General features: G+C 36.9%; 19 protein-coding genes, 1 long non-coding RNA gene and 2 pseudogenes across 33 annotated transcripts in view; 13 read left to right on the forward strand and 9 right to left on the reverse strand.

Moving 5' to 3' along the window:
- The first annotated feature begins 11,025 nt into the window (after window positions 1-11,025).
- On the forward strand, window positions 11,026-12,330 carry LOC119995841. The gene is made up of 2 exons (XR_005467736.1): window positions 11,026-11,155; window positions 11,842-12,330. It is a non-coding gene; the product is annotated as an uncharacterized LOC119995841 (long non-coding RNA).
- Window positions 12,331-17,931: 5,601 nt separating this feature from the next.
- On the forward strand, window positions 17,932-19,935 carry LOC119997893 (annotated as a pseudogene).
- A 938-nt stretch (window positions 19,936-20,873) lies between these two features.
- Window positions 20,874-23,294, forward strand: LOC119996307. Of its 2 annotated transcripts, none has more exons than XM_038842891.1 (3): window positions 20,874-21,031; window positions 21,369-21,534; window positions 22,904-23,294. In XM_038842891.1, the coding sequence occupies exons 2-3, from the start codon at window positions 21,386-21,388 to the stop codon at window positions 23,052-23,054; spliced, it is 300 nt and encodes a 99-aa protein (XP_038698819.1). In that variant the 5' UTR covers window positions 20,874-21,031; window positions 21,369-21,385; the 3' UTR covers window positions 23,055-23,294. The 2 variants fall into 2 exon arrangements, with proteins under 2 accessions (XP_038698819.1, XP_038698821.1); XM_038842893.1 differs by having other exon boundaries at window positions 20,922-21,031; window positions 21,373-21,534.
- A 995-nt stretch (window positions 23,295-24,289) lies between these two features.
- Window positions 24,290-27,572, forward strand: LOC119995874. 2 transcript variants are annotated; one of them, XM_038842341.1, is made up of 5 exons: window positions 24,290-24,644; window positions 25,790-26,046; window positions 26,150-26,241; window positions 26,338-26,431; window positions 27,032-27,079. In XM_038842341.1, the coding sequence occupies exons 1-4, from the start codon at window positions 24,592-24,594 to the stop codon at window positions 26,428-26,430; spliced, it is 495 nt and encodes a 164-aa protein (XP_038698269.1). In that variant the 5' UTR covers window positions 24,290-24,591; the 3' UTR covers window position 26,431; window positions 27,032-27,079. The 2 variants fall into 2 exon arrangements, with proteins under 2 accessions (XP_038698269.1, XP_038698268.1); XM_038842340.1 differs by lacking the exon at window positions 26,150-26,241 and adding an exon at window positions 27,200-27,572 and having other exon boundaries at window positions 24,309-24,644; window positions 27,032-27,098.
- Window positions 27,573-32,233: 4,661 nt separating this feature from the next.
- Window positions 32,234-35,547, forward strand: LOC119996750 (EIN3-binding F-box protein 1-like). Its single transcript, XM_038843506.1, has 2 exons — window positions 32,234-32,499; window positions 32,975-35,547. Exons 1-2 carry the CDS (start codon window positions 32,475-32,477, stop codon window positions 34,870-34,872), a joined length of 1,923 nt encoding a protein of 640 aa, XP_038699434.1. The 5' UTR covers window positions 32,234-32,474; the 3' UTR covers window positions 34,873-35,547.
- A 1,170-nt stretch (window positions 35,548-36,717) lies between these two features.
- LOC119997593 (CBL-interacting serine/threonine-protein kinase 24-like) lies at window positions 36,718-43,275 on the reverse strand. Of its 8 annotated transcripts, none has more exons than XM_038844718.1 (17): window positions 43,150-43,275; window positions 42,978-43,054; window positions 42,853-42,878; window positions 42,473-42,702; window positions 42,067-42,129; window positions 41,852-41,923; window positions 41,503-41,610; window positions 41,330-41,404; window positions 41,139-41,192; window positions 40,526-40,651; window positions 39,997-40,086; window positions 39,607-39,729; window positions 39,395-39,514; window positions 38,771-38,887; window positions 38,104-38,157; window positions 37,935-38,009; window positions 36,718-37,118 (listed from the first exon to the last, which is right to left on the reverse strand). In XM_038844718.1, the coding sequence occupies exons 4-17, from the start codon at window positions 42,641-42,643 to the stop codon at window positions 37,023-37,025; spliced, it is 1,344 nt and encodes a 447-aa protein (XP_038700646.1). In that variant the 5' UTR covers window positions 42,644-42,702; window positions 42,853-42,878; window positions 42,978-43,054; window positions 43,150-43,275; the 3' UTR covers window positions 36,718-37,022. The 8 variants fall into 8 exon arrangements, 7 of the variants coding, with proteins under 7 accessions (XP_038700646.1, XP_038700648.1, XP_038700647.1 ...); XM_038844720.1 differs by having other exon boundaries at window positions 42,978-43,050; window positions 43,150-43,267; XM_038844719.1 differs by lacking the exon at window positions 42,853-42,878.
- A 4,063-nt stretch (window positions 43,276-47,338) lies between these two features.
- LOC119996165 lies at window positions 47,339-48,520 on the forward strand. Its single transcript, XM_038842702.1, has 3 exons — window positions 47,339-47,889; window positions 47,979-48,151; window positions 48,245-48,520. The coding sequence occupies exons 1-3, from the start codon at window positions 47,383-47,385 to the stop codon at window positions 48,375-48,377; spliced, it is 813 nt and encodes a 270-aa protein (XP_038698630.1). The 5' UTR covers window positions 47,339-47,382; the 3' UTR covers window positions 48,378-48,520.
- A 919-nt stretch (window positions 48,521-49,439) lies between these two features.
- LOC119997797 (equilibrative nucleotide transporter 8-like) lies at window positions 49,440-51,104 on the reverse strand. The gene is made up of 2 exons (XM_038844989.1): window positions 50,337-51,104; window positions 49,440-50,255 (listed from the first exon to the last, which is right to left on the reverse strand). Exons 1-2 carry the CDS (start codon window positions 50,815-50,817, stop codon window positions 49,558-49,560), a joined length of 1,179 nt encoding a protein of 392 aa, XP_038700917.1. The 5' UTR covers window positions 50,818-51,104; the 3' UTR covers window positions 49,440-49,557.
- Window positions 51,105-54,209: 3,105 nt separating this feature from the next.
- On the forward strand, window positions 54,210-61,467 carry LOC119997219 (nuclear pore complex protein NUP1). 2 transcript variants are annotated; one of them, XM_038844088.1, is made up of 8 exons: window positions 54,210-54,561; window positions 54,966-55,021; window positions 56,010-56,176; window positions 56,776-56,989; window positions 57,517-57,828; window positions 57,924-58,010; window positions 59,164-59,847; window positions 60,619-61,467. In XM_038844088.1, exons 1-8 carry the CDS (start codon window positions 54,282-54,284, stop codon window positions 61,069-61,071), a joined length of 2,253 nt encoding a protein of 750 aa, XP_038700016.1. In that variant the 5' UTR covers window positions 54,210-54,281; the 3' UTR covers window positions 61,072-61,467. The 2 variants fall into 2 exon arrangements, with proteins under 2 accessions (XP_038700016.1, XP_038700017.1); XM_038844089.1 differs by having other exon boundaries at window positions 59,170-59,847.
- A 2,130-nt stretch (window positions 61,468-63,597) lies between these two features.
- On the reverse strand, window positions 63,598-66,332 carry LOC119997796 (axial regulator YABBY 5-like). The gene is made up of 7 exons (XM_038844988.1): window positions 66,099-66,332; window positions 65,523-65,648; window positions 64,562-64,691; window positions 64,397-64,445; window positions 64,229-64,304; window positions 64,061-64,132; window positions 63,598-63,793 (listed from the first exon to the last, which is right to left on the reverse strand). Exons 1-6 carry the CDS (start codon window positions 66,183-66,185, stop codon window positions 64,061-64,063), a joined length of 540 nt encoding a protein of 179 aa, XP_038700916.1. The 5' UTR covers window positions 66,186-66,332; the 3' UTR covers window positions 63,598-63,793.
- Window positions 66,333-68,680: 2,348 nt separating this feature from the next.
- Window positions 68,681-71,829, forward strand: LOC119997489 (methyl-CpG-binding domain-containing protein 11-like). Its single transcript, XM_038844553.1, has 3 exons — window positions 68,681-68,820; window positions 68,963-69,063; window positions 70,562-71,829. Exons 2-3 carry the CDS (start codon window positions 68,968-68,970, stop codon window positions 71,504-71,506), a joined length of 1,041 nt encoding a protein of 346 aa, XP_038700481.1. The 5' UTR covers window positions 68,681-68,820; window positions 68,963-68,967; the 3' UTR covers window positions 71,507-71,829.
- A 327-nt stretch (window positions 71,830-72,156) lies between these two features.
- LOC119997490 (thylakoid lumenal 16.5 kDa protein, chloroplastic) lies at window positions 72,157-74,891 on the reverse strand. Its single transcript, XM_038844554.1, has 4 exons — window positions 74,376-74,891; window positions 72,788-72,927; window positions 72,588-72,660; window positions 72,157-72,483 (listed from the first exon to the last, which is right to left on the reverse strand). The coding sequence occupies exons 1-4, from the start codon at window positions 74,740-74,742 to the stop codon at window positions 72,374-72,376; spliced, it is 690 nt and encodes a 229-aa protein (XP_038700482.1). The 5' UTR covers window positions 74,743-74,891; the 3' UTR covers window positions 72,157-72,373.
- Window positions 74,892-76,977: 2,086 nt separating this feature from the next.
- Window positions 76,978-81,921, forward strand: LOC119997296 (glucan endo-1,3-beta-glucosidase 11-like). The gene is made up of 3 exons (XM_038844206.1): window positions 76,978-77,414; window positions 78,276-79,312; window positions 81,511-81,921. The coding sequence occupies exons 1-3, from the start codon at window positions 77,360-77,362 to the stop codon at window positions 81,589-81,591; spliced, it is 1,173 nt and encodes a 390-aa protein (XP_038700134.1). The 5' UTR covers window positions 76,978-77,359; the 3' UTR covers window positions 81,592-81,921.
- A 1,787-nt stretch (window positions 81,922-83,708) lies between these two features.
- LOC119996249 (umecyanin-like) lies at window positions 83,709-84,709 on the forward strand. Its single transcript, XM_038842812.1, has 2 exons — window positions 83,709-83,982; window positions 84,245-84,709. Exons 1-2 carry the CDS (start codon window positions 83,814-83,816, stop codon window positions 84,559-84,561), a joined length of 486 nt encoding a protein of 161 aa, XP_038698740.1. The 5' UTR covers window positions 83,709-83,813; the 3' UTR covers window positions 84,562-84,709.
- A 3,642-nt stretch (window positions 84,710-88,351) lies between these two features.
- On the forward strand, window positions 88,352-89,606 carry LOC119997751 (stellacyanin-like). The gene is made up of 2 exons (XM_038844936.1): window positions 88,352-88,641; window positions 89,168-89,606. The coding sequence occupies exons 1-2, from the start codon at window positions 88,467-88,469 to the stop codon at window positions 89,476-89,478; spliced, it is 486 nt and encodes a 161-aa protein (XP_038700864.1). The 5' UTR covers window positions 88,352-88,466; the 3' UTR covers window positions 89,479-89,606.
- Window positions 89,607-90,313: 707 nt separating this feature from the next.
- Window positions 90,314-92,060, reverse strand: LOC119997474 (protein LURP-one-related 12-like). Its single transcript, XM_038844522.1, has 2 exons — window positions 91,564-92,060; window positions 90,314-90,920 (listed from the first exon to the last, which is right to left on the reverse strand). The coding sequence occupies exons 1-2, from the start codon at window positions 91,786-91,788 to the stop codon at window positions 90,519-90,521; spliced, it is 627 nt and encodes a 208-aa protein (XP_038700450.1). The 5' UTR covers window positions 91,789-92,060; the 3' UTR covers window positions 90,314-90,518.
- A 1,140-nt stretch (window positions 92,061-93,200) lies between these two features.
- LOC119996656 lies at window positions 93,201-96,070 on the reverse strand (annotated as a pseudogene).
- A 495-nt stretch (window positions 96,071-96,565) lies between these two features.
- LOC119996655 (probable clathrin assembly protein At4g32285) lies at window positions 96,566-98,749 on the reverse strand. The gene has a single exon (XM_038843369.1). The coding sequence runs from the start codon at window positions 98,575-98,577 to the stop codon at window positions 96,724-96,726; it is 1,854 nt and encodes a 617-aa protein (XP_038699297.1). The 5' UTR covers window positions 98,578-98,749; the 3' UTR covers window positions 96,566-96,723.
- An 882-nt stretch (window positions 98,750-99,631) lies between these two features.
- On the forward strand, window positions 99,632-103,616 carry LOC119997944 (BRAP2 RING ZnF UBP domain-containing protein 1). The gene is made up of 11 exons (XM_038845182.1): window positions 99,632-99,997; window positions 100,210-100,318; window positions 100,408-100,522; window positions 100,645-100,742; window positions 101,161-101,267; window positions 101,380-101,629; window positions 101,854-101,907; window positions 102,339-102,482; window positions 102,614-102,678; window positions 103,008-103,062; window positions 103,156-103,616. Exons 1-11 carry the CDS (start codon window positions 99,732-99,734, stop codon window positions 103,303-103,305), a joined length of 1,413 nt encoding a protein of 470 aa, XP_038701110.1. The 5' UTR covers window positions 99,632-99,731; the 3' UTR covers window positions 103,306-103,616.
- A 395-nt stretch (window positions 103,617-104,011) lies between these two features.
- LOC119997288 (topless-related protein 4-like) lies at window positions 104,012-114,333 on the reverse strand. The gene is made up of 26 exons (XM_038844195.1): window positions 114,241-114,333; window positions 113,914-114,003; window positions 113,627-113,806; window positions 113,416-113,529; window positions 113,164-113,322; window positions 112,882-113,062; window positions 112,675-112,798; window positions 112,020-112,129; window positions 110,875-111,052; window positions 110,655-110,764; window positions 110,480-110,549; window positions 110,273-110,343; window positions 110,068-110,166; window positions 109,902-109,997; window positions 108,591-108,718; window positions 108,242-108,476; window positions 107,990-108,154; window positions 107,835-107,927; window positions 107,497-107,643; window positions 106,760-106,864; window positions 106,483-106,665; window positions 105,964-106,092; window positions 105,785-105,880; window positions 105,270-105,458; window positions 104,686-104,852; window positions 104,012-104,602 (listed from the first exon to the last, which is right to left on the reverse strand). The coding sequence occupies exons 2-26, from the start codon at window positions 113,991-113,993 to the stop codon at window positions 104,410-104,412; spliced, it is 3,402 nt and encodes a 1,133-aa protein (XP_038700123.1). The 5' UTR covers window positions 113,994-114,003; window positions 114,241-114,333; the 3' UTR covers window positions 104,012-104,409.
- A 5,033-nt stretch (window positions 114,334-119,366) lies between these two features.
- On the reverse strand, window positions 119,367-123,353 carry LOC119996258 (beta-1,4-mannosyl-glycoprotein 4-beta-N-acetylglucosaminyltransferase). Of its 4 annotated transcripts, none has more exons than XM_038842828.1 (3): window positions 123,170-123,351; window positions 122,060-122,194; window positions 119,367-120,755 (listed from the first exon to the last, which is right to left on the reverse strand). In XM_038842828.1, the coding sequence occupies exon 3, from the start codon at window positions 120,660-120,662 to the stop codon at window positions 119,574-119,576; it is 1,089 nt and encodes a 362-aa protein (XP_038698756.1). In that variant the 5' UTR covers window positions 120,663-120,755; window positions 122,060-122,194; window positions 123,170-123,351; the 3' UTR covers window positions 119,367-119,573. The 4 variants fall into 4 exon arrangements, with proteins under 4 accessions (XP_038698756.1, XP_038698754.1, XP_038698753.1 ...); XM_038842826.1 differs by having other exon boundaries at window positions 121,996-122,194; XM_038842825.1 differs by lacking the exon at window positions 122,060-122,194 and having other exon boundaries at window positions 123,170-123,353.
- Window positions 123,354-136,804: 13,451 nt separating this feature from the next.
- LOC119995886 (U11/U12 small nuclear ribonucleoprotein 25 kDa protein-like) overlaps window positions 136,805-137,004 on the forward strand; it is a 1,578-nt gene continuing 1,378 nt past the window's right edge. The window contains exon 1 of the mRNA XM_038842353.1: window positions 136,805-137,004. This exon is cut by the window's right edge and continues 18 nt beyond it. Coding sequence (XP_038698281.1) covers window positions 136,896-137,004 — 109 coding nt within the window. The 5' untranslated portion in view covers window positions 136,805-136,895.

Raw genomic sequence — 137,004 nt, forward strand, 5'->3', positions numbered from 1 at the left:
ATTGCCTTATTATTTAGGCTAAGTAATCTCTTATCTTCCTTAGTAAACTCACTCTTTTCCTTATCTACCATCTCATCACCCAAAAGTTTCCTAGGAACATAAGGACCATTCTCTACAACTTCCCACAAATCATAATCAATGGAATTTATAAAAATTTTCATCCTATTTTTCCAAAAACCGTATTGCAAGCCATTGAAAAATGGTGGTCTATTCATGGATAGGCCTTCGGCCTCACCATAAGAATTAATATTTGCCATAAATATGCCAAATAGGATATAACTCCTAGTTTTAGCTAACCTGCTTCGATACCAATTGACGGATCGAGTTTAACACAAGAGGGGGGGTGAATTGTGTCCCCAAATTCCAATTGGAATCCCTTTTTCAATTTAAACAAATTAATGGCAATTAACAAGTAGCACACAAATTTGGACTCTAATGATTTTCCTAATCAATATTCAATCCAATGCAAGATGTGATACAATATAGTGAATGACCAAATATCAAATAATCAAGAATTGCACAAAACAGATTTTCAAGTAACACACTGCACACAGATTTTTCAACTCAGATTTTACCTATCAAATGATGTCGAAATGCAACGAAATTTTATATGCAATGTCACAACACCTTAATAAACACTATATCAAAATTTCAGATCAAAATTCAAAGTTTAAGGCAGTCTTCTAATCTCGGACAGATTAGGGTTTTGAAAATCCTGCAGTTTGAAACAAGTAGTAAATATAAACAAGTAAACAAAGAAATCAACACAGTGATTTATAGTAGTTCGGAGACCCTTCTCCTACGTCTACTACCTAGATTCACCAACCTAGGATTTTCCCAACTCCACTAAGGTGTGGTTTTAAGAGACCCACAAAACTCTTTACACCAAGGGTTTCTAAGAACTCCCTCAAACTTCAATGTTTACAATTTCCCCTAACAAAGGGAATTTCTCAATGGGATTTTCAGCCAAGGTTCTCACAGGTTACCTCAAAGGTATTTGGTGTGGAACTCTCAAGATTACAGCAACACTCTCAAAGATAGGATTTTAAGAACAATAGAGGTTTAGATTGTAAGTAAACAAAGCCTAAAGGATATAGGAACTTCCCTTTTGCAAAAGCAAGAGTAGTGAGAAGTCCTTGATTGTAGAGGCTTGTATTGGAGAAGATTGTTGTAGCAAATAGCAAGAAAGCTTGATGATTGATGAACTTGATAGCAAGAGGTTTCTCTCAAGGATAATTTTCAATTTGCTTCTCCAAGTTGTATGAAAGGGAAGATCCTCTTTTAAAAGCAATTTTCTCCTATGCTTGCAGCCATTGGATCAAACTTCAAGAGTTGATCTCTATCATCCATTGCAGCTCCTAATCTTGGTCATTGATGATTTGAGCAAACAAATCTCCACCATAGAGCATATAGACGTTGCACATGCTCCTCTTTTAAGTCAAAAATTGCAAGCAAGAAAGTTGTCTTATGCACAACCATTTGATCAATGTATGTCTTCAAATCTTGACCATTCAAACTCTCTTTAATTCTCAGCCATGGATGTAGATTGTACTATGCCATCTTGTCCCTTCATTTTGAATCAAAGACTTCAAAAGTGATCCCTTAGTCAAGGATCTTGTTTGATTGCACCAACCTAACTTTCTTGGTAGCACATGTCTTGAGTGAAAATGTCAAGGATCTTGTTTGATTGCACCAATCCTAACTTTCTTGGTAGCACATGTCTTGAGTGAAAATGTCAAACAAGAATATATCACTAATGATAGAGAGGACAAGGTTTGTCCCACATGTTTGAAAAGAGTTGTATCTCCATGAAGACCACAACCAATAGCCTCAATGTTTGATTCATTCAACTTGATTAAGTGCCTTAGTGGAAAGTTGGCAAATATAGGATTTTTCATAGTTTCCTAGAGCTCCAAGCTCATTCTTAGAAACTGGACTTCGACCACTCTTGAACATACTGAATTCTGAGCCATATGAGACCACAATGATGATTAACCTACAAGGAAATAGGAGGTAGAACTCCCCAATTGCATGTAAGCTCAAAGAGCTTCATATAGAGCGCATAGGTTAATTACATTAGAAAAACAACCCAGAAAATTCATATTACTGCATGATAAATCATTTTATATGTATTAGAATGTCCATGTAAAATTTCATAACAATCGGAAATCGTTTGGTCACTCAACCAAGCAATTAGATCACTAATAGTGAAACCGATAAATTCTAAGTGTAAATTCAAAGTCATTTTACAAACTCAGTGTAAATGACCTTTTCTCTTGAACTTTACTAAATCAAATATGTTCATAGTGATGAAACTAAGATGCACACGAAATTTCATTTAAATCGGAGTTCATTTGGTTCACCACGTTCACAAAGAACACATATGCACAAAATTAGCTAAAACCTAGTTTTGGCGGAATTTAAGCATATGACCAAATATATATGTGATGCACTTAATTTCTCATGATTATAGTCCTAGAACATATATTAAACCTTCATGTGCATGTGGTTCAAGTTTCAAGTCATTTGTACCTAAATTGGTTAAGATATGATAATTGGAAAATTGATGCTCTAACTTAGTCCATGTATGTTTGTTTTCAAAACTTAATTTCCAGCACTATCTCAAAAATATATAGTCATTTAAATTCAATTCATATAAATCAAATATTGCTTTAATGTTTCATTATCATTTATAAATGATTTAATATCATCAAAATTAGACATATAGGACCATAGGTCCAACAATCTCCCCCTTTTTGATGATTACAAAACATGCATGATATAAATGTCTATTTGATTGTAATTGAATTTAATATCAATTCAAAGTGCATTAAAAAGTTTAATGATATCAATTTAAAACAATTTTGAAACTCATATACAACTTTAGTTAAGTAAGCTTAGCTCCCCCTTACTTTAACATCTATTCTCTCCCAATCATGGCATATACACTCCCCCTTAAGTTATGCCTATATATGCATTTTGGCAAATGATTTTAATGCAATTTATCATCATGTCTCTCCCCCTTTTTGTAATAATTCAAAAAGTGGAGAACTAAGGGGTTGATGCAAGTTTTGTAAAAGATTTATAAGCATTTTTGAGATTTTATCACAAAAGTGATTTAAGACCATAAACATGCTTCAAATAATATCAAAACTAGTTCTCATCAACAAATAGTCATGGCAACACACCAATTGAACTAATAGAACCCAAGTGACCCAATTTGGAGCCTATCACACTAAGTGACCCATGGCCTCCTAATGACACTAGGTTACTCCCCCTTCAATCATGCATACCAATTTATACACTTAGCTTATAAGCACATATCACCAAGAAAATATAATAAGCATTCAAGTTCAAACTTGGGATATCAATCAAACAAGGATATGCATTCAAGTAATATGCACTCAAGGTGCTTCACACAAACCCAATGCATTTCTTAGTTTTATGAATCTATCCTTAGCTAAAGGCTTAGTGAACAAATCGGCAATATTATATTCCCCTTCTACATGTTCAAGCACAATGTTCTTTTTAGCAACATGATCTCTAATGAAATGATGTCTAATGTCTATATGCTTAGCTTTACCATGATATCTAGGATTCTTAGACAAATGTATGGCACTTATGTTATCACAAAGAATTGGAATGTTTGAAAATTCCATATTAAAATCAAGCATTTGTTGTTTAATCCAAAGCAATTGGCAAGTACAACTACCAATAGCCATATATTCGGCTTCGGTAGTGCTCAAAGCAACACATGTTTGCTTCTTGGAGAACCAAGATATGAGCATATTTCCTAGGTATTGACAAGTACCACTAGTACTTTTCCTATTTATTTTGCAACCCGCAAAGTCGGCATCTACAAATGAATGCAAGTCAAATGAAGATTTCTTATCATACCACAACCCTAGGGAAGGTGTGTCCTTTAAGTACCTAAGAATCTTCTTTATGGCCATGAGATGTGTTTGCTTAGGATTAGATTGAAATCTTGCACACATGCAAACACTAAACATAATATCGGGCCTAGATGCGGTCAAGTAAAGTAAACTACCAATCATTGACCTATATCTCTTTTGATCAACATCATTACCATCTAGGTCGGGTTCTAATTTGGTTCCCACTCCCATAGGTGTGGATGAACCTTTAGAAATATCCATGCCAAACCTTTTTAATATCTCATTTGTATACTTAGTTTGACTAATGTGAGTGCCAAGTGGGGTTTGTTTAATTTGTAAACCTAGAAAGTAAGTCAACTCACCCATCATACTCATTTCAAATTCATTCTTCATGCATAATGCAAAATCTTCACACATAGATTCTAATGTAGCACCAAACACAATATCATCAACATATATTTGCACAATTAGCATATCAAGACCTTTGTATTTAATAAACAAAGTATCATCAATACTACCACATTGAAAACCATTTTCAAGCAAGAACTTAGACAATCTTTCATACCAAGCTCTAGGAGCTTGTTTTAAACCATATAAAGCCTTGTCTAGTTTGTAAACATGGTTTGGAAATTTCTTACTTTCAAATCCGGGAGGTTGTTTAACATAAACTTCCTCATTTATCACACCATTTAAAAATGCACTTTTCACATCCATTTGAAAAAGTTTAATATTTTTGTAACATGCAAATGCAAGCAATAATCTAATAGCCTCTAACCTTGCAACCGGTGCAAAGGTTTCATCAAAGTCAATACCCTCTTCTTGGCAATATCCTTGGGCCACTAATCTAGCTTTGTTCCTAGTTACATTACCATTTTCATCCATCTTATTCCTATAGACCCATTTTGTTCCTATAATGGTGTGGTCTTTAGGTTTAGGACAAAGAGTCCAAACCTTACTTCTCTCAAATTGTTCTAACTCCTCTTGCATGGCATACACCCAATCATCATCATGCAAAGCATCACGTACATTTTTAGGCTCTACTAAAGAAAGCTTGGCAAAAGAGTTTAAAGGATTAGAATTGACCGTAGAGTCCCTTTTGGCTCTTAGTTGCCTTCCTTGATGCAAGTCTCCAATAATTAGTTCTTTTGGATGAGACTTCATCACCTTGTATTTGTGAACACCCGGTTGTTCCATAGCATTTTCAGCTTCATTTTGTTCTTCATTTCCCTTGGGTTCACCTTCACTTTCTTCATTTGGTGGTGTTTCTTCATTTGAGATATTCATCTCCCTTAAGTTCTCCACCAAAGGGACATCATCTTCATCTTCTTCTAGCAATTGTACTCCATGTGTACCTTCATTTTTGTGCTTCAAAGGATGTTCTAAATCTGAAAATTTATTTTCTACACGCACATTTGGAGCAAGTGTGGTCATATCATCGAATTTAACATTTACACTTTCTTCCACAATTTTAGTTCTAGAGTTAAATACTCTATATGCTTTAGATGATGATGAATATCCTAAAAATATTCCAATGTCACTCTTTGCATCAAATTTATCCAAATTGTCCTTGGTATTTAAAATAAAACATTTAGCACCAAAAACCTTAAAGTAATCTACTTTAGGTTTCTTGCCATACAAGAGTTCATAAGGAGTTTTCTTTAATCCTTTTCTAATGCTAAGTCTATTACTCACATAACATGCATTACTAGTAGCTTCGGCCCAAAAATATTTAAGAAGATTATATTCTAGAAGCATGGTTCTTCCTAGTTCTTGTAAAGTTCTATTCTTCCTTTCTACAACCCCATTTTGTTGAGGTGTCCTAGGAGCACTAAACTCGTGTTTAATACCAAAAGAAGCACATAAAGAATCAAAATTAGCATTTTCAAATTCACCTCCATGGTCACTTCTAATTTTTGAAACCTTTAAGTTATGCTCATTTTGCAATCTCCTAAGTAAGTTTTCAAAAGCATGCAATGCATCACTTTTATGCACAAGAAACAAACACCATGTAAATCTAGTATAATCATCCACAATAACAAATGCATAGTATTTTCCACCTAGACTCCTAACTCTACTAGGACCAAATAAATCCATATGTAACAATTCTAGAGGCCTAGAAGTACTAATATCAAGTTTAGGCTTAAAAGACTCTTTAGTTTGTTTACCCCTAACACAAACATCACAAACATGTTCAACATTGAAATTTAACTTAGGCAATCCTCTAATAAGTTCATTGGCACACAACTTTTTCAATGTAGACATTCCGATATGACCTAATCTTCTATGCCAATGCAAAGCATCATCATTCTTAGCAAGCAAGCAAGATATTCTAGAATTTTTCATAGCATCAAAATGCATTACATACATATCACCACTTCTACTTCCTAATTTCACAACATTACCATAAACATCAAACACATAACATTTATCATTTTTGAAAAGAATATCAAAGCCTTTATCGGCTAAATGACTAACACTCAATAAATTAAAAGATAAATTTTCAACCAATCTTACTTCACTAAGGGAGAAAGAAGAGTTACCTATGGATCCCAAGCCTAGGATCTTACCTTTGACCTTGTCTCCAAAGGTCACAAATCCTCCATTCTTCTTTGCTTCAAAGGATGTGAATAATGAAGCATCTCCCGTCATGTGTCTAGAACAACCACTATCCAAATACCATTTGCATGACTCGGATTTGGATTTTAAGCACACCTAGATAAACACATGTTTAATATACCTTAGGTATCCAAACTTTGGATCCTTTGGGGTTAGTAGCAATAAAGGCATATGCATCAATTTTGAAAGTTCTCATCACATATGCTTTCTTTTCAAAGTCATTCAACCCTTTAGGCACCCAAACCTTCTTCACGTAAACTTTTCTCTTCCTAGGTGTAGTTCCCTTAGGAACATTAGCCTTACCCTTGGGGTAGGTACCATTTTTGTTCACGTTGACCGTGGCCTCCTTAGCCTCTAGGGTGTCCTTAAGTTTCATAGGATCATATCCTAATCCACTCTTGTCAAGATAATGTCTTTGAGATGCAAGAAGTTCATCCAATTTAGAAGAACTCATAGAAAATTTTGAAAATTGTTTTTCAAGCATATTGTATTTCTCATTGGCCATATCAAGCTCTTTTTGTAGAGAAGAAGAGTTAGGCATAATAATGCACTCATGATCATCCCATGTATCCAACTCACCTTCTAGCTCATGAATCCTAGCATGCAAAGCATCTAAGTCATGTGAATTGCTAGATGATGCAATGTTACTAGAATTAACAAATGTTTTCAATTGATTTTTTAAATTCTCATTTTCTTGAACTAATGCATCAAGTGAAAAACATACATCATCATATTTAGATTTCAAATCACAACACTCATTTAGATGCATTTTTTCTACTTTAGAAAGTCTACTAACTTCTTTCTTAGCATGCTTGTGTTTATGCATCAATTTCTCATAAGCAATATAAAGTTCATCATAAACACAAGAGAGCTCATCATAAGAAGGTTTAGAAGATGTTACCATCTCATCCGAATTTGATGAGGACACTTCCTCTTCCTCATTTGCCATGAGACACAAGTTGGCTTGGAGTTCCTCTTCACTATCACTTGAAGATGATGATGAAGAATCATCCCAAGTGGCCTTGAATGCCTTCTTCTCCTTCTTCCCTTTTTCCTCCTTCTTCTCTTTCTCTCTATATTCCTTATGCTTCTTCTTTTGAAGCTTAGGGCAATCGGCCATAAAGTGACCTACTTTGCCACACTTAAAGCAAGTACTCTTTTCTTTCTCTTTCTCCTCTCTCTTTTCTTTAAAAGCCTTTCTATTCTTGAATCCTCCACGTTTGTTCATCTTCAAGAACTTCTTGAAATGCTTAGCTAATAGGGCTGCCCCTATTTCACTATCATCATCACTAGAATCCGAACTAGTGTCACTATTGATCCTAAGAGCTAAGCCATTTTTCTTAGGTGGTGCATCTTCCTCATCTAATCTTGACATCTCCAACTCATGTGTCATTAGACTTCCTATTAATTCCTCTATCTTAAGCTTCCTAAGGTCTTTAGCCTCTTTAATGGCTACTACCTTATCTTTCCAAATCCTAGGTAAACTCCTAAGGATCTTTTGGACCTTATCAACTTCCTCATATGGTTTGTTCAAAGCTTCTAATTCATTACATATGCAAGTAAGTCTAGAAAACATCTCCCTAATGCTCTCACCCTTCTTCATTCTAAAGGTCTCAAACTCGGTGACTAGCATGTTTATCTTAGAGTCCTTCACTTGACTTGTTCCTTCATGCTTCAACTCTAACATATCCCAAATCTCCTTTGCACTCTTACATTGAGCTATGTAATCAAATTCACTCCTAATAAGTGCAATGTGCAAAGTGTTGATTGCCTTATTATTTAGGCTAAGTAATCTCTTATCTTCCTTAGTAAACTCACTCTTTTCCTTATCTACCATCTCATCACCCAAAAGTTTCCTAGGAACATAAGGACCATTCTCTACAACTTCCCACAAATCATAATCAATGGAATTTATAAAAATTTTCATCCTATTTTTCCAAAAACCGTATTGCAAGCCATTGAAAAATGGTGGTCTATTCATGGATAGGCCTTCGGCCTCACCATAAGAATTAATATTTGCCATAAATATGCCAAATAGGATATAACTCCTAGTTTTAGCTAACCTGCTTCGATACCAATTGACGGATCGAGTTTAACACAAGAGGGGGGGTGAATTGTGTCCCCAAATTCCAATTGGAATCCCTTTTTCAATTTAAACAAATTAATGGCAATTAACAAGTAGCACACAAATTTGGACTCTAATGATTTTCCTAATCAATATTCAATCCAATGCAAGATGTGATACAATATAGTGAATGACCAAATATCAAATAATCAAGAATTGCACAAAACAGATTTTCAAGTAACACACTGCACACAGATTTTTCAACTCAGATTTTACCTATCAAATGATGTCGAAATGCAACGAAATTTTATATGCAATGTCACAACACCTTAATAAACACTATATCAAAATTTCAGATCAAAATTCAAAGTTTAAGGCAGTCTTCTAATCTCGGACAGATTAGGGTTTTGAAAATCCTGCAGTTTGAAACAAGTAGTAAATATAAACAAGTAAACAAAGAAATCAACACAGTGATTTATAGTAGTTCGGAGACCCTTCTCCTACGTCTACTACCTAGATTCACCAACCTAGGATTTTCCCAACTCCACTAAGGTGTGGTTTTAAGAGACCCACAAAACTCTTTACACCAAGGGTTTCTAAGAACTCCCTCAAACTTCAATGTTTACAATTTCCCCTAACAAAGGGAATTTCTCAATGGGATTTTCAGCCAAGGTTCTCACAGGTTACCTCAAAGGTATTTGGTGTGGAACTCTCAAGATTACAGCAACACTCTCAAAGATAGGATTTTAAGAACAATAGAGGTTTAGATTGTAAGTAAACAAAGCCTAAAGGATATAGGAACTTCCCTTTTGCAAAAGCAAGAGTAGTGAGAAGTCCTTGATTGTAGAGGCTTGTATTGGAGAAGATTGTTGTAGCAAATAGCAAGAAAGCTTGATGATTGATGAACTTGATAGCAAGAGGTTTCTCTCAAGGATAATTTTCAATTTGCTTCTCCAAGTTGTATGAAAGGGAAGATCCTCTTTTAAAAGCAATTTTCTCCTATGCTTGCAGCCATTGGATCAAACTTCAAGAGTTGATCTCTATCATCCATTGCAGCTCCTAATCTTGGTCATTGATGATTTGAGCAAACAAATCTCCACCATAGAGCATATAGACGTTGCACATGCTCCTCTTTTAAGTCAAAAATTGCAAGCAAGAAAGTTGTCTTATGCACAACCATTTGATCAATGTATGTCTTCAAATCTTGACCATTCAAACTCTCTTTAATTCTCAGCCATGGATGTAGATTGTACTATGCCATCTTGTCCCTTCATTTTGAATCAAAGACTTCAAAAGTGATCCCTTAGTCAAGGATCTTGTTTGATTGCACCAACCTAACTTTCTTGGTAGCACATGTCTTGAGTGAAAATGTCAAGGATCTTGTTTGATTGCACCAATCCTAACTTTCTTGGTAGCACATGTCTTGAGTGAAAATGTCAAACAAGAATATATCACTAATGATAGAGAGGACAAGGTTTGTCCCACATGTTTGAAAAGAGTTGTATCTCCATGAAGACCACAACCAATAGCCTCAATGTTTGATTCATTCAACTTGATTAAGTGCCTTAGTGGAAAGTTGGCAAATATAGGATTTTTCATAGTTTCCTAGAGCTCCAAGCTCATTCTTAGAAACTGGACTTCGACCACTCTTGAACATACTGAATTCTGAGCCATATGAGACCACAATGATGATTAACCTACAAGGAAATAGGAGGTAGAACTCCCCAATTGCATGTAAGCTCAAAGAGCTTCATATAGAGCGCATAGGTTAATTACATTAGAAAAACAACCCAGAAAATTCATATTACTGCATGATAAATCATTTTATATGTATTAGAATGTCCATGTAAAATTTCATAACAATCGGAAATCGTTTGGTCACTCAACCAAGCAATTAGATCACTAATAGTGAAACCGATAAATTCTAAGTGTAAATTCAAAGTCATTTTACAAACTCAGTGTAAATGACCTTTTCTCTTGAACTTTACTAAATCAAATATGTTCATAGTGATGAAACTAAGATGCACACGAAATTTCATTTAAATCGGAGTTCATTTGGTTCACCACGTTCACAAAGAACACATATGCACAAAATTAGGTAAAACCTAGTTTTGGCGGAATTTAAGCATATGACCAAATATATATGTGATGCACTTAATTTCTCATGATTATAGTCCTAGAACATATATTAAACCTTCATGTGCATGTGGTTCAAGTTTCAAGTCATTTGTACCTAAATTGGTTAAGATATGATAATTGGAAAATTGATGCTCTAACTTAGTCCATGTATGTTTGTTTTCAAAACTTAATTTCCAGCACTATCTCAAAAATATATAGTCATTTAAATTCAATTCATATAAATCAAATATTGCTTTAATGTTTCATTATCATTTATAAATGATTTAATATCATCAAAATTAGACATATAGGACCATAGGTCCAACAGAGGATATGTGATCAAACTGTACGACTTATTGCTATAATGAAGATGGCTTTACAACTGATTTGATATCAGTACTTCACCTTGGATATTCCATACATCTTCGTGAATCCAAGCTTTTCTTATCGTGGCAGAATTGGGGTGAGGATGCATATAAATCGTTATCTAACTGAATCTTATCTTACTTCTTTTTTTGAGTTTGTATTTTCTTATATTTTTAAGAATTTGCCATTTGGATTCCCCCTATCAAATTTGGACCATTTGCATCTTCTCTTGGTCAATCAATGTTGAAGTCCTTTTTTTGTTCTGTTTGATGAAACTTTTATTGAATTGCCAAAAGCTTGTTTTGAGCCAACTTAAGTGCAGAATCCATCTCATTTGTATTTCGCGATCTCGATCTTATGTCTCTTTTGTGTCCTTTATGCGTGCTCTTGGTTGTCAATGGTGGAGTCTGTTTTTGTAATTTGGCCCATCTGATGTGATGGTATATATTATTGTTAAATTTTGCCAAAGGCCTGTTTGGAGACAACATTCGTATGTTTGTTACGTAGTTATTCCCTTTTTGGTAGATGTTTTGGATATTTTGAATTTTGTACGATGATCAAAGAAGATGACTGCTTAGTTTGGTACTCTGAAACTGTAATTTAAACAGCATAACTTTACCGCGTGAGATTTCACTGTGACAGACATGGAGGAAGGCATGTCATGGCCTCATGGGGATTGGTTCTTGAATATTGTAAGTCTTATCATTCCTTTCTTTTCTTTCTGTCCTGATGCATACATATAATTATAATTTTAGAACTAATGATCTTCAGTGCAATTGTCAGGCAGATACATTGAACAATGAACCCTTGGCTTGGTTACGTTCACTTGATGAACAAGAGGAACCCTCGGCTTGGTTGCGTTCACTTGATGAACAATGAACCCTCGGCTTGGTTACATTCACTTTATGAACATGGAACTATCGGCTTGGTTGCGTTCACGATATGAACAAGGAACCCTTGGCTTGGTTATGTTCACGTTATGAACAAGGGTTCCTTGGCTTGGTTACATTCACTTTATCTGGAGGCCTAAATTAGAACTACTGAAAATGTGGTGTCAGATATGTTGGGAACAAAATTCCATGACTTGGAGCAAATGTCTGTGACATTGGATGCGAGGATATTTGATTGAGCTGTACGACTTATTTGATGTCAGTACTTCGCCGTAGATATTCGATGTCTTTGTGAATCCAAGCTTTTGTGTCATGAACATTTATATTTCTTCCTGATAGAAATATTCTGCAAGCCTTTTTTTGGCGAGTTTTGACATTTAAACATGTGAGAAGTGATATTGTCTTCAAAGTTGAGGTAGGATACTGGAATCCTTTGGGTACAAAAATGAGGTACTGTACATTGTTCTTGTTCACACTTTAAGCTCGAGTAGGGAGGTTTAGAGCCATTCTTAACTGGCTGTGTCATTCACTGGTTTAATAATTTCCTCTTATCCAAAGTCTCAAAAATACATTATCGAGCAACACATAAATGTGCAGAAAAGCTGACGCAGGAAGTTTTTTGTGCCGATTATCCTCGTAAAATTGATTTTATTTTCATTTTGCTTCAGGCATAAACAATGCTTTGAACTCTCTGCTTGAATATACTTTTGCATATTGCACCTTCATCCTCTTGGATATGTATTTATGTCATTTGTTGCGGTATAGCATATCTATGTTAAGACCCTCATGCATCTTGGTTGCATTCACTTATCAACAATGAACCCTCGGCTTGGTTTCAAAGTGTGAATAATGAATCCTCAGCTTGGTTATGAACAATAAACCCTCAACTTGCTTACATTCACGTTGCGAAAAATGAACCCTTGGCTCGCTTACATTCGCATTGTGAACAATGAACCCATGGCTTGGTTACATTCACTTTATGAACAAGAACCCTCGGCTCGGTCACATTCCCTTAATGAACATGGAACCCTCGGCTTGATTACATTCACTTTGTGTACAAATAACCCTCGGCTTGGTTACATTCACGTTGTGAACGATGAACCCTTGGCTTGGTTACATTCACTTTACTTTTGCTTTGACATCTTAGTCAAGTAACTTTGGAGGCTACCAAAGCGGTGCTTATATTATATAAGAATTGGATGCTGAATCTGTTGTGTTGTCCCTGGATAATTCTATCAGTTGCCTTCTTGGAGAGCTGTGGTTTTCACACGGTGGTTCTTTTGAGAACATATAAAAGCACTGCCTTCTAAAACTTGTGCTTGAAACTGGTCTTAGCTTCACTCTTTACTTGTTGTTTCCATGCAGCTAAGGAAATTTCTACGCCATTTTCCTTGGACTTATGTTGATTTACAGAATGCTCAGGCTTTAATTGATGATGGACAATAGTTTGTGTTGGGGAAGTCTTATCTTTTAAGGTAAGAAGATATTTGTTGTTTGGTGATAATAGTTTCCCAGAATCTATGCATATTTTTTTTTTTATATTCTTCACTGGGCTGTTTTCTGTGGCATTAATTGAGGGAAATAAAATCTGAAAAAGTTTTCGCAAATCTGCTGTTTTGCCTTTATTTTATGAACAAGGAACCTCGGCTTGATTACGTTCACTTTTTGAATAATTAATCAACACTCAGCTTGGTTATGTTCACTTTTTGAACAATGAACCATTTGGCTTGGTTACATTCATTTTATAAATAATGAACCCCCGACGTGGTTACATTCACTTTATGAACAGTAAACCCTCGGCTTGGTTACATTAACTTTATGAACAATGAACCCTCGACTTGGTTACATTCACCTTATGAGCAAGACATTTGCTGGCTTGGTTACATTCACGTTGTGAACAATGAACCCTCGACTTGGTTACATTCACTTTTTTTGGAGGTCTAAATTAGAACCACTGAAAATGTGGTGTTGGATATGTTGGGAACAAAATTCCAGAACTTTAGTGTGAATGGACAAGATGTTTATGACATTGGATGCGAGGATATGTGACTGAGCTGTACGACTTATTGATATAATTAAGATGACTTTACAATTGATTTGATGTCAGTACTTCACCTTAGATATTCGATATGTCTTTGTGAATCCAAGCTTTTCTTATCATACATCTTGGTTGCATTCACTTTATGAACAATGAACCCGGCTTGGCTACATTCACTGTTTGAACAATGAACCATTCGGCTTGTTTACATTCACTTTATGAACAAGGAACCATTCGGCTTAGTTACGTTCACGTTGTGAACAATGAACTCTCGCTTGATTACATTCACGTTGTGAACAATGAACCCTCGGCTTGGTTACATTCACGTTGTGAAAAAGGAACCCTCGGCTTGGTTGCATTCACTTTATGAACCATGAACCCTCGGCTTGGTTACACGTGCTTTATCTGGAAGCCTATATTAGAACTACTGAAAATGGCGTGTCTGATATGTTGGGAACAAAATTTCTTAACTTGACTCTGAATGGACCAAATGTCTGTGACATTGGATGCAAGGATATGTGACCGAGCTGTACGATTTATTGTTATAGTGAAGATGACTTTACAACTGATTTGATGTCAGTGCTTTACCTTAGATTTTCGATATGTGTTTGTGAATCCAAGCTTTTCTTATTGTGGGCCTCTACTTATGTATAAGAGGAAGTTTCTTCCATAAAGTCTGTTAAAAATTGAATAAACAATAGCTCCCTATCGATCGTTGTTTTTGTGGTCCCCTTGCACTACTCCAACCATTTGATGGAGAACGTTTACGCTAGACGTGCAATGATGCAAGAAACGAAGAAACGAAACCATTTGATCTAAGGTAGAGGTATCTCTGATCGTAGAGGTAGAAGTATAGCCATATATGCCCTGCTTTCAATTATTACCTTGTGTGATGAGCTTTGGCATTAAACTCTCTTTGAGATAAACTAACATGGAAAACTGAAGAATGATGAGAAAGATGAAGCAATGAGATGCTTTAGATCTTTCCACTCCATTACATGTCCTACTACTGGTGGAGTGATAGAAGTAATTGAGATTGGTGTCAATGTTCCAGATGCATCTATGAATGCTGAGAGATTTGGATGACCTCAGTTGTACCATCTTAGAGGACGAGTTGATCGGGGTGTAAGGAACTCTAAATGTATATTATTGGTATCAATGGCAAGTAGCCTAGAACGGTTAAAGGTGCTGAAAAAAATCATCAGATGGTTTTTACTTGGCAAATATGAATCTTCTTCTTGGTGGACCTGGTAATTTGCTTGGTAAAAAACAATCAGAACACCTTCGAGAGTTGCCTATTGCCAGGTTGGAAATAGACGGAAACATTCTGCAAGAAGTGACTACTGCTGCCCTGGTAAATGCTATTTTCCTATTCTGATCCCACTCGTTGAATAATTTGTTTTGATCTTATGATCTGTATAGATTGTGCCTATTATTAGAGGTGGGTATTAAAGAAAAGTGCTCCTTCCTTAGACTACTGGGCCTTTTTGTTCCAATGGGTTGAGATCTGTTATATGCTTTCAATGTTTCAGATTTTTATTTTGACTTCATCATCACAAATATAAGGGGAATATATGCACAAAGAGGAGCTGCGTGGAAGAGTGAGTTCTTCATTGCATAAGCCTTTATATGGGCAAATATGGGTACGAAGGACAAAGAGAGAACAGAGAGTTATGCACAAAGAGAGTCATACTCCCTTTATGTTTGTGATAATGAAGGTATATGGTAATTTGGAATGCTATTCTTTCTTGACAATAGAGTAGTGTGAAGTCAGTGGTGCTGTGTGACTTGTAGTTCCTATGCTTGATACTTGGGATGTAGTTTAGGGCATGCTTAGTGGTTTATAACGACTTAATGAGAAGATTGCAATTGAAAAGGTTGCTGATTCAGTATTACATGTGACTTGTGGAAGTGGTAAGTTGATAAACCCATGCTTCATATGCTTTAGCAGTCATTCCAATGCATAATTTATCAGTATTTTGACTGTACCAAGTAATTTGTTTGCATTGAAAATCAATGCTACTCAACTGTTTCCCTAATGTATAGATTATGTTTGTAAAATCTCTTCACAGAACTGGTTGTTTGACTAGGCAGAAAATCTTAGGTGATTCTCATGAATTGAGTGGAGCAAATGTCTGTGACATTGGATGCGAGGATATTTGATTGAGCTGTACGACTTATTGTGAGAATGAAGGTGACTTATTTGATGTCAGTACTTCGCCTTAGATATTCCATACGTCTTTGTGAATTCAAGTTTTTCTTATCATGGAAGAATTGGGGTGAGGATGCATAAAATTCGTTATCTATCTGGATCTTATTTCTCTAACTTTTTTTTGAGTTTGAATTTCCTTATATTTTTTAGAATTTGCCATTTGGATTCCCCCTATCAAATTTGGGCCTTTTGCATCTTGTCTGTTGAAGTCCATTTTTGTTCTGTTTGATGAAACTTTTATTGAATTGCCAGAAGGTATTTTGGGTGACTGAACTTTTGCTGTGGAAATCCATGCCAAAGGCATATATTATGTCTTGTACATTATCACTCAAATCTGCATCATGATATATTATTGGCCACTATTTTTTTACAGTTATCTGGTGATAAATCTATCCTAGTTTATAGCTGCTCTACATCATGTAAATGGTGTGTCACTACATGAAACTGCATGCAGCTGTGCTTCTAATGCCAACATTCGGATGTTTGTTACATACTTATTCCTGGCCTTTTTTGGTAGACGTCTTGGATAATTTCGAATTTTATACGATGATCAAAGAAGATGGCTGCTTAGTTTGGGACACTGAAAACAATTTGGTCCAAGTTTTGAGGCTGTTATCGATTGGAATACCTCAGTTGCACCAACTTACAGGATGAGTTGGACGGGGGGTGTGAGGAATTCTAAATGTATATTATTGGCATCAACAGCATGTAGCCTAGAATGGTTAAAGGTACTGAAAAAAAATCATCAGATGGTTTTTACTTGAAAAAGCATGTAGCCTAGAATGGTTAAACAGCTTGATAAAAACCAACCAGTACACCTTCCATAGTTTCCTAATTCCTATTCCTATTGCCAGGTTGGATATAGACGGAAACATTCTGCAAGAAGCGCACGCTGCTGCCCTGGTAAAAGCTATTTTCCTTTCTGTTCTTTCTGATGCATACATATAATTATAATTCTAGAAGTAATGATCTTCAGTGGAAGTGTCAGGCAGATGCATGGATACAGGTGACAATGTAAAACGCATGTGGTAAAAACATACACTCAGATGGAACAAAAACCGACTTTGTACAATAAGCATTGTTGTCGTCGGAAGAACCCTGGAACCCAGTCTGATACAGAAAATTGTATTGATATTCATGAACTTGCAGTTGTATTATATATACCTCCATAAGTTCGAGAATGGCAGCAAGGTATTTGGATGCCTGTGTTAAGGTGGTGTGCAAAGATTCTCCATGTGATGGCAAATCTTCATGTTCCCAACTCGACAGGAAGTCCGACTCAGCCAGCCATAAGTCTATACACATACATACATACATTTATAAACATATATTTCCACATGAATGAAACACATGCATTCGAAGCAGACAAGCCAACCTATAAAAATATGTAAAATGTACATACGACCGACCTGAAATGTATCAGAAATCCCAGCTTATTCTAATCAATAAAATTGTCTGTTTTGAATTAATCGATTCTCTTAGGCATGTCCAGCTTTGTTTTTTTGGATTGTCGTCGTTTTTCTTATAAACCACATTGCTTGGTGTTCTACGATATGAGATTACAAGGTATGGGTATAACTGGGAGAAAACGATGTATATATTTTGACAAAAAGAAGGCAAAATATTATTAAAATAACAATTTTTTAAGAAAAAAATGCTGTCAAGAATCAGCAACTTGAGGTGTCAAATCCGAAGATTATTCATCAAATAAGACTGCATTTTTGCTAGCATTCATACATACACACACTGTAGAAATGCAGAAGCGGATGGCGATAATCGGAGCAGGTGTGAATGGTTTGCTTGCCTGTAAATATAGTGTAGAGAAAGGTTTCAATCCAATGGTGTTTGAAGCTGAAGAATATGTTGGAGGGATTTGGGCTTGCACCATAGAATCCACCCAACTCCAAATCCCAAAACAAAGTTACCAGTTCTCTGATTTCCCTTGGCCTAGTTCTGTCAAAGAAATATTTCCTAGTCATACTAAAGTGATGGAGTATCTTGAATCCTATGCTAGACACTTTAGCATCTATCAATACATTAAATTCAACTCCAAAGTCATTGGCATAGACTATGTTGGAGAGTCGTCGAACGAGGAAATGGCGTCGTGGAGTCTGGGGTGGAAAGGGTAAGCCTTTTTCCTCCAAAGGGAAATGGCTTGTAGAAGTTCAGGACACCAAGATATGCTCCAGGAAGGTATATTAGTTTCTGCACAAACTCACGCCATTCTTGTATCTATAGATATTGAAAGCTGATCCTTTTTATATGTTGACACAGGTCTACGAATTCAAGTTTGTTATTCTTTCCATTGGAAAATACAGTGGCCTTCTGAACGTTCCAGAATTTGCTCCAAATCAGGGCCCGGAAGTGTTCAATGGTAAGGTTCTGCATTCCATGGACTATTCCGCAATGGACAATGCAATGGCGAAGAAATTGATAGAAGTGAAGAGGGTTGCAGTTATTGGTTCTCAGAAATCTGCAGTAGACATTGCAGCAGAATGTGCAAACACAAATGGTAAGGGAAAATACAAGACTGAATTCTCTTGAAGTTAACAACCTTATCAGCATATTATGGTTCATGATACTTCAACATTTTCAATTGTTCATGTTCTGATTAGGAGCCCAATACCCTTGCCTGATGATTCAAAGAACTGTGCATTGGCCTCTCCCTGGTAGCAGTTTATGGGGAATCAATTACGGTTACTTATACGGAAATCGCTTCTCACAAACTTTGGTTCATTCATCTGGCCAAACATTTATGTCCAGCCTTTTGGCTGCCTTGCTCGCTCCACTGGTAAACTTCTTTCTTTCTCAAGTCTATTAGTATGTCCACAAACTCTAGCCACCACTGACGGAGCGTATATGGAGTTTTGTCACCGATCACTCTTAGTTATGCTCAAGAACATAATAGTTTAAATTATGTTGCCAATTCATTGGTTCGCAGAGATGGGGAATCTCAAAGTTTGCCGAGATGTATACCAGATGGAAACTTCCCCTGAAAAAGTTTAACATGGTTCTGGAACACAGTTTTCTTGAGGACGTATTTTCCTGTCAGACTTTTAAACTGCCTGAAAAGTTTTATCACAGAGTTGAGGAAGGAAGCATCATTATAAAGAAATCCCAAAACTACAGGTTCTGCAGAGAAGGTCTGATTATTGATGGAGAAACTCAAACACTACAAACAGATGTTGTGATTTTCGCCACGGGATACAAAGGTGATCAGAAGCTCAGTAACATTTTCAAATCCCCTCTTCAAGAAATCCATAATTGGCTCACAAACCTCTATAATCCCTCTTTACAGGTTCTTGAATTATTGTTTTTTTATATTTCTGGTAGCTTAAGATGTTGTTTTTGTTATTTCTACGACGAATTTTTCGTATTTATTCCTCCTGCAGGCATATAATCCACCCCAGAATTCCACAACTGGCAGTAATAGGACATTTGGGCTTGACAAGTCTAGGTGCTGCTGAGATCAAATGCCAGTGGGTAACACATTTCCTTGATGGAAATATTGAATTGCCAAGTATCAGAGAGATGGAGAAGGATGCTGTATTGTGGGAAAATCACATGAAAAAATATTCTGGCAAATCCGCGCCTAAAGGATGCACATTATTCGCGATATGGTACAATGATCAGATGTGCAAAGATATGGGTTGCAAATCCAGAAGAAGGGATTTTTTGCAGAGTTGTTTGAACCATATAGTGCAATGGATTATGCAGGTCTAAGTTGCAAGAAATGAAAATTTTGTTGGAAATTTCTTTCTCAAGGAAGACAAAGTCTTCTTGGATGTGTGCAGATTCTATGACCATTCGCAAACAAAGACATTTGGTGGTTTCTTATTAAAAGAAAGGCAACTTGTCTATTTAAATAATCACCATGTTTGTTATGAATGCTGTTTGGCATCCTAGAAAATGTATTAAGACTTTTCAAGCAAAGATGAGTTTATCAAATTGAATATTCAGACAACAACCGAAGATCACCATATCCAGAGAAAACTAAAATATTTTTTTTTTTAATTTATAATATTTTTCCCCATGTGGTCTATGTTTGCAATTATTCATACACTGAGGGGATCTCTCGATCCTAACCGAAATGCTCTCTTATCAGTTACTATGTCTTATGTTGACTCTTTGGATGTCTTCTCTTCGGTTGGTATCCTCGATTCTACCTTGATCGATGACCGAGGATACTCCTCGAGTTGGTGGGAGCTTGGTTTTATAGCATGTGTTAATCATCAAATGAGAGTCATTTTGATAATATCAGTCTAACATTGATATTTCACTATCAGTTGACTTCTAATAAAAAGTACAAACATCAATGATAAAATGTACACAAACATGAAACATGTAAACTCAGTATATGTAATAATTTTGAATACAAAATAATTAATTAAGATAAAGAAAATGAATTTATAATAATTAATAGAAAATTATGCAATGCAAATAGTATAATTAGGGCAAGAAATGCATGCAATTAAAAAGTGACAAGGACCAAGAATTAATCCAATGTCGATTGACTTACCAAATTGTTTAAGAAGTAGAGACATGCATGAGTATGACATTAAACATATAATGACGATTATCGTTTAAAAGAATGTAGGGATTAGGGAATTCCAAACGCACCCTAAATTGCTAATTAGATCGTGGTTTTGGACCAATCCCTCGAAAGGGTTAAAGTTGGGCCCATCTCCTTTCAAATATTGGGCTTGTCTCTGTTGCTCGCTAGGGCTTGGTCAGCCCTTATGCTCGTTTGCTGCTAACTACTCTGCCAACTGGTGTTGTCTACGAATCGATTCAATTTCTTCTGCATAGCTGCCTTCACCTCCTCCGTTACAGGTATGACATTTTTGCTTCTCTTGTTCGGTTTTTAATGGGAAACTAAGAATCTCTTTATTTTTCAATGAATCCACGATATGATCTTCTACTTCCGAAAAACAAAATTCTGTCTTTTTTTTTTAAAATTTTGTTCGTCTGTACGTGAAATGAATTCAACCATGTCTGATTCTCTGGTGCACAGTCTTTCTTTTTGGTAATTAACTTCCATTTTCTCTGTGTGTGGGAAAGAGAGTGAGGAGAAGAGTAGTGGTAGCGAGACATTTGTTGCCTTGTAGTTCAGTTTTTTTTATTTTTGTTGTTGGTAACATTTTTACTGGCATGAAATTGTGATGGCTAGCTAGCTATTCAGTAGAGATGAAGGTGCGAGCATCGGTGAAGAAGATGTGTGAGTTTTGTAAGACAGTCAAGCGTCGTGGAAGAGTATATGTTTTGTGCACGGCCAATCCAAAGCACAAGCAACGGCAAGGCATGTCGACATTTGCGTATGATGGCATTCCTTCAGCGTACGTAATCTCTCATGCTATGCTGTTGTATATTTTTTCCTTTTGATTTGGTTTATTGATTTTTGTTTTCTAAGAATATGCATTTTTTTTATTGAGCATAAGTGTTAATGTCAATTCTTGATGACAGAAAATTTTGGGAGTCATGTGACTCGATTTCTTGTTTAGTTAGTTGAAAGAGAGGTGCTATAGCTGCATTAAAATCACCATCTTCAGAGTGTAAATTATCCATTTGTCAATTTTTATTATTACTTTATGAGGCAGAGATCTTCATCTGTGTTAAGGAAAACTGGCTGTTTAAGAAAGGAGGAGCAAAACAAAGAGCCAATATGCCAATTGTTTCATTCATTATGGCTGGAGGGATTGAGCTGAGTGTCATGTTTGAGTTTTACTTTGAATTCAATTTAAATCTGTGGCCTTGCCATGATGCTTCCCCGCAGCAGGGTCACACCGTCACAAATTCAAACTTGGAAATGGCCTCCAGAATTTTGGAGTTGGGGCTGCGTACATCTGTCCCTTCCATGACCCTGTTTTCACTGCGTTGCCTTGTGCATGCAAATTGTTTAAATATGTAATTATGTTACTGTTGTCCCCTTGCTCTATGTATAGCGTTTTTACTGACTACACATTGAAGGAAAGGATGGAATTTAACTTTGACAACCACTAGAAATTATGGTTAATGTTTTTTTTATAATAAAAGAAACAGTTAAAAATTTTCATTCTTTTTTAGAAAATGACAAAATGGTGTCAAACACCTAGTTTTGTGAAGAATGCTGGAGCTCTAATCACTTTTTTCTAGAAATTGAATGTGGAAATTCAGTTATTTGTCAAGGTTATAATTTGTCACTCAAAATTAGCCAAACCTATGTAGCTCACTGGATTTCTGGGGGTGTAGCAAACTGTAAAGTCTTGTATTGATAATACTGGCTTTCATTAGTAATTTAGATAATCGGAATGCACCATGAGAAGGCAATATATGAGTTCCGCTTGGTGAACGGGTTATAGGTTCTCTTTATAGGCATCTTTTTTTTTTTTTTGATTAGGGAACCTACAGACAAGTCTTGCGGGCTTTGCCCTACGCGACGGCCCAGAGTAAACCCTAACCCAACCAGCCACCCCACTAGACTGTCTGGGCTTTAAGTCAGGGCCGAGGCCCAGGTGGGATATAACTCCAGTGGACTAGCATGCTAGCGCTTCGTTCCCCGTTGGAATCGAACCCCTTCCCTCCACATGCACGCGCGAGCACGCACAGTTGAGTGTGGAGACCGAGTGATCGACCAACGAGGCTATACAACTAGAGAGCCCTCTTTATGACGCAGTGAGTCTGTGAACTCTGTGGTCTTACTAACGCCATTTCAATTTTTTTTTTCAGGTCCACACAGACCAGTGCCAGGCAGGAGGTTGTGCCTAGTCATGGCTCTGGAGCTGGCTTGCTTTCTCTCATCCCAAGAAAGCATGAGCCATCACTGATGCCAGGATGGAGGGCAGGCCTGGCATCTCTGCTGTTCAAGCCAAGCAATTAGCCCTTAGAACATGGGACAGATTTTGAAGTTCATGATAAATTGATAGCCTTTGTTGAATACCTCTATAACTTCAGCTTTCCCATAATAAGCACTACATGTTCTGCTTCTTTTCATTCTGTTTGCTCTTGTCAATCACCATATTTCTCCCACCTTGTGAAATCATATTTTGATGGAAAATTTGAATTTCTAGTACAAAGAAGCAGCAGTTGATTTCAGTGTGGGAAATTGAGTTTTGGTTTGTTCATCTCTTTGGGAAGTTGCTTTTCGACGTTTGATGACTCTAGAAACTCGGGAAAGTCTATATCTTTCTTTTATGAGCCAGATAATACTTACTATTTTTTTCCGAACTGTGAAACTGATTTGTTTGGGGCTTTCTTTAGACTTTGATAGGGTTTGTTGCTTTAGCAAATAGAACTTGTTAGTTAATATGTTTTGCTTACAATGAAATGAGTTACAAAGCCTGCATATTTGTTTTTCAGCCGTTTGGGGAGGAGGACAAGTAGATTGGTGTGTTTACCAGATTTAGCTTCCGTTCTTCTTCATCCGTTCTTAGTTTATTTCAATAAATTTGCTTGGCAAGAATACACTTTTATGAATTATTGCTTTGGGCCCTTTGTGGCGATGTTGTTTGGACCTCTTGATGAGGTGTTCTCCCCTCATGGAGTTCTTGTGTTGTTTGTTGAAGCTCAGTTTTCAATCGGTATGCTTCTGTGTTTGGTGTTCCATAGACGGTGTTTATGGGTCAGATTTTGGACAAAGCATATCTCCACGGGACAAAGTTCCTTCGCTTGATAGGAGCGTGCTTCTTGTGGTGGTGGAACGGAGCATCACCTTAGCTGAGATGTTTCAACTGATTTCTTTACTGTTTTGTGCTATAAAATTTAGCCTAAATCTATCTCTAGTTTATTTTCCTTTTGTTTTCTTTTGGCTGCGACCCTTCGGATTGTGTTTGGTTACACCATGTTAACGTTCTTCTCGTACCAATCTCATCAATTCGATTGAGAATCATCCGTCATTCATTAAATATCAATGAAAATGCACGTAAACATGGTACACAAAAAGGAAAATGCTTGAGAGATCATATTTGAACCCCCGTCCTTGTGACAAAAATGAAAGCAGGGCTGTTGTTGGTACTAATTTATTAGGTATGTCTTTTGGGGTTTGTTTAGTATGCCCTAAAACTCCCAAATCCATAATGGGTCAATGTTATAAAGTGTCCTTTAAATTGGATAAAGCGATAAAACTATTAAAAAGAGCAAAGACTACACTTTTGACGTTTCGTTATTATCTATCTATCTATCTAGGTTTTGTGATTGAAACGCCATGAGTTGGCGCAATGTGAGTAGTCGCCCACCGTAGAGTGCTAGCCTTCTGATCACTCTAGCCTTCTGATCATTCGTTAATCACGACTACCCCACTTGAAGATAGAAGCCAATAAGTGAATCGATCGGATTTCAGGTGGATTGGTGTTCCTTCTCTTGCGGGAACGATGTTTTTCTGTTGATCTTGGTTTTTGTCCTTTGCTGAGGCTGTAAAAATGGTGTCTTGTTCAATCCCTGCTTGGATCGGTCGGTTCCTCGCTTGCCTGGGGTAAGTTTGTTTCATTGATGAAGACTTTATTAAAATAAATAGATCTTGTGTTATGGTGAATGCTATTCCTGGAATTATTTTTCCTATCATGCGTGGTTTCAATTTAAATGGAAGCAGTGTTTGTGTCTTTTGGGGAAGAAGTTTCTGGGTTTTAAGATGGAAGAACAGTGAGCATAGATTTTCCAGATTTACTAATTTTCTTTATATATTTGATATTTCAGACTGATTTATGGCCCTTTTTGGCTATACTTTAGGGCTGCAAATAGTTGGAAGCTGTAGTTATCTAGTCTTTAACACAATTATCTAAAACTATCAAAGTGAGCCAATCCATGTCCTTGAGGGGTTGACACTTCCCTCCATCCTTCAGTCTCACTGAGAAAGCTAGAACCACTGCTGGACAAGAGGAACCCAAGTGTTCAAGTCAGTCTTTGTAATTTTGTATAAATATGCCGGTCAGGACAAAGCAACCTGACTGAACAGTGAACACATGGTTTTGAACAGACATGAATGTCACTTTGTATAGTAAACCCTACTGTTTTGGATACGAGGGTGCATTTAGTTGAATAAGTTAGGGTTTACTGTCTTCTTTTTCCCATTTGTTTCCTTATGCTTCGGTTTTCCTGATTTATTTTACAGGCCGTAGCCTTACTTGCTTACTTCTTTAATTGAAATTTAAGAAACTCATTCGATTTCGAAATATCGTGGAATTGGCTAATTAATACCACTATGCCATACCACTCACTCTTAAATTGATTTGGCTTCTCCAACTGTCAAACAAGAAATCTATGATGCTGTGTTATTTGCCTTAGTCAATTGAGAAACGTATTTGATAAACTGCATCAGGAAGTCTATAACAAAGAATATTCTTGATGATTATGATGGTTCTCCTGTGATACCGTTGAATGCAAAAGTGAATTGCTTTTCTATCAGTTCTAAGTTCGAAGTAGATATTCTTATCTGAGTATCTCCACCAAGGGGACATTATTGGACAAGTTAAGTGCATAGTATTGCACTATTGCTCTTGCAGATATTGATTGAGATGGTAATGCCGTGATATTTGGCAATCTTACTTGAACAGTAATAATTTTGTTGTGGGTACATGTTCTATTTGTATATGTTGCTTGACATGGTTCATAACAGAGCAGTGGTTGTTTTGGATGCTGTACTAAACCCACACCAATTATTGCTGTTGATGAGCCATCAAAGGGTTTGAGAATACAAGGGTTTGCTGTGAAGAATCCTGGCATCTCAGATGGTTTTTGGAGCACAAGTACCTGTGACTTAGAAAACAGTGCTGTCCAGTCTCAAAGAAGCATCTCTTCTACCACCATATCAAACCAAACCCTTTGTCAAAGCAGTTCAGTTGGTAGTGCTAGCAACAACTCCGACTTTGTTAATCATGGCAAGTTTTTTTGACTTTGCCCTCTTTATATCTAATTATTGCTAAGATTTGTATGGATTTTTATGTTTTCTCATATTGGATAGTTCTGTGATTTTCTTTTCAGCGGGCATGTCGACAAGTTATATTGGTTTTAGCCTTTTAGGGATATTAATTGGTTGGAATGGTTGTTTGCTCGTCACTTTTAGTCTTAATAAGGTTGTAAAGGCAATCATGCTATTTTCTATTCATATTTATACGATTTCTTCATGGTTGTCTGCTGGTCTTGTGAGTTTGACATTATGTTATCTGCAGGTCTTCTTCTTTGGCATGAAAGTAGGCGTCATTGGATTGAAAGTAATGGCAGTCTTGAGAGTAGAACTCTACAAAGCAGGCAGCCCAGACTAAGGTGGTTCAGTAGCTCCTCTAAAAATTCGTAATTTTCTACATAAAGCTTAGAGGTAGCCAGAAGCTTCTTTCTCACCAATAAAGAACGTCAGCTATTAATGGAATGATCTTGATGAACCATTTGTTATCTCTTCTCTGACAATAGTTATATCATTTCTGTCAATTCATGATTCACATGGTGTGGATAGACATACTTCTAAAGTTGGATAAAATGGGGAGAAGTCCTTTGATTGGAATTTACAAATTCCACTCATTGATTCATAAATACTAGTCCCCCCAATACGCACTTCTTGCATATTAGGGATTACTTTTTGTCTGATCATTTTTCGTAAAACGAGTCCAACAAATCGTACAAGGCTGCTACCACCATGTTGCCTTGGGAGGCCAATATATTTAGCCTCTAAATGTGGGTGGTTGATTTCACCTAAGTTGTAGCCGTTAGTCCTGTTTAGAATACCTAGAAATTATATAGATTCATCAGAACAAATGCGTATTTTTATGGGATTCCAACTTGCCAGTTTCTTTACAATTCTGTCTTGGTGGTCTCTTCCATTCATCCCTTTTCATGTATTTGACTCCATGATTTACGCTGTCTTTGCAGCTGGAATGTGACTTATGAAAGTTTAATTGGGGCCAGAAACCCTTTCCCCAAGCCTATCCGACTATCCGTAAGTCTCCTATTCAATTTGTTTCTTTGTCTACTTTTGCTTGCATGTTCCGCTAGCTATGTACTTCTGTGATTTGCTGACTTCAGTTTGAATATTGACAGGATACGATTAATTTTCTGGTGGATGTGTGGGAGCAGGAAGGTTTGTATGACTGATGAACTAACTTGCAGGAATCTTTTAGGTAGTTTTTCCAATACATATAAGCTTTTAACACTTTGAGAGGTTTCTGTATATAACCGTGTGAAGGGAAAAAGAAAAACTGAAAACAATTGTAAGATGCACATCTGAATTCTTTCCACTTTGTTCTCACATTTCCAATGGATATAGAAACAGGAACTCGCTTGTTTATAATTCTTGGATTAGAACGTTTAGATGTTATTGAGCTTGGTCATCCGTGCTTGCAACGACAAGCCCAAGATGAACAAGCATGGATGAGAGTTTTTAATGGGGATTGCAATTTCTGAGTTTGGTTAATGAAGCTCATCTGCCATGTATTAGAATTTTCTATTCTCAGGTAATTGGTTTATTTCTAATTTCGTCGTGTAAGACTATGGAGATGCCATGAGAGAAGCATCGTCTCTAGAAACCCTGTCTGTCATCTTCTCTGGCAGAGCCCAGAAGCTCCTCTGCCTTGTCAACCCCAGATCCTCGTACAGATTCAATGAAACTGCGGATGCAAATGCTGAACATTTTAGCTGACCAAACATGTTTGTTTTTGGGTGAATTTGGTAGTCTCCATGCCCTCCACTTGTTCAACTGGTTTGGTAACGTACTAGAATCTCGAGAACCAAACAGAAAGCCCATATATTTATCACTTAGTGATCTGATTGTTTACCAGATTCAATGAAACAGTGACGAAGGGTTTGTGAAGTTAATTGGGGAATGCTTAATACATTTTCAGCTGATGAAGCAGAGCTTGTGTTCGGCACTATTTGGGATTGCTCGCTAAGGACCAATATTTCTAGCTTAGCTCACTAGTGGTGACAAGGTATATACATGTACATATAACTTCTTTTTTTTTAATACCGAGAATCGCACCATACAAACTTTCCCTTTTGACATAACAGTCTAAACTCGGATTGTCAGATTTGCGTGCATAAAAGTTTTTTACATGACAACTGAATAAAATTGATCAAAATTCAACGCGTAGCCTCAAGAATATTGCTTTAGTGAGAACGAACTTAGGATATCCCGAGTCCATATATTTTGATCCCGAAAAGATACATCAATTAAGTTATCACCCAAGTAGTTTGTACAAAACATAACAAACAGAAACATACATAATTTAGGTTTCAATTCAGTTTATGTCAGCTAAAACATATTAATTAAAATATTTTTCCAATACCAACATGTTAATTGTGGGAGATTCAAGGCCTCAACCAAAAGAGAAAAGTTTGACAAGAGATATACATTGCGGAAAGTCAAGAAATGATGATTTTCTTTGATCTTCCTTTCCTTTTCTGTTTCTTTTAATTTTCTTGGCAATATAATGAAAAGAAAAATAGATACATGCACATCCCTATACAACAACAAACTATCCATTTCTTCTCTTCTTCCAAAAATCAGACAATCATGGGTTAACCTCAAACTTCTAATAATAATAAAATAAAAATAAAAATCAACTTTGTCATACGATGGCTTATCAAGCCTACTATGAATCTGGGCAATTAAATTAAGTCAGTCCCACAAGTTTCAACAAATCCATTTGACTAATCCATACCATGTGTGTATGTGTCTGACCACCTCAAAAAAAAATAAAAAACTTTTTTAAATTAATTAAATTTAACATATGATGGTGGGGTGGAATACCGACGATGATCGAGGTATGTGTCCAACTAAGGTATTGTGTATTTATTTTAAAAAATAATCTCGACTACCCACTTGAACATATGACCTCATGAAGGAGGAAAAGTGAGTATCCGATTCAAATATACCATTTGGTATAATTGTATAATTGATCACTTGAGAACTCACTTTCCATCTCTACGAAATCATACCGTTCAAGCGAGAGGAGACGTGATGATTTCCTGAAATAAATACAACATACATTACGTCAATCATATTTTCTTTTTGGATTGTTGCTGACACGATTCATTCACCTGCAGGCACCTTCATGTGTTGAGTCTAGTGTTTTCATTCTATTTTATTTGGGATTTGTGAATATCAATTCCTACTATTTTAAATTATATAATATTTCTACTATTTCTTTCTTTCTTTTTGTTTGGTCGGTAAGAAAATTAATTTATGATGATATTCTTCCTGTCTCTCTATCTCTATCTGATAGCAGACACAGTTGTTAATATATTTATTTATACTGCTTACACCATAATTTATCCAGTGCACCATAATACCATATACATAATTACTTGTTACAAACATATAATTAATTAATTAAATTGTGTGAATGCTCAAAAGCTTTGAACTTTCCAGGAAAATTTTGTCGAGAAAAGATGATGAATGTTCATGCATGCAAGTCAAGTTGTGAAGGTGGGTTTGAGGTTTCACAATCTAATTACCTAGATCCAATGATTCTAGCCCCTCTATTCTATTTTTTTTTTTTTAATTTTATTTATGGTCCATGCCCATTTGTTCTTGTGGGACCATCAAACCATATCATACACAAGGCCAAGTCATAGTCACCTCAATTCATGTCACAATTAAGCTTGTAATAAAATAATAAGAAATTAAGTGCCACGTAGGCAAGCCCCCTTAAAAATCTATCTTTTGTAAATATGATCAAACTTGAATTATACAAAATTTAATTCCTATAAAAAAATTGTATACACCAACCAAATCACTGAAAAAATAGAAACAAGATGGTGTGTATGGAATGAGTCTTGTTAGCGAATTGAGAAAGTCAATTTAAATTCATTTTTTTTAAAAATCGAAAAAAATACTATATAAGTTTGTTCTTTAAAGTTCCAATATGAATTTAAACTAGAACTGTGAAATTCGTATGTATAGAAATTTTTCACTTTACGATACGGTTGAGTTCATTTGACTCTAACCCATCTACCATCACACCATGCTAATTATATATCTTAGTCTTCTTTTCAATTTTGTCCATTGATTGAAGATGGACCCTACCTATAATGTATTCATATACATATATATATATATACACACACACATCACTTCCCACGTATCTCTTTATATATTACCTATCAAATACAATGCACACTCATCAAAAACTATTGTCCAAGAGAAGAGAACCAAAGAGGCTACCATCCACTTGCCCCTTTTGAGATGGGTCCACACTCTTTTTGGCTTTTCTTACTTATTAATTAATTTATTATAGTAAGGGCTGCCCGTTGCCGGTATAAAAATTCCAACAATTGTGTCTAACCAATGGTTGATTAAAGTGGTTGACTTCTCAAGGCAATTTGGTTGTTAATTCATTTAACGTGGATGGATATCTTAAGCTCACTCGGCCCACGATTTTTCCAATAAAAGGATCAAGACAAGTAGGAGGGTCAATAAAAATTGTTAAGAGGAAAAATGGTAAAGGAAAATGACATTTCTATGTGTATTTGCGTAAATTAAATGTATAGAAACATGTGGGTGATAAGTGATAATCTAGTCCTACATATCTTTAGGACTAAATCATATGGATTCGGAAGATTTTGAGTTCGATTTTCACTAAGAGCAATACTTTTTGATGCGGTATGTCCGGAGCTTTCCCTTGTCCCACATCGAAAGAGTGGGAGCAAGCCGAGTGTCATATATGTCTGAGGCTTGCCTTAAACTAATACCCAAGGTTTTCGGGCCAGTCTTGTGAAGAGGCTTTGTTTTGGGCCTTGGGTACAGCCGACCCAAGTGTGTATTGGGTGTCGGTTGGGCCTGGGTAGAAGTTTGCATCACTTTTTGTGGTCACACGCTAAGTTTTGACTCAATTTATAGTGAACAAAATTTGTGCGCTCGGCTTGACGACCCGAGTTTAGGCGCATGTGAGATGTCCAAACGGAAAATTTGTATTTTGTCTTTATCAATTACCAAATTTTTTTTGCATGTATAGCTTGAATGAATTATAATTATTATTTTCCATATATGGCATTTTGCATGGTCAAGACTTTATTAATGAATTATAATTATTATTAATAACAATGCTTCTTCCTCTCATAAATATTTTGCGTAATTTTATTTTAAATTCAAACACACTAACAGTTTGACACATTGCAACAATCATTTGCTAAAATTAATTAGTTGGTAACCTGTTCAAATCGAATTAATTAATTAGTTGATGGAAATAATAGTATACTAATTAAAGCAATTATATGTATTCAACTCAATTTCAGTTCCTCTACCATAAGTTTCTTTAACCGAAAGTAAATTGATTGAACAAAGATGAATTTTTTCTTTACTAATTTTGTTATAAGTAAATATATATACATCCAACATGAACAAGAAAATAAAAAAAAATTTAAATAAGTTTCTTACCAAGTTAAAGGTTTTTAAAATTATTTTTATTAAAAGATATGAACTTTAGCATTAACATCTTGCGAGACCGTTGACATCTAAAGACTCGAAATTAAAAAAAAAAAAAAAACTGTTAAGAGTTCATTTCACGTCGAATTGACATAATCCAACTGAATAACACATAAACAAATGTTTAAGATACATTTTCTCTCAAACAACAAACTCATTTTTGGGTCTAAGAACAAATGATGACACAAAAAAAATAAAGTCGTGCAGATATTTAGTCAGAGTGGATAATATTAGTTTGTAGTTTTTGAACTGAATTTTCTAATAGAATCCATAATACATCTAGTATCCAAAATTAAAAATAAGCCAAAAATCGTATTTTCAACAAGTATATTATGATAGATCATCCATTATATCTTAATTTCAACAAGTATATAGATCATTCCCAGTTGTTTTTTTTTTTTTTTTGAAAATTGCAAGCAAGTCCAACTGGTAAAAATATATGTGAAAATGTACTTACATTTTAAAAATTTTAATAATACAAGACTCTAAATTAAAAAATAAAAAACTGAAACAGCTGGTTCCCGGTAAAGTATGTAAAGGCGAACCGTTGGACCGAGGCAGAACCGATTTTGTGGAAGAATGCATTGCATGTCTCAAAAGCAAGTGCATCTCTGAAAATATTTACATATATATACACACACATACAGAAATGTCACTCAGCATTTCATTTCACACCCAACAAGGTTTCCATTTCAAATTCTCTCCTCCTTTCTTTTTTTGCCCTAGTGTCTAGGGTTTAAAGTTCCTCTCCAGACCTCTCTGATTCTTGGTAATGCATTCAAGCTTTTGTGGTGAATATCTGATCTGCATCTTGGTGTTCTTGTTGATTTTGTTTTCAAGCATCTGCCTTGTTTTTTCTGGGAATCAAGGTTTCTTCTTTGGGATTCAGTCATGCCTACCCTCGTTAACTACAATGGTAAGTTTTATGGGTCGCTTTATTTTTGTGCATTTGTCTATTTTTTGTGGATTTATTATATGGGTTATGCTTAGTTTTTGTTTGATTGATAGAAAGTATGAGCTTTTTATAGAATTATGTTTGAGAGAGTGATTTTGAGAAAGTTAGTTGGACTTTTTTTTTTCCTCCCCTTTTGTGTTATGTATGGCAAGAACTGTAGGTTCGCAGCGTAAGGGGGTTGTTAGGAAATTGTATATTGATTGTCTCTGAATGGAATAAATCCTTTAGACTTATCTTTGATAGTGGAAATGGATACCATATTTGTTCTGGATTAGGTGATGAATCTGTGTGTATATAGTATTCCATTTTTGGTTGGTCTCTTTGCTTTGTATCTTGCTGCTGTTTAGGGTTGTTATATGGCTTTGAGCTCTTTAGCAGCAAAAAGGTTTTCTGGGTTTTGTGTGCTGATACGATACTATGCCAATGGGTTTTACAGGAGACAATGATTTCCATGCTGGGGGCTCTCATTGTACAAATTCCATGCTGTTTCCGATCGGATCGCGTATGGACGTCAACGGCCCCCCTTGCAAACGGGCTCGCATTAATGCCACAATGCTCTCCAGCCGAAGCGAGTTGGCACAGAATATGCTGCCATCAATTGAAGTTCTTCCCGATGAGTGTCTGTTTGAGATCTTTAGGCGCCTCCCTGGAGGCAAAGAGAGAATCTTTTGCGCTAGTGTCTCCAAGAAATGGCTTACGCTATTGAGCAGCATTCGAAGGACTGAATTGTGCAAGATTCCGGTTCCTGAAGACACTGATATGGTTTCATTTGAGGAAGAAAGTGATGTTGAGAATGATGGGCACCTTACAAGGTCCTTGGAGGGGAAGAAAGCAACAGATGTGAGACTTGCTGCAATTGCTGTGGGAGCTAGGGGCCATGGGGGGCTGGGGAAGCTTTTGATCAGGGGAAGCAATCCCATTCGTGGAGTATCTAATGTTGGTCTATCAGCAATAGCCCGTGGTTGCCCTTCTCTAAAAGTCCTTTCCTTGTGGAATTTACCTTCTGTTGGGGATGAAGGTCTATTTGAGATAGCTCAAGAGTGCCGCTTGTTGGAGAACCTCGATCTCTCTCACTGTCCTTCAGTTTCTGACAAGGGTTTGGTTGCAATTGCGGAGAAGTGCCCCAATTTGACAGCTCTTAATATTGAATCTTGTTCTCAGATCGGTGATGGGGGCATACAAGCTGTGGGAAAATTTTGCCCGAGGCTACAATCCATCTCCATCAAACACTGTCCTCTTGTTACAGATCTGGGAGTATCGAATCTATTGTCATCGGCATCTCCTGTCTTGATGAAGGTAAAGCTGCAGGCTTTGAGCATCTCAGATACATCCCTTGCTGCCATTGGATACTATGGCAAGGCTGTTACCAACCTTATTCTCTGTAATCTTCCGAGGGTGAGTCAGAGGGGCTTTGTGTTCTTAGGTATTGCTCAGGGTTTACAGAAGTTGGGGTCTTTGACAATCACTTCTTGCCAAGGGATAACTGATGCAAGTCTTGAAGCCATCGGAAAGGGCTGCACAAACCTGAAGCAGATGTGCCTGCGTAAATGTTGCTTTGTGTCCGACAATGGACTTGTAGCTTTTGCTAAAGCTGCAGGATCTCTCGAGGGCCTACAATTGGAGGAGTGTAACAGGGTCACCCTACTAGGGATTGTTGGAGCCATGTCGTACTTAAGAAGAAAGTTGAAGTCTCTCACCCTGGTGAAGTGTATGGGAGTGAAGGATATGGAAATGGGGTTACCCGTGTTTACACCTTGTGATTCTCTTCGATCCTTGTCCATTAGACTCTGCACGGGATTTGGCAGTGCTAGTCTTGCTTTGATTGGAAAATTGTGCCCACAGCTCCAGCATGTAGATCTCAGTGGGCTATGTGGGATAACTGATGCTGGGATGCTCTCACTATTTGAGAGTTGCAAAGATGGACTTGTCAAGATGAATCTAAGTGGCTGCTTCAATTTGACAGACATCGTAGCTTCGGCTTTGGCCAGGCTACATGGTGGTACCCTTGATTTGCTTAATCTTGACGGGTGCAGGAAGATTACTGATGCTGGCTTAATGGCGGTTATGGACAACTGCTTGGTACTCAGTGATCTTGATGTGTCTAAGTGCTCAATCACCGACTCTGGTATTGCATTCCTGTCTTCTGCGGAGCACCTTAGTCTTCGGGTCCTCTCATTGGCAGGTTGTTCTAAAGTAACAAACAAGAGCGTGCCTTTTCTTAGAAAGTTGGGAAAGACCTTGCTTGGTCTGAATCTCCAACAATGCAATTCCATCAGCAGCAGCAACGTCGACTTACTTGTGGAGACTTTGTGGAGATGTGATATCCTCTTCTAATCAGCAATGGAACAGTGTCTCCATTTTATGAATTAGGGAGTGAATAACTCCTAAATAACCTGATACATGGTAGAAATCTACTTCTGTGCACAAATGGGGAGTCATATTCAGCATATAGTTTTTGGCCTTTCAGCAGAAGGGCCCTGTTAGCAAACTCAGTGGCTTGGTTGTTTTCAAGAGGACTCTGGCAGACCACTTCTCCATCGTTTTTTCTCAAGCTTTCTTGACATGAGAGAGCTTGTTGCCAACTGTTTTGCCTCCACTGATGGGAGGCGTTCTCTTTCTTGACCATGGTTCTCAAGAATACAGTTACCAACCACTGGATTAAGGTTTCCACCTACTATTATACACCCTTCATCATTTTGCATAATGTTTTATGTTAAGCTGAATGTTCCTCCCCCCTGGAGTTTCAGCTTCTGTCCTACGTTAAGGTCCGTGTTTCTGGCCGAGTCGAATGCAGTATGTCCTTTGGATTAGTTAAATGCTAGCTCTTATTAGTGTCTTTCATCAATGTCTGCCAATAGTTGGAGCTCTGTAAGGTATTGTGACATTACTTAGGCTGTTTCATGCTTGGTACCTCCCCAAGTCTTGGCTGTACAGGCTTCTGGAGTCTGTGAAATGTACTCAGCAACTATGCTTATTTAGTAATGAAATGTTACATTTGTCTAGCTAAAATTCCTTTCTGTGAAACAAATCATGGTCAATGACCCTCAACCTCAACTTCTGTTCCTGATTCTTATGGAGAAGAACACCATCTGTTACAATAATGTCTGTACTGTTTGTTCATCATTTCATGTTTTAATTGGCTGTCAATCATGTTTGAGACATTGAGCTGACCAGATCCACACAAGCATCTTCTAGAGGGTGCAAAAAGCTGGTATGGTATCACTCTCGGTCACCAAACAAAGATAATCTTTGTTACACGAACATCTTCGAGGAGGGCAAACTCGTATAATGTCGTTTTCGGTCACCAAACAAATTATAGAATAACCTGACTACAACTAGAGTGTTTGTGCTTATCCTTTGAAGCATTTTCCAGCCATATTTTTGATAAAATTAAGCAAAACCATAAATTCTAATTGAAGGATGAATTTTTTCTATATGAAGAGAATACGTGAATTTAATGGGTTTTTCTATTTAAGAAATTAGTGTTTTAGACAAAAAAAAAAATCATGAATCCTAAACGGATATTTGATGAATTAGGCAAAACTGTGAGCATATTTCTACATAAAAGATTATTTGAATTTAACCATTAAGTCATTATAGGAACCCTGAGCCCTAAACGAAAATTTGATGAATCAGGCAAAATCTATTGCGAAAGGATGAGTTTTTCTATATAATAAGATTAAGAAACTTCAACCTTCAAAACGTTTGTCACATGATTTTTGACCTCTCATCTTGTGTGACAATCAAACCCAACAATTTCAAAGTGTTTTTTCTTTTCAGATTTTTTAGGACCCAAAATATTTTTTGGAGAACTAAAGCTTATGATTCTAAGGAGGTCATGACCTGAATTACTTGGTGGGATTTGTAATATGAAACCTAACACAGTCACCATTATCATCCTAAGTGCTAAGACTGCCTTAGTTTTGCACAGTACCCAATTGACTAAATTACCACCCCTAAGACACTATTATTGTCCCTTTTTGGATTTATTGGATTAATGTTGATAGATCGGGATCGCAAGCTAGAAAACGCATTGATAATGTAAGAGGGTCTAGATTTTGCTTATAAACCAGTCAGTTGAGTTATGTCAAACCTGAGGTGAGATTATAATCTTCTTGATATGCCTAAACTGCAACCTGTATAATCTTTCAGCCAAAAAAAAAGAAAGAAAACAGATGGTAGACATGAAATCCAGAATTTCCCTTTTCTGATTTATTTATTTCGACTGAAATTGCAAGTTTTATATGATAGATACAGAGTTAATGTGGCCTTCCCAGCTGAAAATATATAAGAGGTTGGGGTACATGATAGTGGGTTTACTCTAAGCTTCTGCAATATCAGAACTGTGTGACTTCAAACCTAACATATGCAAACACTCGATGCGTGTAACTATAATGCCACCACCAAAACATTTTTTCACTGAGCCAGAAAGGTTTCATTATGCAGGCCTGGTCTCTGATTTGCCTCACGCCCATGAAACTGGATCAGCAAATCATTGTTCTAAGCATATTGGAGCTGTCAAGACCATCTGCTGGTTTCCAGATGATATTCTCCAATTTAGCACAGAAACTCTTGTAGAACTGTGAAAGGGCACAGAACCAAGGTCTCAGTAAAAGTTAAAACACGAAGAGAAGCAGAACAGATGTTAAAAATACTCGTCACTTGTAACAACAGATAATACAATTTTTATATAAAAAATGAAAATGACCTAAAGCAGCTCTAAGTTGTGCTCTACAATGCTTTCTTTTTTCTACTCTCCTTTATTCTTGAGCAGGGTTGGTGGTTATGGGGCAGGGACAGAAAGTTTCACCTACTCCAAGTTCATAAAAAATCAATCAAAGGGCAAATAGTTTCACTTTTAACATCGCTAAAGGTGATATTTTATTATTTCCTCATCCTTGCTCGATGCAAGGAAGTGTTGTCATCTAAAACCCCATAATGCACAATTTCCTTTGCATGGAATTTCCAAGGATAACTTTTTTAGAGAGGCCATCAAGGCAGGTAAATTAGCTTAGAGTTTCACTGATGGTAATTGTGCTTTGTCAAATGTTACTAGACATACTTTGACAAATATAATCACCAAAACCTGCAGTTAGAAGGACTTGTGAGCAAATTTAGTGGAAAGTGAAACTAGTAACCAAACCCGTATGGATTGAATGTACCATGTAATTTATATTATGAAAAAGAAGATGTATATATGATATAAACAACCCTTCCAATTATGTAATGTTACAAGAGATCGGAATAGTATCCATGGCCCTATATCTACAAATGCTAAGTTATTTCAAGGACTATAAAAGTTTATATCGTTGATCCATCTAGCTAGATATTTTGATATAATTTTAAAGTAATTTTGTCAGCAAGTTTGCAAAAATTTGTACAAGGTAGGTACTAACCTTGTGATATTCCAGAGTTTCTCCAGAAGCCTTACGGACATCTACCATGAAAAGTGATGGTGCAACTTCGAAAACCTATACAAGGTAAAGGGTTGAAAAAACAGATTAAGAAAGTAGTATATTTCGCTAATCATAGAATGAGCAGGGCAGAAACTACTTTAGGAATCACCTCTATGACTACCGCAAGTTGTCCATTACTTGTAGAGATCCCTTCCAGTCTTGTCTGCAAGAATACATTTCATAAGCATCAACCCAGCATAATATAAAGATAACGGGTCTGGTTTCACTAAGACATTACTATTTAGCCAACACTGAGAGTAAATTCCACATCACTGACAGAAAAAAAATGAGAAGAACCTCAAATTACCTTTTTTCGAGAGAGAAAAAGAAAAGGAAAAAGAAAGAACACATGCTTATCCGTCGCATAGAATAACCATGAAATGTAAATGAAGACCAACAAGAAGGAAAGGAAAAACTGAGAAATGATGAAAACTGCAGCTTAAGACCAATCCTAGACCTTAGCCAAATAATAGAGAGGAATATTACGTCAAGGATTTCCCACACATGCAAGATTTCTGTGTGAATTTCACCACCATCAGCAAAATATTCCCTTCCTCTAGTTTCTTGCATATCAAAGTAAAATCATCAATCCAATCTAAAATTTAAAGAAAATTTATACCTATCACTTTTTAGTTTTTATCCACGTACATTTTTTTCCTTCAGTTCTTCTAACTTAGAAATTAAAGCTTGGAAGTGTTTTTCATGTCAAGGAGCTACAACTCATCGAAGCAGGCAATCTCTCAAGTAAGGTGCACTATTTTACGGTTTTACCATACCTTATAATTGCGTGTATGAATCTTGAGGCACATGGCCCCTGCAACAGCTTCAATAGTCGAAATTATAACTTTGGCTGGTTTTTGGGAAACAAAACGAGTCTGCCTTTTTATAAATTCCTGCCAATAAACAGCGTGTCAAAACACGGTCACGTTTGAGGCGTGTTTGAGATTCAGTTAACAAACGATGCCACTGGATCCAAGACAGAAGCTATAAAGATATCAATAATGCACACAGACAAAAGAAAAATTGGTCCAACATTGTTATATTGCGCCCAGAAAGATGGGGAAAATGGAGAGGAAACAGATACATGCACACAACATGGGGGAACATTTAATATTCCCATCCACATGATAGATAAATTTATCAATCGCATTGTAGCCTTGCATGTCTTGGGAAGCAACAAGTGCAGAGAGGCAACTTTTCACAAAATTTAGAAAGCAACATGCAGCGTAAAGAAAATTAAGTTACAGATAACTGGGCTAGATACCAGTAAAATGAACTGTCTCTCCAGGAAAATGGTAAAATATCAAATCAGATGATAACCTATCGCGACTTTGTGATTGTAGAACTACCAGAGGCACAGAAAAGTTTGAAGTAATGGTTCTGAACAATTATAATTGTACCTGCCCTCTGTCAAATAATGCAGATAGATTCAATCCTTGGGACAGGGTAATCATCTCAAATGCGTTCATCATTAAAGGACCCTTCTCATTTTTTTCCGAATGCTCAGCTACAAATTGATCCTGAAAAATAACATAAATCATTGAGTACTAAAAATTAGAAAATAATTCCAAGAAGACAAGCAGGAAAAAGAAAGAAAGGATCAAGGGTCAACCTCGATGTTATCAAAAACAGCACAAACATCATCCAAATTCACATCATCTTCTTCTTTATGTCTGACAGGCACATAATTTTGTCTGAACCATGGATGTTTTCTGATTCCTTCAATTTGGATACGCTGCAGCAACCTAAAAATCGATTAGACAAATGGAACTGAAAAACAGATGCCAATTCTGAGTTTCTCTTTGGCATCTTTTGTACCAGCTAGGTTAAGTCAGCTGGCACTCAGTGTAGCCACAAAGACGCAGGACCAAATCCCAACTTTGCTAGGAACATAAAGGGCAAAAAAGCTGCTAATCCAGATAAATCAAAAGAAGCAGCAATTAATGCTACTATATTAAGTTTCAAAGACTTCGTCAGGATAAAATAATGGAAGACTACTCACAGTTTTAGGATTTGGATCAAGTATATTGTCTATCAACGACTTAGCCCCAGGAGAAAACCAATACGGACAAGAATAGTCTGCAGAGTTTATCTAGACATTGACCAGGGAAACAATTAGAATCTACACAATCTAAACTGCTCGCATAGTATAGATTAAGTCGAACAACAAAAGTTTGAGTTTGTGAGAGAAAGAGCATCAATCATCCTGGTTCTATCAGTCCATGCAAATATACAGGATAACAAAACGATCATAAGCCTGTGCTGCTCAAATTTAAAGCCTCCTTTATTAAAAACCTCCATTGTTATGAAGTTTAATGCAGCTTTGCGAACAAAAAAAATAACAACATTAAAAAACAGCCATTTAAAAAAGCAAAAATTAATGCCTCATAAGTCAGTGAACAATTTCATAGAAAGAGAAGACAAGTGCGTGTTTGGAATTCATTAGTACAATGTTTGGAATTCACTAGCATAGATAACCTTTTGAATCCACAAACTTTAATTCTCTTCACAGAAAATTTATGGAAAATAACCTTTTGGTACAATGTCGGGAGGTCTGTCTCATAAAATGGGAGATATCCAGCCATCAGAACAAAGAGTATGACTCCACATGACCAGACATCAGCAGCTGCACCGTCGTAACCCTGCTTTCTCAGCACCTGAGAGGCAACCACAAACCCATAAGAACCCAAGAATGCTTCCAATTTCATCAAAAAATAAAATAAAAAGAAGGTTGCAACCAAAAAAGGAAAGGGAAGCAGCCCAATTATCATTTGTCACCATCACTCAGAAGATCAAGAACTACCGATTTATTAATGAAAATTTATGTCTACTCTTAATAAATGAATTATATCAAGGAGCAATATACTGAATTACTAATGTTCAGAAGAGGCCTTCAGTCTCACTGGCTGAATAACTTAGCAGCCATTCAAGAAGTCCTATGGTACAATCCTAGCACACAAATGACTCAGCCGGTATTATTCGCTCATCAAATGCCTGTTGCTAAGACTAAAGCATGGAGACAAAAAAAAAAGGTTTTTAACTGCACAGCAAAATCTTTCAGGTGGTTGAAATTCCAAATAGGTGGCATCCATTTGCACATTTACGAGGAAAAAAGGCAGATAACATAAGATACTGAGAGGTTACCTCAGGTGCAACATAATTTGGTGTTCCACATACAGTGTGAAGAAGATCAACCCCCTGCTCATATATAAAAGATAATAAGGAGGAAGGGCAGGGGGAGAGAGAGAGAGAGAGAGAGAGAATTAGATAAATAAACAATGCTAAACAGTAAAAGTGTCCACTGTCAGTTTAACAGGAAATGAAATCATGCTTACTTGTTTGGGCAATGCACTAAGTCCAAAGTCGGACACCTTTAAATTACCATTAGCGTCAAGAAGAAGATTTTCAGGCTGCACCATACAAGAGATGAAAACTAATTAGTAAGAAATATATCATGCAATCACAAATGCTAGAATAAATAGAACATGATGAAATTATCTTTCTGAACCTTAAGGTCTCTGTGGTATACACCCCTACAATGACAATGAGCAACTGCGTCTATTAGCTGTTGAAAATATCTCCTACATTCATTTTCAGGAAGCCGTCCTTGGTGGACCTGCACATATATACCGAGCCTAAATACTTCTGTTGAAAGAAATTATCCATTAACTTACTTGTTGTAAAGATAAGACTAGTATATAGGGAGCTCTTGCTATTGTCAAGCCAAAAAAAAAGGGGAAGAGAAAAACAGAGAGAGAATTGTCAACGAGCAAATGGTAATGCACAAATTTCTTCATGCAAGTTCAAGAAAGAGACTTCAATAATCTCTACACATTATAGGAGAAAGTAGGCCTTACAATTTTATCAAATAGCTCTCCTCCAGTTACAAACTCAAGAATAATATATATCTTCGTTCGGCTAGCCAAAACCTAGAAGTTTGTACGGAATGAAGGAAGCAATTAGAAAAATAAACTTCAACATTCATAGCAAAAGGAAATAGAATACAACTGAACTCCAACTAAATAAAGAAAATTACTGTCATAGGGGTGCTTCGTGAAGAGTGAGAACATACCTCATGCAACATAACTATGTTCGGATGCCTGACAATCTTCATTATCGATATCTCTCTTTTAATCTGAAGGCCAACTCAAACAAGTAATTAGGTTAATTCTCACAAACGGGAAATAAACATAAAATCAAGCCTATGCAGACCATGTTTATGTAAAGGATGTTTTTTTTTTCATTGCATAACTTCCACCAAGTCTATCATTCAGGGAACCGATATGGTGATAGTGCACGTAAAAATAACTGGAATTGCTCATCAAGATAACCATTGCAGTATTTCTTGAGCCGCAGTTAACAATTTAAGCCTTCAAAATTATAAATTTTTTTCTTATCTTCCAATGCATCACAAGCAATCACAAAAAGCTTACAAGATACAATTTTGTGATGTCAGAAAATAATAAAAATTTAGTCACCTGATCAACCATTCTGTGTTTAAGAATAGTGCTTTTGGCTATAACTTTCATGGCCACACTCTGGCCGGTCTCTGTATTCTGCGCAAACTTAACTTTGGCGAAGGTTCCTTCGCCGATGGTTCTGCCCACCTCATACTTACCCAACCTTCTTGTAACCGTTACCCTTTTCATGGTTCCTTCAAGCTAATTTCCCACACAACCCACCTTAAATATGCGGAAACTCGGAGCTTCTAAATCATTCAAAAATAACGAAATTTCGTGAGAAAGTTCAAAATTAAGTTGAAATCTTAAGAAAGAAATTAAATTAATGCTCTGTTTGGCCATCGACAATAAATATCACAATCTCGCAAAAAGCATTCCAGTCCCCACACGTAACCCACCTTAAATTTGCGGAAACTCAGAGCTTCTAAATCATTCAAATATAACGAAATTTCGTGAGAAAGTCCAAAATTAAGTTGAAATCTTAAAAAAAAAATTTAAATTAATGCTCTGTTTGGCCACCGACAATAAATATCACAATCTCGCAAAAAGCATTCCAGTCCCCATCACGTAACGCGAACCCTCAAGTTCTCGTCCGCCTTCCTACCATTAATCGGGATCAAACAGTGACTTAAATCGGCGATTCAAAGAGAAAGGGCTCAATTATGATGTAACGCTAAATCCAACGGAATTCTTACCGTAATTCTCGCAAAATCTAGCCGATACTTGGTCGGAGAGTCGCGAGATCCCGATCACCGGGCTGTCCGTAGAGCTGGACAGCGATATTCAGCTCCGGCGACGGAGTAAACGGAAGAGGGAGAGATTAGCGAGAAGCCGTTAAATTATGCCGTTAACGGATGAATGCCACTTTTACTGTATTTTTATGACACGTGTGATGATGTGTGTCACGAATGTCTCCTTTAAGGGACTAATTCTTTTGGTTAATTTATGGCACGAAAAAGGCGAAATCCAATCAAAATTTTTGAATACAAGATGGGGTAATGTATTTTTGGGGCGTTGGAAAAGTTCACAAGGTCCAACTCGGTCACTCAATTTTTAAACGTTCTAAAATTTTTTTCCAATATGCATATTCGGGTAAATTTTCGACTATTCGAACAATCAAATTGTTGATGTGGCATAAAAAAATCAATACAAAAGAATCTATCCAAATGGTTTGAAATCTGTCCATGTATACATATTGGAACGATTAATATTCAACTTTAGGTTCTTAAGTTGGAACGTGTGAAGAATCAGTTATAGTTGAAAATTGACAACTATTTCAATAACCAAAAGTTGCATTATCCCCTTTGTTGCCGACTCGCTAGCTTATTCTAGTACCGGTGGCTCACCTAATATCCTATATTAAATAATTCTTATTTATCGGTTTATTATAAAGATATGACAGGTTTGTTGATAATGAGATTATTGACTAAAACATTGATTACATATCCATGAAAATGAATCTTGAGGCTTAGAATGGACCTCAAACCATATGGAAATCTCCTTCACAAGCACACAATTGAACTAATTTTATCATCATAATATAATATAAACTTCATATACATCTCTTTCTATTTTCTTTTTGAAGTGGTCCTTCAATTCCTTTCCAAGTAAAATATGTGTTAATTAATTAGGTCTCTCATTCTTGACAATGCCATGCATCACTAGCCTCATATGGTTTTAATTTGGAGTCTTGGTCTTCTTTCTTTTTTTCTAAATAAAGCATTTGGTTTTTGGGAGTTTCTGCAAATTGAATTCAACTTGGTCTTCTATGTTGCAAGTCAAATGAAGTGACCCAATGTTTCCCCAAAGATTAGAAAACGTATGGTCGTGTTTGTTGATTTTATCATCCCCACAATAGTTAAGACCTTGAGACGTATAGTTCTGATTATTGATCAGCAAAATAATTAAGCTCGGCAAAAGGCCTTATCCAAATTCTTAACTCGGGGCCCCGAAAGCAGACATGTATGATTCAAAACCTAAAACCTATATATGGTACGGTTTGGTTCAACATTTTTTCGAAGCATATATGTTGTAAAAAATGCCAGTGTGTATGTCAAATATATTTGTGTAGTACACTAAGTTGATATATTGTGCCTTATCCTTCCCTTTCCTACTCATATTAGTGACTATAAAACTAACAAAAAAAAATAATGAGGACTAAACAAGGACAACATACATACAAAAGCACATCAAATTGGTAATCAAAAGTATAGTAAAAAACACTCGAGTCGTTAATTGGAGTGGTAAGGATGGTGTGCATCACCCTGATGACGAGGATTCGAATCCCCCTCTCCCCCGTTTAAAAAAAATACAGTAAAAAAACGTTTATTTGATTTTATAAACTCTCAATAATTTATAAAATCAAAGGGTGACAAGAAAGATTGACAACAAAAGGGTGACACGTGGAGTAATTAAATATTTCTAATATCATATAGATAAATTGATTAATTTGTATCTCACATCAATTAGGTGTAAGTCACCGACGTAATTTATAAATAAAGATCTAATCCCTCTCAACTAAGGGGCGTCTCAAGGACAAAATTGTACAAACCTTAGAACCAGAGCAGACAATACCTCTTCGAGTTGTTTGAGTTGGATTTATGTGGTACTCTCACGAGTATCCGATTTATAACTTGATATCGGAACAAGACTCAATCCTAAAAGAACTCTGTTCGTGTCCACTTATCGGACCTCACATAATTGAAACCACAAATGCGGAGACTGCTGAGACTTGTATCCCACATTAATTAGGTGTAAGCCACCAATGTGATATATATATATATATATATATATATATATATATATATATGTATGTATATAAGTAGATCAAAACTCTCTAAATTAAAAGGGTTGAGGACAAAACCATGTTGGCCTTAGGTGTAGAGCGAATAATACCTTCGAATTGTTTGGGTTGAATTAAGCGGTACTCTCTCGAGTATCCAATTTATAACTTCAATTGAAAGCAAAGTGACAATATCACCCCCATACAAACCCTTGCCACTTGCATCACCCAGTGCCAAGGCAAAACCTTGAATGGGACCCCTAAAAATCTTAGGTCTTTGGAATGCAATGAATATCAAAACCCAAATGCGATGTTGGTACTCTCACGATTATCCGATTTATAACTTGATATCGGAACGAAGATTCGATCCTAAAAGAACTCTATTCGTGTCCACTTATTGGACCTCACATAACTGAAACCACAAATAGGGGAATGTTAAGACTTGTATCCCACATCAGTTAGGTATAAGCCATCGATATGGTTTATATATAAGTAAAGATCAAAACTCTCTAAATCAAGAGGTTTAAGGGTAAAACCACGCGGGTCTTAGGTACAAAGCAGACATTTTTGAATTGCTTGGGTTGAATTATGCGGCGCTCTCACGAGTATCCGATGTATAATTTTGATTGAAAGTGAAATGACAATATCACCCCCATACAAACCCATGCTACTTGCATCACTCAGTGCCAAGGGAAACCTTGAATGGGACCCGTAAAAATCTTAGGTCATTGGAATGCAATGAATATCAAAACCCAAATGCGATGTTGCTAACCCAATGGCACCAGGCTCACCGTTGAATCAAGCCAATGGGCACCACGTATGGGACCCAAACTGAAACGTCCAAACCCAACGTCAGCGGTCAGCCACCCAAACTTCATGGCAAAATCGTTATTAATTAATGTTGTAATCATGGGCTGGGCTTTTCTGTCATGTTTCCCGCAATACCACGGAGATTTCAAAAAAAATCCAGCCCCCTATCACTCTCATGAAATGCCAGCAGTTTTCGTGAAAGCGAAGGGTGAGTACAACCACAGCCGTCAAAAAAGCTGAAAGGCAAAGCCAATTTGGAGTTTACTAAGGCGTGTTTGGTTGTGACATGACTTCGAGTAATTATTTAACCCACTTAATAGATTTGACGTATAATGAGGGAGAATAATGAAGAGGTGTAATTACTAAACAAGATTGTGTTCCTAAACAATAATGTGATTATTGAAAGAACTTCTTAGTTGGATTTGATGGATTGCCTAATAGAAATAGATATTATGATTAATGTAGTCGGTGTATTAACATCTTTGTGGTCACGTACTAAGTTTTGACAAATCATATTGTTGTCATGTGGAAAATTTCTATTTCAGAGTTCGATTCCCATTGAGATCAACATCTTTATGGTCACGCACTGGACTTTGTCCAACTCACTTTGTCGTCACGTGAAAAAACTTTGTTGCGCAGGCTTGACAACTCTAGTTTAAGCTCATTTTAAATATTTAAAAGACAAAATTGTATAGTTTCTTTCTCGGTTAAAACAAATATTAAGAGTGGATACCACTTATGTATCTAAATTTTACATATTGCTACTAATTGCTATAAATTTTTATATTAAAAGTGCTTGTGTTTTTAAGTACTTTTGAATCTTTGATTCCATCTTTTTGTGATTAAATATTATTCATATATCATAGCAAGATGCTATAATAATTTAGAGAAAGTATTGGAATACCAAAACCAACATAATGAAGTCAATTTATGAGTGATTGAGAAATAATTATAAATTTACAATTTGTATTTTCAAGCACCCATCAATTCGAACCAACCACGTTAGCGTTTGACATGACAAATTATGACCACAAAATAATTCTCAATATTTTGTTTAGAGAAAACTACATTTAAATAATGAATTCCTGTTTTTTTTTTTTTTTGCTAGAAATTCTTAAATTACTTGAGTGATGATGCTTGAGCGCTCCCAAACAAGGCACTAAAGACCCCCGATTCCGTATAAACTACGCGCGGCTCACAAACTGTATCGTATCTGTATCAGATCAACGGTCCGGATCTCATCTTACTTGTCCTTCCATCATACCTATAAAACCCCGAAGTCTTCTGCCTCTTCTTCAAAACTAAAAATCTCCTCTGATTAACTCTGCTCGAAGCGATGCTTCTTCGAAGTGCATCGACGCCAGTTCTGAATTCATGGTTCCCTCACTCGTCTAAGGACTCCTCACCTGAACCCGATATTCTGCCCCTGATCCCCAGAACCAGTTCAATCTCACTCTCGGCCTCTTCTTTGAGCCCGTTCTCGTGTTCTTCTCGCGAAGATTCAATCCAGAAAATGACAAGAGCACTGTCCGCATCCGATCTCAGGGAATTGGCAGTAGCGAAGAAGAGACCGTTCGGGAGGACTTTGAATGGGATTTCACTGGAGGAGGAGGAGGTGGAAGAGGAGACGTCAACGTCGTCGTTGTGGAGTGAGGAGTGCGAGGTTGGAGGTGGGATTGGCGGCGGTGGTGGAAAGATCTTTGGTGGTGGCGGTGGTGGATCCGACGGCGGAGATTCAAGCAACAATGGGAATGATAGTATAGACGCTTATTATCAGAGAATGATTGAGATTAATCCGGGTAATGCGTTGCTGCTCGGGAACTACGCGAGGTTCTTGAAGGAGGTATTTCCTCAAACACAAAGCGTGCACGTATTTGATGTGGTTATAGACTTAAAAGTTTGGATTTTTATGTTGTTTTTGACTTGAAATAGATCCGAGGCAATTTTGAGAGAGCCGAAGAGTACTGCGCCAGAGCAATCTTGGCGAGCCCGAACGACGGGGAAGTTCTGTCCATGTACGGTGACTTGGTGTGGCAGACCCACAAGGACCCTGTTCGTGCAGAAACCTATTTCGATCGAGCGGTCAAAGCTTCACCTGATGACTGGTAAGAATCAATGAAAGAGTACAACTTTTGGTTTTATTTTGTGACATTTAAACTATGTCTCTGATTTTTTGATCTTTGAATTGGTGGGTGCAGTTATGTGATAGCTTCAAATGCTCGGTTTCTCTGGGATGCTGAAGAGGAAAAAGTGGAGGCAATGAAGGAAGCTTCCCAACCATGTTACTTCAATGGAGCTCACTTTCCTCCTCCTTTGGCTGCTACTTCTTAGACTCTTTCCTTCTGCTACTTCTCTGTCTATTTTCTTGTTTATAGCTATTTTTTTTGTGTTAGCTTTTTAGTCACTTTCTAAGATTAGTTGTAAAGATGAAATAAAGAAAGTAATAGATGGAACGGAATGGGTTTTTTTTAGTATCTTGTCGCATGTTTTGTCCTGTTCTTCATGACAGCTAGATTACCATTGTTGTTGGATGTCAGAAAGAATCTTTGCATTATTTCAACTTCTCCACAGCATCACAGTAGTTGGTTCTTGTTGATATGGTTTTATTACTTTATTCATATATGGACAACACCAAAATACAACTCAAATGAGAGATTCACAAGTGTCACCATATAACATGGAGAAGAGGAAATCGGTTGGGGGAGCATTTTGGTAGGGTTGTTCAAAAAACCGCCCAAACTGAAACCGAATTGATTGGTCGGTTTTTTATAATAGAAAATTACACATTTCTCCATTAAAAATAGAACTGAACCGATAAGAAACCGACCGTTTGATCAGTTATATTCATGTCCAAAAAAAAAAAAAAATTCGACCGAAATCGACTGCGAACACCTCTACATCTAAATATAATTAGATTTTACCTCGATTTGTATTCCTCGATACCATCAATAAGCATGACCTCAGGAGTCTCAGGTGATCAAAACACCTCACGGCATCGAGAAGACCTTATCACCAAAAAAGTAGAAGATCTCAGGAAATTGCTCCCACAATCAAAGGGGATTCGTATTTCGAAATAAGTATAGAAAGAGACCTCCACTTAGGTAAATCTTTCAAAAAACATTTTTCGCTGTTTGACTACTAGCTACTCTCAATACCGAGCTGTCTCACAAGTAATATTGTCTATTGATCTAACTTGAACGTCGGAGCGTTCCCTGAGATACACCTCAGGGCCTCGTAGTTCACGTTTTCTATATGTGCAAAGACAGAACGTCAATTTCTTGATCCCAAGTCTGATCAACTGAGACGCCTCGCTTGTAGAATCAAACAATAGGTTACCGAAGTCGATAGGTCGGTCCGATTTTTCACATCATCACATATCTTTATAGTTTATGGTCATGTCTTCTTTGTTATAAGAAAGAAAACCATAAGGAAAAAAACAGAGGGAATATATGCTGATACAAACTATTTGTTAATAAATCTGTAGAAAATAGATTGACATAGTTTTTATGCTTTATATGATCCAAATCCAGCCAAGAACTGAGCCTAAAACCAATCCTACTCCCAGAAACACAGCCATAACAATTGCAGACAGCTCTGCTTCTGAAACAGGCACTGTTTTTGGTGTGAGGATCATGAGAACACTTGTCAGATACCCATTTGTGAGGCCAAGCATAAATGTCAGAACAACAACTGGTATTTCTGTTCCCAACCACTTGGGTCCATGGAGACATGCTGCAAAGAATGGATAAAACATAAGTCTAGCAATGCAAGCCCATACAGCTCTGTTACTACTCTTCACAACATACAGTGCTGTCAAAGCCTTCCCAATGAAATCTGCAACATTGTAGGTTGTTATCAGCAGAACTGGATACCAGTCTTGCAGTAGCTTTGATGAAAGGTTTTCAGCTAAGAATCCAGGGAAAATTGAAAGGGTCACAATGTAAATCATCAGAATCCCAAACGCTGGCCGTTTGATTTTCCTAGCGACGTCGACGAATAACTTTGGCCTTGTGTAGGGTGAATCATCTTCAAGATCCTTGAAATGCTGCTGCATAACAGGTAGCTTGTACAACAAGTTGCAACAAAGAGTGCAGCATAGCAAGATCACTGTGGTGATTATTAAGTAGAAGTGAGCACTTGTTCGAAGCCCTTGTGGCGTCCGCGGAAGTGATGCCTTTGTTATGATCCTCAGTAGAGAAACCAGAACTCCTGTTAGTGAAAAACAGTATTAGTCAGGACAACTGAGGATGAGAAATGAAAAGAGTAAGAAAACTAACATAGTATTAGTACCTGACGAGGCAGTTCCAGCAAAAACAGCCTGCATATACTGTTTTGGTAGTTTTCCAGCTGATCCAATCAAACTTCCTCCTATCAAGCCGTCAGCCAAACCACAGCAGACTACTGATGCCACTGTCACGGCATAGGCTCCGGTCGATCTCTCTTTTGAAACCCAGTCGACAACCGGAGCCACCATGACAGAGAGAACAAACAGGCTAAATCCCATGTTCATTCTCAATCTGTAACTCAGCCTCTTGCTCCATCCTCCTGAACTCATTACCACAACAAGAACAAGTACTGAGGAACTCATGTAAGCAACAGAGAAAACCTTCTCAATGTTCTTTTTCGGATACAGATTTCCAAAGTAATCGATGGCCGTGATGAAAGCATTCCAGGGAAGCAAATTTCCAGCTCCAAGCAAGAAATGGATGATATAAGCAATTCTGTATGTATCCCTCGGCTCGGCCTGATGATCTCCAAGAATACCCTTCATGGTTCTCCAGGTTCTGCATTATTTCTGCAGTCGTTGCGCCAATTTAAGCAATTCGATTAAGTGGCAATTGAGAGCTAACAAAGCCCATAATTGAGAGCTCTACATCAGATTTGATTGATTGGGAATCAGTGGAACTCAAGCATAGAGAGAACTTTGTGGCAACGTGGGGACAAAAATGGATGGGTTCTGTTAGAAGTAGCTTTCTTTACACTGCTACAAATGGTTTAAGCTAAGCCTCTTCTGACATTCTCAAGTGACCAGAATCTTTACTGTTCTCTACTCATCAAGACAAGTACATCTAATGAATGGTCACAAAAGTTTCTCTTGCTGGAAGGTCGAGGAGGACAACCTATTGTCTAAATTCTGCAGAAATGGGCAGAATCTTTGTCCAATGTTTCAGAAAATTAACTATTAGGGAGGGTTTTTGAGACACTACATGGTATAATCAGCTGGGCACTATTTTGAAGACCCAAAATGGGCCTGCCAATGGGTGGGCAGGCACCACAAAAAAATATGAAAGGAAAGCTAAAAGTTGATCAACCATGCGCATGCAGAACTTGATTCCCTTCTTTCATGTCAAGAGAGGGAAAAAAATCTCAACAGATAGAGAGAGATAGATTGTTTATGACTCATGAGATCGTCTACAATTATATATATTCCTTCGTCTCTTTATTCAACTCTCCTGTCAATTTTTTTTTTTACTTTGTTGATAACGACATAATATAAGTTTTTCTTTTAAATATTTAATATGAGATTAAATTTGAGCCGTCAAGTCTGCATATATAGAATTTTTCCATTAGACAACAGGGTGCGAGTGACTACAAGAGTATTGTTCCCAATGAGAATCCCACTGAGTCCATACAATTTGACATGAGAGATTTCTATTACTACACTACTTATTCATTTTATTCATTGAAATTAATTTGATTGAGACTACACATACGTACAGTTATATCCCTGGAGCAGCAGAAGTGCACATTATTGAGTTCGTCTTAGAAAGAACCAGCCCAAGAAAATCCTGGAAAGGCACTGACACTGTAGAAAAGGTCTGATATCTTTTTATTCATTGAAATTAATTTGATTGAGACTACACATACATACAGTTATATCCCTGGAGCAACAGAAGTGCATATTATTGAGTTCGTCTTAGACAGAACCAGCCCAAGAAAATCCTGGAAAGGCACTGAGACTGTAGAAGCCAGCCCTACTCGATCTGCACTGAGATACATGCAATCTGCAGATTGACAAGTCCTTTCTGGTGGTAATTATGTGGTCTGCCATCGGAGGTTCAAGAGTTTTTCGCCAATATAACACTGTCTATTATAATACGTCACAATATAACACCCGAGTGAAAGGTTTTTCCAAAATAACACTACACGCCACTGATAGTGGCGTGTTCTTTGTAATTTATAAATGATCACGCCATCCGTGATGGCGTGATCTATTCACACTACCGTCAATGGCGTGAATGGTGCATAAAAACTAGTTGAATTTATAAAATTCACGCCAACAAAGTTGGCGTGAGCCTTAAAAAAAACACGCCAAGCTTTTTATTAGGTTGGTGTGACCTTAAAAAAAACACGCCAAGTTTTTATTCTGCAATGGCTTCACTGTCCCTCGGCAACTCAATGCCCTTGAATATGCCATGGAAATACTGAACCAGACCCAAGAGCATAAACCCAACACTCCACCTTCACTTCCTCGATCGCCAGACAATTCTACAACAACCCCACCAGAAAAGAAGGTCGAGATGTTCCATATAAGAGCTCAAGACTCCGTGAAATCTTGGTTCTTTAATGGTAGATTTTGGAAAATCGTATACAAAACAAGACAACTACTTATAACAAACACCTTGGAGGCTCTAATTGTGGGTGTTGTTCTAGAACACTTGAATTCGTTCACGACGAAATCAAGAAACTTGGAATCCACCAAAAATAATTGAGAAAACCTCAAGGAATTTTATTAATAAAACTGAATGTATCAATTACAAACGTTTATGAGACTATTTATAGACTTACAAAACAATCAAACCCTATTTGAACTCGTAATTAAACTAGAATTGAAAAATTAGAAACATAAAACGTGTAGGAAACTTAATTAACTCCGTTGGACTATAAAACGATGCTTTTTCGATCTCCTTCCAATTCTAAACTTTAGGTCTTCAAAATCAGTCATCGGAAATATATTATAATAAGGAAACACACGTGGGAATCAAACGTTATAGACGGTCAAAGTTGGAAACTGAAACTTTAACTTCCAAAAACAGCAACTTCAATTTCGATTTCGATTTGGATTCCTTCGAACACGTTCCAACTTCTCAAGGAACTCTCCCGTGGACCGTTCTATGTCAATACCAAAGAAATCTATTAAACTTGTCCTACATCAAATCTTCATCAATGAAAGGCCAATTCTACTCAGAGAAACCTCAAGTGGGGTTTACAGACTCTCATAATATCTTGTCGCAAATACCCTCGTTTTCTTACCATACTTGCTGTTATATACTCCATTTCAGTTTACTTCTTAGTGGGTCTCTGTGCTCCATGGCAAGCTTTCTCGTACTTTGTTTTGGTCATCTGGGTCATAATCTTGATGGCTAACTCATTTGTTCTGTTCTTAAGCTCTCTGGTTTCGAATTACATTGCTAGGACTTCTATGGTGAGAGAGCATGACTAACATGCACCTTATCACCCTCTAATCTTTTTTGTCTTCATACGTACTAGTCCACAAACTACACTACTTATATAAGTCCATGAAAAATTCATATGTCAGCTCATATCTATGGAGAATTGAATCTTGGCGAGAGAGCATGACTAACATGCACCTTATCACCAGACCAAAACCATCATACATCTCATATTGTATGACTATTGTTTGTATAGAGTTTAAATCATATATATATATATGAATTTTCACATGTGCATCAATTTACGCATTTATTTTTCAATTATAGATGTGGTAGGTTTCACAACAAATGTATGGTCCCCGCTTTTGTTGTGGTTTATTACAACCATTGAATTCGGATTGTGCATGTGAGAATTCTTATATATATATACTACACATATATAATCTTGCCCGAGATAGGGAGTTCGATTCTATATATACGTAGTTATTTCTCAAATGGTTTGCGCTATTCCTCGGCTCAATTAGCTCGTCGGACAGGTTTGAGCGTGCCTAGCCCAATTTTGGGCGTAGTGGCATGTCCAAAATATATTCCTGCAGAATAAAAAAATTCAATAACTAAAAGAGAACTGCAAATAATGGGGCCAGATGTCTTATGGGCTATTCATCTGTATGAGGCCCAGTAAATAATTGGACTATTTAACGCTAAAAGGCCCAACACGAACCCAAGTTGTTTCATATAAAGCGAATGAACAAACGGACCAAAACACGAGAACGACTAGTCAAAAAGCGCGCTTCCCAGAGCGCGTGTGTCAGTTCATTCAGTGAACAGAATTTAGGAAAAGATGGAGAGGGACGCCGCGACGACGTCATCGAGACCCGACGTCCCTGTGGAAGCGAGAGGCGCCGGCGGAAAGCTGAGGCGGCCACTCGCACGGAGGCCACCGTCCACACCGTACGCCCGGCCACAGCAGAATGGCGCTCAGAAGGGTTGGTGGTTCGCTAGGCTAGTGGATCCGGCTCGGCGGATCATAACCGGTGGCGCCACCTTAGTCTTTCCTTCGCTTTTCTCCAATTCGGCATCCCTGGATGCTCTCCCCGTTTCCAGTAGCCAACAACATCACGGTCAGTTCTCTCTTGGGCTTGTTCCTATGAGGCCCTCGTCCTTGTGCTCGAATGTGATGGATTGGGGATTTGGTAATGTAAATTGTGCCTTTTATGCGCGGCTTAGTTGCTTTTATCAGAGTGGTAGATTACGTATCTTGATGTGCTTATGCTGGTAGTTTGGGAAGGAAAATTTGAAATCGATGGGGGACAGTTAGTAATAGCTAACTATCGATAGTACCCATAGAAATTTAACGAATTTGATGATTGCATCGTCACCTAACGTTAATTTAATGATTCTTAATCGGTGTTCTGCTTTCCTTCGTTTTGGGTGAACTTTCGTGTTTAAAATCACTTGCAATTTCTGTTCAAATTTTATGATTCCCTGTTCATATATTCAAATCACGAGTTCGTTTCTGTGACAGATGACTTGGACACAGACGTGGAACAAAATTCTGTCGCTGACAATCACAATTCAAAAGTAAGAAACTGTTGTTTATCATTATGGTTATGATATCCTGAGAGGACTGAAAGATATTATCCCATAAAGTGAACCATTAACTCCTAGTATTTATGATGCCAAAGATCAAATAATGTGTCTGGTAATTGTTTATGTCATTCAATTCAAAGTTATTTTTTAAAATTCTCATAAAATCTCTATGTTATGATATTTGGTTCTAGTCAAAAGGATGGCGGATTGTTTATTTTTCTTTATATTTGAATGAATACAAGGGACTTTATTAGATGGGCAAAGGAGCTGCTGATTACGCTAAATAGAATAGGCACAATCCAACACCCTAAGGCTCTCTTATTGACTTTGAAGGATGATATGCTTTTCCATCCCATATTTAGCCACCACCAAGCTCCTCCTGAGATCTGTTTCGTCTCTAGAATGCATCGTCCCAACCAAGTAGTATATGAAGATGTCATTCGTGGTGGTAACTTGGCCAATTACCAACAAATTAAACTCTTTTCCCATTTTTTGTTTCCCCACATAAATTGATATCATATGATTTTGTGGTCTCTGAATTTAGAAAAGGAAAAGGAGGCACATAATAAATTGCTAGGTATGAAAGTGTTCTCTCAATAAGGATGAGTGTCCTACCTTTGGAAAGCCGACTCCTTCTCCACCTAGCTATTCTTCTTTTGAACCTCTCAATGATAAGAGGTTTTAAAGAAGGGTTATTTACTACTAATTACATTTTGGAATTTAATGAAGAAAATTACTAATACCTGAGTTATGTAAAATAACCAGTGATGTTATCTGTTCTTGTTATTTGTCTGTCACAATTAAATCGAAAACTGAAGGAGATATTCTACTACTGGATTTCTGAATTTCGTTTGTTGAAGTGTCCTGTAATCAAACTGTAGCAAAAAGGTTTATTTGATACTGCACATACTTTATTTAAATAAGCTGGAATGTTTGTTATTACCTTACTGTTTGCTGTCTTTGGATCTATACTTTTCAGCTTGGTCTATCGAGTTCAACCAGAGTTGAAGGTCCAAAAAGAGCAGTGGAAAGATCAAAGAGTAGCTCTCACGTTGAAAGGCTTGAACAAGGCAGAAGGAGTGACCTGTCTGACGATAACGGGCTTTCTGAAATTGAACAGCTGATGGAGGATAAAAGCTTTTCTACGTAAGTTACAGGAAATTGCTCCTTTGGCTACATTTTTGCTTGTGCTGTTAGTTTATAATCAGTGAAATATATAGACATTTTTTATTTTCCCCTCAGTAGATGATTGACAAGAATGATCAGGCGTTGCAGTCATTTGTTGGTAGTAAAAGTTGAAAGGAGCAAGAGGTTAATTGAATAGCAAACTAGGAAAATTTGAAACAAAAAAATAGAAATTCGCTTTTGAGAGGGAGTGAGAGACAAAAGGCTGGTTACGCTAAGAGAAAGATTAGATGAGCTCTTTTGTTCAAACAAATCGAAGATGCTTTTGTTAAGTGACTATTGCCTAGTCAAGATGTTTGCATACGTGCTGAAGGTGATTGCCCACGGAAGTTACCTTACCTGGGAGTAAAGCTCTATATGAGTGCCTTGCAACATGTCCATGCTGAGCAATTGGCTTGCATTTACGGCACTAATTTGGTCATATATTTACGTATAAATATTTTCTTATGTGCACACATCAGTGTTGGTTGAGTTTTTACCTATCACATTGTGGAGTATCATCATTATTATTGCAATTTTTGTAAGTAGCTCTCTTATTTTTTTTGTCTGTTATTGTGCAGTGATGAGATTAATCGGTTGATTGAAATAATGAATTCAAGGACTGTTGATCTACCTCATGCTAAGCAAGAAATAAAATCTTCAAGCATGGCTGCAGAACAAGATGCTCGGGGGGCTCCAATTGACCTCAAAAATGCTGGAACTTCCAGTGAAGAGAAGCTGGAAATTTTGAATAAAGCTACCTGGATTACATCGACTCCTCTTCCCCAGTCAATCGTGAGTCCAAATTGCATCAATACATGTTTGGAAAAACCTATTTGTTATGCCTGGTGAATGGCGAAAATTCATGAATTCTTTCATTCACCGATCATCTTGCTAAAGTATATTATACAAGAGCTGGGAAGTTAAATTTAGAAACGTCTAGTTGTGGCGAATGGTATAAGTTATAGTTTAGAATTTTCAATGGAGTTCATGTGTACTCTAGCATATTAAACATGATAGTGAAGAATAATTTAATAAAATAAGGACCTAGACTGAAGTAGAAGGAACTGCACCCTAACTCAGTTGGGAATGTCTTCAACTTTTGACATCCATTAAAATTTCTGATATCTATCCTTTCTTTCTTTTTTTCTTTCTCATTCTCCTTTTTTTCCCTAGGTTGAGTTGTCCGCGAGTTTCATCGGTTGTATATTTAAGTTTTCAATTTTTTTACAAAAGTTGTCTTTAACTTTAACTTGTGCATTTTCATCTGTATTTACTAATTTTACTTATGTTCAGTCTGATTGTTGTGTAAAATTTTGTAGTTGCGAGATGAAGTTGGTGCTTCACCAATTGATATTGCGAGAGCCTATATGGAAAAGCGAACTTCAGGAATGGATTGTGGTTCTATCAAGTTATTTCCAGAAGACGGAAGTGCACAATCACATAGTGATGAATTTGCATTGAGACCATACAGTCCTTCGCCCTTCCCAAATCCATCACCTTGCTGGCCAGGTGCTAGAGTACAGGATCAACGTGATAATGTGACCCCAAGAAGTCAGCGAGGCAGATTTGGGCTTCAAAGTTTTCCCCGAACCCCCTACTCAAGAAGTATCTATTCCAAATCCAGGTCCAAGGTGTGTAAAGTTAAAAGATTTTTATTTTGGCTTGGATGATTTTAGACAGGATCATAGTCAAACAGTGTAATACCTTGCTCCTTGCACCTCATCAGTTGATGCAGTTACCAAGGGATGGCAATAGGGAGATGAACATGCCATCAACTCCCTTGCAGCAATCACAGAGTCCTATTTATGGGAAGGTATGTATTGTTTTCTTTCTCGTTCTTTTGTTTTGTTTTTCCTGCCTTATTACTGGTGCTCCAGGTATTTGGTTCTGTTATGTCCTTGTTCTTCATTTCTCCATCATTCTCCTTCAATTATTTTCTTTGTTGTTTGAGTTTGTTGAAAATATTAGAGCTCTCCTTGGTGTTTCCTCTTCCAAATTCGCTAATTTAAGTTGTTATAAGGTAGTCATTTTCCATTCCTTTATGAAGTGGCTTTCCAAACCCTCAATGTAAGTGGCTCTATGCATATATCGTGCCACTAGGTTGTAGAGGCAACGAGTTTGGCAGTAAGTTGAAGCTGTTTGTGATAAATGAATGAAATAATGAGGTTCCAGAGCCTCTGGCCCTGTATTTTTAGCTCAATAGAAGCCATGACACTGCGAAGAGTCACCTCGAGTGAAGTGAGCTTCTTTGAAGTTGTGAACAAGTCATCCTTCCACATTGAATAGGCAATGAGAAGTCAAATTTCTTGAAGTTGTGAACATGTCATCGGTCATCCATTCGGATTGAGATGAATTGGGAATCAGATGACGTAATGCCTCTAGTGATCTCCCTCTTGTTTTGTCTTTTCTATGTATTTGTGGGGGAGGCAGTTCTTTTTCTTTTTTATTTGCTTTGATATCAGAAATCTCATCCTTTAACACAATCCTTGTTGAATTATTTTACAAGGAATTATTTTTCCTATACTAGATGAAGATTGAAGTTTGAACTAAGGAAATGGAGTTGGAGAGAGCCTGGCAATCTCCCCCAAAACTTGAATCTCTTCTGGCCAGTTTAAACTAGCTGGGTTAGCTTGTCCGTTTTCTTCTTCTTCTTCTTCTTTTCACTTTATCTATATTACCTTTTCATACGGACAAGTTTAGCAAAAAGCTATTTTAACTTGTAAAATGTGTACATTTGGGGCTTTGAGGTCCATGCACGTTGCATGTATGTATTTGCATTGACCTATTGCTGATAATGTTTACATCAAGGCATCGAGCAGAATACTAACAATGATGTAAGCCTTTTTAAGGCTGAGTATTATCTTGAATCATTATTCATTAGCGTGTCATGGTGCTGACTTTGAACTTTAATATATTATTTAGAGTTCTGGTACACTTCCTGATTGCTTTATCATCCAAATTCGTAGTTGCAGTCCAGGAACAATGACTTGGTTGATGACCATGAATCAGTGGGACCCATTCGCAGGACTCCGCGTAAATATTCCACAGCTGCTCGTCCTAAATCTTCTATGAGTGGTCCTTTGCAGGTTGACAACTTCCATTTTTCTGAAGCCATCTTCCCAACTGTCAAACGTACTATGGGAACGGGAGAGAAAACTGGCGCTTTAAAATTTCAATTGGCAGACTGGAAGCCTCAGGGCTCTGAAGTGGATGCTGCAGTTGTTCATCCACATTCCAGTCAGATGGCTAAGAAAATATTGGAGCACCTCGAGAGAAACCCAGCCACTCCTACAGATAAGTCTGCTGAGATACAGCGAGTCACTACTTGGAATAAACAACATTCCTCTGACGTAACTGCTGTCATCCCAAATAAGCGTAATGGCTCAATGCACTTGGGTGGTTTTGATTTTTCTGGAAACAAACAACAGGTTTTCAAACAGAACTCTCATTGGAGTGAAAATAAAGGGGACTCTCTTTTTAAGGTCCCTCCTCCTCGGGAGACTTATGACAAAGTTATGGGTGCTGTTAAACTAAAAAGTTCAGCTTCTGATATAAAAGATGGTAATGAAATTACGAATCTCGGTGATGATGCAGAGCCAACACAAGAATTCTGGAAAAGTCAGGATTCTCAAGTCAAAAGCGCAGCCGAGGTAACTCATTATCCCTTCTTTGACTATTGCGATGTACATGAATGTTAATTAGTCGTGTGATTTGGACATATAATTGAAATGAACATGTTAAAGACTTTAAGACGTCTTCTAGGAGGCCTTAATATTGAGAGGCCTTCAGATTGGTTATGTCTTCAGGCATTTGTGAAATTGCAGGCATCATACACATTTTGGCAATTGCGTAGGTGTGGTAGATCATTACTGATTTGTTTCTGGTTGGGGCAAAGGGAAGGGTTGAGCTGCAGTTGGTCGTTGGTGGGTTTGTGGCGGGGGAGCATTATTTTAGGTTATTGCTTCCAAAGTCCAAACCTAGTAGGGCACCCTGCCAATTTAGATTTTTCCTTGTTGAATGAGAATGATTGGATAGCTTCTGTTGGCTTATTGGCCTATAGCTAAAAGGTTAGTACTTAGTTGGTAGTGTTTTTGGCATGCACATAAGCAAACTGTTTATGTGTAGTTTAGTAGTCGTTGCCCACCAGTTAGAATAACATATTAACATGAAGATTGAGTGGCAAGTTAGTTGAACAGTTATGATAAGTCAAAATTTCAGATAAAACAGGAGGTAACAATTCATAAGCCCTTGTGACCTAAATGGATGCAAACTGTTACGACGAGTCTTTATTTTGAATTCTGTCAAAACTAGCCAAGTCGGGATTTACTATTTAGCTTTCATGATGATTTTCTCTGTATGTGGTGTTTAGATTTGTTGGATATACTTGATAGAGATATTTTTGCTATCATGTTTATGGGCAGGATGTTTCAAGGATTGCTTCAAATGGTGCTAGCTCTGAGGTCTTAAATGCATGGAACTCTATATCCCAACCTTCGACAGCAGGTTCTAAACCAGTTCTACCTTCAATTTGTGTCACAAAGCCCGAACAGCGCTGGATGTTTTCTTCAGATAATAGTTCAGGTTTTACATTCCCTGTATCTTCTTCTCATGGGACGATCTCCGAACCACCAACCCCATCTGTGATGCCATCATCCACAGCCAGTGGCCAGCTCCAGCCAAAAGAGGGATCTTCAGTTGCTGCATATAGTTTTGGCACAAAGAAATCTGATCCTGCCCTTGTATTTTCTTTCCCATCTACAAGCAATGCTGCCGCAGTACACGATCCTTCTCCAAATCTCCAGTTCAGCTTTGGATCCGAAACGTCAGCAAGGATATCTTTTAGTTCATTTGGGAAAGATGCAATCTGCCATTAACTACACTTCTTAGTTAGGCAGTGGCCGCTAGTTGGAGTGGCGCACATTTTATTTTATTTTTTAACATTCTTCATAAGTTGTATCTCGTTCCCCTGACATGGTATTTTTTGGGGCCGAAGAGAACTTGAAACTGTTATCTTGAAGCATAAGTTAGCTGAAGAGCTCTTTGAACAGCCTCAGAAAGCTTATTAGGTTTCCATGGCTTGTAAAATGTATTCTCTATTTCGAATCCTCTACAATAATTTTCTCATGGCAAGTTGTAATGGATCATTGCAGGACGCATCTGACCCTTGTAGAACTAGCTAGTTAAGCTAGAGATCTTGATTTTGTAAAACAATCTGGAGAATATGGTGAGAACATGTGATTGAGAAATCTTTGTACTGATTTAATCTTTCTCCTCTCTTTTGTCAAAACTTCCCCTTCAAATTTGCACTCTTGATTGCAAACATTGTAATTCCCTTGTTATGCTTCTGTTGATTCTATTAGAGCAAAGACGTGGCCAGTTTGTTCTTCACATACTGAAAGAGTGTGAAGGAAGAAACAAGATGCCATGGGAATCACATGTAATGGACTAATGGAGGAACCCACTTAGTCATGATGGAAGAACACCTTTAGATATCACCCAACATTCATTCCTTCCAAGAGAGAGAGAGAGAGAGTGTAGACTCCAAACTCCAAAGTGGGTGTGAATGGTGAATGAAATGACATCTGATGAAATGTGAGTAATGAATGCTTTGAGCAGACATGAAATTGACGTTTCAGATTCTAAGTGTCAGAAAAAAATGAAATGGGTTCGTGTCAGACTTTGTTGGCAGAAGAGCTTTAGCCCACCAGCAGCAGCAACAGCAACAGCAACAGCTGCCCTAAAGCCGCATTCAGCACCACTTACTTTCATATACTACATAAAGCTAGCTAACATATTTCTTAATAAATTTTTTTAAAAAATAAAATAAATTATTTGTGAATTTTTTTTAAAAAAAATAGGAAACAAGAAGAAAATTCCTGCTTGTTATCTACTATCTATCCACTTTCAGATCCCAATGACAACCAATCATTCCTCCCCACCTTTCTCTTCTCCCCTCATTCTCAACCTTTTGTACTCAGGAATAATATATTTTCTAAAATTATATTTGACTTTTTTTTTTCTTTTCATTTTAGCTTAATTTCTTACATATTTCAATAAAGTATTTTTCTTTCATGTTGTTAGAGGAGTGTGTGTGAGAGTGAGATAGTGGAAGTAACAAAGAACTTTTGACCATATAACACCAAACTAGGTAGTAGGTAGCTAGCACAGTGCATATATATATAGTCAAGAGCACAATGAAATCAAAGTTTGAAACCCATCTCTGCAAAAAAAAGCTTTAGCTCTCTGTATCTTACAGCTTTATTGCTTTTATTTTATGAAGGATTCTCTCCTAATCATGCTGCTATGGAAAACAAAGAGAGAGGGAAGGAATTGAAACCCTAAAAATGGTGGTCCATAAATTTCCTTTTGTGATACATTCCACTGTGGTCTGTGTATATATGGATTAATATTTATGCCCTTTTGACAGACAAAAGTCTTTTCTCATATATACATGTCTACTACTTTTGATAAGAAAAAGTAATTAGACAAATTTTTATCAAAAAATCCCATTTCATTTTATTCACTAAATTGTAATTCCCTCAATTGGAACCAACACCCTTCAAAGGAAATGAAAGCATAAAGACTAGTTGATATATCTCTTTGGTTTCTTTCCTCACTAGCTGATATGTATACTTATGGAAACCTTACCTAAATTATGCAAATCTTGTGGATTTGCATGGGTTACTTAAAAGAGTACTCATCAGTGAATGTTTTCAATTAATCTATATAGAGTGTTCATATATGTTCTACTCATCAAAGGACAAAGGTTGTCTGGCTTTTATTTTGTTGGACGTTGATTGCATGCACATATGATATTAGTTTATCAAAATCGTATAGACTCAGAAGGTCATGAGTTCGATTTCCCACTTGGAGTAATACTCTTGTGGTCATGCGTTGGGTGAGAAACTCTTTTGAGTGAGGGCCTAACGTCTCGAGTTTATAACCCATGCATATCAAATATCCGAATGAGAAACTTGTATAGTGTCATTTTCGGTTAAAATTAATAATAATTACTTTAGAATAGTGATATCGATTCTTATTTGATTTGCTGAATTTTGTTATGGCACGCCATCTGAAGAGCTGCAAAAGGCTAGTGCACATAACATATTGAACAAGTCCAAGAAACCAATACACGGATCTCTTGATAGTTTAGGCAACGCTGAATTCTAAGAGACCACCACGGCTCCTCTCTTCTCGAGAATCCATACATATACCTTATTAGTGTACATCTTAGTTTGTATATATATATATATAATATGTTGGAATATTTTTTGGCCTGAACATATAGAATGTATCAGAGAAAGCAAAAGCAATACAATTGTAGATACCACTAATGATACATAGAATCAATTAATTAACAGATATTTCAAGTGTGTGCGTACGTCTGTCTGAGTATGATATGATCAACGCAATATCAAAGCAGCCTTTATTTCTTTGCATACATGGCTTATATGTTTGTATATCTAATGGTACATCAAGCAGAGCCATATACATAAGACTTAAATTAATTAACAAAATTTATTCACGTCCAATCTTCTCTGTGAAAGCATCACTTGTTCAGTAGTGCAGCCATGGTCATGAGACATTCCCGGATGCCTTCATAAAATGAAGAACAAAATGATTAATAGTATTTATTTCAGTAAATCACATCACTAAAATTAACTTATGCACCGGGTCTAACGGTCGGAGTTTAGGACCATATTAGATGTCCAAAGGACATGCTCTTGTATAGTGTCGTTCTCGGTTATCAAAAACGAAAAATAAATTAATGAATCTTATATTTTGTATGTATAAAACCTAGCTAGCTAGGGAATTCAAGTTTAACAACAAAATATTGTAATTAATCAAACAAAAAGTAGTTACCTAGTCCAGCTTAGATTGGCTACTGTTGGTCTCCAGCATCAACCCAAAATGAATATGAGGGAAATGTGCCCACTACAAATTATTCAACCAAAATTTCATAATCAATATAATATATATATACTCACACACACACACATACTGAATTTTAAATATCTATAAAATACATACATTTTTGGCAGCAGTACTGAATGCTTCTCTATGGCTGATCTCTGGATTACTGGCTTTGATCCTCTGAATCTCCTCCCTGCACATCACATAATTAATATAAATGTTGATAAACAACAAAACTTTTCTTTGATTAGTAAAATAAGAGAAGAGGAATTAGTGATTCATTACTTTATGAATTGATTATATGCAGAAGGTACTCGCTGCCTCTTCTCTGGAGCTGAAAACAGTAAACATATATATATATATATATATATCATATCGCATGAATTGTTTGCAGACTTAATAGAGAGAAGAAAAGAAAATTGATCAAAATTAAATAAATAAAAAACGCACGTCGATTCACAATCCTCTCCTCATTAGAGGGATTGGTGGGTGGTAGTTGTCGCAGTGAGTACTTGTTGGATTTGGAAGAGGAACCCAGATTATCAATATTTCTGTTACCTGGTGCTATATAATTGGGTCCCTGTAAAACATATATATAGGGTTCATGCAATTAATTAATTAAGGAAACAGCGACTAATTCAGTGAGAAAGATTAACAAAAATTGTAAGTTAAGGGAACACAAATGTTGGATGGATATATTTGGCTCTTCAAGAGTGAAAAGATTAATTCTGTGTTACTTTACCTTAGTATTAGCCATCTGAGAAAACAAGATGGATTTTTTTATTATATGTTAATTAGCTAACAATCAACATTAATAGAAGATAACCTAGTTGATAGAGTTTTTTTTATGATCAAATCATATGAACTCGAGAAATCTTGAAATCGATTATGTTGAGTTTTGATCTAACTTATCATGTCGTCATGTGGGAAACTCATCCTGCTTATGGAGAAAACCCAGATCGCGGTGGGTTGAACGAGAGTACAATTACAAGACCTTCAAAATAAAAATAAATAAAAGGAAAAAAAAAGACCCATTTTTTTTAGAAGCGTTCAGTACATGACAAATGCTCAGAAAATCAGTAAATCTAGGAACCCTAACATCAATCAAATCAATCAAAGGTGGGAACTTTAATTTGTTCAGAAAAAGAAAGAAAGAAAGTGAATGCCCTATATAAAACCTGTGGCCGCAAAATCCAGCTATCTAAACAGATTAAAAAAAAAACTAGGATTAGGGTTAGGGTTGACAGTAGAGTAAACTCTGAACAGATTCATTGGAAGACTAGAAATTTCCTCAAAAGAAGCAAAACCCAGAAAGAAACCCTACTTGGAAAAAAGCTGATCCAGGAAAAATTGATGATAGTTTAGGTCGGAGGATTAAATTGAAGAAAATAGTTAATTAAAATAAAATAACCTGAACACCATCTTGATGCCATGAGAGTGACTGAAAGGCGACTGCCATGTTAGCAGACCAGAGATTGGTGCAGTGCCCACATCGGACGGTCACCATGTCCTTCAACCTGCTGCATGGTACACTTACCTATAAACGAAGCCAAAACCAAAATGAATGAAAGTAGCCTAAGAAAAATATTCATGAAATTAATTATATATATCGATAAACCTGCAGAAAAGACGGATGATTGTACAAAAAAAAATAAAAAATAAAAAGAATTGAGAAGAGAGGAGAAGAGAGAGTGGGTTTGATCACTTCATTTTCCTGGACCACACACACACACATATATATAGTTTGTGTGTGTTTTATAGAGAAAAGAAGGATAAAGCTGTAACAAGTGAAGAAGATGTTGTCCTCAATATCAATATTATCACTTAAATCTATCCATCTCCTGTGACTTTTGACACAACAATTAGCCTTTTATCATTAGGATCTATATGTAAACAAACATCAAGATTGAAAATTCACAGAGAAATTAAGCAAAAAAACATATAAATTGAAGAAAGAAAGCAGATCCTGAGATAGATAGATATATACAACAAGGACTATATTGCAGAAGTTGCAAGGGATGTAGCACAGTTGCTCTGATGATGACGACGACGACACATCTATGCAGTTTGACATCTTCTTCTTCTTCTTAATTTCTTAGGATTTATTAGCTCAACAAGCACAAATGATCAGAAAGAAAGCAAAAATAACTATTATATATATATAAAAGAAGAGAAAAAGGGATTCTTCAATTATTCTCTCCCCCAAAAATCCTTAGCTTCCACACAGGGCTAATTATATATGTGTTGTATCACACCATTATATATACAAATATAATTCAAAAGAATCCCAAGAAATAATTACTAGTACGAGAAAAGTAAAGAAAAAAAAAAAGAATGGTAATTTGAAGAGTTGAAGATGCTTATTAATTGGGACCCTCATGAGAGGTAACTTTTGCGTTTCAATGGGTTCACTGTATTCAGGTTAAAACAGACTATCTAGGGTTTGAGAGAGGGCATTTGGCAGGATATGCCACATAACATGAATAATAGCTAGATAGACAATTTTGTGTCTCACCGTCTGATATGTTTCAACGTGTGGGATCCACGCTGGTTTTAAATTCAAAAAATAGACTTGACGGTGAGATGAGAAACCGTTTGCAGTTCCCACTGCAGGTACCCTGTTTGCAGTTCCCACTGCAGGTACCCTTGTATGCTAGATTGATAAATATTATGATGATCAAGATGAACTGGACCACATGCCACTACTGTACTATATACTGCCACTCCACGGCGGAAGAGGGGGCTATAATTTTCCATCCTCTCTGGGTTTTTTTTTTCAGGAAAAATTATTAATTAATTCACTTTTTTATATATTTATATACATGTTTGTGAAACACAAAATCTAGAGAGAACAATAAGAACATGTTTTTAGGAAAGGTGTTTTTACTAATTATTTGGTAGACTTTAGACACATTGTACTGTACTCAAGCCAAATGAAATAAATAGCATTTGAAGTTTGAACAGGTCCAAATTTCTATATAATATATATATATATATATATGCAATATTGTCTCTTCCCCCTAGTTTTTAATTCTTGTTTGATTCAACTTACATTGTCTTCAAGTGAGAAACGTAATTATGTGAGAGTGTGTTTGACGGTCCGAGTTTAGGTCCATATAAGATGTTCAAATGACAAACTTTTATCATGCCATTCTTGATTAAAAAAAAAGAATTATTCAGTTTACAGTTACTAGGGTACGTGATATTTATATGGGATCCTAGTAGATGAATTATTTTTGTACAAGACCATATTATATATACACACATATAATTGAATAGGAAGAGAAAAGCAGGATCATTATCAGGATGTTTTGTTTGACTTGATGACCAACTTGATAGCGGACCCTCTTGTAGGCTTCAGTCCCTCTCCATGTCTATTGCGTAATTAATAAATTAGTGATCATCACAGATATACCAATACCATGCATCGCTCCTATTATTTGTTTCACATCCACCACTATTGGTCCACTCAAATATATATATATGGACTCTTGCGAGGCATAGAATAGGATAGTTGTCATTGTCAATATTTTACTCTTCCACGTTCGACTGTATAATTATTTTCTCCCTCTCTCTCGATCACAATTGTACAATTGAGATTGAAATAACACACTAACTAATTTAACACATACATGAATGGAATAGAGAGAGAGGTACTGTGGAGAAAACTTCAAGTATGTATGGTGGACTAATACTGTTTATTTTGAAGGTCAAACATTTATATGTTTGATAAGATAGATCCTCAAAAGAGAAAGGCCTTCACTGGCCAACGAATAGAGAAAAGTTTGAAAAAGTAGGAATGATACAGAGCTGTTTAATGTTTCTTGTCCCCTTAATCACTTCAAAAGCTTTGAATATATATATGTACACACATACACACACAGCACCTAATGATACACAAATTAGGATTAAGATTTATTAATCATTTTCCTTTGAAAATTCTCATACCGTTATGAAGAATCATAATCAAGTTGTTGAGCTTTATTTGCACCCCACTATATTCCAACTACACCTCACTTTTGATCAATTTAGCTTTGACCTTATGTTAGAGGCGATCGGATTCTCGATTTACTAAAGTTGAATTAGTTTAGGGTTTAGAGGTTTCTCAATTGCATCATTGTAAGTTGACAAATCAATTCGAACAGATGTAAAAGATGAGCATCATGAAGCCGAGGCAAATAATGATACAATTCTAACTTTCACAACAAATATGGAGCATAGATACAATGGGGTGTGGTTTGAAAATAGTGGGGTGCAAATAAAACTTACCAATTACATTTGAGAGTTCAATTTCACCAACTTAATCGTTATTTAGTTATTACCACTTCGGCCCAGCCCATATAAACTACAGTCTGTTGTAGTCTTGTAGAGCTTTCTATATGGGCTTTAGAATAGCCCACTAGGAACCGGCCCATGTGAAGGCCTCTTTAGGGTCCATAAAAGAAAGAAAGAAATAGTGGAGGAAACAAAAAGGGAAAGTATTACGGGATTATCGCTTACCGACATATTTGACAGCACGATCATAACCGTTCCCTAATTAGGAAAAGGACACGTGCCAACTTTACAGGCAACCGTCAGGTACTAAGATACTCGACACAAGCGGCTAGCTGATGTATGGCTGCTCTCTCCCTCATTGTTCTTCGAAACGTCATCACCAGTACAAGAATAGCAAATTCAGCGACAAAGGCTCCTTTTTTCGACATACCCAGGTAGAATTATGTGTATATGAGTGTATGTTTATGTGTATAAAGGGAGGGGAAGTGCAAATTGAGTTTTTTCCTCACCTCTTTCCAGCTTGCTTGCTTTGTTAATGGTGGTGTTTTGAGACTTAATTTTACATGTATTTGGTAGGTGAAATGGCGAGCTTGGAGGAAATTCAGAAGGAGAAGGAGAGTGCAGAGGAAGAGGATTTCTCTGTGGAGCTTCCTGCTCCTCCTGGTTGGAAGAAAAAGGTCTCTATTTTTTGCTCTGTGTTTCCGTGTCACTATAACATCCCGTTCATTAGTACTCTGTATAATCTCAAATTTTGTTGAAATAGTTTGAATTGAGTGATTTAATTATACTAAAATTGCTTGAATTGCTCGTTAGTTTGGTTGCTTGTGTTGATTTGTTGAATTGCTTGGTAGAATTTGGTGGAGTGATTGCTTTTTTCAGCTAGGGTTTTTGTGTTGAAATAGTTCTAATTGAGTGGTTTAATGATACTAAAATTTCTTGAGTTGCTCGTTGGTTTGGTTGCTTGTGTTGATTTGTTGAATTTCTTGGTAGAATTCTGTGGAGTGATGGTTTTTTCAGCTAGGGTTTTTGTGGTTGCTGTTCTATTGGTGCTCAATTGTGAGTGATTATGTCGTTTAACTTACAATTTAAGTTGAATTTTCTGTATTTGCATGAATTAAGTTTGGAAATTTATGGTGTTGCTTTCTTATCAATATTGTTTCTTTGTGTTGTTGTTGTTATCATCGATGTTCTCTTCTAATCCGAAGCAGTAGTGGTTTGTTAGTAAGGGTTTCTGTAGAAGGGTATCAAGGGATAATCTCTTTCTTGTTCAATCATTTATACTTCTATTTTCATTTAATTTTAGCAGTTGGAAATATGAAGAAAGGGGCTGTTACATGCTTATAAAATTCTCAACATTTTGATTTGTTTTATAAATATGCAGTGTGATCTTTCTTGATTCCATATAATGGGGATAATACTCAACATTGCTCAATATATGTTTTTAGCATTCTATGATTTCAACTAGATATAAATGTTGAAGCAGACCACTTTTAGTCTTATTTGTTTTCTGCTATTTTCAGCATGATTATAAGTTATCCTCAAAATTAAAGGGCATACTCTTGGTCCCAGATCTTGATTTGGTGGGAATAGAAGTTAAGTACATTATTTGTGGAATTGGATTGAGTTTCTGGTGGGTTTTTACCGATCTCATCTCAGGATGTCACTGTAATGACGATATTCACACACTATGATGGGATTTTATTCTGTGTAGCAATTTTGGGCTTTTATATGCATGTTATGATCCTTATTGTTAGGATATTTTGGCTTTTGATTCTTATTTTATCTATAGTTTGGGCTTCTATGTGTGTCACTGCACCAAGTACTCTCTGTATCTTGGAAGAAAATCGTGGAGGTGAAGGAGGGAGAACTGAAAGGAGGGAAGAAAGGGTCAGAAAGTAATAATTATTGGAATAATATCCGTCTTTTCCTTATTTTACTATTTTATACATTGAAGTCGGTGGAAAAGATAAGGAGAAGTCGAATTAAAGGGCACGAGATACCTAGATAGAGGATTGTATTTGTCATTTTTTCGATCCTCCTATTTATGTTTCTTTTAACCTTTTACTGTCATTAGTGCCTTTACCATTACATAATTAGAGAAGCTATGTACGTCGTTCTCTGAATTTAGCTGTTGTTTGAGTTGATGATATAGGCTGATGTTGCGTTCATTGGCAGTTCTTCCCCCAAAAAGGTGGGACCCCCAAGAAAAACGAGATCATATTCGTTGCCCCAACAGGCGAGGAATTCAGTGGCAAAAGACAGTTGGATCAGTATCTGAAAGCACACCCTGGTGGCCCAGGAACTTTGGAGTTTGATTGGGGCACTGGTGAAACCCCTAGGCGATCAGCTAGGATCAGTGAGAAGGCTAAGGCCATACCTGCACCAGAACCAGAACCCCCAAAGAAACGAAGGCGATCATCACTTACTAAGAAAGATAGTGTACGAACAGAAAGTGCTCCCAAAGGAACTGAAGAGCCAAAAGAAATACACATGGAGGAGGCTGACAAGAAAGAGAAGGATGATGCAGATGTAGAAGTGGAAAAGGAAATTGTGAAAGAAAATCAAGATGATAAAGATGAAGCACAGGAGGCTAAAAAGAAAGAGGAGGATAGTGCTGATGTAGAAGTGGAAAAGGATATTGTGATGGAAAATCAAGATGGTAAAGATGAAGCACAAGATGCTGGAACTGAAACAGAAGCAGCTTCTTCTAAAGAAGCCAAGGGAGAAGATGTTAATACATCAAATGGTGCTGAAAAAGGTGAAAGAAAGCCTGACCCTGAGCCAGATAACCCTAAAGGGATTCAAAGTGGTACAGGAGCTGGTGATTCTGAATTGATGCATAATGAAAATGAGAAAGTAGTGGGTGAAAAGGCTGAAGAGAAGCATGAGGAACCACAGGTTGTGACAGAGAAAGAGCATGGCTCTGGGGAACAGGACAAAACATGTACAGATATTTCCAAAGAAGAGCAGAATGAGAAGGCTGGGGAAGAAAAGGATGAACATGTGAGAAGTGCTCCTGAATCAGGAGAACTGAAGGAGAAAGCACTAGATGGCAATAATGAGAAACATGGTAAGTCAGGTGTTGATGAGGCAAGCAAGGAGGCGGAAGGAGTTAAGTGACTGAGAATGGCACCCGAAGAGGCGATGTCAACAAGGTTCAACCTTAGTTAACTGAATCTCTTTCTCTCTATCACATCTTGCTTGCCTTTCAGATAGTAGTTCTGATGTTGATCACGGTAGTATCGATTGTTTGTTTAGACATTTATGTATGCAGTTGTAGACTAGGTGTATAATGTAGCTTTTGTTGTACTGTATTAACATGTAGCTTGCAGTAACTGTTATGATATCCTGTACTAGACTACTAGTAATGTTGTATTATCATGTAGCTATAAACAAGTTGACCATTTGAGAACCTTGTAATTCTATATTGCTTCTCTATCTCTCTCTCTCGCTGTTGGGGTGAATGGGTTTTCTTTGAATATGCTGCAGGGCCAATTACTGGTATTGCCTTTTTGTTGAGAGTGTGCTGCTTGGTTGACTGAATAATCGTTGATTGTCAGTTCGCCAAGGAAATTGAAGAACGAACTGGGTTTAAGCAGCCAGAAGCCAAGCAGATCATCAAATCTGTTTCTGCTGCATTTTTTTTCAGCCTAAGCAGCCAGAAGTTGGCGTTAGAGTTGTCTCAGCATTGTCAATTATAGCAGTCTAAGGTCTCGTTTGTTAAAAAACCTGCTCTATAGCCTATCAAAAAAAAAAAAAACCCTGCTCTATAAAGCACCATTGATGTATGTTTCTGCATGTCTTAGTGTCAGAATAGGAGAATTCACTAATGTAAAAGAACAATCACAACAAAATTTATGGCAAATTTAGCCTGTTGATCTCGGACTTTAGAGAACACTGGAAAAATATGAGGAAAGGCTAAGCAATGGAACTCCAAATTTCTATTTGAACAAGTTCCATAAAGTTAAAACCAATGGCCTGACACTCTTAGAGCCCCTTAAGTTGTTCAACAAGCCCTGACAAGAAACTCCATTTCTCAAGTGCAGTGGCTGATGACACAAAAGCAGTTTTGGAGGATTCAATGTCTTTGCTTGTAACTGCAAACCGAAAGCAACAGTCGTAAGTTGTACGAGCCATAATCGTCTACTTACCACTTAATTACGCGGTCTAATATTGTGTAATGCAGACAGGACTAACAAACCTGAAGATATTAAGGAAGCAAGCGAGGAATTGAACACTTCAACCTGAGTTTTCTCGTCGGGACTGGAGCTCAGCTATTGAGAAGGATCACAAACAAAAAAAAAAAAAAATTCAGTTTGTAGGAATAAGCAAATGTAGAGAAATCTGATGTGCACTGATTCTTTCTGGGAATGCATAAGAAAACCCCACTTCCTCAGCTACCTTAGTGAAGGCTATATTAGCCTTTTGGACCCAATCCGTATCAGTACTTCTCCCAAGAACAGAACTAGCTGCAGACAGATCCTTATTGTCGATGGCTTCACCTACTTTGCTCAACTGGTACACAGCATCCTGCAAGTAACCTGAAACGGAAAGGTTTTTTTTTTCATATAAGGTCGAGGCATTGGAGAGCAGCAATAAATTAAGCAACAGAATGTCATTGACAGCCAGAATAGATGACTCCACATAAGCAACCAATTGATTGTTTCATCGCAGAAGGTAAAATCATCAAATAGAACAAACATGCTGGACTCTGGAGCACTGAATTCAACAAATTGAAAATGATCCAGAATGTCCAACACAATCAGACTAACAGGAATGAATGCACTTGGGTTTGACATTGTTACTGCAGAAAAAGGATCATCAGGTAGCACAAAAACCCATTCTAAAATCATCCAATATTGAACAAAGAAATCAATCAACCTCCCCTCAACAACAGCCCTGACCGAGCAGATACACAAGCAAATCTTCCAGTGGAATCAAATGTAGCATATACACAAGCAACTGTGACCGGGCATTCACATGATAGCACCAGCTGATACACTGATTGCAATCCATTATTCACAACTTCAATTACAGCTTCAAGTTTGAATTCCGCATTGGTTCAAACACTGCTATGTGTCATTCTTGACTTAAAAAAAAAAACCCTTAGAACTCAATTGTAGGCCTAAAATTGGTAACCACATTATTGCTAATCCATGCCTCCAAATCAGTTTCATCAAATTACAGTGAAAAGTTCATGTATTCCATCACAAAAGAAAACATGAAGTTTTAGGCAAAAGAAATTAACAAATGATCGCTTCCTCATATAGGAAAAGGCATTAGATAGCAGCAACAAATTGAGCTAAAGAATGTTGCACTGAAAGCCTGAATAGATGACTCCTGATAAGCAACCAACTGATTGTTTCGTCACATAAGGTAAAAGCATCAGATATAACAAACAATCTGGACCCAAGAGCGTTGAATTTAAGAAATTTCAAAAGCAGACTAACAGGAATGACTGCACTAGGGTTTGAAATTGTTACTGCAGAAGAAAGATCATCAGGTAGCTGAACAAACCATTCTGAATTCCAATATTGAACAAACAAATCAATCACCCTCCCATCACAACAACCCAATTACTTACGCCCGCCAGTGATTTAAGTGAATCAAATATCCACAACTTTAAACACTGACACTATGGCACCACTTGAAACACTGATTGCAATCCATTTCCACAACTTTAGATTACAGCTTTAAGTTGAATTTCAATTCTGGTCCAGACATGGCAATGCCATTCTTGACTCTAAAAACCCTTAGAACTCAATTGTAGCCTAAAATTGATAACCACATTATTGCTAAACCATGCCTCCAAATCACTTTCATCAAATTACAGTGCAAAGTTCATGTATTCCATCACTTGGGTTTCCGCCATATATGGCTAGGTAAATGTCAATTGAACCCAAAAGAAAACATGAATTATCTGCCAAAACAAACAAATGGGTTCATTTTTTTGAAGTCAGCCTCTCTCTATATATAAACAAGGAATCACCTTTTTCCTTTTTAGATGAATCTATGACTCCTTGCCTTTCCAGCCTTTTCTTCCTGTCCTTCTTCACTTTCTCCAAGAGCTCTTCATCATCATCAGCTTCTAAAATTGCTGCCTTGGCACTACCCAATGAGAAGAATAAGCTGGTGATGAAGCAAACAGAAAATCCCCTTTTTGTTAAAACCCCTAGAGAAGATGAAGGTTCTGAATCACACATTATTGCCTTGCAAAGTGTGAATTTTCTCTTCACATCTGGACAAACTAATGCAGTTGAAGAAGAAGATGAAGAGGAGGAGGAGGAAGATGTTGAAGAAGATGACAAGGTGGAGTGGAGGAATGTGTTTGCAGTTGACAGAAATGTTGATGCCATTCCTGAATTCCTTCAAACGAAATTTTTCTGGTAATTTTTGTGGGAAAAACTAAGAGGGTATGCTGCAGTTTCTTGTATCAAGAGAGGATAAGGTTGCTGGATTCTGTAATCTGATCCACTCATTTTTCAAATGCTTAGGGGGTTATAGTCATTTCATATTTAGAACTCTCAATTCAATCCATACCACCAAAAAAAATATATGAAATGATCCCGGATATCAATGCTACTTCCTGTAAATTTTCTAGTGTTTGGATCCTTATACACTCTCTCTCTCTAAATGCTAAACTGAGAATGTTAATGAGTAAAACTTGATTAACTAGAAAGATTCATCTCATCCCAGCAAATTTGACAAATGAATGAAATCAACTAAGGTTCTCTGTAAGCCACATAACTCATATCATAACTCATATTGGTGAGAGCAATACTCTTATAATCATGCATATTTTTCGAGATTAGATCCATATTGGATACTAAGCTTATATAGGGTAGTTTTGGTTGAAAAAAATATCTATTCATTGCTTTCTTCAACTCAATGTGGTTTGGGTGCCTCATTTTGGTGTAGTTGGTTTAACACGCTTTGAGAAAAAACAAAGAATCCCTTATTTATGACCACGCTTTATGCATATACCAAAAGAGAGATTGTAAAAGAAAAGAAAGCAAATTATTCCTCTACGTGGGTCATTGCAGTTGGTAACACAAAAGCACACAAAAAGCTGACCTTAATAGCGCAGCACCCATTAATTAGTATCTCATCAAGCCAACTCTAAAGCTACTCCTTTTATGCCACTACCACAATTAACAACAATAGCAGAAAATGGGTTTACTTAGATGAGAAATTACAAACTTAATGGGTAAGGCTTTGTTTTCTTAAGGAGAAAATTTAAAGATTGAGCAAAAGATTAGAAAAAGAAGAAACAGAAATGGCAGTTGATGGTAGGTGGGAACACACTTTTGTTGTAACTTCTAAGCTAATCTACCATAATTTGGTTTTTTCATTTCCATTAACGTTAAGTTTGCATCCTGTTTCAGTTATTCTCTATCATATCTAAGGATTTCAATATTTTTTGTTCAAGTTATTTTAAATGTTGAGATGGACACACATGATCTATGAAAAATCATGTACCCATATGATTCATATGAAATATCGTGTACGTCCATCTCACATAGCTCGGATAAAAAAAATCATTGAAATCCATAAGACTGTTGATATATGTTCGCTTATAAAAAGAAGAATAGAAATAAGCAACATTTCTGACTTGCCGACCCAATCTGTTGGAATTTGTCTGTTTCCACCATTTTTCTTCCTCTCTAATTTACAGTTGTTCAATCTGCCAACCTTCTCCATCCATTGCATGTCCCACTCCCACCAATTCGATAAAATCAACTCCACCAAGACATATTCTATCAATACATTGTTCATGTACGTACGTGTCAATTGATGCATGGAAAAAAAAAAAAAGCAGAAAAAAAGAAATACAAAAGGAGGACCAAAAAAGCTTTCTTTCATGCTCTGCTACTTGCTAGGTCCATTGAGACATTTTCACAAACAGGTACGTAGTACACAAGCTCAAAGAAACATCAAATTGTTAATCTTTTTTCTTTTTTTTTTAATAACTAAAACCGAATTTATTTTTCTAATTAAATGCTTTCTATCCAATTAGTTTTTGTTTAAATTTTAAAAAGAGTTTTGAAGCTATTTGAATATCAAACTTGAAGATTTTCAAAATAGAAAATATCAAGGAAGACTAAGACCATATACTTATTGAAATTTATACAAGTACATATACTTTTAAGCTTATAGATTCTAAAATATTTGAGATTAAAGTTGATTAAACAATCTTAAATTTCAAAATCTAAACTTTAAACCTTAAACCACGAATCATAAACCCTAACCCGTAACTCCTAAATCAAATTTAGTTTTAGTCATTTTGTCGGATCTAAGGGTTTAAAAGAGAAGGTACTTATATAAACCCTAATAAAAACGTTCTTATCGGAGAACCTCATATATTATTACTACATACAGGATTTTGAAAATGCCAAATTAACTAGAAAATTAAACAAAAGAAATTCAATCAACCCAATTGTTAACTTGTTTGTTCAATTTTGCAATAAATTTATAAAATAAAAAAGGAGGAATATTTTTTTTATTCCAAAAATACAAGTCCAGTCAACGAGTGACGAAACAGTGACCAACGAATAATAAGCAAACAAAGGGATCTGCTAAAAAAAGCAAGCCAAGGATGCTAAGCACTAAAACTCCTAAGAATTAATCAAAACCCAAAACCCTTTTGTGTTTTCTTTTTATACTAAAAATCTCCTATAGAGAACGACCGCCAAAAACCTGGTCTTTTTGGTTTTGATCAGATCACTTGAGCAAGAAAAAACTAGATTTAGGAACCAAAATTTTGCAGAGTCAGAGTGACTGTAGAGGGAATTAAGTTACAGAGAGTATAGTATGGGGAAGGATAAAGGTGTAGTCCTTGAACAAAAGTGAAGCGAATCTTTTTGTGGGTGTTATGGAATATCACATAAGGAGGAAGCATTGCTCTCATCGACGTGATTTATCGGCTGATCGTTGCCCAGAAAAGTTGTTGGATTCAGATCAGTCAATAAGGCAATGAAACGTGTTGGGTTTCTTCACTTGTTCTTGCTTCCCTTCCTTGTTTCCATCGGTACTTATTCAATTCCCTTCGTGTATTTTATGGGCTTATTGGGATTCTGTTATTGAATCCAATTGTGTTTGTTTGCTTTTGGGTGTTGATCTCATAATTTGTTGCTTGTTCTTGCAAGTGGGTTTGTGTTTTCTTTGCTTTATATTTTTTGTTGAAATTCCATTGAATTGATCTTATACTTTTGTTATTTAACGTTAAAAAATTGGCAGCTGGCTTTGCTGCCTTGCTCTTAAAGTTTAATTTGAAATTTGATTTTTGCTATTTGTTCTCTCTTTTTGCTTGATAGACATAGATCATATTTTTTTGGCCCTTCTTCTTGACGATAAAGCTTATGGTTGTACATGGGGTTATTTTCGTACTCATTTTCGAACTTGGGGTACTGGTAACTCTAAATTCTGTTGATTTGGGACTTCTCCTGGATCCCATCTTTCTCAAGTATGCCCATATATTGCTAGGGCATAGTTTGCAGTTTTTGGAGTATTAACTTTCTGCTTGACAATTGGTTTCATCTCTCTTTCCAGTTTGAAAGAATTGAGATTAGTTGAAGTGTTGTGAGGATTTCCTTTCTCTTGTTAACTTTACTTGCTATTGCCTCACAGTTGATCTATCAAGTAAGATGATGGTAAATTTAATTTAATTTTGAAGTGGTCATTCTGGTGTTACTGCGTGACTCCACAAAAGTATTCCATAGCTTCAGAATTTCATCATCTATCCTTGACTTTTCTGCACTTGGGCGGAAGAGAGCTGTAATTTTACAACTATGATTGGTGGCTGAAAGTAGTGTCTATTGATGCACTGCTTTTCTTTTTATGAGCAGTCTAGTAATGCGCTTAATGGAATTTTTACATTCATGTGCGGCAGAATGCTTGAGAGTGCATGCTTTCACTGGAACATATGGAATAAATTATGGAAGGATTGCGGATAACATCCCTTCACCTGATGAAGTCGTTACACTTCTTCGAGCAGCAAAGATAAAGAATGTCCGGATATTTGACTTTGATCACAGTGTTCTCAATGCATTTAGTGGGACTGGACTCGAACTTGTGGTTGGACTTCCAAATGGATATGTGAAAGACATGAGTGCCAATGAGAGTAATGCCATGGATTGGGTTAAAGAGAATGTGCAGGCATTCCTTCCTGATACACATATTCGTGGGATTGCTATTGGAAATGAAGTTCTGGGGAATGAAAACGAACTGTGGGGACAACTTCTGGGTGCTGTAAAAAATATCTACAATGCCTTAAAGAAGCTTGGCCTGACTAAAGTAGTTCAGGTTACGACGGCTCATTCACAGGCTGTTTTTACTAATTCCTTCCCTCCCTCTGCTTGTGTATTCAAAGAAGGTGTTGATCAATATATGAAGCCTCTCTTGGAGTTCTTCTCCGAAATCGGATCCCCTTTCTGTTTAAATGCATATCCATTCCTTGCGTACATGTATAATGTGAACGACATTGATATTAATTACGCTCTTTTCCAGCCAACTCAGGGGGTCCGTGATTCAAATTCTGGTCTCCATTATGATAACCTGCTTGATGCTCAGATAGATGCAGCCTATGCTGCTCTGGAGGATGCTGGATTTAAAAAGATGGAAGTCATTGTTACAGAGACGGGTTGGGCTTCACATGGCGACAGTAATGAAGCTGCAGCTACGGTGAATAATGCAAGAACTTATAACTATAACCTGCGTAAAAGGCTAGCAAAGAAGAAAGGAACCCCTATGAGGCCAAAAAATGTGGTGAAAGCATATATATTTGCAACATTTAATGAGAATTTGAAGACTGGTGCAACTTCTGAGAAGAACTTTGGGTTATTTAAGGCTGATGGGAGCATTTCATATGATATTGGTTTTCGGGGACTTAAATCTTCGTCCGCAGGTTCATTGCATTTTTCTTTGAAGGTATGATTGTTCTCACCACGCCCTTGAAATATGTCTTTAGAATAGATGGTTCTTTTTTGGGGATGAAGATTGAAGATTGCTCATTAGGAGATCTAACTTAAAAATATAACGTCAGCATCATGACTTTTGGGGATTAATCATTGAGAATGAAATGTTATGACATTATTTTGGGGCAATATTAATTGTACCAGAAGAGAGGAATAAAACTAGCCTTGTGAGCTTGTTATTATGTTTTAGTTTCAACCTCTCTGTTTCATGAATCCAGGAGTTACTAATTTATTTGGTTAATAGAAGGGGAGGAAAACAGGAAAAGAATACTTTGCGTCTATTTTGAGTAAATGAAAGAAGCTTACAAAGACGACTTATTGCAAAATGTTTTTATGTTTTAGCAGAACATTAGTGTGCTATTCTGCACCCACTGCAAGAGGCAAATGATGCACTTTTGATAATGCATTGTTTAGAGATTTTTGCTTATCATTTCATGACTCACTAAAGGACTCGATAGCCTAGCTTGACACCACCATCCTTGCCTCAGCAACTAGAGTAGCCATCATTGCAACTTGCAAGTTAACTCCTACAGTACAGGACATAAAGCCATCGAATTTTCACTTAAGAAATGCACAGCCTTGATCTTGCAAGTTGCAACTTGTGGATGGGAGTATTCATTTAAGAAATGCCTCCGGTAAGGGTCTTGATCTAATATAGCATTTCGACGAAGGAGGTTACTGGCCTAATTATTCTCGATTGCATTGAGCTTTCCAACCTTATAAATGTATAGCTGGCGCCATCCAGCCAAACACAAATATCTTTCATCTCTTGCAATCTTTTAGACACTGATGACAATATCATGAAAAGAGGCAGGACTAAAAATTAGAGTATTGTGTACTGGGCTCCTGCATCCTGATTATGGCTAACTTGCTACCTCTTTGTGACAAAAATCTTCTTCAACATTATCAGTTTTCTTTCAGATCACTTCCCTTTTGATTTTTAAGTTGCTTAAAACTATTGATGTGGTTATGAACAGAAAACCATAAAGGTACACCCAACAAACTATTTGTGCCAGTGCTGAGCTAGCTTTAGACCCCAAACTAATAACTACTTTTTACTTTTGTCCTGAAGTCAATAATAAGCTGGATTAAACATGCGTGGCTATTGACACAAAAACTTAACTATTTATAATTGAAAAAATTTACATCGCAGTTGAGGCTTTACAGTTTCATTGTAGAGCTGACTTTCTCTTTTGTTCTCTCTCTCTCTCTCTCTGAAGATAGTTGTTTGTTGAATTGCTCTTTCATCATTGCTTGTAACTATAGTAAGTGAAATATTTACAATTCATTCTCAGAAGTGCACTCTAGTATAGAGAAGCCTACAGTGAAGGTGTAAATTGACTAATTGAGAGCGCTGCATGACATTTTTATTTGACTTCTCTAACCTGTTAAAATGACTACGGTGTGAACTCAGGATTAGCTCATTCTGGCAAAGTATGAGGTGCATTTGGTGTTCACTGGTACGAAATGTTTATTCAGTTGATATGAGAAGAAGATTGTATCATAGTGAGTGAGTTTAGTTGGAAAGAAGAAATCTTTGTGGGAGTGGTTTCTATGTGATCTATCTGTGATGTATGACTTTGGGGTATAGAGTGAACTTTCGAGACAAAATTTGTTGTGGGGTTGGCTGCTTTAAAAATCTACTTTACTATCCTCTGTGTTGGTGACAAAAAAGACCTGCTAAAGTTGCGGAAAATAATGTTGAGTTTTTTGGAATGAAATAGAGAAGTGATGGACTGGAAGTTTCCATTCTAAAAGGTTCATTTAATTGAACTCGCCTGCAAGAAGAAGCTACGTAATTGATCTGTAATCTAATAATTGCTTGTACCAGTGTGGCACCACCTTGTGCTTTTATCGATGATATTTTTCTTCCTGTAAAAGACTAAATGATGGTTTTAACTGACCATTTATTTTTTATGTGTTACTCTTAAGCTGTTACTAATCATGCTTGTGGTTGAGTTTAGTTCAGAAAATCTGCGCTAGAAAATGGTGTGGAGAATCATGGTCTTCAATAATTTATCTTGCTGTTTTCTGATATCGCTGTCATTCTTTTGCACGTAAAGCTGCTGTTGATCATTGTGTTTTATGTGTTAAAAACTTTTAAATATCACTTAAAAGAAATTATCCATGAGGTTCTCTGAACTGTTGCAGGCTTTTCGAGCACGGGATTGGTGTCCTTCATCTCTGCTCATGTTGGCAATCTCTGCAGTGGCACAACTTCTGCTCTTATGATTTTGGGCGTCTGTGAGTAAGCTTCAGGCACTAAACCAGCTATCAGAAGTTGACATGGCCGACACATTGACATGGTACCCTCTCGGCATCACTATTCAGAGCATATACACCATTGATTATTGAACTTCAAATAAACATTCCTGAAGTTGCTGTTGATTTTTATATATCTCAGCAAATGCATACAACTTTCAATGGGAAAAAACCCTTTCTTCATAGTAAAATTAGTATTTCCAATTTTCAAGTACATCTTGATTTAAGCCGTTTTAAGGCAAATTTGTGTATATTATATGGCATCATCGAAGGTATCTTATTTCTTCATATTTCTGCTTCTATGAAGTCTTCTTTCTCTACTAAAATAGCCCTAGGGTGATAGGGCTAGGCGGAGCGAAAAGGGTTTTTCATGAGAGGAACTGTTTAGGACATTTCAAAGAAATTGGGATGTTGAAACGATTTTTCTTTATTATTAGTACTTTTTGATAATCTCATGTCTATTAGGGTTTTACAGTTTTACTATTTATAAGTTGTAATTGTCTTCGGCAAAAAAAAGAAAAGAAAGAAGAGATCATTCCTAATGGATTTTAAGCTTTCTTGGTAAATTCCAAATTATGTTGGTTTTGTCATGAATTAACGAATCGATCTTTATTTCCGCCCTACGGCAAAAACCACGTGACATTATATGCAATTTCACAAAATGCTTTTTCCAGGATTTGGTAGGTGCTTAAAGTCAACGCGTTTATAGGGAAGAGTTCTTACTTCTTACTCTTCTTCTTCTTATTCATACTTGATCGATGACATTTGGCTTCATGACATTAGTGGAAAAGGAAGCCGTCTTTGAATGTTCTCTCTCTTTTTTGTGTGTGAGAGAGATTTTTTTTACGTATAATTATCACTGTCAATTCAATTGTGATCAAGACGTGTTTTGAAGTTCCATTAACAAAAGGGTTTGAATTGAATAGATTTTGCACTTTCAAGTTGGAACTTTCCAACCCTTTCTTTATCAATGATATATATATATCACCAATGTGAAGCATTGACGAATTAATTTGTGGAGTCATAAGGTTAGGTATCATGAAATGACTAGAGAATGAAATCTATATTATAATAATTAGTCATCAACAGGTGTCATATATATACACACCGAATTGTTCTGCATGAATCTACAAAAAGATGCACCACAAAGTTTTCTCAAAATTGATTTTCTACGTCTCTTAAATATCTATGGTTATACATATTAGGTAGAGACGATTCAAATATTTGGAATTTAGGAGGAGGTCATTTTACTTCCAAAAAAGATGCAACCATGACGTCCCATATCAAGAAAAAAAAAAATTAAGTTGTGGGTTTGATTCTTTTCTAATTTATATGTAATATTTACAGATTGACACGTGTAATTTGTGAGTTTTTGTGCGGGTTGATAAATTTATATAGGGTACACCCAAATAAATAGTTCATGACTTCATGTAAAGAGAGAGTCTTGTATCAATGTCTCTAAAGAAATTCTTCAATTTGGCCCCCATTGAATTTCTAAATTACAATTTAACCTTGAAAATTACACTTTTGTTTTGAAATTTGCCCTCATCCACTCACGGCCTTTTAATTGGTCATATGCAAAGGAACAAAAGCAGAATTGCCAAATCTTTTACAAATCTCCAAATCTCAAAGGGACTCAAATCTAGCTTTCACACACAAAAATGGATGGACCGCGAAGAAAGAGTTGTTATCGATTTGGATAAATATTAGGTATTAGCATTTGAGTGATAGTCTAGTCGTGAATTTTTTTAGGGTAAATTTATATGGATTCAGAATTTTCTGAATTCGATTCTCACTGAGAGTGATACCCTTGTGCTCAAACTACCCTACCTTGAGTTGAAGTTATATAGTATCGTTTTCGGTTAAAAAATAAAAATAAAATAAAGGTTAGGTGAACATGAAAATAAATATCAATTTTTTAATAAACTATTGGACATAGAAAAAGCAGAGATTGTAGACCATATATTCGTCCCACAAATGCCCATTCAACAACTACTCCATTCGCGGAAAGTACTCCAAACGACTTGGCCTGCTTCTTTTGACCTTCCAATACCATTTCAATCTCTATATATATATTCATCTATACATACATAAACTGACACCCAAACACCACAAACCGTTCCAAGCACTAAAAACTAGAGCTAGCTAGCAGGGGCGACCTGAGACTCAAGAACACAAGAAACAGAGCAGATATGGCAGCAGTTCTTGCTTTGTTGTTGGTGGTGGCAGGGTCCATTGTAGGAAATTCACAAGCAGTAGAATACGTTGTAGGAGATTCTACTGGCTGGGTGGTTCCTTCTGCCAACACTTTTTACTCCACCTGGGCTTCTGGCAAAAACTTCTCCGTTGGTGATGTTCTAGGTGAGTGATTTCGTTTTTTTAAACGAGCCGAGCTGCTTTAAATTTCATAGCTTCTTTGATTTTAGAAAATTCACCCCTAACACTACAAATCAATATTGTCATCTTTGTGTATGAGCCCACACGATTTTATTCTCCTGGGATAGTAGATTTTTTGCTTAAAAAACTAAATAGTTGGGTTATGCCAATTCGATTCGTGATTTTCAGTCTTGATATTTGATGATCTTGGTCTTACCTTAGTTTATAATGTTAACCTTGTTTGCAGTATTCAACTTTGCGACCGGAGCGCATGATGTGGCTGTAGTGACAGATGATGCTTATGAAAGCTGCAACACAGCAAACCCCATCAATCAAACAAACACCGGACCGGCAAGAATCACTCTCACCAACGACACTGACTATTACTTCATTTGCACCATCGCCGGCCACTGTGCCAGCGGACAGAAATTGGAGATTGATGTTGATGGAACTGGAACTGCACCCTCACCTACCTCCCCGCCACCACCTTCTAGCGCAGCCTCCTCTCTTGTTGCTGCTCTCTTCGTCTCCTTGACGTCCATCGCCATTGGTTTCTTGTATTGATTATTTAGTGATTGCCTGTTAATTTTTCTCTCATACATTGCTGCCTTTTGATATCGGATTTATTGTTGTGTAGTTGATATGTATTTTGAGAATTTATATGCTCATCAGATTCCATTTGAATAAAAACAGTTATTTTTTATAGAGTAAACAGATTTTGTTGAAAATCTTAGTCAAACGCATTGAAGATATTGTTCGTTTTAGGTCACGAGCCCGCGTATTTTTTTTTTTCATGGATCATCGCCAATGATTATTAGATTCAGAAAACGCGTCTTCAATGTGAGAGTAATTGAGTTTTATTTATAAACCACTCGGTTGAGTTATGTTGGATCGATGTGAGATTTAGTATAAACATCAAAATTATCCAACTTGTGGGTTAGTGGAAAGAGTTAGAAAAGCAAACATAACAAATACAAGTATACAACTCCTATACATAAACTTGTATGCCGCTTATTTTCATCTTCCAATGCACTTGTATTTTGTGTTAACCAAATTCCACAAAAGAAATCAATATTTTTCATGAAATATAAACACAAAGTTACAAAGAAGATTTTGAACAATTCTTTTTGTTTCACACCTCTCTCTCCCTACTATTTCCCTTGAGACTTGTTTTTGTCATGATCCACCCAATCAATCAATTTATTAGTTAAAGCAAAGCACTTTGCCATTAATATAAGAAATTATTAACAAGCAAGGCATTGACTTTGTAAATGCATGTAGTCAATATGGTTTTGTGTGGTCTCAGCTTCTCACACGCCAAAGTTACTAGAAGTCCCATTTCTCTGCTGCCGGCCTTACACCTCCTACCACACCTGGAAACTCCGCAGCTTCTGTTGGTGTCACATGCCTCAGCTTCTTGTCCATTGCCCTTGCAATTTTGTACTAGAAGTATGATTTGAGCTATGTAGAGTTTGATTCATTTTTGTACGGAATAAATCTGCTAATTAAATTGGGTTTGGATTACATTATCAAAATGTGACATCAAATTGTCAAGATTTGGCTATCAGTTTTGTCTTGGTCTGGACTAATCGCTATTAATGGATTCTGGACAAGAAAGTCGTGTTCTTTACTGTTGGTACGGTATCAAATATTGTATTCTTATCATTTTGATCATCTACAGTCAACGGAGGAATTATGAGCCTAATCAATTATAATAAATAAAAGGGTGACCCACTTGAAAATGTTAAATTAAGGCCCTATTTCGTATTAATATTGTTTTCTATTTTTTGTTTTGATTTTCAAAAAATAGAAAACAAAAATAAAAAAATAGTGTTTGTTTGTGATTTTTGTTTTCGTTTTTATGAGAACCTACGACATGTTTTCAAGACTTTTGAAAACACAAAAAAATGGTTTAAAACACCACACACAACAATCTCATTTCTCTCTCACATGACATACGTACCAACCATTCTCTCATTTTCGCATTTTCGGGTTGGGTCTGACCCAGGCTTTGGGCGTGGGTTTATCCCGGGCCAAACTTCGTGCCTGGGTTGGTCTCGAGCCAGGCTTTGGCCCCTAGCTAAGCTAGGCTACGGGCATGTGTTGGTCTCGAGAAGGTCTTTAGGGTCAGGTCAATCCTGGGATGGGCTTCAGGGTTTGGTCGATCTCAAAATGATCCTCTGGGTCGGGTCGATCGTAGGATGGTCTTCGAAGTTAGGTCGGTCTTGGGATGGATTATTGGCTAGGGTTGATCTCGAGACGATCTTCAAGAATGGGACAGTCTCAAGGTGGGTTTCAAGCCCAGGTCTATCTTCGGGGTTGGGTTGGTCCCAAGATGGTTCCGGGGTTTGGTCAATCTCAGGACGAGCTACGGACCCGGGTCAGGTTTCGGGGTCGGGTCAATCTCAAGAAGGTCTTCGAGGTCGGGTCGATCCTGAAACAGTCTTCAAGGTCAAGTAGATCTCGGGAAGGTCTTCGAGATCGGGTCAATCCCTGGAAGGTCTTCAGTCGGGTCGATCCTGAGACGGGATTCTGGGTCGGGTCAATCCAGAAATGGTATTCAGGGTCTAGTCAATCATGTGTTTGGCTTCAGGGTCTGATAGATCTCGGGCAGGGTTTCAGGGTCGGGTCGATCTCTGGCAGGGTTCAGGGTCGGGTCAATCCAGGGGCAAACTTCGGGGTCATCTCAATCCCAAGACGGTCCTCGGGTTTGGGTCGATCAGGAGGTGGGCTTCGGGGTTGGTTTACGAATGACAGGCTAAGGGCCTTGGGTCAATCTCGGGACCGTCTTCTAGGGAGGGTTGGTCCCGGGGAGGGCTTTAGGGTCGAGTCATTCCTGGGATGATCTTCGGGGTCGAGTTGATCCCAGGACGGTCTTCGGAGTCGGGTCAATTTGGGGCTTTAGGGTCGGGTCGATCCTGGGTCAGGCTACGGGGTTGAGTTAATCTTGGGGCGGGCTTCGAGGTTGGCTCAATCTCGTAGCGGTCTTCGGGGTCGGGTCGATCCCGAGACAGTGTTCAAGGTCAAGTCGATCTTCGGTCGGGCTTCGGGGGTCAGATCAATCTCTGGACAGTCTTTGGGGTTGGGTCAATCCTAGGGTGAGCTTCGAGGTCGGGTCAATCCCAAGAAGGTCTTCGGTCAAGTCAATCCTGAGATAGGATTTGGGGTCGGGTTGAGCTTCAGGGTAGGGTTAATCTCAGGGCCTCCTTTGGGGTCATGTCGATCTTGGGGAGGGCTTCGAGGTCGGGTTGCTAAGGAAAAACTACGATCCCCATGTCAATCTCTAGACGATCTTCGAGGTCGGGTTGGTCCTAGGGCGGGCTTCAGGGTCGAGTCAATCTCGGGATGATATTCGAGGTTGGGTTGATCCCAAGACGGTCTTCAGGGTCGATCGATCCCGGGGTTGGGTTTCGAGCCCTGGACAATTTTCGGGGTTTGGTCTGTTCCGGATGGTATTTGGGATCAGGTCAGTCCTGGGCAAGGCTACAGGCCCGGGTCGATCCTGGCAGGGTCACGAGTCTATCCTGGGTTCAGCTTCTACCCGAGTCAGTCTCCGAACCCTGGTGTTTCTTGGAGTATGCTATTTTCTGGTTGGGCTATGAGTCTGCTTGATCCTGGGCCAAGCTGCGTGCCCAAGTCTATCTTGAGTGGACTGGGTCGGGCCTGGGCCTAGGCTTGATTTCGGGCATTGACTTTTTCTATGAATCAATAGCATAGCTGCAAAACATCTCGCATGAAGATCTTATATTAAATCAAAATTTTTGTTTTATATTTTTGTTTTCACAATATTTTGAAGTGATACCAACAGGACCTAAAATTATGTTTTGTTTTTTTGGACACATGGGTCAAATCCCATTGTTGTCGATCCCAATCCAAATTAGACAAAATTTGTCATCGAATTCAGATCTTTATCCGTATCGAAAAGCCGCCCATATATACGTGTGGGCTGAGATAAAGATGGTTAATTAATTTTCACTCCAGTCAATTATATACAAAAGCAAAATAAACAGAAATCGCATGGAACGACTTGTTCAAAGTTCTGGTATGCTCGATAGACTTTTCTAAAGAAGCAAATCTAAATTAGCAGATAACTAATGAAGAAATTTCATCAAAAAAAAAATCAAACACTTCAAACTAAAGGCATAATATTTTAGAATAATTTAACCAGACGAAGTAAAATGTGGCTATAGTACAGTCATAATACGTTGTCTTACACGGTCCAAAATGAAGCAGTCAATCTGGGATGGCTAGACAAGATAAAGAGTTACAAGTCACTGACATTGTCAATGTCTTGCATTCATTCTGATTTGGATGTATATATATGATTAAACCTATAAATACTCAAAGACCCACACAAAAATATCATCAACACAACATTTGCAACGCAAGATTACTAACAACTTCAGCAACACAAAGACAAGATCAAAAGAGAGATTGTAATCACATTTTGAGAGTTTTTGAGATCGAATATGGTGGCTTCTCGGGTGGTTTGCATGATTGGATGCCTAATCCTTGTAGCTGCTATGGTGCACGGTGCAACCGCGGCTACCTATGATTTGGATTGGAAAATTCCGCCTAACAATTCCTCTGATTACTACGAGGATTGGGTTAGCAACAGGACATTTCAGATCGGAGACTCAGTTGGTAAGAATTTCTTACTTGGAATTTTTGTCCATGCTTAGAGATAATGTTGGAAAATCCGGCCTAAACGCTACAAACAAATATTGTCTAGTTTAGGCCAAAGGCACGCAGAACTTTATTGTTCTCGCTCTGTTACCATTTAAAAAATGTGTTAGTAGTGTAATAGAGACTAGACCTTTACTTATATGTCATCCGGTTGAGTTATACTAATTTGATTGGGTTGAGTTATGTCAAACCCAACAAGTGGACATGTAGAAGTCATGTCTAAATGTACCGAGTCTTTGTTCTGATACTATGTTAGAAAATATAGCCCAAACACTACAAACTAATATTGCCCGCTTTTGACTAAAGTCCCGCACGACTTTGTTAGAAGAGCCAACGTCATTGGTTTCTAGACCTAGAAAACGTGTTGGTTATGTGAGAGGAACTGAACCTTTACTTATTTGCCACTCGGTTAGGTTGTGTCATTCCGATGTGGGATAAAGTATTAACAGATAAGATAACAATTTTTTGTTGTGTGTGTTAACAGTGTTCAATTGGAACGGCACGGATACGGCAGCGGACGTGCCTGAATTCTACTACGATAACTGCACAGACTTTGGGACAATTCTAGTGAACAGTGGGGTTATGGTTACCTTTAAGGTAAATGGAACCTTCTACTACATCTCCACCATTGACACACACTGCGAACAAGGCCAGAAGATACGTTTTGTTGTCGGAGACGGGGAATTTGACGTCAATGAGACCGGTGCTGCTGCTCCTCCTCCGCTGGCTTTCCTTGGTGGCTTCTCTCTGATCATCTCTTCCCTTGCAGTTTTATTCTTCACTAATTATATGTAAATTTAATTAGAATTTCCCACCTATATATATACATATGTAGGTTCTATATATTCTTTGTGTGTGTATTGTTAATAATGGTGTATTCTCAACATATGAATGAATAATATACTTTGTAGTAATTGACGTGATTTTTTAAAATTAATTTCAGCATTCAAGCACAGGTTTAATTATTGTTTAATTACTCAACATTAAGGTACTAGCTAGTTGTGGTAATCTTGTCAGGTAAATGAGGGAGTTATATCCTTATAAAATCACTTAGAACTTTATAATAAGTAATTAAATGTCACAATTCAATCTATCAATCTACACATGTTTATGAGATTTGATTAAGCATCGTTTTTTAACAATACTATTGTGGTCACACTTTGGTTTTAACCAACTCACCCTAATATTAGGTGAAAATTTATATTTGTGGGGGTCTCTCGACCAGAGTTTAAGTTCATATCGGATGTTCAAATGATAAATTTGTATAATATCATTATCGGTTATCAAAAAAAATTAAAACAAAGTGACGATTTAAATATACGAGATTTATATGGACCAAAAACCAATAGTTTTCCTGTTGTAAAAAAGAAGGAAATAAAATATTTTAAATGCTCCGACTTACAAGGGGTCCATTTGTTTTGTTTTGTTTTCTTTGTTTTCATTTTCTAGTTCCAAAAAACATATTTCTTTCGCTTTATGTTTTCATGGGTGCTTTCATTTTCTAGTCGTAGAAAACGTATTTCTTTAGTTTTATATTTTCAAGTGATTTCCTATTTTCCATGTTTTCTAAAATGACAATCAAAAATATTTTATTGTTTTTTATTTTTCCAAAAATAAAACATAAAATGAGTGAAAAACAAACATAATATTACTTAAAGAAAAATAAACTAATAGCTACACAAATTTATTGTATGAAGAGCAAATTGGATAATGCGAGACCCTCAAAAAATAACCTCAAAAGACCCACATTTAATGTGGAGTGTCGGATGTGAAGTTTGAGGGTCTCTAGCATTGTCCGAGCAAATTACATAAGCAATACAAGGAGAGAAAATATCCTATAAGGTAGCATCTATTTGTTGCTCATCATCATATGTATCATCACCGTACACTTGATCTAGAATAAGCACCAATCCCATCCCAAAAGCTCCATCAAACCCTGGCTTGACACAAAGCCAAAACACATCCTTCCCCAGCATCACATTTGTCGAGGGGTCCACCTTTCGCTTAATCTCAGCCACATGATCATCTGACGGGGCCCCCAAAGAGGTGTTGTAGATCTTACAGCAACGTCGAGAGAAGGAACCCTTGACTTGGTACTCTTCACTTGGGTCACCATGAACTTCCACCATTAGATTTGACTGTCCGATTATGGAGGATTTATACACACTGAAAATTGGGTGTTGACCTTCTAGTCTCTCACCAAAAAAGCCTTCCCACCGTTGATGCAGACTTGGTGTCTAAAATATCAATTAAACCACAATAATTAAGCAATTATAAATAAATAAACCACTTAGGCCAAATCGTATGGCTCAAAAGATCCTGAATTTGATTCTCACGAATAACATCATTGTGACCACATATTAGGTTTTGGCATAACTTATCCTATCGTCATATGAGAAACGTCTGTCCATATCAGATGTTCAAATAGTAAGCTCGTATTGTATTATTTTCAGTTACAAAAAAAAAAAAACTAAAAAGAGGAATGACATTTGAACAAATTGGACAATTCAGATAAACAAATTCATGTTTGGTCAATTAAATACGTCTAAAATTCAATCCGAACTAAGATTTGGACATGTAAATATCTCATAGTTCATGCTTTCACTTTAAAATAGGGATGATGAAAAAAATTGGTTTCGAGTGAATTCCGATTGGACAACAGCATGCTTTACGAGCCCGGCAAGCTTGGGCCTTTATTCCTTTTCTAGATGTTTAAATTATTGATGAGGTCCAGTCTGTGGGCCTAAATGTATAGCCCATGATTCTACGACTCGCACAGGCATAGACGCAACGTGTCGAGCTTTTGTCCACTCTTGTCATCGGTAACGGAAGTCACGCGAAAGAAAGAAACTGTTGAGAATTGAATTGATACCGACTGACCTTTCGAAGGAGCGTGAGGAGGCACTTGCCTGAGGCGTCCATGAGAATAAGTTCATGCTTGGGTTCCGAATCAGGGCCGTAGGAATCGAACCGCAAAATGATCTCACCATTGGGGTCGTAGACGATGAAGCCGTCGCCGGGGAAGAACACGGAGGTCTTGCGGACTGTGAGGTTGGTCTCATCTGGGAAGCAGAATCTCTCGTCCACAATCGCAACTCCACTCATGCTTGTCTACGGTAGCAGAGAAGATTGTCTGCCTTGTGTTCGACGAAATGCTCCAGTAAGAGAAGGAAGTGGAAATTATCTGTTAGCGTTGGATATGGAAAGAAAGGTGCAAGATTATGAACCTTTTAAGTGGGTACCTGCTTTGGCTGTTTGCGAATTAAATTAGATGGACATGGGCCATGTGTCCTTTTGAAATGTAATGACTAATGACGGTTGCAGTAGTTGAAAAGCAATGAATGGTGCATATATATTTTTCGTCTGAGTCTAAATAACTTTTATGCCATGTTTAGTCTAATTGGCCACTTGGATACTCGCCTTTCAGACTAAAAGAGGTGATGGGTTTAAATGGGGGAGGCGGGTGAGGAAGGGTAGAAACGTTCGTAGAAAGATCCTAAAGAGGATAATACAATGGATGCAAAACCGTATTCATATTAAAGGTGATTTAAATTATGGATGAAGAAAAAATGACATGTCTAATCAGCATAATAGGTGACATTGAGAGGGAATACAAACTTTCCGTTGAATCAACTCAAGGAAAACGGAATGGCGGGGACTCTATAGGAAACCCAAGGCCAAGTGATTAGAATCCCAACAACCAAGAAATCGTGTAGGTATGACAATCCCAACAACCATACTACAATCCTAAAGGAATCTTCAAAATTATCTATGGTATACACTCTAAAGTGAATTGATTTGAGAAACTTGCGTTCTTGAATTCCTTTTCAAAAAGATACTTATTTGAGTGTCGGAGTGTCAACAGAGTGCCAAGTAGAGACGCAAAATCCTTCTACGACCATTGATCATTACACGCCATATCATAGGTAACTTTTGGAAACAGAAAATTCATCTGAGTAACATTCCTGCCTGTTGGAATGTAGGAATCACTTAAAAATGGTAGCACTTCTGTTACATACCCAAGTTTGTTTTTGCAGGAGTTTTAACTTAAAAGAAAAGAGAGAGTTGAGGTCATAATCTCGGACATAATTTTGAATTTTCAGCATAAGTAATAGAAACATAGACGACAGGTAAGAGCAATGACAAATATGGTTAGTTTTCTTTTCCCGGTACATCACAATATAGTTAGTTTAGTGCCAGTTATCACAAATCTAATCCGAATGCTTTGGAATATGGAGAGCAAAAGTAGGATTGGAGTATGAAATCAAAAAAGGTTACGCCTTCTAAGTTAATTAGTCGTTTGACGTGTGCGATGCAAGGGATGATACTATGATAGTTTCTTCACAAAATTCTCTGACTTTTCGACAAAGAGTACAACCCGGACAATTCATATTCGCTAGCAAAATTGACAGCGAAACATGATTTCCAACTTAAGCAGCTCAGAATAGCAAAACCAACAGCAGAACAGCACGCATAAATACTCATTCCTACAGTATGGCTTTGTGCTGAACAATTGCTGAAATTTACTCATCTGGTTCTTGTAACGACGACATGTGATGATCACTTGGATCATTTTCTGCCTGCCCTTTACGTTTTAAGGAAATATTTGTCATTTGTACCTCCCAACCTACCAGTGAAGGAAGAAGATAAATTCATCATACAGAGAGTTTTTCCGCAGAAGAACAATGAAGAGGCCAGAATGAGGCACCATATAATGCTGATAAGTGATAATTTAAATTTCTATCATATCTCCACCTTTCTGTAGGATTGAGGCCTGCTTCCACCCTAACGACGGAAGGCAATCTGTGAGGAGATAAAAGTACAGTCTTCCTCATGCACCATTGATTCAATGAAAGAATCTCTTCGGGCACCGAGCAGATCCATGCTCCTCATACTCGGACTTGGTGACGCACATTCCTTCAAAGTCTGGAGTAGATGCCAAAAGAGATCCCCCTCTCCATACACCTAATATGGGACTGAACAAAAGCCACAAGATCTTGCAATCTCAATTGTAGAAAGTAAAGGAAAACTAATACCTTATAGGAGGGTAGAGTTTTTACTCTTCCTGAGTTGTTATCTTCACATGATAGTTATCCGGGACAAGAGGCCGAAGGTCTCTTTCTCTGCAATTCAATACCATAATATGAATTAAAGCATTGAGATTAATTTCGATGAATGTGATCGATAGTTGGCAGGATAAGAGCTTACAGTCTCTCAACAAATCGGGGAAATAATGTGCTTCCCCAGTTAATATGATGCTGCCAAAGCACAAGAATATAATTAGAATCTGAAATTAAAATTCAAAAAGACTAGTAATCATTGACAATTCAGGAATTCAAGAAGGTACCTTTCATAGAGTACAGGGTGAAGAAATGGATGGCAAGAGTTGATTGCTGGAACAATACACTCCGCTAGTCCAGCCTCGTTCATTCCTGCAAAGCACAGGATCAACCAGCAATTCATCAGTTTTCAGCTCCATAAAGAATTAGCAGTCCCAAAAGATTAGCAATTCTTTACCAAACAATGCGTACGAAATTTATGATGTATTAACTATGAGCGCAAGTTTCTTGTCCTCGAGTAAAGGGAAACCATTTGCAACTAAAACACCCTGAAAAAGAAACAGACCCAAATCAGCAGGCTGGAAGATCATCTCTGGGACAAGGAACCGCTCATTTGTCAAGTCGAACTCCTGCTGAAATGATAGAACTGTAAAAATTAGTGAATAAGCCCTTGCAAAGTAATCAGTTGAAGAAAACGGGACACTACATTATTAGTCAAATCAGTTTTCTGTCTCTCGCTGGACTTCTCTGTGAGATCCAGATCCTTCTCTGTTTCAGCAGACAGAGGTGGAGCTCCATCTGTCAAAGGGTATCTCTGAGCTTCTTCAGGGTCCTTAATAAAGCCCTTTGTATGATTGACGCCATCATGGAGGACATATGTACATCTCAGAAAATTGTCTCTTCCACGCTTCCTGTATATCTTCATCAAATTTTTTATGAATAAATGCTATTGACTACAGCAATCCACAAAATTAATATCTTCATCCACTCTCAATCAAGAAGCTTAAACATTGTAATATGTCCAATTTCTCAAGGTTTTCTTCCTCACCATAAACTCACTCAACATCACATCAATCTGCAACAAAGTGGAAACTCAAAAGTGACCACCTATAAAAACCCAGCTCAATAAGCCCCTACCAAGCATTCCCATTTTTTTCTTCCCTTACTGAAAAAGAAACCCCTTAAAACCCTTTTAATGCTGCTTCTTTGAATCCAAAGAGCCCACAAACCCCTCACTTGCGTTCTTCATTGTTTTTACTCTGCAATCTTCATAAACCCTCTTTGAGCCCTATCAATGTCTTCAAAGTCACCCAAAAAAGAGAGAAAAAATCAATTTAAACACACTGGCATTCTTAATATTCATCTTTCTCAATTTAAAACCACAGCCGCTAACTGGCATTTCTATATGTTTTGCTAACTCAATATAAACCCACATGGAACCCAATCAATTCTTACAAAATCACAAAGCAAGATAAAGCTTTTTGAATACAAAGAAACCTCAAACCCCTTGCCTGGCAATCTGGAGATCGCGAGCAACATCAAAGGAGACATAGCACTGCTTCTCCTTAACATCGTCCATGATAAAAGTCTCGTCCATCACATTTACCGCTCGATAGGACACCAGCTCTTTAAGGTAATTCGTGAGGGCCTTCCCTCCCAGTTCAATCCTCTTCACGGCATAGTTGACGATGAAGTTTTGGAAAACTGGGGCGGCATGCGTGAACGAGTAGCCACAGTCAACGACGAGGTTGCACTGGGTCTTTGACACAAGCCCATAGGGCCTCCTACTGGCCTCGTACAGATGGACCAATGACGGTGTGTTAAGCATCTAAGTCTACGTGGAATTAATAGATTTAGATTACTATAATTAGTAATATTGTCATTGACAGGTGTCTCAACTCTATTGGTTGGTGATGTTAAGTCGGTTAAAACTGTTGGCTATAAAGCGTTGAGAACTCTCTCTGTAAAGTTCAGTTCTGATATTGAGTAATAAAATCATTCCTTCTTCCATTTTTCTCTGTAATCTTCTTCTGCTAGGGTTGGAGGAGAGAGGAGAAGAGGTGGGCCCAGATGTCCCGCTGGAGTTCCGGGTTTATCAGGTACCCGCGGTCGATGTGGCGGGGCACAGCAGCCGAGGTCTGGTCTTCGGAAGCGACGGCAATGACTGAGGTGGTCGATGAGGGAAATGGAGTGGGGTTCTGAAATTTTTTCGAGGAGAGAGGGCGATAGAGGCAATTAGGGATGATAATGGCTGGGTCGCGCTCGCCGCCTTGACTCGGCTTGATGAGGCCGCCGCCGTTGTCTAACACGATGACGTTCTAGGACATGAGTGCTGGAACTCAAGTTGGTGGGCGACTAAAAAGGAAATCTGAAAGCGAGTCTTCGTATAATCCATTTATATAGCTATTTGTATTCTTTGCTCTGAATCCTAGTCCTCCATCTTTGTTCAATCTCTTCATAAATTAGTAGCAGAACTATCCACCAACTTTTTTGGTTAAAATTCGTTGAAGAAGATGGAAAATTGAAGCAAATTTGGATTCTTTCCAGGTTCAATCGACTCATTCAACAGCTCCAGTAAGATATCAGATCTATTATCTATATTGGTTCCATTGTGGTGACTCTACAAGCAACAGTTCATCATAATTCAGTCAGTATCACCCACAAAACGCAAGAGAACCAACCAATCCAATTTTGCTTCTGGCATGGTAGAGTTTCAGTTCAGTTATGGTCCCTTTACCTAAAGTCTAATCATTGTAATTTAAGGTTTTCTACTTGGCTTTTCTCTAAAACAGGGTAAATCTAGTTTCTGTACTATAGAGCAATAGAAAAAGTAGGACAAGCAACCCAATTATATGCAACTCGTTACACATGAAAACACCGGAAAATAGCAGATATAGAAGCCAATTTGTTCGACAAAAAGGTGAGCTATAGCAAATGTCCATGAAGGAAGTAGAAGCCCTTCTAAAAAAAATGCTCAAATTCAGTAATGTGTATGGTAATACCCTCCTGGGTGCACCATCCCATGGTTGTAGTAACCCACTTGACCTTGCATCCCTTTCGTTCCGTGCTGCTGCCATATCAGCTGTTCCTGCACAAGTAATTGTTGCTTTCTCTCCATTTCTGCCATCTGCACATAAGAAGGAGGTGGCACCAAGAGAGATGCCGCAAAAGGGTCCTGGTTACCAACAGGTTGGAAAGACCCATCTGGAGCAGGCAATGCTAGGACTTGTGTGGTACCATTCTTGCCTAGTCCAGGCAATGCCACACTACTAGAACTCCCACCACTCAGTTGGGCGTTGCTCACATGTTGCCTCACAGCCCCTTGATCATACATTCCGTTGAGCAACAATGGATCAAAACCACCCCCCATCGTAGCCTTCTGCTTCGACAGATTACTTGCTGACTCTGCCAATGCCAATTCCCAGTCTGCCTTGCCAGTCTCGGCAGCTGGTGTTTGCCATGCTGAAGTCAGTTCAGGTTCTCCATTGGATGGGAATGTTTCCCAGGCACCATTGGCGTTCGCAGCTGGCTGTCCAGAGAATAGGGCTAATGCAAATTTGTTGCCTTGCTCATCGGCTGAAACATCATCCTTCAAATTCACCAAGTCCTCGGTCACCACCACCAGCTGAGGCTGAGGTTTTGGTTGTTGAGGCTCTGGTGGAGACGTAGTACGGATTGGAGCATGATTCTCTGGAGCAGGAAGAGCCTTCACCTCATTCATATTTATTTGCTGCTCCTCCTTCACTGGAGCCTTTTCATTCTGAATTCTCTCAGGGCTCTTCTTTCCTCCGCTTAACATTTCCTTCAAAAATCCCTCAAGAGTCCCCAAAAGTTGAACTGTAACCCTCTTCACCTCAGGAAATTCTGACGATCTAGCAATACCCATATCCTTGCACCAATCATAGAGCACAATAAGGTTATCAATCAGCTTTGCTGCCATAACGTACATATCAAAACCCCTCAGACAATTCTCATACTCCAACTCTGTAAACATATCCAACAACACCCCCAATAACTCACAGATTTCGACATATAACCCGAAACTCTCCTTCACAACATGGTAAAGAGCAACAGACACCAATCTACTATCTTTAGCCATTCCAGTTGGCCTACAAGCCAAAACCTTATCAAGAATCCTCAATGATTGACCCAATTTCCCCAAAACCCTCTCTGGCTTCATTTCCTTAATCGGGGTAGACTCCTTTTTCTGTTCTCTCCCAATTGATTCATTTACATCGCCATAGGAACTCGACCTCCTACGCGTTTCATACTCATAATCATCCCTAAATCCTCCTTCATCTCGCCTGTAAGGCCCAACACCATCCAATTTATCATCAACCCTCTCTTCCTTATCCTTGAATTTTCTCTCAAACAACACCAATTCCACCTTCTCATCAAGATACATCGCATAGCACTTCACAAACCCAGCATGATCCCAGGAATTGGAATGGGCTTCATCTCTGAAACCGGAAATATTCAAAATCCTCATCCCTCTCCTCGTCGCATACACGATCTCCTCCTCAAACTTACGATGCCCATCAACCAAAAGCCTGTGCACAAGCATTAAGGCCTTAAGCGCCACAACCCAATCACGGGTTTTGCTCAGTCTCTTCGATAGCGTACCCATACAAACACTCACGAATTCCCTCGAATACAACGTGACGTTCACGATCTCTCGGAAATACTTCTCGTCAGCCGGTTCCTCGTCGTGACTGGTGGCTTTAACGACGAGAACCTCGATGTGGGGCGCCGTGGTACCAGCCACTTTCGCTATGCCTATGCTCGTCTGGTCCTTCACTGCTCCGATCGCTTTCCGTAACGTACTGGACGCCATCTCCACGGCCAACAAACAGAATTCAACAGATCAAAAAAGCGTTACTTTATCGGTGATGTAATCTTCAACCGGAAGGCCAAGATCCGGTTAAATTGACGGCGGAAATGGATCTGAGAAACGAAAATTCTTCACTCTTTCCGTGTCTCGTTTTCTTCTCTCGTGTGTGGATTTGCGAGGATTTTAAGCTAAGGCGGGCTCTACACAGACTGCAAAAGCGCGTAATCTACAGTAGCAATTTTTGGCATATTATGGATTAATTAATTTTCAAAGCATTTAAAGAAAGAAAAAAAAATTATGCAAGGGAAAAAATATATTATAGGAATTTATGTATTGGATGGGAATAAATTGTTCCAATTAAATGATATAAATGTCATACATGTTGAATAAAAGTATCTTAATTTTATCTTTTTGGGTATAATTGGATTAGTTGGCTAACAAATTTATCTTTTTAGGGATGGAAAAAAATCATAAACTCTAAACTCTAATCTCAATCATGGTCATAATTCAAAGACTTAAAATAAATAAATGCGTATCCATTAGAGAATTACTTTATATTTATAATCACGTAATTGTTAATTATAATTCTAAAGTTTCTGACTTAGTCATTGAGATTGTATATTATCATTCTAAACATAATAATAGTTTTTTTTTTCATTATCTTTTTATATGAAACGTTCAAACTTAAAAAAAAATTATGTTTGATGAAAAACAAGTTTTCGTGAAATAGGTTGGTGGAAGGACGGATCTAACACATAGGTTCGATTTTGTATTTGAAATTATGTTACGATTGAACTAATATATGTATTGAAATGTACCACAATCTAGTTAAGCATGCAGGATGGGTCCCGAAGTGGACCGACTCTTGGGTTCTCCGTCACTAAAAACACAAGCAAAACAAAATAAAGTAAAAATAAGATAAACGATTTTATGATATTTTTTATTAGAAGAAGTCAATAAGAATTTTTATTTTTAACTCATAAATGATATTTTTGTAATATTTATTTAGATTATTGACTTATATATAGTTTTTTTTAAAGGAAATAAATCTGCTCCAATATTATAACTGCGTCCGTCTCTCCGACTTCTATTTCCTGCGAGACGCCCGAGTCTCTCTCTCTAACTCTTCCAGACCGATTCGACTCATTGTTGCATCCATGTTCATCCTCAAAGTCCACTCAGTGGACACCAACAAACCCCTGTTCTTCGACTTGTCAAAACGATCGAACCCTAACCCTAAATTCAGCGAACGCCGTGGAGTGTTGCACCTCTATGGAAGTACGTCGCAAACCTCGCTGCCAAGCCCTAGCTCTCGATCCACTCTACTTTTCGTGATCGCCGTCCCCAACTACCTATCCACCGATGATTTCATCCGATTCTGCGGCTCCTTCATCGACCACGTTATCGGGCTCGTCTTCATCAGGTACGGCGAATGGTTACCCCTTTTTATTAAATTGTAGTGTGAAATTTCAATCCTATTGGAGATTATTTGTTCTTTTATGAGAAAATTGGGGATAAGGTAGGGAACTCGCTTGTGTTTCTTAGAAATTCAAAGACTTTCACTGTTTTGATTGATTTAGTCTTAATGTTCTTCCTCAGTTCGAATCTTAGTTTATTTCTGTTGATGATGTGTAGGAATGATGGGATGGAAGATCGATATAGCGTCTTAATCAAGCTGGATGATCAGTCTACAGCTGATGAATTTTATGACAGCTTTAATGGGAAGCGGTTTTCTCCTTCAGAGGTTGGTGAGCTATAGTTGTTTTGGTTTTCTTTCCATTCCTTTTTATGTGATAATAAATGTATGTTGGCTCTTGATTGTTCAATTTTCAGGCTGAGGTATGCCATATTCTTTTCATGCTCTCTGTGGAATACACAGAATCAGCTGAGATCGCTTGTATTCCTCCTAATGGGTTCACAGAACTTCCCACCTGTCCCATCTGTCTTGGTGAGAAGGAGATATTATTTTGTCTACGGTTTAACCTTGTTTCACTGACTCGATTCATGTTCTGTGGATTTATGGTACTCTTATAAATTGAGTTTTATGTTAATTTTCGTTTTCTTTGCTAGAGAGATTGGACCCTGACACAAGTGGAATATTGGGTACTCTTTGTGACCATTCATTTCAATGCTCATGCCCATCAAAATGGACCTATCTGTCTTGCCAGGTAAGCTAGTTTGTATCATCCCGGTATTTCTAATCACCGGTACTAACAGGAAATATAAAATTTTGGATGCTTAAAGGCTATATAGATGACAATGATATGCATACTCTTTTACTGATGTTGCAGCTACCAGTTAGCATGCCAGGTGCCTTTTAAGCCAAAACTAGGTGGATTAGTGGGTTTCAAAGTTACTTCACCGGGATTGGTTTGAGATGTTGTATTGGTAGAATAATCTCGTGTCACATAGAACAATCTACTGCAGGAAAATTGTATATTGTAACGGCTTATATGGTTTTTGATCAATGCCTCATGATCTTTTGTAGGTTGCTGGCATACACTTGCTTACCTTCGCTGGATTTGCTTATGTATTGAAATGCATATATTAAATACTCATTTTCACCGAGTTTTTGTGTGTTGTTAGGTCTGCCGATTTTGTCAGCAGCAGGATGAGAACCCAACATGTTCTGTTTGTGGAACACTTGAAATTCTATGGGTTTGCATTATATGTGGTTTTGTTGGATGTGGAAGGTGATGCAACAATCGCAGTCTTTTTCCATCTGAATTCTTGTTTTTGATGATGTTATTTTGCATGCCATGACTTAACTATTGATTGAAGTATCTCATTTTTATCGAAACTCAGATATAAAACACAACATGCTATAAAGCATTGGCAAGACACACAGCATCGTTATTCTCTTGATTTAAGAACAAAGGAAATTTGGGATTACGTGGGTGACAAGTACGTTCATCGACTAAACCAATCAAAATCCGATGAAAAAATGGTTGATATGAACACCTGTTGTTTGTCGGGGGAAGGAGATTGTGGTACTTGTGGACATAGCGAAGATCCTGGAATCAGCGGGGCCCTCTTCAGCAGCAAAGTCGAAGCGGTAAGTTTTTCCTTTTTCAAAATATTGGTTGTGAATATCTTAATTATTAGGAATGGAAATTTTGGTTGTGGATTGTAAGTTAAATGTACTTATGCCTGTACTTGCACATTTCTGTTCAGTCTTATATGAAGTTTAAATGATCAGAATATTTATATGGGCCAGTGTACTTTTGTGCTTTGGCATTTGAGCACTGGAATCAATAGTAATCTTTGAAAACATAACAGATTATGGACGAGTACAACCATCTTCTAGCAACTCAACTGGAGACTCAGAGACAAGTAAGTAAACATTTAAAGCAGCCGTTGCTCTTATATTTTATATCTATCATATTACTGAATCTTGTCCTGCGTCAAGAAGTTAATTTATGCCTTTTGTTTTCTGTTTATTCCTTTTCTTCTAATACTGGTGGAGGGAGGGAAGGTTTGCTTTTCGTTAATTAAGGTAGATTGATTAATGGAGCACCCTATTGATGGTCATATGGTGCTGGCATTGGCACTAACTATCTAAGAGACCAATCTTTTGCCATGATGTCATTTTGTGTGATGTCTAGAAGGAGTTGAGTTCATGGAAACTTGAGAGTTACTCTCTAAAACAATTCTATCTGAGAAATATCTTGTTGAATGTAGGATGTATTTTTCTTTTTCTTGTCTTCTGCCTTGTGTGCCTCTATTGAAGTGAAGATTCTCTCTTCCTAATTATTTTCTTTCAGTATTATGAATATCAACTTGTAGAGGCCAAAAGTAAAATAGAGAGTTTGATATCAGAAGCAGTAGAGAAGGCTGTGACTTCCAGGATGCAGGAAATTCAACTTGAATTGGAAAAGTGTGAAGGGGGAAAAAATTATGTTGCAAATGTAAGTATCTGAAATATCAAAGCTTTAGATAACTTAATTCATAGCATAGGATTTGTCTTGGGCAAGTTGATTTTTAATGTTCTACACTCTAGCACATGTAGTTTTTCTAAAACAATATTGTGTGACATTAGATTAATCGAGACCTCATCAAGAACCAAGAAATTTTCCGCAAGAAAGTTAAGGATACTGAAGAGAGGTATGTTGTTTGTTTCCTATGAATTTTGGAATTTGATTGATGCCTTTTGGAGGCAATGCTTTATCAAATATCCGTTTTCTTTCACATGTTATGGTTTTTCTTGAAAGGCTTATGGTGATCTCTATCCTGCATCCCTTTAAATACAATTCATGTACACATTCAATGTTTTGCATTCTGAAAACTGTGAATCGTTTAGAAATTAGTACATCTGTTTGGAATTTGGTTTCAGATTTTTGTGCAGTAATTGCAACGTTTAAATTCTTGTGCTTTGAGTTCTCGCATTGGTTTTTTTTTGGGGATGACTGTACATATTCCCGTTGATCATCTAGGGAAGCTTCATCATTAAGGTTGAAGGATGCGAAGATACTGGATCTTGAAGAACAGGTATTATTAGGATTTTGAAATTCTATGCTTTATGTAATTACATGAGCTGGTGAAACTACTGGATTCGTAATACTTTGAATGACGTGACAACAGATCAGAGATCTTACTGTTTACGTTGAAGCCCAGAAAACGCTTGGTGACATGACAGATGATATTCGAGGCGGGACGCTCTTACCAGTGCCATCAACGAAATCTTCTCCAGCAAGCACCAAAAAGCACATGAAGTCTCGAAGGCGGAATTAGATTAACAATCTTTTCTGACATAGAACAACTGATTCTGTACAGTTTAAGATGCTGCTATTTGCCTGATTAGTTTACATTACTGTTAATATGTCTTCTCTCATTTTCAAGATCGTAGAGCACTCGGATTGTCGGAGTCCTTTCATGTGCAGTTCATGGTTCCAATGTGTTTAGATAATCTTGTGTTCCAAAGTAAAATACAGATTCTACCAATATTGATAGATTAATCAATGTTGGATCCAGCCTCTTCTTAGCTCGACTTCCATCTGGGTCGTTTCAGAGAAAAAGTGAGCAAATAGTTTCAAGTTTTCTTTTACAGGCTCTTTAACTCTTTTTAAGTTCATGCTCCACATTCACTGCAGCCACTTCATGCGATCTTACACATTGAAGCTGCTAATTTCAAGCGTTCAAGGTATAAATAGAATCATCTTTTTCTGTTAAAACTAGTCAAAGCAAATCTTTTTATACAGCAAAGCAAGAATACTAATGCGGATGAGACTCCAAAACTTGGAGCTTTGATCAGAAAACCTATTCAGATTATAATAAAATGCTTCACCTGTTCTTCATTTTTTGTCTTTTATTGGGCGATAGGCAGCAGGGGAAAAAAAATCTATAATTGTCATCTCTCATCTGCTATCAGCCAGGAAAAAGTCCAGAGGGAATTGTGAAACAAAGGCAATTCTTAAATGGACACCAGAGAACTTAAAGAAAGGAGAGGACAAAAAAGTAGCAATAAATTAAAAATCCAAAAAATGTACACACTTGTAAGTCATAGTTATTCTTTCCTTAATGAAAAAGAAAACTTAAACAATAAACTAACAGGATCCTACCAAATCAATTCAACCATCTCTTCCCAAGTTGCTTTCAATAGTCCAACTTTAGTTTATACCTTCTCCTTCTGATGCATCAGCTTCTGAATTTACAATGTGAATTCTGTCATCTCCAATTATCAGGGAGGAAAGGCCTATTCCAGACATGCCTCTGGCCAAAGAATGGTTTCAGCTAAAGAATCCTAAAACGAACGAGAGTACTTAAATTCCGTGGTTTCTAAAAAATTGCATAAGCACACAACCAAGGTCCTTGGTTAAAGGCATGCACATGGAATCGTCACCGTTGGGCTTGTTCTGAACCAGATGCGCCTGTAGTGGTGTTTGTCCCAGCACCATTTTCGATCGGAGGAGCAGTTCCCCATTTTCCTTCTGCTTCCAATGGCTCAAGTACATGTACTCCACCATCTGATAGTCCTAATGCAAACTGATTGGGGTCGGAAGGATGTGCCGCAATGACGACAGGAAATGCCCTGTAATGGTAAAAATCACACCATCAGATTTGCTCCAGGAAAATAAGGCAAAGTTTGTTAAATAATAATTAATAAAAACGAACTTTAGAGTGGAAGGCATATAGGCAGCGGCACTTATTCGGCATCTCAATCTGAGTGTTGAGGCAGTGAGAGCACCTATACTTCCATCCTTGAAGCACACATATATAGATTGACTATCACAAGAATAAGTAGCGTGTGAGATTGGACCACTTGCCTCTCGAGGGAACCACTGTTTGAGAACATAATTTCCATCGTAAGAATACAAGCAGCCATTAACATAAAGCTAAATCACAGTTCCAATAGGAGATAAGGGGAAAGACTGCTAAATTCAAATGATTACTGCTGGTTCAGTTTCGCATATGTAATTGCTAAAGGCATGCAAAAGATTAATGCTATAATCATAACATGTCCATAGATCTCAATGCAAAATAAAATTCTTCACCTGTTCTTCATTTCTCTTCTAAACAAAAATGTCTCTAGACTAGAACTCATACAAAGACCATGACTAACACACAAATGTCTCTTGATTTGAACTCATACAAAGAACACGAGTAAAACCTGATGAAAACTTGATTTTTGAGCCATAGAAAATCTAGATATGTATCTAAATATCCATACAAGTGTATATGTATACAAGAGGAAAAACCTGCTTAAGGCATCCCAATTTTGGAGCTTCGTATAAGGCTATCTGAGTTTCATGAACTGCAAGCAGATGGATCTGATCATTGTGAAATTGAACACGGGTGTCTCCGTGAGGATTTGCTGGCCGCCCAGTTGGAAGTTGCAAGAACACACTAGTCTGCTTCTCCCACGCATCTGTGCTCCAAACACAAAGCTGTAGATAAAAAATATATATGCAAGTCAATTCCACACAACATCTACACACAGCACAACCAAAAAAAAATATGAACATGAATCTTATTATTTGGGATTTTTTATTAGATATTATTCTGTGATAAAAGCGTCATTCTAATAGACATTGGGAAAGCCCTCAACTGAGCAGAGATAGTTTCTAGCTAAAGAAATTTTAGTAAATCGATCAGAGATGAAGCTTATAATGCCAAAATGTCGCAGTTAAGCCTTCAAAATATTTCTTAATTGTCATCAGACAACAGGAATACCTTTCGTGCACAACGGCCAGTACATTTAAAAACTTCTTACCTGGTTGTCAGCTCCCGAAGATACGAGTACATTTAAAAAGTTAGAGAAGGCAAGGCCAGTAATCCTTCTCTGATGACCTTTTAATTTGGTCTTGACCTGTTAAATGGAACATACAAAAATGTCAAGACTTCGCACTCCTTTTTCCAAATGTTCCAGATTCAGATGGATAGGAGTAGGACCTCATCAATCCGAACGTTGTAGATTTGGATAGAAAAGTCCTCCATGCCTATAGCAATGATATTATTATCTTGAGGATGAAAAGCCAGAAATGTTGCTGCGGGTGGAGGGGACATGAATGTTGTCATTGTCTGCAGTCAAGAGAGTATCAAGAATTGTAGTGGGTCAGCAAAAAAGTACCAGAAATATGGATGGAGATATACTGATGACCCAGAAGGCAAACAAGATTATCTCTTAGCTTCTTGGATACAAACAAATTTGTTTCCACAATCTCAGATCTTAAAATATTTAAACCGAAGCATGCATTTGAGATGTAATATATATTTTATACCACAATATGCAAGGAATCACAGTAAAAATGCATGAAATTAGCACAACATCCAAGCATGCAAGTCCATATGGAAAATGAATTCTGTAATTCTCTGGAAAACAACCCTGAAGTGTCAAAAATCCCCAAGACAGTTCCTTTGCATTATTCCCCACAAAACTTATCAACGACAAACATTGGAAGAGCCCCATACCTTAAATGTCATCATATTAAAAAGAGAGATCTTCCCCCCTGATGCGGACATCACATAAGAGTCATTCTTTGAAAGTGCAAAGCATGAAACATCTTCAGAGAGGAGGTTTGGGGAGGGCAAATCATTAGTCATCAATATTCCACTTGGAGGTTGCCATAGCTGTGGTACGGTACTAGCAGTGGCCTATACAGACAAAATTTTTGTATGCTGTAAGTTCATAGATACAAATGCAACAAGAAAAAATTCAAACAGTAACAATCAAAAGAGGATTTAATACCTTTACCGTCGGATCATTTTTCTGCCATTTCCAGAGCTTGTGCATTCCATTAGAAGCTAATGCCAGTATGGCAAGTCCTGAATTTGTATAGATCAATCGGCAAACCTGAACCATTCAAGAAAACTTGAGGAAAAACTAAGAATATAAACTTAAGCAAAACTTTCAATGAGTAAGAAAAAAACCAATACATGTCATAACTCTACAAATTAAAGGTATCTCATGCTTCAAAAGTAAAAAAACCAATACACATCATAACTCTACAAATTAAAAGCATCTCATCCTTCAAAAGTAAAGTTCACGAATTAAAATTTTAAGCATGCAAGAAATTTTATTTTTTTCTTATTTTTGTGGATAATGTGGAATCTATCCAAGGTTGAGTCACATTGGAACCACCCAAGCAAAGAAAACACGGGATACTAGCGGTCACCTGCAAACCAATAATTCAAGAACAACCCGTCCCCTGTCCATGGATTGGTCTTTTGAATGTTAAAACATGATAATATGTGTCTTTTCACATGTGATCAGCTGCAGAGACCCATCACGACAGCTGAACACTGACCAATTGTGAATCCGTGATATGTCATCAGTGAACTGGAATATTCAAACTACAACTTTCACTTCCTTTTTTGCAACAAAAGATGTGTAATATCAATGTACGAAAGGAGGGATGAATAAACAGAATAATAGATGATATGGAAAATTAACTCTCGGGTGAAATTGAATGCTAAGGACCATACCTTCACAGGCTGCAAATTATCAGGGAGCCTTAGGGAGCGGCATTGTGATTGTTCATTGACTTCTGTCAGTTTCCAGATCCTAGCTTTTTCTACTGACTCGTCCGCAATTCTTGGCTTCACATCGGTGAAACTTCGACCATCATCGTTCTGCACAAACTCAAATGGGAGAATCTAACTAATAGGACGTATAACTAATTCATTAAATACAAAAAAACATGTACATAACGTAATGACACCTAACAGAGATTCAAACAAGCCAAAGGCAATGACAATACCAATATTTTACAGAAAGTTCTATAATCATCTTGATAACACACGCCAATGATAGAAATACTCACCATACCAACCACAGTTGCCACTGAAGCAGCTTGATCCCCAATGGTTGGTCCAGCAGTTGCGTTGGCTGAACCAAATGGTCCTGTAGGAGAAGCCTGCATACAATTGTGTCAGAGAAACTAATCTGTAAAATATAAAGCATTTTCAAAACCTTTACCTTCACAACAGCTGCAGAAGCAGCTCTAGAAGCATCAAAAGTGCGATTTTCAACTACTCGTAGAAGCCTTAGCCCATCTGCATTAGCTAGAATTTTAACACCATTTTCCTTTGTTGAAACTGCGAGCAGTGTTCCATCCTTGTTGAATCTAATACAAGGAGAAGCCTGAAATTTCATAAGAAAGGAACTATTAGGCAGGAAATGATTGCGTTGGAATTAGAAAAAGGAGCATGATGCCCATCTTATGATTACCGGTAGCCCACCATCTGCATCAGTGCTGATCAGTTGGTTATCATTGTCCATATCCCAGAATTTGATCATGAACTCATCACCAGCAGCCAAGAACCGATTCTTGGTTGTATCAAATTGCACAACTCCCACAGATCTCTTCCCAAGACCGATGTAAGTACGTTTAACTGCACCTTCACTTTCATTCCATTCCACCAAGTGTGACTCACCTTCCGTATTTGTGCCACATGAAAATAACCTACAAGTTGTCCATATATCGTACACTTCAGTTGTGGTAACAGAAAATAGCAAAGTTCCCATACTAAAATAGAACATCATCGAGATGCTAGTGTAAAAAAATGAGTAGACAAACCTTGTTCCATCAGCACTATATGCCATTTTAGTAGATGAATGGCCCGGTGCATCATAGTCAACTCTCGAACCGGCAGTATCATACAACCATGCCTTTATTTTTCCATCTACAGCCGTTGAAAAGATAAACTGGATGGAAAAAATATATGGAGATAGAAATTAGAAAAGGCGCAAGAACTTTTATCGTAATTACGGGGAAACCAAATACGAAAATTTCAGGAGTAATACGGAAGGAATACAGGAGTAATACGGACGGAATAGAAGGACAAATGCTCTAAGGGTGATAGAAGGCACAACATTATTCGTTTTCTTTATTATTCAATAAAAATGGGAATTCCATTTGACCTGGTGGTACTCTTCAATGGGCCAAATACTGTTCAGCACACAGACAAAAACAAGAGGGGAGGGAGAGTTGCTGGGTAACCAAGGCTCCATCAAACCCGATAGACTAGTTACAACTAGTAAATAACTGAGCCACTGGATTCTCTTTGCGAGGAAATAGTCATAGAAAATGAACTTTTCTTTATTATTCAATAAAAATGGGAATTCCATTTGACCTGGTGGTGCTCTTCAATGGGCATATACTGTTCTCAAGCACGCAGACAAAAATACAAGAGGGAAAGGAGAGTTACTGGGTAACCAAGGCTCCATCAAACCCGATAGACTAGTTACAACTAGTAAATAACTGAGCCACTGGATTCTCTTTGCACGGAAATAGTCATAGAAAATGAACTTTTGCTTTGAGAGAAGTCAGTAGTAACACTTCAAAACTTCAAGCTGGCCTCCACCCAGGCAAAGTTAAAAGTGACCTGGAATCAAGAACCTACCAACTCTAACAAGTGACAACCACTTGACTGTAGCTGGACAGTTTCAGTACTTGCCTGAAGTGAACTTGCCCATCCAATAATAGGGCCTCATTTTCTATAACACTCATGTCAAACACATGTAACAACCTTCTTCTGTCAGAACAACCTCTCGGTCCAATTATCCTTTATCAAAACAAATTCAATCTAGAAGAACTGCAAGAGATACTTGTATAGACAGGACTGTAACATAATGAGGGGAAACAAAACCTTTTAGATCATGAAGCACAAGATAAAATATATATATATATATATATATATATATATATAAGTACAAATAACTCGAACATAAAATAAGGCATTCATTTCTTTGGAGGAGGCTTCCACAATCTGCTTTTTTCCAGTGCATTAGAAAAATGAGTCTCTTACTAACCTAGCTAGCCACAAAACAAGCTGGAACTACATACTACATACTATCAGAAAACTCCACAAATTTGATTGTCAATCACCTGAATAGTTTCCTTGTGATGTGGACAAACAGAATAAACAATCGCTTCATGACCTTCAAACGTATATTGCTTAACACCTGTATCTGCATCCCACACCTGCGTGATTTAAGCTCTTTCAAATGCTATCCAATTAATGCAACCCCATAAACATAAATGCCATTGTTACCTTGATGGCCCTATCATCGCCACAAGTGACAATGCACAGTTGCTTGTTGTTCGGATATGAGAAAGCAAGATCATTAACGCTCCCGACATGAGCCTCAATCTATAAACCAGTGTCATTTGAATATGCACCACAAAAAATTTAAACCCTACATTGGAGAGCGAGAGAGAATAAACCAACTCAAACAAAATTTACATGGAGCACAAACCTCCAGGTGATTCTGTAGATCACCACCACGGTAGGTGTATACATGAACAATGTGCTTAGAATATGCAACTCCTGAAACAAGAACAAGAGAGTTTAAGCAGCCTATCAACAAGACCAATTATGATCGTGTGCAAAGCACCAAAATGTATAGACTGAGTACACCTCAACCCCCACCAAAAAGAAAATAGAGTAAATCATTCAAACAAACCAAAATAAGTTCCATCAGGACTCCAGATCACTCGGTTAACTGATGCAGTATAATCATTGGCCAGGGATGCCTATCAAAAGATCAAAATTGAAGATTACTAAATGTATCAAAACTCCAAGAACCATCAGATAATTATATTGTGCTAAAAAATCATGTTATCAACTGAAAGCCAAACCTGAAGAGCCATTGAGTGTGCTCCTTGATCCCACACCTTAAAGTTTTTCTGAGCAATCTTTCCCTGGCTAACCAACTCCCATACCATGACGTCACCCATGTTCGTTCCAACTGAAATCATAACTCATAAATAAGAATAGAAGGAAAAATAATAGTAGACGTTTAAACTAAAAGTAAATCCACAAACACACTTTTTGTTTTTTCCACAGGGTAGGACTCACCAAGAAGTAAATTTGGTTGCAATGGATGAAAATCCATGCTCTTGACAGGCGAACCCAAATTTAATGACATAACAACAGTCTTGGGCAGGTCATCAGAAGAAGAACTCTGACCGTGGCTGTGGCTGTGGCTATGGCTGGCATAAGCAATGGGCAAAATGTTGACAGGCAGATTGTTGACCTAATAATCAAACCATAAATTCACATTCATTAGAAAAATTCATGATTTAAAATTTAGTTTGAGGCAAGAGGAGAAGATGGCCTGAGGATGGACTTTAACCAGGAGAATTTCACCTCGGTGAGAAAAAAAAAACATGCACAATGAGCAGAGATAGGGGGTAAGAATGGGAGCAACTGCCTGCCTAAAAGTAAAGGGAAAACCTAGAGACTAGTGATTATTTCCAAGTTTTTCCCTCATTAAAAGATAAGTTTTCCCCCACTTGTCCTGGTTTGTAACTACCATATTGCACTAGAAAACCAAGAAAAAAATGATGAATTTGGTTGATCGTAATTGGAGATTTAGAAAGAAACAAGGAATTTGAGAAAGGAAACAAGTATGATATCTTGTACTAGTTTGAACCATTCAAATTAGTTTATCTTCCAAAAGAAACTATAAAAAAAAAAATTTTAAAAAAAGAATTAGCTCATGCTTTTTAATTTTCATAACTATTTGCATGCCTAAACTCCAATTTACACAATTACTAAGTGATTAAATTTTCTTTTTTAGCCTAAACCAACAAGACTTTGACTAGAAGATTGAGTGATACTGTTATTCTAGCACAAATGCATTGTTAGTGTTGGGTAGATCGTAACTCTTTGTACTTTTCATACCTAAGATTATTAATGAACAGCGTTCAAAACTCCACTGCAGTAGTTTTTAAATAAAAACTTTGCCCCCATTTAACGAAATTCCCAACTCTGACATTGTCACTAGCACATGATATAGACATCGAGTGAAACCTGTTCTTTTTGCATCTATCCCCTCACCTTTTCATTTGTCATAGGGAATTACTAATGAAAGTGGAGATTTTGTACTTAATCAATAGACATAACTAAAATCAGATTACCAAAAAGCTTCAAAGTATATACATAGTATTTGATTTCTTTATCTTTCCCTTAGTAAATTATTTACAAGTCCAAAAGTGTACCTCATCGGATATTCCAAAAGGTCTTGATCTCTTCAACATGTGTTCAGAGTCTGCTGTTTGGTAGTCCATAGCAGAGTTATTCGGAGGAGTCCTAGGGCGCTTCAATATAGCTGCCATCAAAATAAAGGCATCCACAAAAGGCAAAAGAATGACATTAAAACGAATATTTGAAAGTTCATAAACCAAGCCAGAGCATCCAAGGAACTGAAAAGGGACGCGCAAAAAGGATATTTCACACTAGAAAAATCAGGGGAAATAAAAATGAAATGCTGACCAATGACCAATTAATCAATCTTCATGCTTCTTAAACTTAGAACAAATTTTATGCAAATACAAAAAAGCGAAAAAAGTTAGTCTAAAAAACTAAAAAATAGTGAAAATATCACATTCCCTATTTTGCATCAAAAATCCTAGTAACATATCATAAAAACATTGTCCTTATTTTTTTATATCTTCCATCCCCTTCCCTTTTTTTTTTTTATTTTAGCTTTTCAAATAAGCTCACCAATGCTCTTCTTAACCCCCGGTATCAGACCAGTGAGGCTTCAACACCCTTGATGATATTTTTGTTTCGCTCACATTAAAAAGTCCAGACTGTGGAAAACTTTGTTAGGCTTCCTCAGAAAATCTGTTTAAATGAGTTGTTCAAGTCTACCTGTATTATTTGTCGCTGTCAGACCTATGGGCCCAGCAGAGGCTGTAGGGTGAGGCACTGGAGATGGATTAGCCATCCATCCAGCAATAGATGTTGGAAGGGAAGCAGATGCAGGCTGAAATGGCTGTAAACATGCCTACCAATTGTCAGAAGCTTTATCATTTCATAACTAGCTATAAACAGGGTAACTAACTCCTTATCACTCACATTATGAGTACTAAGTGATGGAAAACCCCCTGCTGCCTTAGGGACAACACCCATCAAGGGATTTGTAACTGGGGACGGGGCCCGTGCACCATTTGGCTGTCCACAAATGTGGTCCACAAATAATGTCTTTATGTCCGGATTTGGCCTGGGGTTCTTACAAAGCTGATGCTGCCAATTTAAACTGCATTTCAACATTAAGAACATTAAATAAAATTTAATAAGCTAAACAGGAAAACCAAGTACAAGTAACAAACGCAACAAAGGAAAGAATTTCTAGAGGACCTTTGGTTGATCAGCGTTCGCAATCTTGAACTCTTCAACGTAGGTAACTGAAGTTTATCACGGAAGATAGGGTTTGCTTCAATCAATTTTTTCAGTTCAACAACCATTATAGCACGAGCCGACTTAGTATCTCCATACTTAGATAACTGCTCATTATCTCTATAAAGCAACAAACACCCAAAAAAAATTCCCATTAGTTAATAAATATAAGATAGGAATAAATCAACCTACATCAACGATATTAATCCATACCTAAAGTTTTCCAACGTCATTAGCTGTGTTATTTCTTTGAAAAGCTCTTCATTAAAAGCAGAAAACACTTTTAAGTCCTTGACTAAAATATCCACAGCTTTAGCCCGATCCCGTCTAAATATTTGACATTTTCCAAGCAAACTCGTAAGTGTGTCAAACATAGCAGATATACTGCTGAAATAATTAGCATCAATGAAATATAGGCACCTACTTGTCCAAAGCTTCAAGGTATTTCTGCTTTCTGATCTCAAAAAAGATCTTCATGGAATATCTGTTATCGTCAACTTTAGTGAACCCAGATAGATACTTCTCCACCTGCTCCCATTCTCCATTTTTCACCAAATCCTCGAAATACCCTATATTGAAGAAAAAACCCGAGTCTTGCTCCAACCTAAGCAACCCAGAATTATTAATAAACCAAGAAAAAAAAGTCTAATACAAACTGTATGATATAAGAAATTATAATAAATAAAAAAAAAAGGACAAGGAACAGCATACATGTGAACAGTCTCTTTGAATTTCTCTTCATCCAGAAACTGAAGTATGAGAAACACCAGTTCTCTGCTGAGGGAGGTCATGATGAAAGCTCTGCAAAATATTCCGACAGAAACCGCACATCAAGATCTAAACTCACACAGATCAATATTAAAACAACAAAACCCCCTAAATTTCGTCCTAAACACGCCAATAACGTAATAAAACTTTTAACACGGTTACATATAAAATGGAAATCAACAAGAACACCAAAATCATGTCAATTATAATAAACGAAATTGCAGGAAGAATTACAGAAGAAATTTGAGTTCAGCGCCTGATTACTTGTACCTCTGTATTGCTTGCTTCCAGAGATCTGTAACTCCTTTCTCGCGCTTTCTCTCTCTGTGTTTTTTTTTTTTTAATATTTTCTGGTAGCGCTTCGTGTAGGTATTTATAGAGGAGGGGCTGCTAGGGATTTGAAGAGAGAGGGGAAGCAGACAGGTTTATCTCGCGAGACGACACGATACGTATGGATACGTGTTAAAGATGATAAGTTTTGCAGCTTATTACTCGTCGCATTGATAAGTGAACGGACTTATCGGTGTACTTTGAATTTTGAAATGTTGGATACCGGTTTTATTTCTCCATGGATTTGCGCACTTTTCAGAGTTGTCAATTATTCATTATTATTATTATTTTAATTATTATTAACAGAAATAACTATTTCTTTATGTGGAGGAGAAAGGTCTTAATATCACTAGAAACATTGAATAAGTCAATATGATTTGAATCCATAAACAAAATATAACAATTTTAACATTTCTGGGAAAATGAAATAATTTGATAATAATTTTTTGTTTCCTTCAATATGTCTAATTTAAAGCTTGGTATAGAATTATATTAAGTCAAGGAAATCCCGAATCCGCGCTATTTTTTTTAACGGAGAATTCACCCAAGAGTCAACCATCCGTGCATAGTAAACTCCAGAGACAATTATATGTCTAAATACATGTCACATTTCAACTTATATGAATATAATCTCCTCTCAGTATGTACTGAGATGTTTTCAAGCTATCTCATTTGATGCTCCGCAATTTTATTCTCGTTCCTGTGTTGCAATATATCTATGGTTTATCAAAAAATATAATCTCAATCACGGAATAAAACCTGAAACCGCTTTACATGCATACGTATATGATACTCCTTATTTACACTTTTTTTAACCTTTTTCTATTCCAAGAAAAGAACAATCATGCAAAAGTACAAGGCTAACTAAACTCTACAATATTACAATTTTTAGGGGATTAGTTGGTGAGTATTCACTCTCTCGATTGCATGTAAAACTAAGATGATTAAGTTATCAACGACCTAGCTCCTTAGTAGTTGAAAGAACTTCGACGATCAATACAACGACGAAGATTAGGGTTTGAATGAGAAAAATATATGATTTCAATTTTTAGCTCTTTATATACCTTGGTATTTGTCCCTCTAAATGATTAATTTCTTGATAGGTATTGGCTACAATTTTTGATGTGTTCTTTTAAGAATAATTTAGTTTTCAATAGTTTAGGACATGATATATGTATTCTAGATTGATCCCCTTCTTTATAGAATTATAGCTGAGGTTGTCATAATCAAAAAAAATAAGTTAAGGGTGTCACAAGCAAATATGTTTCTCTTCGATGTTAATGATCAAAACCTAATTAACCTAGTTGGAGAAAAACAACATGCGCTTTGAATGAGCGGTTATTATTTGTTGTGAAAAATGTTCTGTGCAGACAATAAGACAACAGAGCAATAAACACAGAACAATCAAAGTAGAGAAAGAGAAGAACAACAAAGTTCGGCAAGAGTGTCTACGTTCATGGAGTCTACGGCTGTTTTCAATATAGGAATTTCAGTAATACCATACCATTTAGGTACCTGAAAAATATAATTATACCCCCATACATATTTAAAAATAACCATACCATACTACGGGGCTCTGTCCCCAAACCCTCAATCCCTATTGATAGTAATGAAACAAACAAGTGTAACCATGCACGATGGGAAGTTGTATGTGCTTGACTGTTACGTTACGTTTCCCTCTCGCATAACTTCTCATTTCCTAGCATTACCTGGGCTAGATCTCGAACCCCAACCTGACATGGGCCCGAACCCGAATCTAGGCCATACACGGTCTGATCCCGAACCCAGGCCTGACCCCGGTCATATCTAGATGTCGGCCTGAACCGGGCCGGATCCCGAATCTCGACATGACCTGGGAAATATCCCAGACATCAACCTAACATGTTCTCGATCCTAGACACCAGCCTGACCCAGGCCCTATTTCGAATCCCAGCCTAACCCGGGTCAGATCCTGGACCCCGGACCCTGTCTAACCGAGCCCTATCCCAGATCCCAGACTGACCCAGGCCCTATCTCAGATCCCGGCTTGATCCGGGTTAGATCCTAGACCCCGGCCTTACCCAGGCCCAATCTTGAACCCCGGCCTAATAAAAATATGTGCATATATAAAAATACTATATCTAAAATAAAATATTTATTTATTTATTTATATATACATGACATACAAATATGTAAGGATATAACTGTAAATAATTTTTCATCATCGGGGATATATTTGTCCAAGAAACAAATATATGATTTTGTAATCACAATATAAAATTTTGGATGGTATTGAGATTCCTTGTTTTTGTAAGGGACCTCTCATTACCAAGCAATTGGATTACACTATATTTTTAAATTAATGGACACCAAACATTGTAATGTAATGTGAAAATAATTACCATTATAATAAAAGGGTAACCAAACGGGCTCTTAATGTAAAGGAGACAGTATAAGAAAACACTGTTTGTTCATTTTGGATAGTGTAATAAGATACTGTTGGGAGCAATCAACATAAAAACTCATAAAATAAGTACATAAATGACAAGTATTTATGCTTATTTGAAATTTGAATTTCGTGTAAAGGGGATCATGCAATAAGACCATGTATTCATTTATGACAGTGTAATAACACATTCTCGGAAAATGAAAGAAATAAAAAGAAGAAAGCGAGTACAATATTAACGTACTCGAGCAAGTAAAGAAGAACCTAGTAGTTGTGTTGTCCCGGAAATTCAATTTATTTTAATTTATTTATTCACGATAGAGACGTTTTATTTTTGTATTAATTATTAAATGGATAAAGTGAAGGAGTTCCCAATCCGTCTTATAAGTTACGGGAGACGAAATAAAAATGTTCTCGTAAAAATATCGTATCGCGGTGTGATAAATTTCCAATTCCGCCACCCAACAACCACACTTTGTCAATTCATGGTGACGCAACACTATTTAATAAACGGTTACCTTTTTTAACTTTATTATTTTTTTTGCTGTATATATATATATATGGAAATATAAGATATTATCAGGTGCGGATACTTCACATGTAATTGTGGTGTGTGGCTTTATGAGGACCGCTTGATCTCAAGAAAATAGTCAAAAACACGTGTCTATTTACTAAAAGCATAGCTTTATACCGTTTTACCAATTGCACCATATATACATTAGCTTACTTTCAAAATAAATTAAGCTTCACATTATTTCGAAAATACGCTAACATACGGTAGAATTATCAAATATAACTCATTTATAGTTTTAAAAATATCATCAATCATTTTTTTTTTTGGTAGATAAGTGGGATGATTGGGATTTCGAACTTGACTACCACCCAGTTTAAATATATCTTAACCAACTCGAGTAAAGGGTTGCTGACAAATATAAGCAATATCTATGATTATTTTGGCCAAGTTTACTTGACCAAAATATAAATGAAAAAAGTAAATGAATCTTGCTGAAAATATAAATGAAAAAAGACAAAATATTTATTGGAAATTTTAAAATATCATTTTGGATATAAACTCCTACACAATGTATTGGGGACTTTTATGGGTTCCACATTTATGGCAATAGAACATTCTATTTTATGAGAAAAGTAATGATCATATAATTAGAATATTATATGGTAAAATTGGAAGCAAATCATGACCAAAATACCAACAAATTTTTTTCTTCAAAATATACTCCTTTTGATTGGATCTATTCAATTGTTTTCTAGCTTCCTACAAATGAATGAATCTATTAAATAGTGCTCCTTACAACATATATATAATATAATTCTCGTATGCGAACTTAAAATAAGGATCACTTATCAACTCGAAGAGTTAGATAGTGTTGATTGAATAGTGTAAAAAATACAAACAAATATACCAATGATTTAGTAGTTATCTTTAAAACTTCAAAAAGGTTAATTAGGACCCCTCACTTGGTGTGTCACCTAATACGTAGCATGAAATTAATTAACTAATTATATGACAAACATCTACATTCACACGTATTTTGCATATTATGTTTGGTACACTGATATTTTCGTAAGTCACAGAAATATTACACATGCAAATGCTGCCCTTTATTACAGCACACCAATAGAGAAGTTCACTTTACTAATTTGCTCAAATGAAGACAGAATATAGTACTCTTCAGACGGGGACGTCAATAACTTATAAATAGCTCCTCTGGTTTTTTGAAAAAATAAGGCCCACTTGTTATTTCAATTTTTGTTAAAAAATGCAGAGTCCGAACGTCCGCACATGAGTGGTGTGTATCCGTTTGATAGAACTTATTTGTTATCAAAATAAATAAACTTATAAGTTGTGAAAAATAAGCTTATTTATAAGCTGTGACAAAAATCTAGCTTCTAAATTGTAAAAAATCGATTTAAGTTTAGTTTTACTAGCTTGTTATTCTGTGATTTTTCTTTTTTTTTGGTAAATTTTTTTATTTTCATTAAATTTACTTTTAAATTTAAACTCATAAATTACAAGACATTCTATATAAATAAAATTAAATTAATATTTTAAAAGTTTATAATATTATATATAATATTATGTTGATAAAAGAAAAGAAGAAACGGAAAAAAAAAAAGGGTTTGATATAGTGTTTTTACCCACAACTTAGAAGCTTATAGGCTCGGATATAAACTCTACCAAACATGCTAATATATACATATGCATATATTCATTCGAAATTCTTCTCAGTTTTGGTGCTCTTGTCAAACTCCAGATTCGCAGGTTCTCTATGGTTCTTTTATTCTTTCTATGACTGACGGAAAAACAAAAGAAAAAACTTTTGAGGACCAATTTACATTTTATGGCCAATTTTGGACTGTTATAGTAGTGGACCTGGGAACTGATTGCAAGTCTGAAGAATATAGAACTAAAATACATATATACATGAGAAAAAAATACATTATCTTGAAATATTGAGTGTGGCAGAAGTTACTTTTGTCACTGGAAGTTGCCAGGAAACTTTCCAAATTTTCTCCATCTTTCCTTTTACTTTCACTTTCATCTTTTTCATTTTCCATCTGCATAACGATCAACATCAATCTATTGTTCCAAAAATTACCGACCATTTCAAAACTTCAAATATCTGCAAATGCCCTTCTGAACAGAGCTACATCTTCAATTCTCCATACATTGTATCATCTACAGATAAATACTGCACAACCCTACTCCTGTTTTCGGAGAAGGTTGTTTTGATGGTAGAGCGAAAATGGGACTAAATTAAGTTTAATTCGGTACTAAATCTAATCATCTCCTTCCTATTACTTTCAGGGGCAGGACACACAATACCGTTTATGGTGTCCGTAAGCATCCACCGGGTAGAAGAAACCTAAACTTATCTGCATTTTCTATCAAATATGCGGGGAGATGAACTGCAGAAGATGAACGAGGTATTGGTCCCATCTTCTTAATCAGTTCCTTGAAGGTATATTCTTCAGGGAGCAGGTCGAAAAGATCATCCCCACGGCAAATGCGTTTTTGTATTCTGGAATAGTTTAGAAACTCTCTCTTTTTAACCCGGTCTGCATGGCTGTAACCAGTCATCTTAAACACGAATTCTTGAAGATGCCGAAAGCAAAAGCTACAATGCCAGCCTGCATCAGACAAGATCGCGTCGGTTTGACGTGAATGCCTGTACCGTGTCCAAGGGTTATAGATATGGACCGAGGCCCTCCAGCTGCTGTAATCCACAGGGAATTCAAATGAGTACAAGTAATGCCTAAGCTCAAGGTGCAGTACAGGTGGTACTCCATCACACCATTGCAGCAGTCTCAGAGTGTGTGTACTTGGAATCTCATCAGTGTCAGCCATAATGAGCAAGTCTCCAGCTGAAATCCCTGCACGGCGAAGCAATCCATTCATAGCAGCCCGCTGCTCTGACTCAAGTACAAATGGGTCTTCACGCGACTCTAGGGTTGCAACTCGGCCGGGAAATACACCATGAACAATCTTCTCCTCAGCAAAGGCAAACCGATCCTGGTTCAAGGCATAGACAAGAGGTTTTGGGATGCCTGTAAAGGTGGTGTTCGATTCTAGGATTACAAATTTTGTAATGTATGGTTGAAGCTCACGCCACCTGATCTCAAGCATGTCCAGCTCATTGCTGAATATAATGCCATCAAAGATACGTCGAGGTTGAGAGAGTAGGGACCAACCATGGAGGTGGCAAAGATGTTCCATTGAAACATTCTCTGCGTAATAATGAAATAGGTGATTGAAAGGATGAGGAGGCTTGTCCCAAAGTGGGCGGAAAAAATAGGATATTTTCCGTACATGAGTAAAAGTTCCAATGAGACAAATTGGTATTAGTACAAGAAGAATGACGAAAAGAAGTCTAGGAGGTGCTCTTTTGGATGACAGACGAATAGTTCGTGGTGCCATGCTTCAAAGGAGTATTATCAAGATCAGAATCTACCAACATGTTTTTCCCCAATCAACTTGCCAAAAGAACACAACTTCATATATCTCAGTCATCTGCGTAAAGATCACCAGGGGATTAAAAACTACAATTGCAAGAGATGAAATTCGATAGATAGAATCAAAAGCTAGTTAGACAAGCATAAAAGCAAATTGCAGAGGGTCATTTACTGCCAAACCTTGGTAAATGTACAAGATACAGATAAAAAACTGTAAAATATTAGCACTGCATGAAATTGTTATCTTCACCAAATAACAGTGCGTAGAAGATATATTGCATGCCAGAAAAAAAGTCGTTATAGACACATCTAAAACATTCACATGATTCACAAGTCTGCATTCGCAAATGTAATGATTTACCAAAAAGATTTTGAGTCATTTGACACCAAAACCAACTTGCTTATTGTTGATCATCACAGAATTAAACAGGACTCATAAAGTGGAACACGCGTGAGAACTAAATCCTGGTGAGGAACACGCGTGGAAGCTATTCATATCACAATACCATCAGTATTTAGAGAAGATAAATAATGAACTCAATTGCTTAGAGAACACGCCTTGGAGTTGCATGTGCATTATACTAAAAAAGAAAGCAAATTTTTTTTATGTAAGACAATTCAATACTTAATTTTTTTTATTAAAAGACAAATGAATGCTGAACTACACATCTCCAAGCAACCTTTATGTATCATTAGAACCTTGACAGCAAGCACAATCATGACCATAATAAAAAAGAAAACTCAAGTATTTAAAATGCATGCGGAATAGTTTGATGACAAAGTCCTTACTGGATTATGCCTGTGACTGCCAGGGCTGACAAGGATTGGCATGGAGGCATCAGTTCCTTGATACATTTATAACTAGGTCTTAGTTTCCAATTGCATTCTTGTATGCAGCCTGTACTAATGTAATGCATCTTTTTCTTTCTTTAAAATAACAAAGGTAATGAAGCCGATAAATTCAAAAGTAGATTAGAAGCTCATGGAACAAAGTAAATCTGAAAATTCCATTTCACTTATCAGTTACCCAGTTGACTACCAGCTAGCAATAAAAAGTAAAAACTCAATAAATTCTTCGTACTGGAAGCCAGGTCACATTAATAGTTCATACATGGACAATATATAGAACAAAAACTCAATTAGAGAGTCCAAGCAAAGAAAAAAAGAAATATAAGCTAGACTAACCAGGCGGCTCACTGCACGACTTTTTGGTTCTTGGAATTTAAAGCAGGAACCAACTTACAACAAAATGAAATGAGAAGCACTTCAAAGACAATGAGAAAGGAAGGAAGACAGACAGCTGAATTGTAATCTTGGGCAAGCATCTTAGAGTCAGGAAACCTGTTCATTTATCCTACTCACATGCTCTGGGTAAAGCAACACTGATGAACCAAAGTGGTTTTTGCACTTGAAAATTCTACAAAGAACATTCCTTTGAATGGTAGACTTGTACAAGAGTAACCCAGTAAATAAGTCAACCTACAAGTAAAAGGAAACCTGAAACAAAAGAAAACCTGAGTCGCTAAGAAAAATAACATTGTCCAATAGTTAGATGGGTTGAGACAAGGGAGTTGCCTCAATCCTCAGATTTATACACTGAGCAAAACAGAGGTGAAACAAGCCTATGAAAGTTGGTAGAACAAATCCATCAACCAGGAACCAAAAAACAATTTATAGAGAAAAAAACTTGTCCAAAGGAAAAATAGAAAAACCTACAGTATCAATACAACAAACTGAAAACATCATTCCTAGCAGTGGTATCGATGCCACCATAACAGCAGCAGAGTGTCAGCATATCGCTTTTGTACCATGAAAGCTCTCTCTTATATTACGTGAAAGACAGAGGCAAAATATAGGATCCTACCACTTTATCCAAGTAAAATTCATAAAGAAGTTGCCTTTGCTTACAAGAAAAACTATCACAAAAACAAAGATTAAGATACGAGAACATGGTATATGGAAAATTTTCTAACATACGAACACGCTAATTCACGTAGTAATTTTTTCTTTCCTTTACCAGAACATAAAGAATTTTAGTACATAAATCAACAGAAAGAGAGAATCAATGCCCTGGGTAGAGTAATTAATTATCTAAATAAAACGTATCCACTGCATCGCATCTAAGATTCTTTTTATATAAATGACTGTAATCGTGATTCTGTGACGACGCCCACATAAATGCGCACACTAAAATAAATTCCAATTAAAGAACAGAAGCCTCTGCTCCACATGTAGCTCAAAATCACAATTCACCTGAAAAGATATCATTTTCAAGGAATCACTGAAATTCCTTCCAATAGAAAAAGCTAACCCTAGACCCACTTTGAAATAAACAAAATCTATAGCTACGAAACTTAAAAGAACCCAAACCCTGTAACATCGAAATGACAAGAAAACAAGAAGAAATTTCGATTCAGACAAAATCAAGCAAATTGTGAGATGAAATGCAAACAACGATAATCAACATTGCACCTTTTCAGCTTGAATTTTCCATTCCGGCCCATGCAGAGTTACCATTCGTGGATTGAGAGAGAGAGAGTTCGAACTTCGAAGACGGAGAGAGAGAGGGGGTGAGTATAATCCAAATATAGTAGAGAGAGAGTGAGAGAGACACAGCAAAGACCGAAGGAGACCGAAGAGAGAGAGAGCGCATTGGGTGAGGAATCCTGTAAGGTCGATACTCGAAAGCACAGCCATGAGAACAGCCAATTAAGACAATCGATCTTTAACGTGTCACCTAATCATTGGGTATATAAAAGCTACATTAGGATCTAGCATAGGATATTCTACAAAAGAAATGTGACGTGGCATTGTTTTGGTCGCGGCTCCTCGGCGGTGTCGTTGAGACAAGGGAATAAAAATAATGAACCGTAATTAACGATAATAAGACATTAATTCATCTAATTAATTAATTATTAATCAAATGAAGAGCGACATTGTGAAATCAGATGGATTTCATTTGCAGGGCCCACACAATTTTAATTGTTCTGGTTGTCCGATTTTCTGAACTTGCCGGAAATAATTTTCAAACAAAGAAAGAATTTCACCTAATTATTTTTTACTTTGTCAATGTCTATTGATTAAGAAATTAATTAGTTTTAGAAGGATTTGAGTGCTCTCTAATTCTTTATGGTGCGTTTGGTACGAGGGTAATGAGGTGTAATAGTTACAAGGGTAATTAAATTTTAAGTTCACTTGTGTTTGTTATGTCAATATAACTTTTACTCCTGTAATAAATTTTAGTAATTGAGCTTATTTTTTACACATAAAGTTTACTAGTGGGGGGACCTGGGTAATAAAAAGTAATGAGAAGTTTTACTCCAACCTATTACCCCTTTAAATAAAAAATTCTAAAAGCCCATAAGTTATATATACACATATATATTATATATTATATATATATGTATATATTATATATTATATATATATATATACACACAGACACACACATATATATACACACACTCACATATGCACTGTCTGTGTGTATATACATATACATATACATATATATATATATACACACACATGCACTGTCTGTGTATATATATACATATATATATACATATACATATATATATATATACATATACATACACACATATATATATATACATATGATGTATATATACATATACACACACATATAAATATATACATATGCACTGTCTGCGTATATATATACATATATATATATATATATGTATATATACATATACACACACATATAAATATATACATATGCACTGTCAGCGTATATATATACATATATATATATATATAAAATACACATACATATATACATATACACAGACAGTGCATGCACTATCTGTGTATGTGTATTATATATATACATACATATTTTATATATAAATAAATAATGTCGGGCTTGGGTCGGGCTCGGGCTGAGCCAAAATTGGCCTGAGGTGTCTGGCTTCTGGTTGGGCTGACCCAAAAAATGGAGCCCATGCCAGCCCAAGGGGTCGGGCAGGGCCGAGCTCGGACCTAGGCCCGCGAGCCAAATGATGACCCCTACTCTTGTGTTACGTCTTTGTCATAGATTTGAATGTTATCAGATTATTTTGTTGAAATTGTTAACAATTGTTATTATATATATATATGTCTGGCTGTGTGTGTATATATATGCATATGTATCTATATTTTTAAAATTTTGATACATGATAGTCGTAACAATAAAAAACATAATCTCACTTTTTTCTAGTTTGGTTCATTACAATAATAACAAACAAGGGTAATGGTATTACACCAGTAATGTATAGTCGTAACAAACAAGAGTAATGAATACTTGGGTAAATTTTACCCTTCTTTACCAAACAAGGGTAACACTTATTCTCCATAATTATTATTACCCTTGTAATATTTACATGAGTAACAAATTATACCCCCAAATTCTTACCCTCTTACCAAACGCACCCTTAGAGTCTACGATTCACATCTGGAGGAGAACTTTTGGACTTCGAACAGATTTTCTGGAGAGCGAAACCAGAGGGGGAAGGTGATTCTTGGAGCTTGGAGGAGGAATTCTTCAACCCAACTTGGATTATCTCAATATTTGGGGTTTATTCATGCCACTCTCTTCTCTCCTTGTGTTTTTCTCTCATTATGTGTAACTAAACCTCTTTTGCCAAGGTTAGGATGAAGCCTTGGGTTTGATGACTTTGTTTATGACTTGATTTACATATATATGAGTTGATTTGGGTATAAATCTTGTGTTTCTATGTTTGATTGCAATTTCTTCATGCTTGTGGTGTTTGGCCAACACTTTAGGATTTTGGATGAAATTGTTTGGAGAATTTGCTTAGACAATAATATGTCAAGTAGATTATGCTTCTTGAAACACTTGATTATGAATGTGTCTCCCTTTAATTAGGTGACAATTTGTATGAATTCTAATCTCCATAGAACTCCATGAATTCCTATGCATGTTTAGACCAATAAGATGGCTAGAATGTATTTAGGAATATCCGACCTAGACCAATAAGATGGCTAGTAATCGATTTTAGGGAGATTTGGCTTAAGTGCGCTAAAACCGACTTAGGTACGGATTCGTTATGCTCGAATTAGCAAATATGTGTGTGAATTTGTGTCATTGCAAGTCATTTCTCAAGGGGGATTCCAAAGCCTTGGTGTTCATCTCATTCATCTCATTTGCATTATTTGCATCTTTATTCTAAGAAAATACCAAAAACACTTTGCTATTTGCTTGTCTTAGTTTAATTACCCAACCAAACAATCTTAAGTTGAACTTTACTTTTGTTTGCATTGTCCATACGTACATACAAATATACATTTGGATTAGATATAACACCGTCCCTGTGGATTCGACCCTTGCTTATCATTGTGATGTAGTCGCCGACTAGTACACTTGCTAGTAAGGTTAATTTAGACCCAACAATAACTCCATGTGGCAACTTTCAGCCACTCTCTTTATTGCCTCTCTCTCTCATTCTTTCTCTTTACAAATTTGATAATTTGTTCAGATTGTGCTGAATTCTACATTTGCTGAATCTGTGTGGTTGATGTTGCTTGCTGGCTTATTGATCAATTTGTTAGGGTTTTGTATTTAGACATTCTAACCACTTGGATTAAAACACAAAACAAGCCAAAACTGAGCTTGCAACTTGCAAACATACCATCTCACTTATACCAAACATTTTACAGAAAGTGATTGAACAGAGTTAGGGAGACAGATTTAGTAATGATTATTTGGTGAAATCGTTTAACGAGATTCAAAATTTAAATTTGGGGAGACAATTCACCTCCTTCTTGCCTAAATCCTATAATTTATTCCTCCAAAGAAAATATCTCATGATCTTCAATTTTTCATTTGGCGAAGATCATATTATATTTATTTTTTGTTAATATTGTTACCAATAAAGAATGAGCATGAGTGTAAGAATATTAATAGTACAATTTTCATATTACCTTTTTTTTTTAGAAAATAAAATAATATTTTATAATAAGGGTAAAAGAGTCTTTTACACATCAAAGGGAGAATAGATGATGGAATGAGTTTGAGATTCTACCCTTCAAAACTCAATCAAATAAGAGAATATCTAAACTCACACTCATCTCACCCTCATTCACCCCCCCCAAACACCAACCAAACACCCCGTTAGTGTAACGACAACAATAGAGTTACCAACTTTGACCATTATTATCATCATTGTTGTCATCAAGCCTTTTTTTTCTCTGCCAATTAATGTCCCTCCTTATAAATCTTAATCACTGGTCAATTAAAGTAATTGAAAAAATAATTAGTCCATTATCATCATCGTAATAAACACGTTGTGCATTTATTTGATCTAAGTCTTCTTATAGCTTACAACTTGCAGGCTTTGAGTACTCTTGAGTTGGGGTCAACCAAATATCTATTTGCAAGTCGATTTGCCCCAACAATCAATCTAATTATTACTATTATAAAGTAAAGTACTTTATCATTTTATGAAAGATCTAGACTCTCTAGTTGCTTTAACTTTAAAAGCGTTGCTAGGATTAAGCCAATCAGATTGTTGTGTGATAAATTTAACGATCTGACATTGCTTAAATTTTCGAGTTCAATGGGAATTTCACCTGAGAATCTATTACAAGCAAGATGGATTTCATACATGTAATCAAGAATGTATTATGTATCCTTTGTAAGAAAGTGAGTACTTTTCATATATGTGTAGAGAATTGCTTCTATATGGATTTATATATATATATGTGTAGCAGATCTGATCATGCTTCTTCACCTGCCGATAACTTGCAAGCTTTAGGCACATCTTGACTTGGGGTCAACCAAAACATAAATTGATAGTCTATTTGGCCCAACCTAATTTCACCTTCATTTAGTGTAATGACAACAATAGAGTTACCAACTCTTACCATTATTATCATCAACCCTTCTTTTTTTTCTCTGCCAATTAATGTCCCTCCTTATAAATCTTAATCACTGGTCAATTAAGTAATTGAAAAAACCAATTAGTCCATTACCATCATCGTAGTAAACAGGCCGTGTATTTACTTGGTCTTAGTCTTCCTATAGCTTATAAATCTTAATCATTGGTCAATTAAGTAATTGAAAAAACCAATTAGTCCATTATCATCATCGTAGTAAACACGTCGTGCATTTACTTGGTCTTAGTCTTCCTATAGCTTATAAATCTTAATCACTAGTCAATTAAGTAATTGAAAAAACCAATTAATCCATTATCATCATCGTAGTAAACACGCAGTGCATTTATTTGATCTTAACCTTCCTCTAACTTACAACTTGTAGGCTTTGGATACTCTTGACTTGGGGTCAACCAAATATCTATTTGCAAGTCTATTTGCCCCAACAATCAATCTACTTATTAGTACTATAAAGTAAAGTACCGTAACATTTGTATAGTTTTGACTCCTATCTACCATTCCTGAGACAATATCAAAGGATCGAAAGGACCCGCAAGAAGTTCTCCGATAGATGGTGTAATAAATACTAACTGGAAATTAGAAAAAGAAAGTAAAAATAAATTACTTCACTGTGAAGAAATTGAAGATCAAGAACACATTGTGGATAACAAATAAAATAAATAAAATAGAACAAAAAAAAAAGTAGCAAAAACTTTAAAAGTCATTCACACGCATATTCTCTTCAAATAGGAGATATTTAAGAAAGTATGTTTGCTTTCCTGATGATTAAGAGAAGGCCCTAAAGAAGGTAACATTTACTAACGTCCATCAGCAGCCCAGGAGCCCATCTATTATTAAGTCCAATTGCTCTTTAGTTAAACAAAGCCCATCATATGTATATGTTTAATTATCTCCAACGGTTACTGAATTGTTTTAGACAAAGCCCATCATATGTATATGTTTAAATTATCTCCAACGGTTACTGAATTGTTCTGAAGTGTCAGTTCTGTTTTCAGTCCTGTTAGTCAGACTTTTTAAATTGTAGCCGTTAGCAATAGTTCTATATGTATCCTTGTATCTCTTGTAAAGTTTTTAATGAAAATAAACTCATCAGAACGCTTTATGGTATCGGAGCAAAAGGAAGTCTCCGACGAGATCAATCCTGTTTCCGCCATGGCTACAATACCACCTAATACTCAACCTCTTACCACAACCATTTTTATTCCTAATTCAAACACCAACATCACAGTTCATGCAATCTCACCTATACCTACAAAGCTTACAGCTTCTAACTTTATTTCATGGAGATTGCAAATGACCTCTCTTTTGCGTGCATATAAATTGATGGGTTATGTGGATGGCACCAATATTTGTCCCCCATCTTCAACTGATTCTTCGTCCAGTTCCAACACTGATATTCTAACTCAAACATGGCAGAGTCAAGATGATTTCATTCTACATGCTATTGTGGCCTCAATCGACGTCGCCGTTCTTCCTCTACTGGGTAATGTTAGCACCAGTAAGGCTGCTTGGGACAAAGTCCATAAGCTCTATGCTAATAGCTCCCGATCTCGAGTTATTCAACTAAAATCACAGCTCTCACGGTGTCAAAAGGGAGGCAAAAATATGACTGATTACCTGCAAGAAGTGAAGTGCCTTGCGGATGAATTAGCTTTGATTGATCATCCAGTCACTTCTGATGATCTCACACTTTATATTCTTGATGGTCTTGGGCAAGAATATGCTGGCATGGTTGGTTCTATTCGAACCAGAGAAACCTCTTTTAGTTATGAAGAACTTAAAGACGTGCTCATCGCTCAAGAAGGTTTTCTTACTCGGGTTAATACTCCTCAAGATCTGTCTCTTGCTACAGCCAATTTTCATCAACGTCAACCCAGCTCTAACACCAATCCATCCTCTCATGGTCGTAACTCCTCTCACTTATGGCATAACAACAAACCTCACTTTCAATGGTCTGGCTCACGTCCCCCTTTTCATGGTGGTAGAGGAAGGGGTCGTGGTCGAGGACCTCCTAAATTGGTCTGCCAGCTCTGCGATAAGCCAGGACATGCTGCCACCACTTGTAGGAAATTTAAGATCTATTCAAATTATCCAGCTCCTACCACTACTGCCACTGCCAACTTTGCATCAGCTTCCTATACTACCTCATCTCAACCACCATGGCTCTTAGACTCAGGTGCTAGCCATAATATGGCTCATGATTTCAACACTCTTCAATATCACTCTGAGTATGATGGTTCTGATGAGGTCAAGCTAGGGGATGGTACAGGTTTGAATATTTCACATATTGGTCACACAAATTTGCACACACGAACTAGACCTCTTGCAATCAATAATATCTTGTGTGTTCCTTCTCTTCAAAAGAATCTACTTTCAGTTCATGAACTAACCGAACATAATAATGTCTCTATTGAATTTTTTCCATTCTCTTGTGTTATTAAGGATCAGCCATCTGGACAGATCATGGCACACGGTAGATGCAGTGATGGTGTTTACACTTTTGAGCCCAAGTCCATTTCCTGTTTTGCCACAACAGCAACTACTCCTGGTCTTTGTGCAAACTTAGAAAGATGGCACTGTCGCTTAGGCCATCCTTCTACTAGATTATTTTCTACACTTTTGAAGTCTGAAAATCTGCCTTGTACTCAGGCTCTATCTTCATTACCCATGTTTTGTACTTCTTGCAAGATTAATAAATCCCACAAATTGCCTTTTGGCCTATCATCAGTTCACAGTACATCACCTTTGCATATTATTTATAGTGATTTATGGGGCCCTGCTCCAACTTTGTCAGTGCATGGTTTTAGATATTATGTTGTGTTTGTTGACCACTTTACTCATTATACTTGGCTTTTCCTTTACACCAAAAATCTGACGTCTTCTCCACTTTCTTACAGTTCAAGAAATTGGTGGAAAAACAATTTCAGCTTCCCATTCGCATTTCAACTTATATGAATATAATCTCCTCTCAGTATGTACTGAGATGTTTTCAAGCTATCTCATTTGATGCTCCGCAATTTTATTCTCGTTCCTGTGTTGCAATATATCTATGGTTTATCAAAAAATATAATCTCAATCACGGAATAAAACCTGAAACCGCTTTACATGCATACGTATATGATACTCCTTATTTACACTTTTTTTAACCTTTTTCTATTCCAAGAAAAGAACAATCATGCAAAAGTACAAGGCTAACTAAACTCTACAATATTACAATTTTTAGGGGATTAGTTGGTGAGTATTCACTCTCTCGATTGCATGTAAAACTAAGATGATTAAGTTATCAACGACCTAGCTCCTTAGTAGTTGAAAGAACTTCGACGATCAATACAACGACGAAGATTAGGGTTTGAATGAGAAAAATATATGATTTCAATTTTTAGCTCTTTATATACCTTGGTATTTGCCCCTCTAAATGATTAATTTCTTGATAGGTATTGGCTACAATTTTTGATGTGTTCTTTTAAGAATAATTTAGTTTTCAATAGTGTAGAACATAATATATGTATTCTAGATTGATCCCCTTCTTTATAGAATTATAGCTGAGGTTGTCATAATAAAAAAAAAGAAGTTAAGGTCGTCACAAGCAAATATGTTTCTCTTCGATATTAATGATCAAAACCTAATTAACCTAGTTGGAGAAAAACAACATGCGCTTTGAACGAGCGGTTATTATTTGTTGTGAAACATGTTCTTTTCAAATAATAAGACAACAGAGCAATAAACACAGAACAATCAAAGTAGAGAAAGAGAAGAACAACATAGTTCGACAAGAGTGTCTACGTCCATGGAGTCTACGGCTGTTTTCAATATAGGAATTTCAGTAATACCATACCATTTAGGTACCTGAAAAATATAATTATACCCCCATACATATTTAAAAATAACCATACCATACCACAGGGCTCTGCCCCCAAACCCTCGGTCCCTATTGATAGTAATGAAACAAACAAGTGTAACCATGCACGATGGGAAGTTGTATGTGCTTGACTGTTACGTTACGTTTCCCTCTCGCATAACTTCTCATTTCCTAGCATTACCTGGGCTAGATCTCGAACCCCAACCTGACATGGGCCCGAACCCGAATCTAGGCCATACACGGTCTGATCCCGAACCCAGGCCTGACCCCGGTCATATCTAGATGTCGGCCTGAACCGGGCCGGATCCCGAATCTCGACATGACCTGGGAAATATCCCAGACATCAACCTAACATGTTCTCGATCCTAGACACCAGCCTGACCCAGGCCCTATTTCGAATCCCAGCCTAACCCGGGTCAGATCCTGGACCCCGGACCCTGTCTAACCGAGCCCTATCCCAGATCCCAGACTGACCCAGGCCCTATCTCAGATCCCGGCTTGATCCGGGTTAGATCCTAGACCCCGGCCTTACCCAGGCCCAATCTTGAACCCCGGCCTAATAAAAATATGTGCATATATAAAAATACTATATCTAAAATAAAATATTTATTTATTTATTTATATATACATGACATACAAATATGTAAGGATATAACTGTAAATAATTTTTCATCATCGGGGATATATTTGTCCAAGAAACAAATATATGATTTTGTAATCACAATATAAAATTTTGGATGGTATTGAGATTCCTTGTTTTTGTAAGGGACCTCTCATTACCAAGCAATTGGATTACACTATATTTTTAAATTAATGGACACCAAACATTGTAATGTAATGTGAAAATAATTACCATTATAATAAAAGGGTAACCAAACGGGCTCTTAATGTAAAGGAGACAGTATAAGAAAACACTGTTTGTTCATTTTGGATAGTGTAATAAGATACTGTTGGGAGCAATCAACATAAAAACTCATAAAATAAGTACATAAATGACAAGTATTTATGCTTATTTGAAATTTGAATTTCGTGTAAAGGGGATCATGCAATAAGACCATGTATTCATTTATGACAGTGTAATAACACATTCTCGGAAAATGAAAGAAATAAAAAGAAGAAAGCGAGTACAATATTAACGTACTCGAGCAAGTAAAGAAGAACCTAGTAGTTGTGTTGTCCCGGAAATTCAATTTATTTTAATTTATTTATTCACGATAGAGACGTTTTATTTTTGTATTAATTATTAAATGGATAAAGTGAAGGAGTTCCCAATCCGTCTTATAAGTTACGGGAGACGAAATAAAAATGTTCTCGTAAAAATATCGTATCGCGGTGTGATAAATTTCCAATTCCGCCACCCAACAACCACACTTTGTCAATTCATGGTGACGCAACACTATTTAATACGTTGTGACAATCAAGGCGTTGTTGCTCTCAGTTTAAATCCTGTGCATCACTCTCGCATGAAGCATATCACTGTAGATCTTCATTTTGTTCGATCTCTGGTCAACAATGGCATTCTTACTGTTCATAAAGTATCTACCACTGACCAGTTGGCTGATATAATGACCAAATCTCTCTCACGATCACGTTTTGTTCCTCTGCGTTCCAAGATTGGAGTTTCCTCTGGAACACCTCCATCTTGAGGAAGGGTAAAGAAGGTAACATTTACTAAGGTCCATCAGCAGCCCAGGAGCCCATCTATTATTAAGTCCAATTGCTCTTTAGTTAAACAAAGCCCATCATATGTATATGTTTAATTATCTCCAACGGTTACTGAATTGTTTTAGACAAAGCCCATCATATGTATATGTTTAAATTATCTCCAACGGTTACTGAATTGTTCTGAAGTGTCAGTTCTGTTTTCAGTCCTGTTAGTCAGACTTTTTAAATTGTAGCCGTTAGCAATAGTTCTATATGTATCCTTGTATCTCTTGTAAAGTTTTTAATGAAAATAAACTCATCAGAACGCTTTAGGCCCAACATGTTCCACCAGATATCAAGTAGGAATTCAACATGGATGTCTCCTTGTCCACCTTGTTGGAGCACACTGTACGCATGTTGATGGACCCAAACTCTAGTTTTTGAGTTAAAATGGATCACAATCGACTTGTGTCTAAAAACCTGTTTTCGACTTTGTAATGTGGATTCGCTTTCGGTCCATATTTCCTAACACACCCCTTGAAGGCTTCAATCAATACCCATTCATCAAATGTACATAAATATTGACCTTGAGCTTTGGAAAAGATATAATTCCAAATACATATGTTTAAATATAAAGTTGTGTTTAGCTTTTGATCTCTCTTAGTCAATAGTCTTCTTTTTTTGTAAGAGAAAAACAAAATGAGAGAGGGAAATTAAGTCTCAAAGTAGTAGGATCTGGTGACAAAAAGAAGGAAGAATGGGGGGTTTAAGGCGTGAGGGAATTTGTTTGGTTAATGGCATGCCAACTTATTACCCCCAAAAATCATGAGAGTGTGCAAAAAGACCTCCCCTTTGTTATTATAAAAGGGTCGTCTTTTACACTTCCCAAAGATTTTCGATAAATAATCATTAATTTTTTTTTATAAAAAAAGTAGGGTTAAATTAGCAAAACCCAAGAAGAGTGTCGCCTAATGCAGGCCCAAGGATGGCCCCCTTTACGCTTTAGCACCGGTGTCTTCGCTTTGTAGTTTTCGTCTTTTATTTTTTTAAAAAGAATGATTTGCTCTTTTAAATATTTGATATGAGACTAAACTCGAGTTGTTAGGCTTACATGCATAGAAATTATCAAAGTTCATCGCGTGTCCATAAGATTATTGCTCTCAGTAAAAATAAGACTTATAACCTCATGAATTCATACGGTTTGACCCCATATAAATTCATCAATTAAACTATCACCCAAAGTAATTACTTTTTGATTTATTTTGTCAAAAAATTTTCATAGTTTCATGTGTTTCGTGTTATGTTCGTGAAATCTTTTGTACGTCAATGAAACTTCTTGAGTTTCTAGACAATCTCTTCGCTGACATTCTGCATTGCTGTTACCAAAGATTACTCTCTCTCTCTCTCTCCAATTTGACCACAATCGAAGGTGTTTCTCTCTACAAGAAATAATATTGGTGCATGTAAATATTTACTTGTAAAAATAACAACAAGAATTAGCTTCAATAACATATATATATATATATATAGTGAGCAATCCACTTAGTTTTTCTTTTTTAAAAATTAATCGATTAGGGCACACGCATGTTAGCATGCATGTATAATTAATGTACAAAAATTATTGATCCCGTTATCATCATGAGCAATCCTCCATTCTAATTCCTAAATGGGTTTTCTCTGTAAATTAAGAATTATTTTATGTTTATATTAATGGGGAATGCAAATAAAGCCAACCATGATATTCTCTTTTTGGCATAATGAGTGGGGAGTGTATATATATATATATATATATTAAAAGAATATTAATAATAAACAAAAATAATTAATAGAGAGAGAGAGAGAGAGATAGGTACTTGATAATTAATATGAAAAGGACGAGGTATTGCTTTTTGGTGGAGCAAGGTGGGAATATTTACAACGGTGCATGCGCAAGAGAGAAGGAGAGAAAGGCAAAGAGAAGAGAGAGTCCAAGCTAATCGAGTAGAAACTAAGCATGACAAAACCCTAAAAAGTAACTTGTTTCTGCTCCCTTCTTGACATGCATCATTCCCCTCACCAGCTTCTCTTCACTCTTCTCATATATCCCGAGGCAGGCACCTCCCCACCTTACCTGTATATCACATACCCACTTCTTCTCTCTTCCTCTAATTCCCTTTTCATTCCAATCCAATGTCTTGATCCTCTTCATCCCCCCCCCCCTCTCTCTCTTCTTATATATGTTGTTGAACGTTAGTTCTTGCTTGTGTGTCTTTATTTTCATTTGATAAACACTTCATTTTTTAATCCCAGCCTAGCTCTCTCTATTGCACAGCTTTCTATTCTTGAATTCATGAATTGAATCAAAACTTAACACCATACACCCTTTTGGCTAGTCTCATATATATATGTATCCCCACTTCAACCACTATTATATATATATATATATCCCACAACAACCGATTAATATCTCCTACTCCACCAAAGCAATGGCATATCAATGGCATATCTTCCTTGTTGTCATATTATTGTTCTTTTGGTGCCAAAATGGATGAGTAATACTCTTGAGTGATTGAATATCCAACGTTGAGGAAAGGATTTAATTTGCAGGGTGTTGGCCAAGCAAATTGATTTATAAGCAAAAAAGGAAAACGATGTTGGTGAGGTTCAATCCGAAGACGGATTTATGTTACGTAACATACGATCTCAGATTGAGCCGCGCCAATATCACTTTCTATCTCTATATATCTATCTGGCTCCATTTATTCATTAAGATTTTTCCTTCCCCTACTCTTCATGTGTGTGTGCATATAACTACACCCTGCCTTTTCTCCTGATGAAGTTCTAGCTACCACAAGCTGCATTGTTTTTTCTGGATTAATCAAGAAGCAGCTCTATTATCTGCAGCCAGATTAGGGTGTGCACTCTCTCTTTGACTCTCTAGCTAGCTTTGGCTTTCGAACAGATTTCTCTTCTTTTTCTCTTTGGCTACCTTCACGTAAATGGAATGCATATCCTCCTCCTAGCTACTAGTGTGTCAACTTGAAACTGGTTCATGTTGTTTCTACTATAGTATGTGAATTGCTGTTAGGACCGGATAAGGAGTTAAAGAGTAACTTTGGACATCCGATATGAACTAAACTCGGGTCGCCATGTCCGCGTGCATAGAAGTTTCCCGCCTGATGATAGTATAAATAGGGTTTAACGCGTGGTTACAAGGATATTGCTCTCAGCCCTAAACTTTAAATCCCAACTCCTAAACTCTAATATGTCATTTGTGAAAAAAATATTAACACGATTTTGGGGAATCATAATCAATTGTAACTAAAAGAATTGTAACTCAACTCGCGGGTGACAAGCTTAAGTTTTGACTATCAATACTGTCATTAAAAATTGTGATTTTTTATATAATTTTGTATCAACTAATCATATTTCGTATAAAATTTCATTACGAGGTGTCGAATATGGTTGAATATTATGTTAGTTAGTTCTTTATATTCTAAAATTTGTGTCGATTTCAGTCAGGCAAATAACTTGTGAAAAGAAAAAATGACAGAATGTGGCCGTTAAGTGGCGCCAAGTACAAAACGAGTAACGACTTTTTAAAAATATAAAACCGAAAGTACGTGGCGTGCTTTGACCGTGTCTCCGCCATAAAAAGCCAAACCAACCAACAGAAATCCCCCACCTGCTCTGTCTGAAATCTGAATCTCCTCGTAAAACACATTCATGTTTTCTTCATCAAATTGAGTTTGAAGGGCGCAATTAGGGTTTTCAGAAACAAGAAGAAGAAAGAAGAGAATGCAGGAGTTGGTGCCTGAGTTTCCAGACTCCTGCACTTGCTGTGCAACTCCCCTGTCTCCTTACAAAAGGCTCCCTCAACAGCTCCTCCGCCTCTCTGTTCTCAAAC

Source organism: Tripterygium wilfordii, chromosome 4 (genome assembly GCF_013401445.1).
Source record: "Tripterygium wilfordii isolate XIE 37 chromosome 4, ASM1340144v1, whole genome shotgun sequence".
Classification (NCBI taxonomy): Eukaryota; Viridiplantae; Streptophyta; class Magnoliopsida; order Celastrales; family Celastraceae; genus Tripterygium; species Tripterygium wilfordii.

What these genes read in the sequence shown, in the direction of transcription:
- LOC119996249 (XM_038842812.1), top strand. Translation starts at nt 83,814, where the DNA reads ATGGCAGCAGTTCTTGCTTTGTTGTTGGTGGTGGCAGGGTCCATTGTA. An exon ending in CTCCGTTGGTGATGTTCTAG is followed by an intron (nt 83,983 to 84,244) that starts GTGAGTGATTTC and finishes CCTTGTTTGCAG; the next exon opens with TATTCAACTTTGCGACCGGA.
- LOC119997296 (XM_038844206.1), top strand. Translation starts at nt 77,360, where the DNA reads ATGAAACGTGTTGGGTTTCTTCACTTGTTCTTGCTTCCCTTCCTTGTT. An exon ending in TCCCTTCCTTGTTTCCATCG is followed by an intron (nt 77,415 to 78,275) that starts GTACTTATTCAA and finishes CATGTGCGGCAG; the next exon opens with AATGCTTGAGAGTGCATGCT. An exon ending in CATTGCATTTTTCTTTGAAG is followed by an intron (nt 79,313 to 81,510) that starts GTATGATTGTTC and finishes GAACTGTTGCAG; the next exon opens with GCTTTTCGAGCACGGGATTG.
- LOC119997219 (XM_038844088.1), top strand. Translation starts at nt 54,282, where the DNA reads ATGGAGAGGGACGCCGCGACGACGTCATCGAGACCCGACGTCCCTGTG. An exon ending in GAGGATAAAAGCTTTTCTAC is followed by an intron (nt 56,177 to 56,775) that starts GTAAGTTACAGG and finishes GTTATTGTGCAG; the next exon opens with TGATGAGATTAATCGGTTGA. An exon ending in ATTCCAAATCCAGGTCCAAG is followed by an intron (nt 57,829 to 57,923) that starts GTGTGTAAAGTT and finishes GCACCTCATCAG; the next exon opens with TTGATGCAGTTACCAAGGGA.
- LOC119997796 (XM_038844988.1), bottom strand. Translation starts at nt 66,185, where the DNA reads ATGTCAAACTGCATAGATGTGTCGTCGTCGTCATCATCAGAGCAACTG. An exon ending in GGAGAGGATTGTGAATCGAC is followed by an intron (nt 64,446 to 64,561) that starts GTGCGTTTTTTA and finishes TACTGTTTTCAG; the next exon opens with CTCCAGAGAAGAGGCAGCGA. An exon ending in GCATATAATCAATTCATAAA is followed by an intron (nt 64,305 to 64,396) that starts GTAATGAATCAC and finishes TGTGATGTGCAG; the next exon opens with GGAGGAGATTCAGAGGATCA.
- LOC119996258 (XM_038842825.1), bottom strand. Translation starts at nt 120,662, where the DNA reads ATGGCACCACGAACTATTCGTCTGTCATCCAAAAGAGCACCTCCTAGA.
- LOC119997490 (XM_038844554.1), bottom strand. Translation starts at nt 74,742, where the DNA reads ATGGCATCAACATTTCTGTCAACTGCAAACACATTCCTCCACTCCACC. An exon ending in TTCATCTAAAAAGGAAAAAG is followed by an intron (nt 72,928 to 74,375) that starts GTGATTCCTTGT and finishes TTTCCGTTTCAG; the next exon opens with GTTACTTGCAGGATGCTGTG. An exon ending in CTAATATAGCCTTCACTAAG is followed by an intron (nt 72,661 to 72,787) that starts GTAGCTGAGGAA and finishes CCTTCTCAATAG; the next exon opens with CTGAGCTCCAGTCCCGACGA.
- LOC119997797 (XM_038844989.1), bottom strand. Translation starts at nt 50,817, where the DNA reads ATGAAGGGTATTCTTGGAGATCATCAGGCCGAGCCGAGGGATACATAC. An exon ending in TGCTGGAACTGCCTCGTCAG is followed by an intron (nt 50,256 to 50,336) that starts GTACTAATACTA and finishes TTTCACTAACAG; the next exon opens with GAGTTCTGGTTTCTCTACTG.
- LOC119996165 (XM_038842702.1), top strand. Translation starts at nt 47,383, where the DNA reads ATGCTTCTTCGAAGTGCATCGACGCCAGTTCTGAATTCATGGTTCCCT. An exon ending in ACGCGAGGTTCTTGAAGGAG is followed by an intron (nt 47,890 to 47,978) that starts GTATTTCCTCAA and finishes GACTTGAAATAG; the next exon opens with ATCCGAGGCAATTTTGAGAG. An exon ending in AAAGCTTCACCTGATGACTG is followed by an intron (nt 48,152 to 48,244) that starts GTAAGAATCAAT and finishes TGGTGGGTGCAG; the next exon opens with TTATGTGATAGCTTCAAATG.
- LOC119996750 (XM_038843506.1), top strand. Translation starts at nt 32,475, where the DNA reads ATGCCTACCCTCGTTAACTACAATG. An exon ending in TACCCTCGTTAACTACAATG is followed by an intron (nt 32,500 to 32,974) that starts GTAAGTTTTATG and finishes TGGGTTTTACAG; the next exon opens with GAGACAATGATTTCCATGCT.
- LOC119995874 (XM_038842340.1), top strand. Translation starts at nt 24,592, where the DNA reads ATGGTGTCTTGTTCAATCCCTGCTTGGATCGGTCGGTTCCTCGCTTGC. An exon ending in CGGTTCCTCGCTTGCCTGGG is followed by an intron (nt 24,645 to 25,789) that starts GTAAGTTTGTTT and finishes ATAACAGAGCAG; the next exon opens with TGGTTGTTTTGGATGCTGTA. An exon ending in CCAAGCCTATCCGACTATCC is followed by an intron (nt 27,099 to 27,199) that starts GTAAGTCTCCTA and finishes GAATATTGACAG; the next exon opens with GATACGATTAATTTTCTGGT.
- LOC119997593 (XM_038844719.1), bottom strand. Translation starts at nt 42,643, where the DNA reads ATGAAAAGGGTAACGGTTACAAGAAGGTTGGGTAAGTATGAGGTGGGC. An exon ending in ACATAGTTATGTTGCATGAG is followed by an intron (nt 41,924 to 42,066) that starts GTATGTTCTCAC and finishes ACAAACTTCTAG; the next exon opens with GTTTTGGCTAGCCGAACGAA. An exon ending in CTGTTTTTGATAACATCGAG is followed by an intron (nt 39,515 to 39,606) that starts GTTGACCCTTGA and finishes GTTATTTTTCAG; the next exon opens with GATCAATTTGTAGCTGAGCA.
- LOC119996655 (XM_038843369.1), bottom strand. Translation starts at nt 98,577, where the DNA reads ATGGCGTCCAGTACGTTACGGAAAGCGATCGGAGCAGTGAAGGACCAG.
- LOC119996307 (XM_038842891.1), top strand. Translation starts at nt 21,386, where the DNA reads ATGAAGGTGCGAGCATCGGTGAAGAAGATGTGTGAGTTTTGTAAGACA. An exon ending in TATGATGGCATTCCTTCAGC is followed by an intron (nt 21,535 to 22,903) that starts GTACGTAATCTC and finishes TTTTTTTTTCAG; the next exon opens with GTCCACACAGACCAGTGCCA.
- LOC119997489 (XM_038844553.1), top strand. Translation starts at nt 68,968, where the DNA reads ATGGCGAGCTTGGAGGAAATTCAGAAGGAGAAGGAGAGTGCAGAGGAA. An exon ending in CTCCTGGTTGGAAGAAAAAG is followed by an intron (nt 69,064 to 70,561) that starts GTCTCTATTTTT and finishes GTTCATTGGCAG; the next exon opens with TTCTTCCCCCAAAAAGGTGG.
- LOC119997944 (XM_038845182.1), top strand. Translation starts at nt 99,732, where the DNA reads ATGTTCATCCTCAAAGTCCACTCAGTGGACACCAACAAACCCCTGTTC. An exon ending in CACCTGTCCCATCTGTCTTG is followed by an intron (nt 100,523 to 100,644) that starts GTGAGAAGGAGA and finishes TTTCTTTGCTAG; the next exon opens with AGAGATTGGACCCTGACACA. An exon ending in TACTGGATCTTGAAGAACAG is followed by an intron (nt 103,063 to 103,155) that starts GTATTATTAGGA and finishes ACGTGACAACAG; the next exon opens with ATCAGAGATCTTACTGTTTA.
- LOC119997751 (XM_038844936.1), top strand. Translation starts at nt 88,467, where the DNA reads ATGGTGGCTTCTCGGGTGGTTTGCATGATTGGATGCCTAATCCTTGTA. An exon ending in TCAGATCGGAGACTCAGTTG is followed by an intron (nt 88,642 to 89,167) that starts GTAAGAATTTCT and finishes GTGTGTTAACAG; the next exon opens with TGTTCAATTGGAACGGCACG.
- LOC119997288 (XM_038844195.1), bottom strand. Translation starts at nt 113,993, where the DNA reads ATGACCTCCCTCAGCAGAGAACTGGTGTTTCTCATACTTCAGTTTCTG. An exon ending in TGGCAACTGTGGTTGGTATG is followed by an intron (nt 107,644 to 107,834) that starts GTGAGTATTTCT and finishes GAGTTTGTGCAG; the next exon opens with AACGATGATGGTCGAAGTTT. An exon ending in CTTCGGGAGCTGACAACCAG is followed by an intron (nt 105,459 to 105,784) that starts GTAAGAAGTTTT and finishes TTTTATCTACAG; the next exon opens with CTTTGTGTTTGGAGCACAGA.
- LOC119997474 (XM_038844522.1), bottom strand. Translation starts at nt 91,788, where the DNA reads ATGAGTGGAGTTGCGATTGTGGACGAGAGATTCTGCTTCCCAGATGAG. An exon ending in TCCTCACGCTCCTTCGAAAG is followed by an intron (nt 90,921 to 91,563) that starts GTCAGTCGGTAT and finishes TTGATATTTTAG; the next exon opens with ACACCAAGTCTGCATCAACG.